This window comes from Rhinatrema bivittatum, chromosome 3 (assembly GCF_901001135.1).
Source record: "Rhinatrema bivittatum chromosome 3, aRhiBiv1.1, whole genome shotgun sequence".
NCBI classification, from domain to species: Eukaryota; Metazoa; Chordata; class Amphibia; order Gymnophiona; family Rhinatrematidae; genus Rhinatrema; species Rhinatrema bivittatum.
The window spans coordinates 490,982,902-491,127,080 of record NC_042617.1 but is presented as its reverse complement, the minus strand read 5'-3'; positions in this window follow the sequence as shown (position 1 = coordinate 491,127,080).

Here is a 144,179-nt window from a genome sequence, read left to right as displayed (position 1 = left end):
GTTTGCGTACTTTTGTTGGCGCACCAGGCGCCAACAAAAGTACGCTGGATTTTATAAGATACGCGCGTAGCCGCGCGTATCCTATAAAATCCGGGATCGGCGCGCGCAAGGCTGCCGATTTTGGGCAGCCGGCGCGCACCGAGCCACGCAGCCTGCCTCCGTTCCCTTTCGCCCTCCCCTCACCTTCCCCTCCCTTCCTCTACCTAACCCACCCCCCCCGGCCCTTATCTAAACCGCCCCCTACCTTTGTCCATGGATTTACGCCTCCCGGAGGGAGACGTAAATCCACGCGCGCCAGCGGGGCGCTGGCGTGCCGAGACGCGACCCAGGGGCGGTTCCGGAGGGCGTGGCCACGCCCCCGGGCCCGCCCCCGAAACGTCACGCCCCGCCCCCAAAACGCCGCATCGATCGGCCCTGCCCCCGACAAAAAACCCCAGGACTTCCGCGAGTCCCGGGGCTCTGTGCGCGCCGGCAGGCCTATGGAAAATAGGCGCGCCGGTGCGCAAGGCCCTGCTCACGTAAATCCGGGCGGATTTACGCGAGCAGGGCTTTTAAAATCCGCCCCTAAGTGCGTGTACGTCTGACCTCTCTCTATTTAAAGGGCCCATGGCGCGAAACTCCCCACATGCCTATTGATGACCTCACAAGCCAAGCCCTATAAAGGGCTCTCCCTATCCTTCCACTCTGCCTCGACAACAGGTCCAGCTATTCCATAGTAGAGCATGCTGCTTCCCTGTATTCCAGTCTTCATCCAGTCTGTAAGAACATAAGAACATAAGAAAATGCCATACTGGGTCAGACCAAGGGTCCATCAAGCCCAGCATCCTGTTTCCAACAGTGGCCAATCCAGGCCATAAGAACCTGGCAAGAACCCAAAAACTAAGTCTATTCCATGTTACCATTGCTAATGGCAGTGGCTATTCTCTGAGGGGCGGATTTTAAAAGGCCCGCGTGCGCCGGCGCGCCTATTTTGCATAGGCCACCGGAGCGCGTAAGTCCTGGGGCTTTCGAAAAGGGGCAGGAGGGGGCGTGTCCGGGGCGTTCCCGAAACGATGCGGCGTTTCAGGGGCGTGCCCCGGCATTTCGGGGGTGGGCCCGGGGGCGTGGTGCCTGCCCGGGGGCGTGGTCGAGGCCTCCGGACCAGCCCCTGGGACCGGAGGACGGAGCGGGGCTGCCAGCCGACGCGCGCAAAGTTACGCCTGCTTTCAGCAGGCGTAACTTTGCCGACAAAGGTAAGGGGGGGGGGTTTAGATAGAGCCGGGGGGTGGGTTAGGTAGGGGAAGGGAGGGGAAGGTGGGGGGACGGCGAAGGAATGTTCCCTCCGAGGCCACTCCGAAATCGGAGCGGCCTCGGAGGGAACAGGCAGCTCGTGCTGGGCTCAGCGCGCGCAGGTTGCACAAATGTGCACCCCCTTGTGCGCGCCGACCCCGGATTTTATAAGATATGCGCATATCTTATAAAATCCAGCGTACTTTTGTTCGCCCCTGGTGCACGAACAAAAGTACGCGCTCGCGTATTTTTTAAAAATCTGCCCCTAAGTGAACTTAATAGCAGGTAATGGACTTCTCCTCCAAGAACTTAACCAATCCTTTTTTAAACACAGCTATACTAACTGCACTAACCACATCCTCTGGCAACAAATTCCAGAGTTTAATTGTGCATTGAGTAAAAAAGAACTTTCTCCGATTAGTTTTAAATGTGCCCCATGCTAACTTCATGGAGTGCCCCATAGTCTTTCTACTATCCGAAAGAGTAAATAACCGATTCACATCTACCCGTTCTACACCTCTCATGATTTTAAACACCTCTATCATATTCCCGCTCAGTCGTCTCTTCTCCAAGCTGAAAAGTCCTAACCTCTTTAATCTTTCCTCATAGGGGAGTTGTTCCATTCCCCTTATCATTTTGGTAGCCCTTCTCTGTACCTTCTCCATCGCAATTATATCTTTTTTGAGATGCGGCGACCAGAATTGTGCACAGTTTTCAAGGTGCGGTCTCACCATGGAGCGATACAGAGGCATTATGACATTTTCAGTTTTATTCACCATTCCCTTTCTAATAATTCCCAACATTCTGTTTGCTTTTTTGACTGCTGCAGGACACTGAACTGACGATTTCAATGTGTTATACACTATGATGCCTAGATCTCTTTCTTGGGTTGTAGCACCTAATATGGAACCCAACATTGTGTAATTATAGCATGGGTTATTTTTCCCTATATGCATCACCTTGCACTTATCCACATTAAATTTCATCTGCCATTTGGATGCCCAATTTTCCAGACTCACAAGGTCTCCTGTAATTTATCACAATCTGCTTGTGATTTAACTATTCTGAACAATTTTGTGTCATCTGCAAATTTGATTATCTCACTCGTCGTATTTCTTTCCAGATCATTTATAAATATATTGAAAAGTAAGGGTCCCAATACAGATCCCCGAGGCACACCACTGTCCACTCCCTTCCACTGAGAAAATTGTCCATTTAATCCTACTCTCTGTTTCCTGTCTTTTAGCCAGTTTACAGTCCATGAAAGGACATCACCACCTATCCCATAACTTTTTACTTTTCCTAGAAGCCTCTGATGAGGAACTTTGTCAAACGCCTTCTGAAAATCCAAGTATACTATATCTACTGGTTCACTTTTATTCACATGTTTATTAACTCCTTCAAAAAAGTGAAGCAGATTTGTGAGGCAAGACTTGCCCTGGGTAAAGCCATGCTGACTTTGTTCCATTAAACCATGTCTTTCTATATGTTCTGTGATTTTGATGTTTAGAACACTTTCCACTATTTTTCCTGGCACTGAATTCAGGCTAACCAGTCTGTAGTTTCCCGGATAGCCCCTGGAGCCCTTTTTAAATATTGGGGTTACATTAGCTATCCTTCAGTCTTCAGGTACAAAGGATGATTTTAATGATAAGTTACAAATTTTTACTAATAGGTCTGAAATTTCATTTTTTAGTTCCTTCTGAACTCTGGGGTGTATACCATCCGGTCCGGGTGATTTACTACTCTTCAGTTTATCAATCAGGCCTACCACACCTTCTAGGTTCACCGTGATTTGATTCAGTCCATCTGAATCATTACCCATGAAAACCTTCTCCATTACGGGTACCTCCCCAACATCCTCTTCAGTAAACACCGAAGCAAAGAAATCATTGAATCTTTCCGCGATGGCCTTATCTTCTCTAAGTGCCTCTTTAACCCCTCGATCATCTAACGGTCCAACTGACTCCCTCACAGGCTTTCTGCTTCGGATATATTTTAAAAAGTTTTTACTGTGAGTTTTTGCCTCTACAGCCAACTTCTTTTCAAATTCTCTCTTAGCTTGTCTTATCAATGTCTTACATTTAACTTGTCATTGTTTATGCTTTATGCTATTTTCTTCTGTTGGATCCTTCTTCCAATTTTAGAATGAAGATCTTTTGGCTAAAATAGCTTCTTTCAGTCTTCGTCCAGTCTGTCTTCATTCCAGTTTGTTCCATCCTTCATTGCCCATCTTGTTCCAGCCCTTGCCTGCCTCTGCCCTATCCATCCCTCTATCTCTCCTTCGGATGGATTCCTTGTTTGACTTCAGCTTGGACTTTGGATACACCCTACCGCCACCTGCCTCTTACCACTGCCTGCACTTTGGACACGCCTGACCGCCACTTGCTTCTGAAACTGCCTGGTCCTTGGATATGCCTGCCCATTGCCTGCCTCTGACCACTGCATGGACCTTGGATACACCTGACTGCCACCGGCCAATGACTCTAGTTAACTACAGACCTTTTCTACTGCCATCAGCAGAGACCTTAGCTAAGTCCTGCTGGCTCCAGCACCCAAAGACAACCTGAGGGGAACGTGGGTTGGTATAGGTGAAGGACCTGGCAGGTCTCTGCTTCATCTGGGTTCACCTAACAATGGTGAGAACCTGCAGGGCTCCTCCCTGCAGGAAGTGTCAATCTCACCTCAGTCCAAGAGTCCGCAGACAGAGCATTAAATCCCAGAGTACTGCTAAAATTTATAGATTTGGAAATTTTCTTGTTGGCTGAGGGATTACGAAACACTTTGCCATATTGGAAATCTGCCTTTGATTTCAAAGACTATTTATTATTGGGTTACCCATGGCTGGGTATGCTGCAGATTTAGCATTTTTAACTAATAAGAGAGTGGGGAGGAGAGTGGTAGAAATTTTCAATCACTAATCAATAGAGACACATATTAGAAGATTTTGGAGCCAGTCTACTGAAGTGTACTATCATCATCACAAGCATTAATACACATTAAAAGCAGCCATTAATGTACGTTGCTTGAATTAATAGCTCATATTAATGATATACAATAGAGTTTTTAGTTAATTTACCCTGAGATGTAGTTAATTTTTTTGCATTACGGGGGGTTTCTGTTAACTTTTGAGAGTTTAATGTGCATTATTTTTCTATGTGCTAATAAATTATGAGCTGTTTTGGATAGCTTTTCATCTCATTACCTCATTCCTAAATGCACTGTTAAAGCACACAATCAACAGTGCTTTGGGCTCCCACAGAAGTCAGAGTTTCTCAGCTCTGGTCCTTGAGAATCATAAACAGGTCTGCTTTTCAAGGTAAATGAGCTATACAAATGAAACTTTTTTTAGACCATATATATGCCAAAACATCTAATGAATATTCTCTCTCAATATCTTGAAAATCAGACCTGTTAGCAACCCTTGCTAAGAATCTCTGGCCTAAAAGGTAAATTATTATGCACCTAAGAATTACCATATGTACACACAAATAGTCTATATTCATATACTCCATATTTTATTAGGGGTGGGAAGAAGAAAAATGTTTGTTTCTTTTTTTCACTTTGTTCACAGGGATTTGCATTTTCATGAATTTCATGTCATCAAATGTTTTAATTCATTGATTTTGTTAAAAAATGAAATAAGCATTTAAAAAAACACCCAAAAACAAAAAAAGAAAAGCAGGGCCTCCTGAGCCCATAGCCATTCCTCCTACCCGAAAAAATGACGGGGCCAGGATCCTTCCTGGCCCTCACTTACCCAGTCCAGAAGGGGGTCCAACGCTGAGTCCTAAGCCCAGACCAAAGCCTGGAACTTGGATACAGCACAGGCCGAAATCATAGAGACATACCACGACCTAGGCCTATGAAAGGTTGAGACCTTAGCTTGGGCCTAAGTTTGGGATCATCTTGATGCTTAGGCCCAAGCTTAAGCCTTGGCCTTGCATAGACCTAGGCCATGGTAAGTTGCCACAATCTCAGCCTATGCCCCATGCAAGACCCAGGCTTTAAAGCCAGGTCCCAATGCCAGATCTAAGGACCAGTCCCAGGTCTGATGCCAGGATCTGACGCAGAGGTTGGGTCCCAACTCCAGGGCCTTGGCCTGGACTCAGGGCTGATGATGGGACCTAACTTGGAGGCTGAGTCCCAATGCCTAGACCTAGGCCTAGACTGCAGTTTGAGCCTGGGCCCGACTCTGTGACCAAGTCCAGAAACCGGCACATTTATCCCTATGGACTGCGCCATTTGGCTTTCAACCACCGCAAAAAGAGGATGAAGAAGAGAAGCTCCCAGGTCTTGGCTCCGAGGCCTGGGCCTGGGCCTGATCCAAGCATCAGGACCTGGCTTCCTGGCCAAGGCCCTGGTGTCAAGCCTGTGTCTGGGTCGAGGCCATGGCTTTGGGATGCAGTCTCCGGATAGGTTTGCGGCATTGGGCCTGGGTCCTGGCCCCAGCCTAGGCTGAGGCTCAGGCATCAGGATCCTACCTCCAGATCAGGTCTTGGTGTCGGGCCTGGACTCTGATGCTGGAGCCCAATGCCGGAGCAGGTAAACTTTTTATATTTTGGGATCTTGGTCAAGGCCCTGGTGTTAGGCCTTGGCCGAGACCACAGAATCATGTTCAGTCCTAGACTGCATTTCGTTTGTTGGGCCACAGCCTATGCTTAGATAAGGCCCAGGCTCAGGCCTAGGCCTAGGCCTAGGTGCAACAGATCAATTTGTTTTCAAAATGAAACATGAAAACCAATGAAGTTTCATTGGATTTTCAATTGTTTCACTTTAATAACAAAATCAAATGAAATAGAAAATGTAATCTAATTTCCTATTTCGTTTCTCCCAAATGCCCATGCCTATATTTTATAAAAGTTGAAATTACATGTGTATTTTCTCTTTTGCCTGGACATACCGTATTTTTCGCTCCATAAGACGCACTTTTTTTCCCCCAAAAGTGGGGGGGGAAATGTATGTGCGTCTTATGGAGCAAATATAAAAAAAAATAAAAATCTAACAAACCCCCTCCCCTCCTGACTCCCCCAAAACCTGCCAACTTAATTTAATGTAACCCACCACCCTCCAGGACCCCTCCTCCCAAGACCTGCCAAAAGTCCCTGGTGGTCCAGCGGGGGTCCAGGAGCGGTCTGGGAGCGATCTCCCAGGCTTGGCCGTCGGCTGCCAGTAATCAAAATGGCGCCGACGGCCCTTTGCCCTTACTATGTCACTGGGGCCGACCAATGGCAGCGGTAGCCCCTGTGACATAGTAAGGGCAAAGGGCCATCGGCACCATTTTGAGTACTGGCAACCGATGGCCCAAGCCCAGGAGATCGCTCCCGGACCGCTCCTGGACCCCCGCTAGACCACCAGGGACTTTTGGCAAGTCTTGGGGGGGTCAGGAGGGTGGGGGGTTGTAGTAAATTAATTTGGCAGGTCTTGGAGGGGGGTCAGAAGGGTGGGGCATTGTTAATTAATTTAAAGGGTTGGGATGGGGGTTTTTTTGGGGGGGTTCCCAGAGAAAGAAAAGTTTTCTGATCTGGGGAGTGGACCGAAATGGCCCTCCCCAGACCCAAAAACAAAATGGGGAGAAAAAAAAAAGTTATGCACTCCCCTAATTTGCTCCATAAGACGCACAGACACCAGGGACAGAGCCGGTTTAGCACAACATTTTTTTTTTAATTTTCCCCCTCTGAATCCTAGGTGCATCTTATGGTCAGGTGCATCTTATGGAGCAAAAAATATGGTACATGCATGTAAAAATGGGCGGTGTAAGGGCATTACAGGGTAGGGCCAATACTTATGCATCTAAGTTGCTATTGTAAAAGACTTGCACATACATTTTCCAATTTAGTTGCATATTTTTTACATCTGATAATTATCTGGTGTAAGTGAAATTAAACATGTTTATTGTGCAATACTGACTAGGTGGGAGGTCTGGTGAACTAACGGGAGTTCAGACTAAAGAACCAGGAAGATCTAGATGACCTGGAGAAGGATTGTGAGAATTTACGGACTAATTGTTAAACTGGTTAATTCATTTATGCGAGCATGTTTTAAAATGGGCTGACTTATGCATGTAAATCAGGACTTACGTAAACCCTTCTTGACTTTCATATGTAACATATATGCATGATTATTTTTAAAATAGGTAGGAAAAGTACACATATATCAATGCATTGATAGGTAGGAAAAGTACACATCTATCAATGCATTGATATATGTGGTTCCAATGCATTGTGTGTATTTATTTATTCCATTTTATATTCCACCAAATACATAATACAAGGTGGATATTTTCGCATAAATCTACAAATGAACATATATTGTGGGGTAGTGAAACATTTATTTTAAAGAACACATATATATCATACATGCGGGTTATAAATTACTATGGTAAAGCTACTCATTGCCATATATGCGTGTATATGGCACCTCATGCAGTTGTTTGTAAGTACTCCTCGAAGTGTATGACCTTCGTTAGTCAGCTGAAATCTACTAGTCCAGAGAACAAGGTCATTCTTGAATATTTGTTGTGCAGCAAAGTACTATACATCAATATCTTGCTGTTAGTCTGGTTAATGCCAGTTGTTTGGTGATTTGTTACATACCACAAAACAAAGTGGATCGATGCACAGATAACACACAAATGAGGAAAATGAGAAAATATATATAATAGTGTGCTGCGATAACGGTCAGATTGGATGCATACAAGCAAAAAAATGTGTAAAATAAAGCAAGAATAACTCAACAGTTCACATTTCCTTTTAATCAGAGATCATTCATAAACACATGTAAGTATCTTTAAATAATAATGTTCTAAACAGATCTGGTAGAAGTTAGGCCCCCGACACAGGACCATGTTTCGCGATGCTGCATCAGTAGGGACAGAAACAAATCCAATGGGAGTCAGAGACGCTCAAACATAGGGTAAATTATACGAACTGTCTAAAAAAACAGATTGAAACTTAAAACAAACAGGTCCCTGACACAAGGAAAAATGTGAAGTAAAGCCCAATCGGTCAGAAGTAGATCCAAAATGAAGGTTTATGTTGATTAAGCTGAACGGAGGAGAGACACTGGACCGTGTTTCACAATGCTGCACTGGGAGGGACAGAAACAAATCCACTGGGAGTCAGAGATGCTATTTCAACAAAATAAAGTATACAAAGATAAAATGCAAAACCACAAAGAGGCATGAGGCAGGAAACAAATGGAATTAAACATAAAAATGACGGCAGAAAAATACCAATTGGCCCATCCAGTCTGCCCAGCAAGCTCCCACACTTATTTTTCCATACTTATCTGTTTCACCGACCACCAAGTTCAGGGCCTTTGTTGGTAACTGTTTGATTCGAATTTCCTACCACCCCCTGCCGTTGATGCAGAGAGTAATGTTGGAGTTGTATCAAAGGTGAATCATAAGGGGTTTTTTTTCATGTTTATTAGAGAGATTCATAGAGAAACAAGTACAAATACTACTACAATAAATACCAGCTCCTACAGGATGAGGCAGCTTTTACAGCAACATCAACTTCTACAATATTATTAATACTAAAAGTAACAGCAAATTAAGTATGCAAGTTAAGTATGCATAAACTAAAGAATTTGTGAAATTGATGTATATCATAAGATGGAGAGGTGTAGTGCCCTTTCTTATATACTGGATCGGTGTGGTGCATGCGTCTGGCAGCCCATTCGACGGTTCAATCAAGCTGTCTCATCTACGGACCTATGTCTCATGACTTTCCAAAAGCACATATTCATGTCGATGATGCTTGTTTACCCAGACTGCACAGATCAATGCCTTATTGGATGTTGTCTAAATGTAAATCCTCTTTTCCACATTTCCCCCTGCCGTTGAAGCAGAGAGCAACATTGTATATGCATTTAAAGTGAAGTATCAGGCCTATCTGGTTTAGGGTAGTAACCGCCGCAATAAGCAAACTATCCCCATGCTTATTTGTTTACCCAGACTGTGTAGTTCAGTCCTTGTTGGTTGTTCTCTGAATGCAAATCCTCTTTTCCACATTTTCCCTTGCCGTTGAAGCAGAGAGCAATGTTGGAGTTGCATTAACGGTGTAAAGGCTTATTGAGTAAGGGTAGTAATCACCAGATAGTAGCCACCATTCCAGCAGGCCACCCCATGGCTCTTCTTTTCATTCCCATCGTCTAGCCTTTATGGATCTACAGTGTTTACCCCATGCCCCTTTGAAATCCTTCACAATTTTAGTCTTCACCACTTCCTCCAGAAGGGCATTCCAGGCATCCAACACCCTCTTTGTGAAGAAATACTTCCTGACATTGGTTATGAGTCCTCTTCCCTGGAGTTTCAAATCGTGACCCCTAGTTCTACAGATTTTTTCCATCGGAAAAGGTTTTTTGTTGACCATGGATCATTAAAACCTTTCAAGTATCTGAAAGTCTGTATCATATCACCCCTGCTCCTCCTCTCCTCTAGGGTATACATATTTAGATTTTTCAATCTCTCCTCATAAGTCATTTTATGAAGACCATCCACCTTTTTGGTCACTCTTCTCTGGACCACCTCCATCCTGTCTCTGTCCCTTTGGAGATACAGTCTCCAGAACTGAACACAGTACTTCAGGTGAGGCCTCACCAAGGCTCTGTACAAGGAGATCATAACTTCCTTTCTCTTACTAGATATTCCTCTCTATATGCAGGCCCAGCATTCTTCTGACTTTAGCTATCGCCTTGTCACATTGTTTCACCGACTTCAGATCATTAGACACTATCACCCCCAAGGTCTCTCTCCTGCTCCATGCACATCAGACCCTTCACCCCCCATCAAATACAGTTCTTTCGGATTTCTACACCCTATATGCATGACTCTGCCCTTCTTAGCATTGAATCTCAGCTGCCATATCTTCGACCACTCTTCCAGCTTCCTTAAATCCCATCTCATTCTCTCCACTCTTTCTGGCGTGTCCACTCTGTTGCAGATCTTAGTATCATCCGCAAAAAGACAAACCTTACCTTCCATCCCGTCCGCAACGTCGCTCACAAAGATATTGAACAGGACCGGTCCCAATACTGATCATTGCGGCATTCCGCTTATCACCACTCTCTCTTCAGTAAACTCTATTTACCATCTCACATTGTATTCTGTCCATCAACCATTTTGCAATCCAGGCCACCACCTTGGCACTCACTCCTCTGCTTCTCATTTTATTCACAAGCCTCCTGTGTGGGACCGTGTCATAAGCTTTGCTGAAATCCAAGTAGATGACATCGAACGCTCTTCCTCGATCCAATTCCCTAGTCACCCAATCAAAAAAGTCAATCAGATTTGCCTGACGGGACCTTCCTCTGGTGAATCCATGCTGCCTCTGGTCCAGCAATTCTTCTGACTGTAAATAGTTCACTATTCTTTCTTTCAGCAGCGACTCCATTACTTTTCCCACCACCAAGGTGAGGCTAACCGGCCAGTAGTTTCCAGCCTCCTCTCTGCTCCCACTCTAGTGAAGCGGGACCACAGCCACTCTTCTCCAATCACTCGGCACCATTCCCGTTTCTAGGGATCTATTGAAAAGGTCACGCTGTGGACCTACCAGCACATCTCTGAGCTCCCTCAGTATCTTGGAATGAACCTCATCAGGCCCCATGGCTTTGTCCAAACATAAGGTAAATTATACGAACTGTCTGAAAAAACAGATCAAAACTTAAGGCAAACTGGTCCCTGAAAAGGAAAAACAAGCAAATAATTTTAATCTCTTGTAATTTGTGAATTCCTAATACTCTGAGAGGCCAAATGTAAGAACTAAATAAAAGTAAAAATTCTAAGCAATGTATAGAAATCAGAAAGTAAGAGAAGGTTTAATAACAAGAAAAGAATTGTTTCACATACCTGATACAAGGGAAAATGTGAAGAAAAGCCTGATTGAGCAGAAGTAGATCCAAAATGGAGGTATATGTTGATTAAGCTATAAAAGAAACAAAGGATGCAAAATAGAACAGCAGAGTGAATAGTAATAGAAAAGAGGGTTTTTTCAGGTAACAGGAGATAATTTATTAAAGAGAATGTAAAAAATTGGTCCACCTGAGAGGGGGGTACACAGTCTATTAAGGCAGCAAGGTCCAATCTTAAAGGATTGGTTGGAAAACAATTAATGCATAAAGCGCAAGCCCATATCAACAAGGACTGCTGTCCCAACAGAGAATTAAAAACAACAAACATTTTTTATTAAAGAAAAATGTAAGTGTAGAAGATGAGATTTGGCTAAGAGGTATGGAAGAGACTCAAAGTTGAAAATTCCAATCAGAGTGCGAAATGGGGAAAAAAGATTTTAAAGCGGATTACAAAAATTGCCAGAGTAGACAGTCCTCTGTGAAAAAGGCTCAAGCTCATTAAAGAGACAACAATATATATTTGGTTAAACCAAAATAGAGCTAATGGCCTACAACACCATCAGGTGGACAGTGGGAAAAATTGTATAAAGTATAACATGAGAAAATGTAAACGTTGTGAGAAGCATGCTGGCATAGTACTAAACAGGAAAAAACTTGAAGTGATTTAGAAACATGTCACCAGATGTAGTGTGGTAGACGGGCAGAGCCATGTTCGCATAAAGGAAATGTGGATGATCGCAAAAGATATACCTGAATGGAGGAGATTTAGAATTAAACAAATGCTTATTAACACAAATCTAGGATAGTGTTACACGCCTGGCCAGAGCATACTTTCATTTCAAAATGGAGCTCAGAGATGCTAAAATGAAGGAACAAATAAATATATTTATCTAGACCAAAAAAAGAGCTAATGGCTTACAACATCATCCGCTGGGTGGCGGGAAAAACTGTATAAAGTGTAACATGAGAAATTATATACATAATGTGATAAGCGGAAAAGCATAGAAATAAACAGTAAAACCTCTAGTGATTCAGAAACATATCACCAGAGGCAATGTGGTAGACAGGGAGAGCAGTGGCCACTAGGGATGTGAATCGTTTTTCAACGATTAAAATTATCGTCCGATAATGTTTATATCGTCTTAAATCATTATAGAACACGATACAATAGAAATTCTAACGATTTATCGTTAAAAATCGTTAAATCGTGTTAGTGTGCACTAACTCGAGTTAGTGCGCACTAACTCCCCGTTAGTGCGCACTAACTCGATTTAGTGCGCACTAACTGAAAATGATACAAATAAATACTTTCCAGGTCACTGAAGGTCAGTTAGGAATGAATATGTGTTCCTATTGGCTGGCTGCCCTCTTATCTATTGATGTTACCAAGGTTACCACTGAGGTGATGGTTGGGGGGATGGGAAATGGAACTGGAAACTAACGAACACCAACAGAAAATGAAACAAAGTGTTCACACTTCCCAGGTCAGTAAAGGTCACTTAGGAATGAATATGTATGTATGTATTCCTATTGGCTGGCTGTGCTCTTATCTATTGATGTTACCAATATGGTTGGGGGGATGTGAAATGGAAACAGTTGGAAGCTTGACAAAAAAAGTAATGTAATGATCAACACTCACGTGACTAGAACTTGTTTGTTTACTATTTTGTTAGCAGGCACCTGAAATGCTAGTGCATGTTGAATTTGCCAATCACTGTGCATTTTAGAAAGGTGGTCCTGGGCTGGAACTGTACACAGTTCAAATATATGTAATTGATTGTTGGTAAGTGTATTTTTTAAGTAGCCACACTGGCACCAGTATGTTTACTTTTCCTCCTACTTAACTCACTAGCTCAGCTTTGTAAGAAGGGCTTCTCTGCTTGTGTGTTGTTTTGTTTGGTGTGAGGAGAGCAGAAACATCAGATCTTTATTCAATCTACTACAGTCATCTCTTACAGTGCCCTATCCCTATTAATACCAGGAGTGTTGTGATCTTCCTGCACACAGTGCCCTAAACCTTGATACCAGTCTGAGACAGCTCCCTCCCTGCATTACTAGTGAGAGGCTGGCTTCACAGACAGGGTGGAGCTGCCTGACCCTCACTCCTGACTTCCCCCATGTCCCAGCTAGTGAATGGTGTGTGGGTGAGGGGGGGGGGGGAGGATGGTGAAGTCTGAGACAGCTCCCTCCCTGCATTACTAGTGAGAGGCTGGCTTCACAGACAGGGGGGAGCTGCCTGACCCTCACTCCTGACTTCCCCCATGTCCCAGCTAGTGAATGGTGTGTGGGTGAGGGGGGGGGGGGGGATGGTGAAGTCTGAGACAGCTCCCTCCCTGCATTACTAGTGAGAGGGCTGGCATTCACAGACAGGGGGGAGCTGCCTGACCCTCACTCCTGACTTCCCCCATGTCCCAGCTAGTGAATGGTGTGTGGGTTAGGGGGGGGGGAGGATGGTGAAGTCTGAGACAGCTCCCTCCCTGCATTACTAGTGAGAGGCTGGCTTCACAGAGCAGGGGGGAGCTGCCTGTCCCTCACTCCTGACTTCCCCCATGTCCCAGCTAGTGAATGGTGTGTGGGTGAGGGGGGGGGGGGAGGATGGTGAAGTCTGAGACAGCTCCCTCCCTGCATTACTAGTGAGAGGCTGGCTTCACAGACAGGGGGGAGCTGCCTGACCCTCACTCCTGACTTCCCCCATGTCCCCAGCTAGTGAATGGTGTGTGGGTGAGGGTGGGGGGGAGGATGGTGAAGTCTGAGACAGCTGCCCTCCCTGCATTACTAGTGAGAGGCTGGCTTCACAGACAGGGGGGAGCTGCCTGACCCTCACTCCTGACTTCCCCCCATGTCCCCAGCTAGTGAATGGTGTGTGGGTGAGGGTGGGGGGGAGGATGGTGAAGTCTGAGACAGCTCCCTCCCTGCATTACTAGTGAGAGGCTGGCTTCACAGACAGGGGGGAGCTGCCTGACCCTCACTCCATTACTTCCCCCATGTCCCAGCTAGTGAATGGTGTGTGGGTGAGGGGGGGGGGGAGGATGGTGAAGTCTGAGACAGCTCCCTCCCTGCATTACTAGTGAGAGGCTGGCTTCACAGACAGGGGGGAGCTGCCTGTCCCTCACTCCTGACTTCCCCCCATGTCCCAGCTAGTGAATGGTGTGTGGGTGAGGGGGGGGGTGGATGGTGAAGTCTGAGACAGCTCCCTCCCTGCATTACTAGTGAGAGGCTGGCTTCACAGACAGGGGGGAGCTGCCTGACCCTCACTCCTCCAGGGTATTGTGATCTTCCTGCACACAGTGCCCTATCCCTGATACCAGGCGTGTTGTGATCTTCCTGCATGCAGTGCCCTATCCCTATTAATACCAGGAGTGTTGTGATCTTCCTGCATGCAGTGCCCTATCCCTATTAATACCAGGAGTGTTGTGATCTTCCTGCATGCAGTGGCCCTATCCCTGATATCGGGATGTGTGCAAGAAGATCACAACACCCCCGGTATCAGGAATAGGGCACTGTGGTGCAGGAAGATCACAACACCCCCAGTATCAGGAATAGGGCACTGGTGTGGCAGGAAGATCACAACACCCCTGGTAGTAGGGATAGGGCACTGTGTGCAGGAAGATCACAACACTCCTGGTATTAATAGGGATAGGGCACTGTGGTGCAGGAAGATCACAATACACCCCTGGTATCAGGGTTAGGGCACAAAGTTCTAGTCACATTGACTGATCACATTACTTGTTTTGTCAAGCTAACCACTGTTTCCCTTTCCCATCCCCCATATACTGTCCGTAGGAAACTTGGTAACATGAATAAATAAGAGGGGCAGCCAATAGGAATACATATTCATTCCTAAACTGACCTTAACTGACCTGAAAAAGTGTCAAATTGTATCATTTTCAGTTAGTGCGCACTAGCTCCCAGTTAGTGCGCACTAACTCCCGTTAGTGCGCACTAACTCGAGTTAGTGCGCACTAATCGGAAAAAACGATTTTTAAAACGATTTTTTAACTAAAAATCGTGCCTAAGACGATTTTCTTGCCCTCCACACGATTTCTATCGTTAAGACGATATGAAAACGATTCACAATCCCTAGTGGCCACATATAAAAGGAATTGTGAATGATCATAAAAGTCATACCTGAACGGGGAATTTAGAATTAAACAAATACTTTTGTTAGAATCTAGAACGGCACTACAATGTCCAGCCAGAACAGAACTGTCCATTTCCAGAACAGAGCTTGGAATCCCTAAAATGAAAGCGAAGGAACAAATGAATAAATCGGGAAGCAGTATACAATATAGCATCAAGAAATATAAATGCAATGGGACAGACGAAGGGAAGGGTTAGCGACCGAAAACGTACTCAAGCAAAGAAAAAGCAAAGTAAAAAAACTGGAATTAAATGTAAAGTTACCCAGGGCAGATGACATGCAGAGAAAGTCATTTTATATTGAAGCAGGGCCACAGTGGGCATCTGAAAAAAACTCAGAGAACAGAGGGGAAATGAAGAGATAGCAAGGGGTATAAGAGCCGGCTAACTCAAAAAGCATGCCAAAAGCCACTGTCAATCAGGATGATGTCATCAACAGGTTGGCATAAGAATTGGTCTGTGGTGATTGGCTGTGAGGTAAGTTACTAAGTAATAAAAGACAGAGTCAAGATAGAGTCAAACACATTGATAAAATCCCCACAAAATGAAATAGACTCAGAAGGAGGGAGAACAATGCATGAAAAAGGGGGGAATGCAAGAAAAGGATCCAAAAAAATATATATATATATATATATTTTTTTTTTTAATAATGATGCCATTGTAGGGGAGACAAGGGAACACCAAACTTTTTTGCACCAAACATGTTTTTTTACTAAAATCTTTCACAAAAGTCCCCACTCAGTATTCCTTATTCAAGTTGACAAGATCTAGAGAATGAAGCTGAAACATCCAGCGCTGCTCAAGTCTAACAAGGAAGGTAGAAAAATCACCCCTGGTGGAGCTGGTGGGATACCTCTAAGGCAGGGGTCAGAAACCTTTTTGGCTGAGAGAGCCATAAACGCCACATATTTTAAAATGTAATTCCATGAGAGCCATACAATATGTTTAAAACTAAATACAAGTAAATGTGTGCATTTTATGTAAGATCACACTTTTAAAGTACATAAGTCTCTGAAAATTTACACCAGGCCTTAAGACACCAATACATCTCCTATTAGGAAAACGGACCAAGTCAGGCTGCTATAGAGTCCTACACAGAAACTACACGCCAGCAGAAAACCTCACCTGAATCACATGCTGTCCCTCACCTAACATAGAATAAAGAGACCAAAACGCATAACAAGAAGCATGTAGACAAAAACTGAATTGGAAAACTGCAACAAGCCAGAGTGCTCTGTATGCAGTGTAACAAAGGAAAAAAGAAGACATCACACATCCTTATAAAACAAATCAAGAAATATAAAATCATCAGCAGTAAAACTGTACTAACAAAAGAACATATTTCGAAAACAGCTGATGAGTGGAAATATCCATAATTAAAAACTCATATAAAACATTTCCAGATACCAACAAAATATTTCAAAATAGCAGACACAAAGATCCAGTAATGAAAAATAATAAGGATAACAAAAATTTTTTTGCTCTGCATACCTGGGAACGTTTGATATCCAGGTGTCCTGAGATTGTTCTAGATTAGACAGGAGGTGGGGTGGGGTTTGCTTGGAACTTTCTCCTCTCTCAGTCACATACCAGCGCTCTCTCTCACACTGGCTCTCAATGACACACCTATACACACACATGCTCTCAGTCACTCACATATACAAATGTTTTTTCTCTCTCACTTATATAGGCTCTTAATTACACATTTACACACATGCTGTCTATCTTTTCACGCTTACACACCACACAGGCTTTCAATCACATAAATACATGCTGTCCTTTTCTCTCACACACAGACTCTCATTCACATGCTTACAAACATGTCCTCTCTTCTCTCATTTACACACAGGGCTCTCAATCACATACTCACATGCTCCCTCACCTAAATCAGCTCTCAATCACACACAGACACACATGTCTCTCTCTCTCATTTAAACACAAGCTCGCAATCACATACTCACATGCTCCCTCACCTAAGATCAGCTCTCAATCACACAGACACACATGGTCTCTCTCTCTCATTTAAACACAGGCTCTCATCACATACTCACATGCTCCATCACCTAAACCAGCTGTCAATCAGACACAGACACACATGATCTCTCTCTTACTTATACACACAGGCTCTTAATCATACATACACATGATCTCTCTCACACACAAAGGATCTCAATCATACACACATACTCTTTCAAACAAACAGGTTTTCAATTACAAACTTACACATACAGGTTCCCATGGTAAACTTACATTCATGCTCTCTCTCTCACAGGCAGGATCTCAATCACAGACATACTCTCTTTCACATATACAGGCTCTCAATCATTCACATACATGCAATCTCTCACTCACACACACAGGATCTCAAACACACATGCTTGCTCGCTCATTCACTCTCTCTCCCCCTTCCCCCCCCCCCCCCCCCCGGGAACTCGCGGCAGCAGCAGCCACCTCCCAACGCTAACCTCCTTCATTTTCAGCCCTCGCGGAGGCGAAGGCGGAGTCCCATCGGCCGCGGTTGAAGATTTTCATTTTCCTCCGAGCCGCGCTGCAGTCTTCTTCCCGTCGGACACTAGCGTGCCTGCGCGGGTCTTCCCGCGCAGGCACCCGATGCTCTCCACTTCCTCTTCCGGGCCGCGGGAAGAAGAGAGCACCGGCTGACACCCGATGACTCCCGCGCAGGCACCCGGATGACTCCAGTCGGCGTGCTCTCTTCTCCTCCCCCCCGCGGCCCGGAAGAGGAAGTGGTGAGCATCGGGTGCCTGCGCGGAAGAAGAGACCACGCTAGTGTGGTCTCTTCTTCCCGCGCAGGCACCCGATGCTCTCCACTTCTCTTCCGGGCCGCGGGGGGGGGGGGAGGAGAAGAGAGCACGCCGGTGCCGCTGACTCCAGCTGTCCTGCCGCGTTCCGCCCGGGCTGACAGCATTTTAAGCCCGGGCGGCGGAGGACCGGGGAGCAGCTGGGTCAGCGGGGAACCGCGAAGTATGGCGACACTTGTCTGCGAGCCAGATGCAGCCCTCAAAAGAGCCATATCTGGCTCGCGAGCCATGGGTTCCCGACCCCTGCTCTAAGGCAAAGAAACACAGTTCAGAAATCATGTGATAATTGAGTGACCAGCGTTAAACAAGAGGAGCCTGCAATCTATTATTCCGAATGCAGGAGCAGTGTTCGGAGACTCTGAATTTGAGCTTACGGATAGTTTTGGATCTACTTCTGACCAATCGGGCTTTTCTTCACATTTTTCCTTATATCAGACAGTTCTTATAATTTACCTCATATTTGAGTGTCTCTGACTCCCATTGGATTTGTTTCTGACCCTCCTGATGCAGCGTCGCAAAACATGATCCTGTGTCGGGGGACTAACTTCTACCAGGTCTGTTTAGACCATTGTTCTTTAAAGAAACTTACATGTGTTTACGAACGATCTCAGATTAAAAGGAAATGTGAACTGTTGATGAGTTACTCTCACTTTATTTAATATTTTTATACATTTTTTTACTTGTATGCTACCACTCTGATCATTATCACATCACACTATTGCATATATTTTCTGATTTGTTACATACTGCAGAACAGAAGACCCATATTCATATTTTCTACCTACTAGTGGCAGGTGAGGTGCAGTCACCTGGAGGAATAAAATGTTTCAAATTAAGGAGCAAAGAAAAGCATTTTTGTAGCTCTGGGCATCCCCATATAGCTTTAAGACAACATTATAACTCAGTTTTAGGGAAGACTTCCTGCTCTACACACCTTTTCAATAATGACCTTGTTACAGTTTTTTGCTGTTGCAGAGAAAGATTTTGGGGAACTAAGTTAAAAAAGAAAAATTACAAATCTATATGTAAGGATGGCATTGCTCAGGCTATAGCTTTTATAGGTAATCAAGAAGGGGAGTACTAAAACGCAAAACTTGGGGAAAGAGATTGATTAGAAATGGATGTATGAATGAGTGCATGCTGAGAAGGAAGATATTAAATTAGTTCCTGATAAAATCCTGATGGAACAATTAAGGAAACATCATGAAAAGGACTAAAAACTAAAAACTTTGAAAGTAGATATCTAAAGTTTTAGAATCCCAAATGTAACAACTTTCATGATGCGCAGATGGAGTGGGTAATCTATTTGTCATTTGTAATGAAGATATATAAGGAGTTCCTATACTTTCAGATGTCAAAATCAAGAGTAAAAAAAAAACCCGAATATATGACTTTAAAGCCATCAGTATATGTTTTCCTCATATCATCATCACCACCATCTTTTCTTAAGTATATGGCCTGCTTGTATCAATTGCAGTAGTTTGGTATCCAGATGTTTCCATTCACTGAATTATTGTTAATTTCATCCTCCATGATATATTTCTTTTGATCCAATAAATGAAGTTCTAGAGCATGTGATGTTGGAATTCTGTTCTTTAATTAAAGATGTATGTATTGTAACATTTTACTGGCAGGTAGATGACCAAACCAAAGCACTAGCCTTGCATTAATGCACTGTCCACACCAGCTGTCTGGAAATCTAACATAATCAACATCTTCTTGCATTTTATTACCTAGGCGTCATGTATTATACACATCCCAGATTTTAAAGACAGATTTTATGAATCACTTGATGTGGCTTGGAATGATTACATGCTTGTGCATTTATAAGAAATTCATTAAAGCAACAAAAATGGAAAACATTTCTTCTGCATCTGAAATTATTTGCCAGTCATTTAAGAACCACAATGTTAAAATGTGGTTGCCCCACAGGGAGGAAAAAATATAGGTCATCTTTCCACTTATAAGTTGACTTTATACAAATAACCCTCAAAAAGTTGAAGTCTACTGTAAGAATTGTACATTGATGTTTAATATAAAACGGTAGGAAGAATCCCTACTCCAGGATGAATTACTGAAGAATCAAATCTGTATCAATATCACAGATGGATGGAAAGGATGTAAACAGAACACAATTATCTATTTTTAAATGAAAACCATCTCATATTAGTGTGGCAGAGTCCTTAAAAATGGGTGTCCCTGTCCCCGCTGAGCTAACCTGGTTCTGGTAACTATAAATCTTTTGCTGAGAGCTGGACTGTTTTTTTTTGTTTTTTTTTACTGTGTATCATAGTTGTACAACAGGCGAACCGCTAGGTACTGTTTCCTCCCTTCCTGTAACTGGGGAGTGCCAGAGGGGAGCTGTTCAGTTAAACCCAGTGGTTGCCTTGGGCCATTGAATGACTGCCTCTCTAAATAAATCAGGAAATTCAGGGTTAACCTGCTGCAGTCACAGGGAGATCCTAGCTGCTCTGCCTCTCACTTGGTGCTGAGTGAGAGAACAGAAGCCAATCAGAACAGCAGGATTATTAAATGTTTTTTGAGTTTTCCTCCCAGGCAAATCCTGCAGCAGTTTGTCTTCAGGGGAGAGTCTGGTAGTGTAGCAACCAAGTGGAGGACTGAAAGGGCACAACTGCTATAGAAGCTCAGGGTCAAACAGTCTGGGAGCAAGAAAAACAAGAGGAAAGGAAAGTCTGCAGACTAGAGGACAAGAGAACAAGCCCTGCTACAAAGGTCTTAAGGATTCCCCAAAGGCCAGGATATAGGCTGAGGGCCTATTCCCCTGGACAGAGGTAAATATTTTATAACTGGTCTGGGCAGCATGCTAGCCAGAGAAGGAGTAAGCTTTGGACTGCAGCATTTGTAGCTGCCCTTACTAGGCAAGGAACCAACTGCCTCCATGGCACACTAATTCAATATGCCAGGGGCCTGATAATTGACTTTAAGTCTGCCCATTACCCATGGAAAAAACCCCTTAGGACACAAACACTCTACTGGAGTCAGCTCTTATCTTTAGTGCATGCACCATCTATTTTAAAAGAACTCCATTGGCTACCGATTCATTCAAGAATCCATTACAAATGTTTGATTTTGATTCATAAAACAATATATGGGGCCAATTCTGAATGGCTTAATGCCTCTCTCCGGATTCACACCCCTGTTCGTAATTTAAGATCCCTGGGAAAAGCATTACTCACAGTTCCTTCTCCAAAAATGGCTCATTTGAATTCAGTTAGGGATAGGACCTTGTCCTTGGCCGGTCCCAAAATTTGGAATTCCCTTCCTGTTGACATTAGAACTGAAACATGTGCTCTGAAATTTAAGAAACTGATAAAAACATGGCTACTTGAACAGGCATTTAAGGATACAAGTTGATCTATTTAAACATCTTAGATCCGCTTAACGGTAACATACAGACCCGAAGGGCTATTTTATTAAGTTTTGAAATGTAATTTTATTAGCTTAAATTTTTATTGAGATTTTATGTTTTAAGATTTAGTTGTTTTGTATTTTATTATTTTACATAGTAATAGTAATGTTAATATAGTTAGACAATAATTTTATAATCGGGATATTGTTCCAGATTACCAACTAGAAATGTGATTAGATAGGTAGACATGATATGATATAATTTTATTACTGTTGTGATTTGACTGTTATTTTGGCTATGGAATTATGTATGGAAATGTCGCGTCATCATGATCTTATAGATCGGTATAGACGTTTTTGTTAACCATCTTGATTTCTTTTTTGAGGAAAGTCGGTATATAAAAACATGTAAATAATAAATAAATAATAAATAATTTATTTTTACAATTAGAGAAGGGCCCACATGTTTTTCTCCTTTCTTCATCTGCTTTTGTGTGCGCACAGTTTTACAGAGGACTGTGAGAACTGGGGGTTGAATCTAGGAGTAACAAAGGACAAACAATGTGGTGGGAAGGTCATTATTAACTAGTTCTGAATAAGTTATATCAGTATTATTACCTTGTTTTCTGCTTCCATATTTACATTGCATAACTAATGACAATATCGTGTTTTGCTCTATTACTTTGTATCTAGTAATTGATATTTGTCACTTACATGTTTTGCTTACCTGTTCATTCATCTGCATTACTACAAGTTTTTAGTAAAAAGATTTTTCCTTATTCTTCCTTCTGGTAGTGATTTACCTATGGTATATTGGGATATCAATAAGGACTCTCTAAAAGAAAGCACCAAGTGTGGTATTGGAGCAAAGACACCATGTTGACCCTTAAGGCAATGAACCTTTCTATAGTGATTTCCCCTCCCTGGACCCAGGGAAAATTATAATTTCCTCCAAACGGGAGGAGCACATAGAAGTGGAGGCACTTCTGGGATTATTTTTTATGCCTGTCCTATGCCCATATATCTTAAGTATTATCCTGTAATACCCTTAAAAAAATGATCACCATGGCTTTACAAAATCTGGAAAAGTATTGCTAGAGTGAGGAAGTGAACCCTGCTAAGGCATTTCTAGTGCAAAATATCCCGCTGGGCACAAGTTTGCAGATGATTGCCAGCATAATAAAAGAAGCTGCTAGTCTGAACAATGTAAAAGTAATAAGACAAACCTGTGACCCACAAGCAGGTGAGCTTAATGGTCTTTTGTCTGTGTCCTCACATTAACTCTGTCAAGATGTTACCTAAAGGGATAATACCCACAGAGGAAGCCACCCCTTGTAAAATTCTAGTGTAAGGGGGACTAGTAGTGAGGGTGATTTAACAACAGGTGGTGGTACTTTCATAGAAGAGCTCACTGATTTCCTTGTCAAGACTGGAAAAACACTTAGATAGTTAAAAAAAAAAATCTTTGGCCCAGCAGAGACTACCTTGCAGGACCTGCATTTCTCATATTGGCTGTAGGCAAAGTCATAGATGCTGCCAGAAAGCCCCAGAGCGACCAGAGTTTTTACAAATGATTGAGGATTTTCTCAGGTAAAGTACCTGTCCCTAGAGAGGAAGATGAAAATTAGATCAAGCAGGTCACTCTGAAGGTCCCAGAGTGGGTTTGCTGTGCCATTAAGAAGAAGTGACAGGGGAATTTCTCAGGGGGCCTGTTTTCTACAGAATGTAATGTGCTTGACTTGAAAATACAATCTGCTCGTTATTTTCTAATTCTGCCCAAAACACATCCCTGGGAACACTTCCTCCTAGTGCAGTTAAAAGTACATGCACTGAGGAACAACATAGGCACTTTTAGCTATATTGAGGGAGGGCAATTTTTAGACAGCAAATTTATGCACATAAATCGCTATTTATCCACATAAATAGCTTTGAAAATTGTCCTGCCCAGAAATATATCAATTCTTAGGTGACTGAATTTTCTTCATCCTTTCATCTCTTTCAGAAAAGTCATTAACTGCCTGTAAATGTTGTGTCCATTAAGGATTATTAATTCTGTTGTGAGAAGTCATGCCCATGAAAGGCAGAAATCAACAGGGGTGTGCACCGCACATTTTTTCATTTTGTTATTTTTTACTTTTCTTGTTTTGTTTATTTACATTTTATTATTTTTCATTGGCTTTATTTAAAATGAAAGAAGCAAAAATAAATAAATAAATTAATTAATTAAATTGTGTCAGGTCCAGGATTTCATCCTCTTCCCATAATCACAAAATATATATTTTTAAAATCCCAGGTTTCTCTCTGCTTCTCTGCCTCTTTCCACTCCTCTTTCCACTCCCTCTATCTTATCCCAATTAATAGCAAAATGGTGCCAACCTTAGGTCATTGGTGCTATTTTGAAAAATAGCAACAACAGGTCAAAAGCAACTAGGATACTCCTGCCCTATCAGAAGCTGACAAATAGGATAAGATACTGGGGGGCAAGGGTTACTGGAATGGGGGAAAGAAGGAGTGTTCCATGGTTTGTTTGTTTTTTAAATAAACCCAAAATGAAATGAAAGAAATTGTGTTTATTTTGCTTTCATTTGGTTTTCAAAATGAAAGGAAACTAAACACATCTTTAGAATTAAATTTCTTTTATATGTTCTGCATAGGTGACCAGAAGATTCCTGTTGAAAGAATTGGCTTTAATGATCTCCTGATCCTCAATGTGGGTCACTGTTAAATTCTGCAGAAGCATTTCTCTCCAAGGAAAAAGCAGATCCATCCCATTGGGGGACATGCCAGCTTTTGGCTCTACTCTGCCTGCTCACGTATGCAACCTCCATGACATTGTCAGAGAGTACTCTCACCACTTTTCTCTGGAATAGTGGAAGAAAATGAAACAGAGCCAGACAGACAGCTCTGGTTTCCAGACTGTTGATAGACCATGCTGCTTCCTTTGAAGGCCAATGACCTGGACCACCTGATCCAGACAATGTACTTCTGAACCAGAAAGACTCGCATCAATGAAGACTAGGATCTAAGGAGGGAGCAATAAACTGATCCCCTGCATAAGGATCCAAGGGAACATCTACCACCAAAGATCCTCTTTCTCTGAAACATGAAAAGGAAAATGAACCACGTAGTTCTGAGAAAGGGGAGACCAAGGAAATAGGAGGGAGGCTAAAAGTGGCCTCAAATGAGCCCTTGCCTATGGCCCTAGATCCAGAGTGACCACCATGGAACCTAGAAGGTGCAGATGAACCCAAGCTCTGAGAATTGACAGAGCAACAAAGACCACACCTCTCTAATTAACTTGTCTTCTGAACAAAGTAAGACATACTAGACCTAACTTTATATCAAAATGCACCCAGATACTCCAACGACCAAGCTGGGACAAGTTTGCTCTTTGCAAAATTTACCCCCCAGCCTAAGGCTTCTAAAACCCAGACGTCTGCTGAAAGTCTGAAAACCTACTTGAAATTACTTGGCATGGCTCTGATCAACCAATCATCCAAATAAGGGTGAGCCAAGATCCCCTCTCTTCTCAAGAATACTGTGACTACCACCATCACGTTGGTGAAAAGTTGTGACATCATCATCCAACCAAAAAGAAATGTTCTGAACTGAAAAGCTTTTGCAGCATGCAAACAACATATATACTTTTAATCTTTCCATCTGATTGCAATGGGTAGAAATCCCTTGTATGTCGGGGAAGACTATAGTGATAGGGGTATACTACCGTCCACCTGGTCAAGATGGTGAGACGGACAATGAAATGGTAAGAGAAATTAGGGAAGCTAACCAAATTGGTAGTGCAGTAATAATGGGAGACTTCAATTACCCCAATATTGACTGGGTAAATGTATCATCAGGACACGCTAGAGAGACAACATTCCTGGATGGAATAAATGATAGCTTTATGGAGCAATTGGTTCAGGAACCGACGAGAGAGGGAGCAATTTTAGATCTAATTCTCAGTGGAGCACAGGACTTGGTGAGAGAGGTAACGGTGGTGGGGCTGCTTGGCAATAGTGATCATAATATGATCAAATTTGATTTAATGACTGGAAGAGGAACAGTGTGCAAATCCAAGGCTCTCGTGCTAAACTTTCAAAAGGAAAACTTTGATAAAATGAGAAAAATTGTTAGAAAAAAACTGAAAGGAGCAGCTACAAAAGTAAAAAATGTCCAAGAGGCGTTGTCATTGTTAAAAAATACCATTCTAGAAGCACAGTCTAGATGTATTTCACACATTAAGAAAGGTGGAAAGAAGGCAAAACGATTACTGGCATGGTTAAAAGGGGAGGTGAAAGAAGCACAGAAAGAAGCACAGAAGAACCAACAGAAGAAAATAGGATAAAGCATAAACGTTGGCAAGTTAAATGTAAGACATTGATAAGACAGGCTAAGAGAGAATTTGAAAAGAAGTTGGCTGTAGAGGCAAAAACTCACAGTAAAAACATTTTTAAATATATCTGAAGCAGAAAGCTTGTGAGGGAGTCAGTTGGACCGTTAGATGATCGAGGGGTTAAAGGGGCACTTAGAGAAGATAAGGCCATCGTGGAAAGATTAAATGATTTCTTTGCTTCGGTGTTTTTCCTTTCTTCAGCTTCAGAGGAGACAAAGGTATTCCCTACAACAACATGGGGAACAGAAGGTCCAAACACAAGATCTGAAAATGCTTGGTTTCAGGAACTGAAGCGAGGAACCAATTCGAACTTGCTGGACGAAGGATATGACAGCACTTGGACGAAGACATAGCTGCAGCTCTTGGACAAAGACACAATCAGGATATGACTGAAAGTGCAGATTTAGACTATAACATCTTGGAATACTGGTCCAGTTTCTTAGGTTCTCACATGGACATTACTGGAAGGAGCATCAAATTAAGTTTACTGTCCACAAACTGACAGTGATTAGTTTTGTCGAGGACTCAATTCTTGACCCTCCTATGACTAGGGTTGCTATTTGATAGATAGATGGGTAAATCAGACTGCAAATGTATTGGCACTTGAGTAACAGCTGGCCCGTGACACCTCTATGAAGAGGAGGAACGCTTTCCAGGGAGTACTGAATTCCAAGCTATGACTCACATAAGTAGATGGTACAAGGTCAAATAACCTGAGATTTGTGATAGAACATATGATATCACAAATTTCTGCTGATTGAAGGAAAGATCAGCTGCAAGGCATGAACCAGAATAGGGAGGCATCAGGATCAGCTGGCTGGAGTATGGCTTGGGAAGAGGATTTTACTCCCAGGTTTTGAGGTTCATGCTCGAGCAGGCACACAGTCAACTGTGGAATCTGGTCTTTAGAGTTGAAGCAGTGGTGGGAAAAACTGGTGATGGTGTCCTTTTCACTTTCTATTGCCCACCCTGTATTGACCAGAACAGGACTACTATAGTTGTTCACTGATTGTGGAAGAGGATAACTTAACTCATCACGTACATTAGGGGTGTGCATTCGTTTTGAACTTATATGTAAAACGCTACTTTTTTTTTTTTAACTTAAAAAAGTGATGAGGCGAAAACGATCGGATTTCCAACTTATTCAACATAGCTATGTTGAATATGTTGGAAATCGCGATCGTTGATCCTAAATAAAAATTTAAACCCCTCACCCTCCTTAATCCCCCCCAAGACTTACCAAAACTCCCTGGTGTTCCAGCGGGGAGTCAGGAAGCCATTCCTCTATTCCTTTGCGAGGAGCACGTGACGTCCGCATCACGTCGGAGTGACGCGGCCATCACGTGGTCCACCACGGTTCCGCTCCTGGACCCCTCGTTGGACACAAACAGAACTTTTGGCCAGCTTGGGGGGGGTTTGGCCAGCTTGGGAGGGGGTTTGGCCAGCTTGGGTTTGGCCAGCTTGGGAGGGGTTTAAATTTTTATTTAGGGAACCGGTGCACGTATGGACATAGACTCAACTTATGGAATTCTCCATATGTCCATATTGACCGACATTTACCCCCCTTTTCGACTTATGGACTTATGAACATAAACTTTTTGTCTGCACATCCCTAACGTACATAGTTTAAACATCTTTTTATTGTAATGCCTCCAATCCCCAGACAGGTGATTATCTGCCTTCCCCACAAGATGTCTTTGAGTCTTGCAGGAGTTTTCATGAGGAGAAACCTATTTTCTTTCCAGCAATCACAGGAAGGCTATCGATACTTGCTTCCTTACCTGAGGTAACTCTTGAGCACATCTCATGTACACTTGATGGGCTTAAACAATACTTGCAAGGACAGAGTATGTGATTAAAAAGAAAGGGAGATTGTGAAAGTGGAAGATCTGCAAGAAAATCCACTTCCAACAATTTAAAAAGGCCAGATTCCCCTCCCCAAAATTCATTTTCTCAATTTGGGAGGGGGGTGGGGAGGTCAAGGAAAATCTCCCCTCCCCCACAGCTCAACCAAGTCCCCTCTGGGACTGGGAACCTCTTGGCTCAATCGCCTGCCTGTGCCAGGGGTCTGTCCCTAGAGCTGAGTCAGTGCTTTGCAAACAAAAAATTGTGCTGCACTACCAATGAGTCCTACCACCTGCTAGAGGCAGAGAATACAGGCTTCTCACATTGCAGCACCACCTCTATATAGCAGTGATCATGTCACAGAGGAAAACAGTGTGCTCTGACTCCATCTCACTTGTATGGACTCAGTGGACTCGGATAGCAGGATAAAATGAAAATTATTTTTTAAACGTACCTTGGGGCAAGTAAATATTTTGGAAAATACAGCAAACTCAAATTAGGATAAGAAACCGTGTAAAGAAACCTTGAAAATCCTAAAAACATGCATGTCGAAACATGTTAGGTTAATAAAGGTGTCGGCTATAGTCAGCAAGTTTGCCTGTTTTCTGTATTTCATCACATTAGCAGTTGACTTCACAGTTAAACCCTTCTTGTAAAGCAGACAATAACCAGAAGTAACGGGTACACTGTCTATGGGGGGGGGGGGGTATCTACTATCTTCCTCTTCAGTTGTTCCTCTTCAGTTTTATCTGCCACCTTCCACCTTTTTCTTTTTTTTTTCTGAGTATAACTCCCTTTCAGCTAAAGCCATGTATTCTAATGCTATCACTATTGCATAAGGTAAAGAAGAAAAAATAAACCTCCACATCTCTAATTACCACAGATACATTAAGGAAGATTTTTCTGTTTGTGTTTTTCTTCCACTTATCGTGGAGTCTTTTGACTATTACATAAGTTCATACACATAGCCAAGTTCCATATATAGTATATATCATGCATGTATACTTCATGCAGGTGATCATATCAATACATATGGCTCAAATAAATGGAAGGAAAGCAATAAATGTAATAGACAGGTAGCAAAAATCAATGGCAATCTATGGTACTAAATCTGAACACAACTATGTGTCATCAATCTAATTCTGTCCATGACCATGAATTTTAATATCTTTAAAAAATATATTCCTTTTGCATTACTTATTCTCTGAAGATATTATGAAGGTCATATCAAATGAACAGCAACAGCAAGATTACTATTCACAAAAGACACAAAAATAGGTTGAATCAGATCAAGTATGAAACTTGTGAGGGTAGTGTCTCTCCCCCAGCTCTCATCCTGCTCCTCATAGCACCTGCTCTCCTACCCTTTCTCTGGTTCTCTCTCAAACCCCACCTCCATCCCTCATGCTACTCTCTCATATATGCACAGATACACCCAGTGATGATTCCTTCCCTCTGAAACACACACACACACACACACACAGTGAGAGGGAGGAGACAAGGATGGGGAGAAAATCTGGGATGGAAGAAAGAAGATCCAGATTGAGAAGGTGGGAGATTCCCTCCCCGGGCTCCAGCTCTTCTCATATTCTTACCCCCTCACTCTCCTTGCCCTTTCTCTCTCCCATCTCTGGTTCTCTTCATCATGACTTTTCCCCACTATGTTGTTCAAAGTACAAGTTGAGTGTCAACAATCGAGGAGAAGGATGCTTCACCTACCTGTCTGGATTGTCAAGGGGAGAGGGGAATTAGAAGATTAGAAGGACATTAGTAAGGAGAGAAAGATAAGAGAGCATAGATAGTCAGATGAGGGGGGAAGGATTTGCAAGCAAAAAGAAAGAGAGTGATACACTTACCCACCCCAACCTAGCTCCTGGTTTCTTGCATTTCTGCAGCAAGAGTCAGATTTTGTGGCCCTCACCATGGCAACTTGGGAAAACAGGGCTCCTGATTATGGGCAGAGAGAGTGTACTCTCAGCCTATAGCTATCTTTTACAGATCTCACGCTCTAACTGGCTCAAAGTCTAAGGGACAATTAATCCCAGGGAAAAATCATTGTATGTCCAGCAAAGAGATTTAGAAAAGTTACTTGATCATTTGGTTTTTTCCCTTCCTCAAGGCTGGCTAGTTTGTGGTTGAAATTTTTCCAAGAGCTAACTGGCAATACTTAACCCATTATCTTTATGTAGCATCCTATTTCTATTTAGCTTCCTAAGAGTCAAGGATGAGGAAGGGATTGGGAGCATTTTTCTGGGTTGGGTGGGAATGGTATAGGATTTTAGTTTTCCCAACCCCTTGAGGAAGGAGGTCTGGGAAGAGAATGTTTCTTTCCTTTGTTATTTTATTGTATTTGATAGTTATGCTATTGTATTTCATGTTTTTTTTTTTGTGTTTTTCATGTTTTCTTGTGCTTATATATAGCATGTGTTACTATAGACCGATTTAGGACCTCAGTATGTAAAATGGATTAACACAAATCACGTTAGACAATGTGACTTGCATTAATCTGTATGTAAGGCAAAACTTTACACCTCCCTCAAGCATGCCCGATAAGAGCCATGATATTTCTCTCCTCACTCCATGAACTCCAGTTGAGCCCTCCCCAGCCAAGAAAGAGAAGTCTCCCTGCTAGCCTTCTCCATCTAAAGTGATGCCATGGTGGAAAGGGGCAGGAGGAAGTTGTGTGCCCTCCTGCCTCCCTATCACCAAAATCCAATTTGGTACCTACTCCAGGTGTAAACCTTCTGGACCATGGGAGGATGATATCTTCTGACCTCTTGCCCTGTCAGCGCCAAAATCCAGAATGGTGCCAACTGATCTTATGCAGTATTTTGCCATCTTATACTCCTAATCTCAGTTGGGAAGGGACCCACTTTTCATTCAAATACACTGTTGCTCCAACAGGAGCTTATAAAGGCAATCAGTTTAGAGTTCTTTTCCTAGTCTTCCTTTCAGCTGAGCAAGAGTTGATTGATCAGTTTCTACATGTTATCCCTCCAGTTTTCTTTCTTTTTTTTCCTTGCTCCCCTTTTTAGTTTTTCCTCTAGTTGTTGCACTATGTTGTCCCCTCCCCCTCTTCCCTGTTCTTTGTATTTTCCATCTACTGTTTGATGTAAACCGATATGATTTACCCACTAATGTCAGTATAAAAAAGCCTATAAATAAATAAATAAGCAAACAAACAAACAAACAAATAAATAAATAAATAAATAAAATGTCCAGTTTTAAGGTGTTCTACATTTTTAACTAAAAGTTAAATATTAGCTGGCTCATTTTGATGCTTCTCTCTCTCCACCAAAGTAATACAGTAGATTAGTAAAATGAAAGGCAGTACATTAAGATAAGAAGGAAAGGGATTGTAAAGACAAGAGAGGTCTTGAAAATCTGGAGATAATGAAATAGAGACTCGATAAAGAGAGAACCCGGAGACCATAGAAAAGGGCTAAATGTTACATCCCTAGCAGGATTTTCTTCTGATTCATTGTTAATAAAAAAATGTGTGCCATAGAAAAGAAATATAATCAAAATGTAATATTTTGACTTTGGCTCTGGGAGTACTGAACAACAGTACCTAGACATCTGTGGAATTCTATTGCTAATGGAAGACTCCAGTGAGATTTACTTTGATGCTGACAAATATCAAATGAAGTTTTTTCACCTTCTGGTAAGGATAATACAGTCAAGATGTTGAAGCGGTGGGTGACTCATTGCTGAAACAGACAGTAGGAACAGGAGCTGTATGCATCTAGCTTGGACAAACGTTGGACACACATGGGAATGCAGCCTGAATGATGCAAATAAAAAGATTAGCACTACATTCCTAGAACTGTTTCATAAACCCTGCTAAAGCAAACAGTAAATCAGAGGCTATAAAGGAGATTTTGTTACAGAAGATCACAATTAAAGCTTGGCAGGCCAAACAGTAGTTTCCACCCATTAGCCAACAAAAGTAAACACTCAATTTTTTTTTTAACTTCTTTTTTTGTTAAATTCTCCAGCATGGTAAACATGAGTCAGGAAGCATAACTTGTGGAAAACAATCTGAAAAGGACATTCAAAAGTAGGAGATGGGAAGTTATATGCAACAGTTTCAATAATATCAATGACACCATAGCATAGAAGTAGTGATCCTGCCCACACAGGGAACGGGGAAGGTGGTGGAGGAGGTAATTTTCAAACCTTCTTCCTAGGTGCAACTTTGGGTCTAATTTTCAAAGGGAAAGTACATGCAGATTTTGCACCCCTTTTATGTGCAGGCAAAATTTCCATAAAAAAATAACAGATAAATTAGGAAATAGAGGTGGGGGGCAGTGCTTTTCAAGATAGAGACACATTTTTGTAAGCAGCTTCTGTGTGCAGCAAGCAAATTTTCAGAAGTCCTGGGATTCATACGTGCTGTTGGTACTGCATGGAAAACTATGCATTTACAATGAGGGACTTTTGAAGACATTTTTGGGCTTGGTTTGGAAGTTCACTCACATTTATGTATTTAATAAATTCTTGGCTCAATAAATCATCTATTTCAAAAACTGTTATTTTTTATTTGCCCTGACAGCTCTTTTATTAGTGATGAGGAAGTTTCATTGCATCCTTTTTCAGGGAGGAGAAATCACAGATCCAGATTCGAACAAGACAGAAGGAGAAGGAAGTGAATGTTCAGCTCAGAGTGAGAGTGCCCTTGGAGTCAGGGAAGTATGAAATTAATGATTTGGGAGTGACCATGGTGCATTTTTCAGTTGGCTTGTAAAGAAGCATGCCTGAGAAATCTCCAGAACTGTGTAAAGGACCAGACCCAGCCCTCTGGTCCCAGTCCACCTTAAGACAAGGTATTCTGGGTGCATGGTGGCTCCCTTGAGCAGGAATATAGCCTAGGCTCAAAGGAGAGCAAGAGAGGCCCCAGGGACTTCCTGAGAAGGCAGCTCCTATAACATTTCTGTCCCAACCATGAGAAAGAAGGGACAGGCAATCCTTTAAACATTGCTGGCCTATTGTAATGAGAAGATTGACAATGTGGAAATGTTGTAACTGAAGTGTGTTGCTGAAAGTAAGCAGACTGTTGGTGTTTGCTACACTGTAAATAAAGCATTTTAAGAAAAGCCTTGATTGCTCATGCGTTGTGCCACATGGCTGTTATTAATATTTCTAGTAAGAAGTTGACTAAGCATGAAGAAGATGTTTGAACAAAGGTCTTTCTTTTGTATCTATGCAACCATATAATTCTTTTCGGTTTCATCAAGATTTTTTCAAGTTCATTTGATAGCTATATCATACATTGTATTCTTTTGGAAAATTCATCATCATCTTTGGTCAAGCTTCGGATCCATTGATCTTCACTTTCCAAAGAATGGTGATGTGGGATGTTGTGCACATGCAAGAGTCACTCTGGCCAATGTTTTTGAACATGTCTAAAAATAAAAGGTCTGCTATGAAGAAATTGAACATATAGGATGATATTGTCATTAAGCCTGCCAATAAAGGAGATGGGATGTCATTTTGAGTAGGGATAAGTATGTTGCTGAAATTAGACAACAGTTGGATGATCTGCAATTTTATCATTGTTTGCCTGCTGATCCTACATACCAAGTACTACAAGTGCTTGAAGACCTAGTGACTCTGGGTTTTCATCATGGGTTTTAACAAGTACATTGAGTTTTTTGTGTGGTGCTGGTGTCATTATATTGATGATATTTTCTCATCTGGAAAGGATATGAGGATTCATTATTAGAATTTCACCATTGATTAACTGTGCAAGACCCATGCCTATAATTAGCGTTGAATTGCCATCATCAACATATTGCTTTTCTGGACATTATTTATTAGTAGTTGTAATAGTTCAGTTCAGCAGTTTGTATTGCAAGTGTAATGAATGGAACAATGTACTTTCATTTAGGAGTTTCCATCCTGTAAATTTTTTTAACATTTTATCTATTGGGCAATTTTTGTGATTGAGACGCTTATGTTCTGATGTCCATGATTTTAAAATACAGGCATTGGATCTTGCAACTCATTTATTATGCAAGATGTGTCAATCAGACTTACCATCATGCATTTTTCTCAAATTGAGATATATTTTTACATCATGGAGTCTGAGAAAAAGTGAGCTGGCAGTCGTTCATATTATGACATACTGTGGCTTCAGAACTGATCAGTGGCATTATCAAGAACCATTGGGAGATTTTGTCTGACTATCCTATCTTTCAAGAACCTCCCTTGATTGACTTCATACATGGGTATAATAGCCAGGATTTAGTGGTGAAACCGAAATTGAGAAATTTATCTTTTGATTATCAACATGAATTGCTGCAAACTAGTACTTACTCATATGGGAACTGTACAATGTACACATTGATAGGTAGTGATTCTCTGGTTGTGTTGCCTAATGCCTTGAGGACATCAGTTTGTTTCCAAACAAGTCTCTTCTTGCATCTCCACTTATGTGGTTTATTTACCTGATTGTCATTGCAGGAAGTTCTCCATTGGATTGAACAAATGTATAATTCTCTTGAATTGAGGACATCTAACTTAAGGTTTCTCAATTTTCCAAAGACAAAATGGATTCCCCCAAAAGAACTGTTAAAAAGCTATCTTTTAAACATATTGGGATTTTCTGAAACAGCGATACCTATGGTTTAAAAAATACTTTATTTACCCTCAAAAGAAGATACTGAAGATCAAATGAGAAGTCAGTTGATAACTTGTCTGACATAACAGAAAAATCTTTTGAAACAAACAGAAAAAAGAGCAACTTTATTGGTGACTTTTACTCAGGACTCTGATAGAGATAAGATACTCCAACTGTACTTTCAGAAACAGCAATTTCAATTCTATGGAAAACAAAAAAATTAGAATATTTCCTGACATAACCAAAATGATGCAAGAAAAGAGAAAACTCTTACTATGTATGAAAAATGAAGTTACTTCAAGAGGAGTCAAGTTCTATTTGAGATTTCCATGCAAATGTATAGTTGTATTTCAAGATAATAGATATGTTTTTTCCGATGTTGTGCAGTTGAGACAGTATTTAGATTCATACTCCTAAGGAACCTCAGGAAGGTGTTGGTCATTAATATTATAGGTGCATGAAGCTATGTTTCATTTAGATTGAAATTATTTACCGCATTATCTGCTTAATTGATCTTGCCTCCTCAATTTTTCCTATAATAGAAGATGATCTTGTTACTGTTATTGGCCCAATTTTGGGCTGTTTAACTTGGAAGTATATTACTTTTGGAGAATTGCTGTAATATTGTCCTAATGTAAAATTGTTAAAATTCAATAAAAAAAAAAAAAAAGTGAAGCAGATTTGTGAGGCAAGACTTGCCTTGGTTAAAGCCATGCTGACTTTGTTCCATTAAACCATGACTTTCTATATGTTCTGTGATTTTCATATTTAGAACACTTTTTCCACTATTTTACCTGGTACTGAAGTCAGGCTAACCAGTCTGTAGTTTCCCCGAATCGCCCCTGGAGCCCTTTTTAAATATTGGGGTTACATTAGCTATCCTCCAGGCTTCAGGTACAATGGATGATTTTAGTGACAGGTTAAAATTTTTACTAATAGGTCTGAAATTTCATTTTTTAGTTCCTTCAGAACTCTGGGGTGTATACCATCTGGTCCAGGTGATTTACTACTCTTTAGTTTGTCAGTCAGGCCTACCACATCTTCTAGGTTCACCGTGATTTGGTTCAGTCCATCTGAATCATTACCCATGAAAACCTTCTCCGGTACAGGTACTTCCCCAACATCCTCTTCAGTAAACACCAAAGCAAAAAAATCATTTAATCTTACCGCGATGGTCTTATCTTCTCTAAGTGCCCCTTTAACCCCTCGATCATCTAACGGTCCAACTGACTCCCTCACAGGCTTTCTGCTTCTGATATATTTTTCAAAGTTTTTACTGTGAGTTTTTGCATCTACGGCCAACTTCTTTTCAAATTCTCTCTTAGCCTGTCTTATCAATCTCTAACATTTAACTTGCCAACGCTTTTGCATTATCCTGTTTTCTTCTGTTGAATCCTTCTTCCAATTTTTGAATGAAGATCTTTTGGTTAAATTAGCTTCTTTCACCTCCCCTTTTAACGATGCTGGTAGTCATTTTGCCTTCTTTCCACCTTTCTTAATGTGTGGAATACATCTGGAGTGAGCTTCTAGGATGGTATTTTTTAACAATAACCATGCCTCTTGCACACTTTTTACCTTTGTTAAGAACATAAGAACATAAGAAAATGCCATACTGGGTCAGACCAAGGGTCCATCAAGCCCAGCATCCTGTTTCCAACAGTGGCCAATCCAGGCCATAAGAACCTGGCAAGTACCCAAAAACCTGGCAAGTACCCAAAAACTAAGTCTTGTTGCTGCTCCTTTCAGTTTTTTTCTGACTATTTTTCTCATTTTATCAAAGTTTCCCTTTTGAAAGTTTAGCTCGCGAGCCTTGGATTTGCTTACTGTCCCCCTTCCAGTCATTAATTCAAATTTGTTCATATTATGATCACTATTGCCAAGCGACCCCACCACAGTTACCTCTCTCACCAAATCCTGTGCTCCACTGAGAATTAGATCTAAAATTGTTCCCTCTCTTGTCGATTCTTGAACCAATTGCTCCATAAAGCTGCCATTTTTTCCATCAAGGAACTTTATCTCTCTAGCATGTCCTGATGATACAATTACCCCAGTCAATATTGGGGTAATTGGCACTCCCTGCCACATTTTGAAAATTCTACATTAAGATTTCTTCTGAAGTCCCATGTCCATCCTGACGCAGCCTCGGCGAAACACGGGTCCATGTTGGGGGATCCCTGTGAAAAGGATGTTGTTTTAAGTCAGTGGAGTTCCCGTGTATTGATGTGAAAATAAAATATATACCCATTGATGAACGCATTTGGGACTCTGACATTTACTTGCACTATCATATTGGTTGTTACTTGCTTAAGTGCAGGCTTTTGCTCTTTTTGTGTTTGGTAATTGAAATCTCCCATTATTACCGCACTACCAATTTGGTTAACTTCCCTAATTTCTCTTAGCATTTCACTGTCCATCTCACCATCTTGACCAGGTGGATGGTAGTATACTCCTATCACTATAGTCTTCCCCGACACATAAGGTATTTCTACCTATAAAGATTCAATTGTGCATTTAGTCTCATGCAGGATGTTTATCCTGTTGCCATCCCGAACATAAAGCACCACACCACCTCCCGGGTGCTCCTCTCTGTCATTGCAATATAATTTGTACTCCGGTATAGCACTGTCCCATTGGTTATCCTCCTTCCACCATGTCTCTGAGATGCCAATTAAGTCTATGTCATCATTTACTGCTATACATTCTAATTCTCCCATCTTACTTCTTATACTCCTGGCATTAGCATTCAAACATTTCAAAGTTTGTTTTTTGTTTGTATTTTCATTCTGCTTTTTAATTGATAGGGATAAGTTAGAATTTTTTAGCTCAGGTGAGTTTTTAGTTACAGGCACTTGGATTACTTTTCATATTATTGGAACTCACTGTCGGGATGCCCTAATTCTAATGTATCATTAGTATCCTTTAAAGATACCTCTCTCCGAACAATGCGCTGCTGATCGACTGTTGGCTTTCCCCTTTGTTCTAGTTTAAAAGCTGCTCTATCTCCTTTTTAAAGGTTAGCGCCAGCAGTCTGGGTCCACCCTGGTTAAGGTGGAGCCCATCCCTTCGGAAGAGACTCCCCCTTCCCCAAAAGGTTCCCCAGTTCCTTACAAAATTTGAGACATTGAGACATTGAGACATTGAGACATTGAGACTCCGGAGGTCTGCCTGCCTCTGGGGACCTGCGTGTGGAACAGGGAGCATTTCAGAGAATGCTACTCTGGAGGTTCTGGATTTAAACTTTCTACCTAAGAGTCTACATTTGTCTTCCAGAACCTCCCTTCCACATTTTCCTATGTTGTTGGTGCCCACATATACCCACATGTACCATGACAGCCGGCTCCTCCCCAGCACTGTCTAAATTCCTATCTGGGTGACGTGTGACCTTCGCACCAGATAGGCATGTTACCAGGCGATCCTGGTTAGGAACTACCACCCAGGAAAAAGATCTAGGCATCACAGATCTGCTGCAGCAGTCAAAAAAGCAAATAGAATGTTAGGAATTATTAGGAAGGGAATGGTTAATAGAACGGAAAATGTCATAATGCCTCTGTATCGCTCCGTGGTGAGACCGTACCTTGAATACTGTGTACAATTCTGGTCGCCGCATCTCAAAAAAGATATAGTTGTGATTGGAGAAGGTACAGAGAAGGGCAACCAAAATGATAAAGGGGATGGAACAGCTCCCCTATGAGGAAAGGCTGAAGAGGTTAGAGCTGTTCAGCTTGGAGAAGAGACGGCTGAGGGGGGATATGATAGAGGTCTTTAAGATCATGAGAGGTCTTGAACGAGTAGATGTGACTCGGTTATTTACACTTTGGAATAATAGAAGGACTAGGGGGCATTCCATGAAGTTAGTAAGTAACACATTTAAGACTAATCAGAGAAAATTATTTTTCACTCAACGCACAATAAAGCTCTGGAATTTGTTGCCAGAGGAGGTGGTTAATGCAGTTAGTGTAGCTGGGTTCAAAAAAGGTTTGGATAAGTTCTTGGAGGAGAAGTCCATTAATGGCTATTAATTAATTATACTTAGGGAATAGCCACTGCTATTAATTGCTTCAGTAGCATGGGTTCTTCTTAGTGTTTGGGTAATTGCCAGGTTCTTGTGGCCTGGTTTTGGCCTCTGTTGGAAACAGGATGCTGGGCATGATGGACCCTTGATCTGATCCAGCATGGCAATTTCTTATGCTCTTATGATCCTCATGCCCACCAGCCATGCAGCTGTCTACATTCCTAATAACTGAATCACCAACTATGACGGCTGACCTAACCTTTCCCTCCTGGGCAGTAGGCCTTAGGGAGCTATCCTCGATGCGAAAGGACAATGGAGAGCAGGTCCTTGCTACAAGAACCTTTCCTGCTGCACCAGGTTGATGCTCTCCAATCATGAGACCTTCTTCCTCCAAGGCAGACCAGGGCTGCCAGTCTGAAGTTGGGACTTGGCTACTATATCCCTGAAGGTCTCATCTATATACCTCTTCTGCCTCAGCTCCTCCAGGTCTGCCACTCTAGCCTCTAGAGATCGGATTCATTCTCTGAGAGCCAGGAGCTGTTTGCATCGCATGCACATTTACAGTTTCTCACCAGCGGGTAAAAAATCATACATGTGACACTCGATGCAAAAGACTGGGAAGACTGCTGCCTTCATCTCAAATTTGTTCAGTTCCTACTTAAGTTCTAGGTTGCTATGGGAGCAGGAATGTGTCTAATTAATGTCCTTTAAATGTATTAGTGAATTCACTATATGTCTGATAGAGGCCTTCAGGGGAATGATCTAACAATATATATTTTTTTTAAGTGGCACCTGCTTATAAATTAAAGGATGAGCTACGGTTGTGTGGGAAATACAAACAGTCTAACTTCAGTTTGTCAGCCAAAGTGACTCTCTGCTCTCTTGATTAACAAATATTGGCACCTAATCAAACCAAATCACGCTACCTTAACACCTTTCCAAAGTGAGTAACTGAACTGAACTTTTCAACCTTTTTACTTCGGTATACACTGCTCCTAGCCTATTTCTAGCTTCTGGCTACTTTTTTCTTTTTGGTTGTTTGTTTTGTTTTTAATATACAAACACTAACTTCTGCTTACTAACTGCCTTACAGACTATTAAAAATAAACACACTAACTACTGCTTACTAGCTGCCTTACTGACTGACTATTTAAAAATACAGTCTAACTTCTGTTTATTCACTGCCTTACTGACTATTAAAAGCACAAACACACAAACACACTAACACACTAAATAATATTCCCAAATAGTTAACTTCGCCCCAATACTTTTAAAAAAAGAAAATGTCCCAAGCAAAAACTTACTGATTCCTTTCAGTCACCGGCAAGGTGATCCTCTCCTCTCAGTGCTCCCACTGGACATGTCACACTAGGGAAAAAGCTTCTAAGACAGCTTTGCCTTGGGTTCAGTGAGGTGAACCTTTTGTTAGATGACATGTTGGTGCTATTGTAGTCCTCACTAAATATACTCTGACTTATAAATTTCTGACGTGACTTTATAGTACAAGTGAAGGCATGACAACATCCAGTTCCCAATCAGCCTTCAGATAGTCATACCAGTATCCTTGTCTAACCTCCCCCAGAAGCTAACATAACCAACATGACAGCTCAAGGCCCTCATTATCTGTACATGAGAGTTGACTGCTTTGCTAGGTGTAGTAGGGCTCTGCTGTATATGGATTTGTGCGGCCCCAATGAGATATGCTAGCTTCAAATGACTTGTGATCAGTTTTGGATTGCTACTATCTTTGAAATGGGCTTTCCAAAATGATGTAAGTAAAGGGCTGGTAGATGAGCATGCCAATGTCAACACTGCCTCAGAAACAGCTCAGGTAGTGCTGTCACCTGTGTCTTTGTAGTAGGGGCAGATTGCAGGAAAATATCAGCCCGAGGGATTTTTTTCAAAACCGGCCCACAAGGTATCTGTCTGACTCCCTTGTGCATTTTCCCTGCAGCATGTGTTTCAACAGTTCCCAAAAGCACACCAAACTGACCCTTCATAGTTATATCATGTGACCTGGAGCTTGGCAGTATTGAGCTAAAAAATCTCCAACATAAATGTCACAATTTTTTTAAATAACTAAGTCGTAGAACCAGCGGTGAGCAAATGGAGCTGCGTGCATGCCCTCTTCCATCCATACAATCAATTGAACATCCGCCGCTAGTCTGGTTACACATCTCATAATTATATCTTCCATTCCTGATCTGGTATTAAAGTCTTTTGCCAACCAATCACCTCATGAACCAATTGCCAAATATGTGAAAACTATACTGCCAGCCAGTGTCAGACACACACATAGTCTCGCAGGCACAAAGACGCTTATACACACACTCATGCTCACAGTATATGGGTGTGTCATAGAGAGAGTGTGTGTATGGGTATCTTTCTGTGTCAGGAAGAAAGAACCCACATGCACATTCTCTCTGAAACACAGTTCTGTCATTGTGCTGCTGCTGTTCATATGCTCACACAGTGAGTACCCATGCTCCGATACTGCTCCATGAAAATCTAAAAAGGTTTTGCTTGCTGCCAGCCTTTCCCCAGCCTGCAGGTGCACTCACTCTCTCCCTTTCCCACCCTCAATCCAGGAAACTCACTGTTTCCACAACCAGTTGATCCTTTCAGGAGGAAAGCCCAGCCTACAGAAACCTCCCTGACACTGCATCAGCTCTTTCTCTTTGTTCACCCCATCCCTTTTTGTGACTGTAGCTTGCCTCCACTTCTCCATACCCCACCACCACCACCATTCCAGTGCATTCTCATTGACTGAATGCTACAGAGTCTGCTGCTTTTATAGTTGCCCTGGCTCTACACTGCCTACCTACTCTGATACAGCCCTAAAACACCAATACACCTGATATTAAGATAACAGAATAAGTCAAGCTGTTATAGAGCCCTACAAAGAAACTACACGCTAGCAGAATACCTCACCTCAGTCACACACAGGGAACACACAGACCCTCACCAAATAAAGAATAAAGAGACAATAAAGTGGAACTAGAAACATGCAAACAAAAACTGAATTGGAAGCCATGACAAGACAGACTCCATATGCAGTTCAACGATAGAAAAACAGAAACATCACCTTTCCTCATTAAACATCAAACAATAAAATCAAGATATGATTGATGGTTTATATTGTTAGTAAAGCTATACTTGTAAAAAGAATAAATATTTCAAAGCAGCTGATGAATAGAATATTGAATGATTAAAAATATATAATATTGTTTTTTTTGTTTTAATTTTCTAATCAATAAAATATTTCAAAACAGCAGACGCCTCAAATAACACCTAATAATTAAAACTAAGGCTAAAAAAATCCCTTGCTCTTCATACCTGGGATTTTTAAATTCCAGTTACCCTGAGATTGTCATGGATTAGTTAGGGATAGGAGGTATGCACAAACTTTCTCCTCTCTCTTATATATACACACTTTCTAATATATATGTTCATTCTTATACAAACTCCCTTATATTTTCTCTCACATGTATACTGACTGGCTCACAAACTCTGGCTCACACACACATGCTCACTGTTTTAAATAGTCCTTTTGCTCATAAAAATGCTCATTGGTGTGCTTGTTCTCTCTCACTCACATACATGTGTATTGCTCACTCACACATGCTCTGGAAAACACAGTAAGCCTGACTAATATGCATTGCAACAATGGAAAAGCAGAAACATCATTCCTCATAAAACATTAAGCAATAAAGTCAAGAGATATAAAGCATCATTCATAATATTAAAACCATACTAGAAAAAAAGAATAAATATGTCAAGGAGGCAACAGCCATCACACATCCAATAATTAAAATAAGATTTTTCTAATATTTCCCAAACATCAAATATTTCAAACAGCAGACACATGAAATAACACCCTAAAATTTAAAATAATAAGATTAAAAATTTCTAACTCTCCATACCTTGGATCTTTTGATTTCCAGTCTCCCACAGATTGTTGTGGATTGGGGGACAGGGCCTAACAATCTTTAAATCTCTCCCCCTCCCCAACAAACACAAGGGCTGTCACACACACTGGCTCTCTCTCACTCACATATACACTGTCACATACACAGGCTCTTTCACTCTCTCTCTCTCTCTCACACACACACAAATACACACACAGTCTCAGGTCTCACAAACAAATACAGGCACTCACACTCTGTCAATCATACACAGTCTCTCACACATACACAGGCTCTAATGCACTTTCATACACATGCAGGCTCCCTTGTGCACAGGCACACACACATGCAGTCTCTCTCTCATTCACACAAGCATACACACATATAACTTTCAGGCCACCCCCTTACTTGTCCGCTGTGGGATGGCAGTACTGCTCCACAATGCTGGAAGGGAGGTGGAAAAAGGCCATTGCTACCGCGGCTCCTACAAGTTGGGGAGGGGTGGCCTTGGCTGCAGTCACGCAGGTCTCTCTTTGGGCCAGGGCCGTGCAGGGCCTCTCTTCAGGCCACGGCCATGCAGGGTCTCTGATCGAGCCGCATAGGGTGGGCTCTGCTGAGGCCAAGCAGGGCTTCTCTTTGGGCTGTAGCTGTGCAGGGTCTCTCATCAGGCCGCAGCAGAATTGGCTCTGCCATAGCCCCACAGGTTTCTCTTTGGGGCAGAAAGATGGAAAAATCACGTGATTGGAGCGACCGACCCAATAGGCCAATCTGCCCCTGCTTTGCAGGCCCATGTGACACTATGCATCTGATGTACAAGTGGATATGTTAAGATGCACGCAGATGTGAGCTAGGTAATCTGCCAGCAAATGTGGAGTCTGTGATTGATGCCTGCAAGTGTCAACTTGTGCTTTCAAGCAGCTGAGTTACTAGTGATTTGTTTGACTTCTAGAGGACTTTGCTCCGTATCCTAGACCTGCTGGAGTTCCATAATACCTAGGCCACTATTGCGCCAACATGTGAAGGCTACAATTCCAGGATCCAAAGTATAGCCGAGGCAAGCAAGAAGGCACCACTATGGTAACCTCTGTACACTGTGTTGCCTGTCGCACACAAAGGCTATGGCAAGATGTTTCTCTTCTGAACTGGCAATTGCTATGAAAAGATTAAGCCAGCCACATGTCAGTACTGTTAGGTTTATTTAGTGTGTACATTGTGTACTACAGTCTCTTGCACCTATTGCTCCATTATGACAAGGTAGCTTAACTAGACCTAAATGGTTGCTGTGATACTCTGACCTAGACAGAGGACCTGTGAGTACAAGAAAGATAGAGATGAGAACAGCTCAAAACATTCTGCTAGGTTCTCATTCATGGAAGGGGAAGGAGTAAATGAGGACTATCAGGCAAAATAGCATTGGATGACGCTTGCTGAAGCTGACTGCCAGTCCATGTGGTCTCCCCAACTTCTGCAGGGGTTCCCGGGGAATCCTGGGTAGATCAGGAATGACGTCTAGTTGGAGACCATGGTGTAACACCAGATTATGGAATATACAGCAGAGAAGCACTATGTCAGCAACTCTGGGTAGGACGTACATTAAAGCTCCCCCCAACTGGTCCAAACAGCGAAATCTACTTTTGAGAACTCTGAAGATACACAGCGGGTAGAATATAAGGCTTCACTGTACTTCATCTCTGCCAGCATGTTGGGAATAGCAACTGTTGTGAGAAGCCACGTTCTGCAACCATTTACCGAATGTCCTGCGAGAAACAGAGAATGGCTGCATCATTCACTCTACCCTGACTTTGTGCTCTCACTGCCAAAACACAGCATGCCATCAAACATTAGAAGATGGGCTCTAGCCTGACAGGAGCCTTAAAAGGCTTTTGACAAGCCCTAAATCCATGCCACCTTTTACTGACACAATATGAACACTCTAGTGCTTGCTTATGCTGCATCAGATCTTCCTGAATAGGAAACTGCTTCTGGGGTTCCTACGCTTAAGGGTAGATTTTTAAAAAATATGCGTGTGTCTCCATATGCGCTACCGGGGCAAGCATGTTATAAAATCCGGGTTGGTGCGCGCAGGGGGGAGATTTGCCCAGTTTATGCGAAGCGACGAGATTGTGCTTCCACCAGTTCCCTCCCAGTCTGCTCCAATTAAGGAGCAGAATGGGAGGGAACTTTCCTACCCCCTTACCTACCCTCCCTCTTCCCCTCTCTTCCCTGACTCCTTTGACAGCCCTACCTTTTTTTTATTTTTTTTATTTCCAAACTTACACCAGCCCCTGAGCTGGCATAAGTTGCGTTCGCCGACAGGCCGCTGGTGTGCAATCCCCCGGCACAGCGGCAAATGGCCGAACCGGTGGCCTCCAGCTCCGCCTCATCCCGCCCCCTGGACCACCCCTTGATGGAGGTCTGGCTCATGTGCATGTAACGGGGGTTACTCGCATGGCTGGGCCTCTTCTAAAATGCACGCATCACCCGCAAGGTCCGGCCGCACACGTAACCCCCATTTTCTCTGCGCGCAGGAGATTTAAAATTTAGCTGAATGAGTCCATGTCATTCACAACCAGGCCCTCAGAAACCATTTCATGCACTCTTCTAACACTGAAACTGTACATCACAGCTGCCACAAATTTCATAGCAGAAAGACTGCAACCTCATGATATGATTGTTATGTCCTTGGCTGTTTTGCAATCTGTCCTCCAGAGATACACATTTGTCTGACATGACACAGTGACTCTGATAATGCCAAAATGCACAACCTCCAACTTCTCTTTAACCTGTGTGATGGTAAGACTGACTGTGGCTGACAGATCCCTAACAGGGCACACCTGACTTGGGAGTCCCTGCACTGTGAACAGCAAACGGAATCGGTTTACAAGTGACATTTCAACAGCTCCAAATGGGAGGATTGGATAAGCTACTAGCTTAGAGTTAACCAGTAGAAAGTATGTAGTTCCTGGTCCCACACAGAGCTTTGTGGCAAGTGTATTGTTTGGGAATGCAACATTAGCAGGCCTCTCTGGCAAGAAGAGAGAAAGCAGGGCCCTGGCTTGCTAGCTTGTAGATGGTCGCCGCATCTCAAAAAAGATATAATTGCGATGGAGAGGGTACAGAGAAGGGCTACCAAAATGATAAGGGGAATGGAACAGCTCCCCTATGAGGAAAGATTGAAAAGGTTAGGACTTTTCAGCTTGGAGAAGAGATGGATGAGGGGGGATATGATAGAAGTGTTTAAAATCATGAGAGTTCTAGAACGGGTAGATGTGAATCGGTTATTTACTCTTTCGGATAGTAGAAAGACTAGGGGGCACTCCATGAAGTTAGCATGGGGCACATTTAAAACTAATCGGAGAAAGTTCTTTTTTACTCAACGCACAATTAAACTCTGGAATTTGTTGCCAGAGGATGTGGTTAGTGCAGTTAGTATAGCTGTGTTTAAAAAAGGATTGGATAAGTTCTTGGAGGAGAAGTCCATTACCTGCTATTAAGTTCACTTAGAGAATAGCCACTGCCATTAGCAATGGTAACATGGAATAGACTTAGTTTTTGGGTACTTGCCAGGTTCTTATGGCCTGGATTGGCCACTGTTGGAAACAGGATGCTGGGCTTGATGGACCCTTGGTCTGACCCAGTATGGCATTTTCTTATGTTTCTTATGTAACTGTACAAGCTACTTGTCATGTCACCTATGCTGTCACATCCCCAACAGCCCCCCCCCCCCCCCCCCCCCACCACCATGTCATTGCCATTTGCTGGAAACACATAGCCGGAGAAGGACTAGAGAAAGAAGAATCAGTCTTACCTACAAACCAGCCGTCACCATAGAGACCATCTTCAAAACATTCAAACAGGGCTGATGGCCTAAATATAAAGGATCTGTGTGCGGCTACCACATCGAGGATGCGCATTCCAGTGTCACAGACCACTTGCACAATGATGGAGTAGATCTCCTCCCTGCCACGGGGTGGGATGATGGCTTCATGAATGCAGTTGATAGCTCCCGGGACATTTGGAAAATTTGTAATGGCATAAAACCCTCTCTTCAATTCCAACAAGTTCTGCCTTTCATGAGGGAATGGTATGTATCAATTAATGTGGCACATACAGATGTTATGACCTGACTCAGACAGAGGGAAAACAAGATTTGGGACATTCTCCCAATGGCCCCAACTTTCGTTTGGAAGGAGCCAGATGCCATGAAATAGAGGGTGCACAAACGTTTGGTGAGGCCTGGTATAGCGTGGGACCTTTCCGTGACCAGATCCAGATCTCCTCTGAGTTCTTCATATAATTCCATGATAGCTTGAGAGCTGAGGTGATACCTGCTAATCTTGTGTTCCTCCAGCATGCCCAGCAATGTGGTTCATGGATGAAAGATGCACTCCCTGTATCACTGCCATGCGCTCCTGCATAGCCAGCACTGCCATGTGCCAAGATGCTCGACCAGTGGGCCCTGGTTGCTCTGGCTCCAGTGCTGGGACTTCCCTAGAAAAGATTTGAACTCCCTTTGCCTGTAATTGTTGTTGTTCTGGTTGTTCTTGCTGCTGTCTTTGCCACCGAGCAGCTGGAAACAGCCAGTGCAAGTAAACTTCCCCCTAACATTGTACCTTTAGGAAGAAAGGCCAGGTAAGAAAAGTGTTTTATTGGCCCAGACGTCCTTGGTAGGTGTGTATGCTAGTGTGTTAGTTCATAGCTAAATGTGGTAGAAAACCCTAATTTGCATACTTTTCTGGCTTTTGCATACTCATTAACATATTTGCATACTAACATGCCACATGCAAAATACCATGCGTCTAATGTGCTTTAGACCCTTTTTTTCATGCAATACGGCCCTAACGCAATTTGATGATTGACTCTTTTAGCCAGATATAATTGATGGTTGGCAAAGTTAGCCGGATAACTTTGGCAGATTTCAGAACGCCCCGGAATGCCTCTTTTTTATCTCACTAAATTATAACAGGATAATAACTTGTCTGGCTATAATTTAGTGGGATAAAAAAGAGGCATTCTGGGAGCATTTTGAGACATGTTATAATTTAGCCAGATAAGTGTCTGAATATCACAAAACTAGTATTTAGACAGATAACTTGTGAGATATCCATCTAACTGACTTTGAATATTGACGTCTTCTTTTCTTGCTGACCCAAGCACTATGACAGGGGTGGCCAACTCTGGACCTCAAGAGCCACAAAAATGTGTCTTGTTTTCAGGATTTCCATAATGAATATGCATGAGGTAGATTTGCATACAATGGTAGCAGTGAATGTAAATCTATCTCGTGCATATTCATTATGGATATCCTGAAAACCAGATCAGTTTGTGACTCTTGAAGAATGGAGTTGGCCATCACTGCACTATGGTTTTAACCTTTTCGAGAAGGTAATTAAACAATATTTAATACACTACCCAATTTATTTTGTAACAAAAACAGGAGGAATTATAATAATGAAGGACTGCACTGTGCCTTTGCAGAAGTTAGAGAATGGAAATGCATGTTTGCCAATTTTTTTTGAACTGTTAAGTGTCAAGTTTTCAAGAAAGCTTTTTGGAAGAATATACTCAGACCATCTCTCATATATCTGCATTCTGTGTTGTGCCTGCTGCCTCTGAGGAACTCCAGACATGGAAGTAGAGTGTCATGAGATGCATGGAAAAGAAAAAACATTCACCAGTAAAAATTAAAAAGGAACATACACTGGCACTACAAACTATACAGGTAGAACAGTGATAAGCAGCTCTAGTCTCGGAATGCCCCCACCAGGACAGGTTTTTCAGGATAGCTACAATGAATATGCTTGAGATATATTTGCAAAGATAGCAGTGATATACTATCACTATTTATTAAAAAGCAATATTCTTAACATAACTTATTCAATATGAAGATGGGTCTAGATCATCTCATAGTCTCTGAAACAGCTGGCAACACTGTATTCACCTAATCATTGGTCCATATTTTTGGTGAATAAATGTGTGAAAAATAGCAACATTTCTTTATTTCTATTATTGCTCACGTTATGGTTGTTCAAGGCAAAATCAAATCCATTCACTATCGAACTCCACAGCATTTTTCCATGATAGGCTTATATAAAAAGAATAATTATGAGAAATGCAGACAGGGGTCCTCCTTCAATATCAAGCATAAAACAAGGGGCTAAACAAACTCAAATGAAAAGTTGAGACAAATGCACCTCCTGTTCACATTCAGTCAACACAAATCTCTTCCCATTGAGGCTCCTATGTAATAAGTGCATGAATCTGTGCACATTTTCGTGCACAGAACTACACCCAATGAAGCAAAGAGTTTTAAGCAAAATATATGTGCACACAACATTGAATGAAAATGTGCACACAGATTAATGCTCCTCCATGCTCCTCCATGCAAATGCCATTTATTCTCAGTGCAGAGATGTGCATAAGATTTACTCATGTATGATTAATGCTGGAAATTCAGATCTTGGTCTGATGTGGAATAAAGTTTCTGGGGCTAGTGTTAGTCTATAGGACTGAACCTATGTTCATAGTAGAGTCCTGTATTTGGTATTTATGCACATAAAACATAATGGGGTGAATTTTAAAAATAGTTTGTGTGTAAAAATCAGCATATAAGAGCGTAAGTATTCATTTATTTATTTAAGAAATGTATTGATCACATTATCCAAAGGTTCTAAGTGGTTTAAAGGATAAAAACAAGTATATCAAACATGAAAACAAACCATGACAAATGTGTTCTGCAGCCATAATATTTCACAAAGTAGCAGGTAGTCATTATAACAAGTCTCAAACTCTGAATTCTCAGGCTAACATAATTGATTATGCAACCTTAAATGCTTTTTTAAATAATAAAGCCTTCAGGTGTTTTTTTTTTTAAGTTTTCAGGTGTTTCAGGTGTTTTTCAGCATGTTTCCTTGAGAAGTGTCTCAGGCAACCGATTCCACATAAGCAGGCCTGTGGCAGAAAATAACTTTTCTCTTGTGCCTATACACCTTATTGATTTTCTGGCTGGGTACATCTAATAAACACTGCCCAGATGATCATAAATTTCTTAACGGGTGATAGATTTTCAGCAGAGAACTAATATAGGCAGGGGCTTCTGAACTCAGAGCTTTATGGATCATTAAGAAAATTTTTAATTGTACCCTACACTCTTATTTGTAACCAATGTAACAGGTACAGCACAGGCATATACTCAAATCTGGTTAGTGCCTGTGAGGATGTTTGCTGCCGAATTCTGTAAAAACCTGTAGGAATTTCAAGCAGACTGAGGCAATCCCAAATAGATTGAGTTGAAATCGTCTAGGCTGACTAGAACTAGTGATTGAAACACTGCATGGAAATCATCTGGTGGAAGACAGAGCTTAAGCTTACGGAGCACTCACAGTTTCCACAAAGAGTTTTGTACTCCTGCGTTCACATGAAATTTGCAAGAAAGCTCTAGGGCCATTATTACTACCAGATTCCTCACCACATTTACAGTGAAAATTGTGGCATTTTCAAAAGTGAAAGAGGTAAGGAAAATGGAGGAAGGGGGTACTACTAAGCCTAATAATCTCTGTCTGACAAATTCAGAGACAGACGTTTACCACAGAGCCAGGCTTTTATGGAGGTTAAACAGATAGAGATAAGACCAAAAGTGGTTTTTACATAGGATATAATTGGGGGAGAAAACTGGATATTGTCTGTGTAGAGGCGATAATGTAAACCATGACCTGAAAGAAAATGATAGATAGGTTGTACATAATTGAATAGAAAGGCAGACAATGAAAATCCTTGAGGTACCCCTGTATTTAAGAGAAACCACTGAGAGGTCTGTAAACCACATTTCACTTGCTGTCACCTTCCCAAAAGATAAGACTGGGACTAGGCCAAAACTGTACCGAATATTCCAATTTGTACAAGCTAGGAGTATGGATGTTATGGTCAAGGGAATCAAAGGCTGCCAAGATGTTGAGAATGATCAGAATAAAGTCTATGCTCACATTGAAACTTCAGCGAACATAATCAGTACTGAATCTAATTAAATATTTGTTACTATGCTTTGACCTGAACCCATATTAAAACTGCTCAGGAACCCCATTTAAGTCAAGATGCTCCTGAAATTATTTAAGAATAGCAGCTTCTATGATGTTTGCCAAAAATAGAATATATCATCAGATGGTAATTGGCCAGTTCCAGAGACTCAGCTATAGTTTTCTTCAAAGGGGGGAGAACAGTTGCCTGCTTCAAGTGGAAGGTAGCACACCTGATTCTAAAGAATTGTTGACTAGACAGACACATCAGGGGCTTGCTTATATATTCAATCAAAACCTTCATTATTACAGCTGTTGAGCAAGGATTTAATAAAAAAGTAGCATCTACTCCCGTATTCCGTATTTTATAAAAGTAAAAAATACTTGCATATTTTCACTTTCATACCACACATGTGCCCAGGAGGCGCCAACATTTGTGTGTGTAAGTAGGTATTTTAAAAGACACTTACATGCATACATTTGCTAACTTAAATATTTTTACACCTGCTAATTATCTGGTGGAAATGAAATGAAATGTATTTATTGTGTAGTACTGACTGGGTGGGGGATATGGGAGAACTGGGGGGGGAGTTCAGGCAGGAAAACTAGAACGGTCTCAATGACTTGGAGAAGGACTGGGAAAACTGGTGGATTAATAAGTATGCTGGTTAATTTTATTTGTGTCCTCCAAAAAGGAAATTTGTGCTGAAATATCATTCAAATAGGAATGCCACGCACCAAAAAATTAAATATGAAATTTTTCAAATGTATAGCCGCATCATCAAGCCTGACAGTGTGCTCCCTGTGTATTCAAAGCGGGGGCCACCCGGTCTTCTAATCATCTGCAGTCACAGGGTTTTTTTTCATATTTTCTCTTTTTTTCTTGTTTTCTCTAATTTTCTTTGAAAACAGTTTTTGCATATATTCTTGCATGTCTGGTCACTATCTTCAATTCTCAATCCCACTCATTTCTTGTGTGTATGATTCACTGTTTACAATTCTCAAAACAGCTCACTCATTTCTTGTGTGTATGATCTAATTTACAGTGGGGAGCTTGGGGTTTGCATCCCCCTTTTCAAGAGAAGCCGGTATTTACTTTGAGAAGGGGCAGGAATATAAGAGACATGGTGGTTAGTTCAGAATTTGTGAGAGCTGAGAGATCGATCAGCCAGTCATCTGGTAGTTTTGGACACTATTCTTGTGGCAACTGCTCCGTGTGTGAACAATATTTTAGTGGTCATAATTTATGTTTGCATAGTCTCTCTCATTTCACATTTAAATTTGTGACATCATGTACCTCCTCCTGTGTTGTCTGTTATGTGGTGCACTTGTTTGTTAATCTATATAGGTAAAAACATGTGTCCGGTTCGCACTTGTATGATTGAGTACTGCAGGGCTATCAAACATCATCATTTGGAGGCTCCATTGGTAGCTCATTGTATGGAAAAGGGACGTACTTTTACTAATTTTACTTTTGCTGTTTTGGAGACTGTAAAGGGTGGTTCCCAAGGGGGAGATCTTGATTCTACTCTCTTGCACAAAGAGCAGTGGTGGATCTACCAGTTGGGTATGGTCCATCCGCGGGGCCTCAATAAGGAAGTCGAATGGGAGAAATGTTAGCCTTTACGTTTTCTTGTTTCCTCTCACGTCCGCAGAATTGGGTATAGTTTGTTTTCTAGTAAGCCTGCGCCGGCCTTTTTACTATTCTGGACATTTTCTTCTGATGAAAAGTTCTCTATCATGTCCAATTTTGTTTTGGTTCTTGTTCCACCTCCCTCCTCTCTCTCCTTTCTGATTGGTTGGATAGGTTCAAAGATTTAACATATAATCGATGCGTTTTGTTTGAGAGGTTAAGCGTTCCTTCGCCACTATTACACTGGTTTATAGCCCGAGAACGTTTTAAGGTGGGTCTTTTGTGTAATAACACTTTGTGAATTACATATATATTTTAATAGTTTGCTCTTTTCTTCTTCTCAGATTGTTGACCCCTTCTTTGGGCCAATCATTACCTGTTTCCCCTGAGGCAGGCGGCATTGTCCGCTGAAATATGAGCTCAAGTCGGGCATTTTGAGCTTCTATTGAGCCAATGAAAAGGGACATTTTTGGGGTTCATCTCTGTGAGTATAAGGTAAGTTCTTTATGGTATTTGGAGTGGTGGGTTTATTTGCTAGCAGTGGGTGACATGTAGTGTTTTGTTATTTGTTACAAAAGAGTTTATAGTTTTATAAAAAAGAATGAAACTGGAACTGGCAAATGACGGAAATTTCAGGAGTTTTAAACTGATACTGTCACGCGTCCTGGGCCTACTCACCCCAGGAATCCAGCTGCAAGCCCTGTTTCACCTTCGCTCATGGCGGTGGGCAGCCGTCTCTGTGCGCGAGTGCCTGCAGCCTCCTTTGCCGCTTCTGATTCCTCCGCGGTTCCTCCCTGCACCCGGTGGGCCTCCCTGCATGGGCCGCGGAGTGACACCGCCATCCTGCTTCCTCTGGGCCCTGGCTTAGGTGCATATGTGACCCTCGCACTATTAAAGGGGCCGCGGTGGGAAAGTAGCCCGCAGCCCCGGATAATGACATCACTGGGCCTCTGTATAAAAGGCAGGGCACAGCCACTTGTTCTCCGCCTTGGCAACAGGTCTCCACGATTGCTCGTATGCTCGTTGCTCATCATTCCTGGTTCCTGTTCTCGTTCCTGGCTCCTGTTCCTGCTTGCTCCTTCGTCTCCTCCTTGTTCCCTTGGACTGATCCTCTGGTACTGACCTCTGCTTCATTGGACTACACTTGAACTGATCCCCTGGTATTGACCCCTGCTTTGCTAGACTATGCTTGAACTGATCTCCTGGCTCTGACCCTTGCTCTGCTTTCTGGTACCTTGCTTGCTTGTCGCCTGCCCTGACTCCAGCTTATCTTGAACTCTCCTTCAGTATCCACCACCAGCGCAACAGATTGCCAAGGCCATGGACTTGGCAGAGCCTTCCGCCCTCCAGGCCATTCCAGGTCTGGCCTTGAAGATTCAAGAGCAGCAGCGGTTCCTTGAGGCATTGGCCTCCTCCATTGAATGTCTCCATGCTCGGCTGGATACCCATGTAACTGCCACAGCACCGATATCCGCACTAGTCAGCCCACCGGCCACAGCCTTGCCTACCAGGGCTCTGCTGGTCCTACCCACTCCACCCCGTTTTAACGGGGACCCTCATCTCTGTAGAGGGTTTATTAACCAGTGCTATATGCAATTTGCTCTGCAGCCTTCCATCTTCCAGGATGAATTACAAAAGTTACTTTTATTCTCTCTCACTTGGAAGGCAAGGTTTTGGCGAGGACTTCTCCCTTATGGGATCATTCGGACTCTCTTCTACAAGAACTGTCACACTTTGTGACCATCTTCCATCGGACCTTCGGTGATCCAGGCAGGCAGGCTGGCTGTGGCCAGTACCAATCTCTTGTGCTTGCGGCAAGGTGAGAGAACCCTCAACAACTATACCATTGAGTTTAGGACTCTAGCCACTGAGTTGGCGTGGCAAGAATATTGTCTTCAAGCCATTTATTTGGATGGTCTTTCATCCCAATTGAAAGACGAACTCGCAGCCTGTAAACTCCCATCCTCCCTAGAGGACCTTATCGACTTGACAGGCCGGATTGATCACCGCCTCCAGGAGCATCACTGTGAAGTTCGGACACTCCAGCGTTTTGCAGTGGAGCGATTCCGCTCTCCTCCTCCTACAAAGCACACTATTAGTGGAGTTCAGCCTACCACCAAGTCGGAGGAACCTATGCATCTGGGTCATGGGTGCCTTACTCTTGAGGAACGTCTTCGATGGAGGGACTCCGGTTTGTGCCTGTACTGCGGGGCTTCCGGCCACTGCCTCCAGACTTGTCCCATCCGTCTGGGAAACTCCTGGGCCTAAGTTCAATTGGGGTCCTGAACTTGGGCACTACAACTCTGGCCCCTCAATTGTCTTTACCAGTTACTCTAACTTGGAACTCCCATTCCTTCCCAGCCATGGCTCTAGTTGATTTCAGAGCAGGTGGGAGTTTTATTCTGAAAGACCTGGTACACCTCCTAGGCATTCCCACTCATGCCATTGAAGTCCCCCTACGAATCTCCTCCATCCATGGTGAACCACTGCCCGGGCAGATCTCCCAGATAACAGCACCTGTTCAGCTACTCACCGGAGCTCTCCATAAGGAGGAGATTCAACTACTTGTGTTGGAGAAGTCTATACATCCAGTAGTCCATATTCGCCCGGAGGATGTTTGGAAAACATCATTTAACACGCGAGATGGGCATCATGACCTTGTCATGCCTTTCGGACTTTGCAATGCCCCTGCAGTATTTCAACGGATGATTAACGAGATCTTTTGCGACCTCTTATACACTAGGGGGTAGATTTTAAGAAAGTGCGCCTTCGCGTACTTTTGTTGGCGCACCAGGCGCAAACAAATGTACGCTTGATTTTAGTAGATACGCACGTAGCCGCGCGTATCAGCTAAAATCCAGGATCGGCGCGCGCAAGGCTGCCGATGTCGTGTAGCCGGCACGCGCCGAGCCGCGCAGCCTGCAGCCGCTCCCTCCAAGGCCGCTCCGAAATCGGAGCGGCCTCGGAGGGAACTCGCTTTCGCCCTCCCCTCACCTTCCCCTCCCTTCCTCTATCTAACCCACCCCCCCAGCCCTATCTAGACCCCCCCCCCTCTTTGTCGGGGGATTTACGCCTCCCGGAGGGAGAAGTAAATCCCCGAGCGCCAGCAGGCCGCTAGCGCGCCGAGACGTGACCTGGGGGCGGTTCCGGAGGGTGCGGCCACGCCCCTGGACCGCCCCGGGCCAAAACCACGCCCCTGGGCCCGCCCCCGAAACGTCGCATCCCGCCCCCAAAACGCCGAGCCGATCCAACATGCCCCTGACACGCCCCCGACACGCCCCCGACACGCCCCCCCCTCGAAAAACCCCGGGACTTACGTGAGTCCCGGGGCTCTGCGCGCACCGGTAGGCCTATGGAACATAGGCGCACCGGCGCGCAAGGCCCTGCTCGCGTAAATCTGGGCGGATTTACGCGAGCAGGGCTTTTAAAATCCGCCCCTAAGTTCATTGCATAGCTCGGTGATATCCTTATCATCTCAAAGGACCTGTATTCCCATCGAGCTGATGTCCGCACTGTTCTCCACCTATTTGCCAAATTGGATAAATGCTTATTTGAAAAGTCCAGTTTGCTTTTTCTAGGCTACATCATCTCCCAGCGAGGATTTACCATGGACCCTAGTAAGTTAAAGGGTATCCGAGATTGACCTCAGCCTGTGGGGCTTTGGGCACTCCAAAGGTTCCTTAGATTCACCAACTACTACCGTCATTTCATAGCAAATTACTCCATGCTGGCCACACCCCTTATGGCCATTACTCGGAAGGGCAGCGATACAAGAAATTGGTCCCCTGAAGCTTTGGCTGCCTTCCAAGACATCAAGAGCACCTTCCTTACTGGACCTTGTCTGCACCACCTGGACCCAAATTGCCTGTTTGTTGTCAAAGTGGATGCCTTGGCTATTGGAGCTGGAGCAGTTCTAAGTCAGCACTCTACTCAATGAACTCTCCTCCCATGCTCTTTTTTTTCCCATAAGTTCTCCCGTGCTGAACAAAACTATAGCATTGGAAACGGAATTATTGGCCATTAAGCCTGCCTGGTTGGAGGGCGCTCAGTTCAAATTTACCGTCTATACCGACCACATGAATCTCGAACACCTTCGGCACGCTCAGTGTCTAAATGCTTGCCAGGCCCGCTTGGCTTTATTCTTCTCTCGATTTGATTTCAAGCTCCAATACTGTCCGGCAGAGAAGAACCTACGAGCGGATGCCTTTTCTTGTTCTGTTGACCCCGATGGCTTCCAAGAAGAACCCAGTCATATAATTGACCCTACTTGCATCTGTCTTTCCGCCACCATCACAGTTCCAGCTGGGAAAACTATTGTGCCTCGCCGGCTCCGAGAGAGGGTCTTACACTGGGCGCATGACTCTAAACTGGTTGGTCATCCAGGACGTGCTCGAACCCTAGGGTTGCTCCAGCGTTACTATTGATGGCTCACCATGGTTTCAGACATCCGTGCCTACATGAACATGTTCCATCTGTGCCCAGCAGAAGCCTCCAGTAGGCTGACCTTGGGGCCTTCTCCAGTCATTTCCTGTAGCTTAAGAGCTGTGGACTCATCTATCCACAGATTTTGTAGTGGACCTACTGCCATCCAAGGGGAATATGGTAATCTGGGTCATCATAGACCGATTCTCCAAGATGGCTCATTTTGTGCCTCTGCCTGCATTGCCCTCAGCCCCAGAGCTCGCACGCCTCTTTTTTCAAAACATGTTTTGCCTCCATGGCTTGCCCACAGATATTGCCTCAGACAGGGGGCCTCAGTTTGTTGCTCACTATTGGCGCTCCTTATGTAGGAAGTTCGGTATCAATGTCAGCCTGACAACCGCATAGCATCCGCAAGCCAATGGCTGGGTCGAATGTACCAATCACTCTCTGAAGAACTGCCTGCAGTCTTATTCCAATGATCATCAGGATAACTGGGCGGAGCTCTTACCATGGGCAGAATTTTCTCACAACTCCCATGTTGCAGCAGCTACTGGAGCCTCTTCATTCTCTATAGTCTATGGCAGACAACCTCGGCTCCCTTTACCAGTTCCACTGTCGGTGCCCTCACCGGCAGCCCAGGCCACTGCTAATGCTCTACAAGCTCTTTGGACTCAGACGAATAAACATCTCCGCCAGGCCGCTGCATGAGCAAAGAAGTCCACTGACTTACACCGTTGCCCGGGTCCAGAGTTCCAGCCAGGCCAAAAGGTCTGGCTGAGCACCTGTTACATCCGGCTGAAGCTAACTTCTCAGAGGTTTGCAACTAGGTACATTGGTCCTTTTCCTGTGACCTGGCGTATTGGACCAGTTACATACCAACTTCTTTTACTGCCCACCTTGGGTATTCACAACTCTTTCCACGTATCTCTTCTCAAACCAGTAATCCTCTCTTGTGGGGTGTGCATTCGTTTGCAACGTATTGGCAATATGCCATATTTGTTGTATTCGTGGGGGTCACGAAACATATGGCGAACCCCCACGAATACAACGTATCACTAATGAATAAACCCCCACCCTCCTGATCCCCCCCCCCCAAGACTTGCCAAAAGTCCCTGGTGGTCCAGCGGGGGTCCTGGAGCAATCTCCTGCACTCGGGCCGTTGGCTGCCAGAATTCAAAATGGCGCCGATAGCCTTTGCCCTTACTATGTCACAGGGGCCAACCAATGGCACCGGTAGCCCCTGTGACATAGTAAGGGCAAAGGCTATTGGCACCATTTTGAATATGGCAGCCGACAGCCCGAGTGCAGGATATGGCTCCAGGGCCCCCGCTGGACCACCAGGGACTTTTGGTAAGTCTTGGAGGGGAGTCCTGACCTCCCCAAGACTTGCCAAAAGTCCCGGTGGTCCAGCGGAGGTCCTGGAGCGATCTCCTGCTCTCAGGCCATCGGCTGCCAGTATTCAAAATGGCGCCGATAGCCTTTGCCCTTACTATGTCACAGGGGCTACCGGTGCCATTGGTAGGAGCACAAGATGGTGCCGGCTGTCCATTGCTCCTACCATTGCTCCTACCATGTGACAGGGGCTGACCAATGACCCCTGCTTGTTCTCTTGGACTGATCCTTCGTCTCCTGCTTGTTCTCTTGGACTGATCCTCTGGTACTGACCTCTTCTTTTTTTCAATTTAAACTTTTTTATTGGTAATATTCAGATCAACATACAATTTGAAATATATATAGACTATACCAAAACACCATTGAACATTCCAATTCTTAAGTTAGCAAAGCTTAGCTTATTGTAGTACCTCCCCCCCCCCCCCCCCCCCCTCCGTCCATCCCGTGGATCCAGGTACATAAGTAGAACAGTACAAAGGAGTAACAGAGAGAAATCAGAGCACAGAAATAATACACAAATAGCAATAATTAAGCGCATCACACTATTAGCCCAGAGTAATAAGTTAGCGGCTCCCCTTACTTGTTTCTCGCCACTGCAAATAAACATCCCATGTTTTATGAAACGTATGTAATTTGTTCCGTTTGACTGCAGTAAGTTTATACATGGTACACACAGAATCTAGGCGTCTCATAACATCTTGCAAGGTCGGGCTGCTGACCAATCTCCAACCTTGCGCTATCTCCAACCTGGTAGCTATACAGGCTTGCAGACATAGCGAATGCGAGGACACCCCTGGCACGTTTTCTACATTATGTAGCAAGGCATAATCCATAGTGATGTCTATACTAGTCCCCAAAAGTCCAGTAAGGAAGCTTTGTATCTCGCTCCACAAAGGACGAATACAATCCCCCATCCACCACATATGGGAGAAAGTGCCCAGTACTCCACAGCCTCTCCAACAACAAGGTGATGGAGTAATCTTCATTTTATATAAACGTTCTGGCGTATAGTACCACCGATATAGCATCTTATACCCATTTTCCACTATACTAGATGACACTGAGGCTTTACTAATATGGAAATATATGTTAGCCCACATTTCAGACTCTATCTCCTTCGCCAAATCGGCTTCCCATTGTTTCTTAAAAGAGGGTGCTAACTTTGGCGGGCGATTAATCAGTTTGTACAATTTAGAAATTAATTTCTGAGAATTGGGCGATGTACAAAACCCTTCAAATAAAGACTTCCCCTGTTTTAAATATTGAGGAGCATGAACACTACGATAGAAGTGTGTAATTTGCTGGTAAGCCAGCGCTTCCCTCTCGGGCAGTCCGCTATTGGTACACAATTTAGAAAAGGGAATAAAAGCTTCTCTCTCCCAGATATGCTCCAAACGAGTCAACCCTTTACGTTTCCACACCTCAAAAGACTTAAGAGAAGTGCTTGGAAGAAAAAGCCGATTATGAAATAACTGTGTTAAATGCGTATAAGTTTTACTCCCCCCTAGCATCCCTTTCCACTTATCCCATGACTGCATGGTAGACCTGGTTGTAGGAAGCATATTTGAACACTCCCTCCACGTTTTCCTTGGTTGCCATGGGATCGCATGCAACGGCATGCCCTCCAGATAATGCTGTTCTATTTGTGCCCAATGCCTGATTTCTATAGTATCATGCCAAATGACAAGTTGTTTCAATTGTGCTGCCGCGTGATACCCCTGTAAATTAGGAACCCCCAACCCTCCCTCAGTCCTATGCATGAAAAGAGTCGTCCGACTGACCCTTGGCGGCCTACGTTTCCAAATGAAACTGAATATTTTCCTCTGCCATCTTTGTAATTGTGGAACTGAGATGGAAATGGGTAAAGCCTGAAATAAGTATAGCATTCGTGGTAACACATTCATCTTAATCGTAGCTATACGTCCCAACCAAGAGAATGGTAATTTATTCCAAATATCCAGATCTCTGTAAATTTTATCCATCATCGGACCATAATTAAGGCGAAACAGCTCATTGATATTACTAGACAAGTTAATCCCCAAATATTTAAGTTTATGCTTCGCCCATCGGAAGGGATGGGCATGACACAGGGATGCCACCGTGTTGGGTTTACATGTGATATTAAGTATCTCCGATTTCTCCCAGTTAACCTTGAAACCAGAAGCAACACTAAATTTTTGGATTTCCTGTTCTATACCCGTTAGAGATTCATCTGGGTCTTGAACTGTGAACATGATATCATCTGCAAACATACATAGTTTGTATGTCCCCCTACCAACGGAGAAACCATGTACATGTGCATTATTTCGGATATTGATAGCCAGTGGTTCTAAGAATATAGCAAACAAGGTAGGGGACAGCGGGCACCCCTGACGGGTTCCCCTCCTTACCAGAAACGAATTGGAATACCCCCCATTGATTTTTAAGCACGCTTTGGGCTGTTCATACAGCTGGGCTAGCCACTCCGAATAGAACTCCCAAATCCCATTTTTTCCAGGGCCTGGAAGAGAAACAGCCAGTGCACCATATCGAATGCTTTTTCAGCATCGATAGAAAGAAATAGAGATTCCGTCTGGGTTTGTTTCGCTATCCACATTAGATTAATAAGTTTTCTAATGTTGTCTCCCGCTAGCCGGCCCGGGATAAACCCGGCTTGATCTTGCTGAATTAACCGAGGCATATACTTATTTATTCGGCCAGCCAGAATCTTCGCTAAAAGTTTTAAATCCAAATTTATTAACGAGATGGGCCGGTACGATCCACATAGTGTTGGATCTCTACCAGGTTTTGGGAGCACCGTTATCCCCGCCAGATTGGCTTCTCCTGCCAGGGTACCTCCGCTTCGTAGATAGTTATATACCTTTTGCAAATGCGCCACCACATAGGGCCCAAATTGTTTATAAAATTTTGCTGTATACCCATCTGGTCCTGGGGATTTCCCTACTTTAAGGGTCTTTATTGCCTCTAAGATTTCTGGTGTAGAAATCTCCGCATCTAGTTCGGCCGACGCTTCTGCAGGCAATTTCGGGAGAGAAACAGAATCCAAGTAAGACTCTACGTGCTGTGCCTGTATATTGACATCAGGACTGTATAATTTGTCATAGAAATCAAGAAACCGATTTCTAATTTCCGTGATAGTGGTCAACATGACATCTCCATCCCCTTTTATTTTAGCAATAAAATTTTGATAGGATACCTTCTTCAAGGAATTAGCTAACATTTTCCCTGCTCTATTCCCCCCATCAAAGTAGGCTTGTTTGGCCACCTGCAAACTATGTGCCATCTTGTGTGATTCCAATCTTAGAAGTTCTTCCCGTGTGTGTGTTAGTTTACGGAATATCCCCTGGTTCCCAGTTTCTTGATGTTTCCGGCTAAGCTCTCTAATAAGGGATCGTAACTCGTCCACTTGTTTATTAATCTTTTTCTTGACATATGAACCTTGGGAAATGAGAATGCCCCTAATATAGGCCTTAAACGCTTCCCAGACCATTGTTGGTGAGGTTTCCCCAGTGTCATTAGTAAGAAAAAACTCTTTAATGCTGGTGACCAGGGATTGAGAAAATTCCTTATCCTGCAGCAAAGAGTCATTAAGCCGCCAAAATCGGATGCCTTTATCATAGTTGGCAAATACTACATCCATACTGGGTATGGAGTGATCCGACCAAGCAGTAGGAGTTATATCCACTTTAGTAACTTGGGTAATAAGCCCTTGATCCACTAGGAAATAATCAATTTGTGAGTAGGATTTATGTGCCGCTGAATAATATGTATAAGACCTTGTTTGTGGAAAGCGAACTCTCCAGATATCTAGTAAGTGCCAAGACTCCATGAGCTCTTTCAAGCGGATTCTGTGAGCCTGGGAGGCTGAAACATAACCTTTAGAGGCATCAATTTTGGGCACCCTAACCAGGTTAAAATCACCCCCCACAATTAGTTTGCCTGTACTGTGATTCATTAAAACAGAATTTAGCTCGTCAAAAAATTTGCCCTGCTCCTTGTTAGGGGCATATATATTAAGGAGCGTATACTCCTGTCCATCCACTAAAATCCCCAGCAGCAAGTACCGACCGGCGGGATCCCGGATACAAATATGGCAATCAAAGACAAAATGGGAAGAGAATAAGATGCCCACCCCCGTGTATTTTGAGCCTTTAGCACATGGGGTATAGTATTGGCGAGCATAATTCCTCGATTGCATAAGTGACTCATAGCGAGCTTTCATATGAGTCTCCTGAAGGAAGACTATGTCTAACTGTTGATGGGATAATTCCTTAAATAGTAATCGCCTTTTAAACGGGGTTCCCAACCCTTTGACATTGACCGATCCAAATCGTATGGTCGCCATATTATTCAAGGTGCGGGTTCCCCCCCTTTGGATCTCCTTCCATAAACACCCCCATGGAACACCCCCTGAGGACGTACGCTAACAGAACAGATTTGCCATATGAGAATGTCAGGGCCAAAAAAAAAACCATAGCCCATACTCTCTTTGTAAGTTTGCACATATATCCCCTTAGTACCGGATAGATCCATATCGTTGCTCCCTTTGTCCCCCCCTCCCCCTTCCCCGTCCCCCCCATAGTGTCTGCTAATACCTCCCTGCAGACCTCTGTACCACATTCTTGGAGAAAGCTCTTTCAGCCTTCTTCACCCCCCCCCCCACCCCCACACCCGAAAACATTTCAAAACGATCATCACTTATACTATATGAAATAATATAACTACAGAAGCAAACTTTCAAAATATTAATTAACCGAATTGATAACTCTCCCCTCAAACACACGGTCGAGGAGAATTATAAAAGAGCAAACTGTGCCCAACTGAGTAACCGTCCATTAGGTATTTTGTAGCGCATAAGCAATGGCTTACAGTCTCAAGTCCCGCTCTTGCCTGCTGCTCTGGTATCTGAATTTCTCTTCAACCGACTATTGCGGGCTCCCACCCTCTGCCATCTCGGTAAAGACGCCAGCACTCCCGAGTGCACACGTGCTCCTGGTTTCTGGATGATCTGTGGTCGAAACCCTTTTTCACCTAAGATGGCCGCCGCCTCGTGGATAGTCTTTATTTGCACGAACTTCCCATCCCAGGTAAATGCAATGCCAAATGGATGTAACCAACGGTATTTGACAGTTTCTTTCCTCAGGAATTGGGTTAATTCGCGCAGTTCCAACCGATTTTGGAGAGTTGCTTGTGATAAATCGGCAAATACCGAGACTTCCTGCTCCTCCCATGACCACCGAATCTGCTTACGCGCCAAATTAGCGATGCGTTCCTTTATTGAATAGTCTTGAAAACAAACTATCACATCCCGGGAGGTATTAGCTCCCGTTGCCCTCACCGCCCTATGCGCTCTATCAAATTTTATATTTGGAGGGTTTTGCGATTCTTCAGATGATTCAGAGCGTATGAGAAACTCACAGAAGCGCCGTATCACCTCTGCACAATCTTTATTTTCCTCCGTCTCTGATATACCTCTGAATCGGAGGTTACTACGCCGTGCCCGATTTTCCAAATCAGCCAGCTTTGTTCTTATTGCCATATTATCCTCCTGCAATTCACGACTTACATCCTGCAGATTTTTAGTATACTCTGCTTGACTGTCCAGACGCTGATCTATGTCATCGACCCTGCGTCCCAGTTGCCCCATTTCTTCTTTAAAGTCATCGAGCATTTCACGAACCTCTTTTTTGTAGCTCTTTAGGTCCTGACGAAGGGAACAAAACCAATTTCTGAATTCGGTTCTCGTCGGTGCCTCCGCTGCTGATACATTAAACTCGACATCCATCTCTTCGCGCTCTTCTCCATCATCATGCTCTGTACCGGGCTCAGTCTCCTGCGCTTCAGTATCAGATGTTTTGTGATAAGAAAAGCGTTGAAAATCCACGACTTTTTTCTTCCCAGCCATGGTCTAATGTATCCCACGCTAGCCTGAGTCGTAAGAGATCTGATATTGCAAAAAGCGATGATTATAAATGCTGGTTTCTGTCGGGTTGGGAAGGAGCTCAGAAGCTATGCAGCCATTCACTCAGCTGACGTCACTTCCTCCCTCAGTACTGACCTCTTCTTTGTTGGACTACGCTTGGACTGATCCCCTGGTATTGACCCCTGCTTCACTAGACTACGCTTGAACTGATCTCCTGGCTCTTACCTTGCTCTGCTTCCTGGTACCTTGCTTGCTTGCCGCCTGCCCTGACTCCAGCTTGCCTTGAATTCTCCTTCAGTATCCTACGATGATGATACATCCCCGTTACTACTTTATTCCCTTTTTTACCTGGTATTTCTATCCATAAAGATTCAGCATTGCATTTTGTTTCCTGCAGAACTTTTATCCTGTTTGACTCAATGCTCTCTTTAACATACAGTGCCACCCTTCCACCAATTTGTACTCTGGTATCAGTGTCCCATTGGTTATCCTCCTTCTACCACATCTCTGAGATGCCAATTATATCTATTGTCTTCATCTAATGCTATACACTCTAAGTATCCCATCCTACTTTTTAGACTTCTAGCATTTATATATTAACATTTCACCACCACGGATATGTTTTAAGCACAAACTAAAGCACAAACTAAACATAATAAAAATTCCCATCCCTATCACATCTAATGCTTAAGATGCCTAAGGTATATTATCACATTTCGAAACAATCTTTGAAGATATGATTATAATTTGAAATATTTCAAATGAGAAATTGTTCATTCTTCTAATGATCATTGATACCTCAGAGATATTTAAACATCTATCAAGATATGACAGAGACAAATTCTTCTCAGATATCAATGCATAGGAGGCAGGCCTCCTTCAAAGGAATGGAGGCTATAGAATGAGTGGTCATGGGATAAGGGTGAAATGGAGTAGATTCAGGAGTAACTTAGGAAATATTTCTTTACAGAAAAGGTGATTCACGTATAGAACAGCCTCCCAGTGGCGGTGGTGGAGACAAGGATAATATCTGAATTCAAGAAAGCATGGGAGAAATACAAGGGGTCTGTGAGGGAGTGGTAAGGATTATAGAGATGTGCATTTGGTGAGGACAGGCAGACCAGATAGGCTGGTCTTTTTCTGCCATCAAATTTCTCTGTTTCTATTTTCCAGTAGTAAAAATCTACCAAGTGGATCAAATGATCTTGAAGATCAATAAATCGTTTATCCAAAAATAAGGGCAGTTGAAAAAAGCAATGACTCCAAAAGAAACAAACAGGAGGGCAAAAAACAGCAATGGCACTAAATCCCTGACATGTTTCACCCCACATGGGCTTCCTCTTCCCCTTGTAACCACATTCAGCCCAACTGTGTCAAAACTGAAAGCAAAAATGGAAATGAAGTATACGTACAGAAAATAATCTAAGATGTTGCTAATCCTGGATATAACCCAGAACGGTCTTCCCATCATAAAAATGCCTTCACAAAGCAGACTAACGGGTAGATTTTAAATAGGTGCACATGTAAAATCCAGACTTTACGCGTGTGACCGGGCCTTGCGCGCGCCGAGCCTATTTTCAAAAAGACCCGGCATTTTTATGATGGGAAGACCGTTCTGGGTTATATCCAGGATTAGCAACATTTTAGATTATTTTCTGTATGTATACTTCATTTCCATTTTTGCTTTCAGTTTTGACACAGTTGGGCTGAATGTGGTTACAAGGGGAAGAGGAAGCCCATGTAACCAATGCAATTATATGCCAAATTCACAAAACCAGCTGTCTTGCTTTAAACCAGTCACTGCCTAGACAACATTATACATTACACAAACATCCCTATTCAACTTTAGCATTCAAACCATTAGAAGTGAAGGTGTTTAATTCCAAAATCCACCATACAAGCAAATGATCGCTCTCCTATTATTAATTACACGAGAGCTTCCCAAAGCTTTCTTGAGGACCCTCACAGCCAGTCGGGTTTTCAGAATAGCCACAATGAATATGCATGAAATAAATTTGAATAGCATGTAGCCCTCAGGAAAGGTTTGGGAAGCCCTGAGTTATACATTATAGTATCAAAAAAATCACAGATCATCGATAACATGACACTACTCTAATCAATGCTGGGTTGGGGCACTTACATGCATACTTTTATTTTCAAAAGTATGTTTGTAAGTTTACTCATGTCAGTTACGCCCTCCAAAGAAGAGGTGTAACTCTAGATAAGTGAATGTGCGCATATTCGTAGCCAATTACCTGAGTATTATCAAAATGAACTTATGCAGTTAAGGAAATTAATATAGTGGATGCATCCAATCTAAAGGTAATGAGATTGTTATTTAACTAGAGCTGTGATAAATGTGTTTATGTTGCCCTTCAAGGCCTGGGAAGTATATTCATGCTTCCCTTGGTTTTCAACATAGAACTTTACTATGGTGGAAGGCTCAGCGCCACCCTGCAGTCAGAATGCTTATCCTCCTAGCAATCTTTCCATTACTGTCTGCAGTATTTCAATGGAATGCCTTCAACATACGGTACCAACAGAAGTCAGAGTGCCTGAAACTCTGTAATCAGCAGTAATCCACTCGCGAATGGAAAGGTAATTTAGTCTTATGATCACAAAAGTAGCTTAGTTTGGCGAGCAGAAATAAAGCGGCTCACACAGCATCTACTCCTGTGAAACCAGAGTTTATTTTGTTCGCTTGGGAATGCAGTTTCATCCTCTATGTGGAGCCAGTGTAAGGTTTCTCCAAGGGGGAAAAATAAATGGTCTGCTTTAGAAAATTCAGCATGTGTCTGACGGAAATAAGACTTTATGGTGCATGATGCATGTCAGATGCTTTGAGGCAAACAATTTACTTTCATATTTGTATTTTAAATTGCATTCTTTGGCCTTTTAAAGTGTCATCATAAAGCAGATTTTTGCAATTAAGCAGTGACTTATAGATACCGGAGGCATGATTTGGGGTTATTATGAAACTTTCTTTTTATTTTGCTTGAAGTGCCTTCAAAAACAGCTGACATATGTCATATTTAGGGAAAGGAAAAAGATCAAATCTCTTTCACAGAATGTAATAAAATCTTAGAGTGTCATGTGGCATTTGGACAATTGTTTTACTTCACTAGGCAGAACATCCATACATTTATTTGAGTAAGAACTGCCATTTTGTACAAACAAAATTGGCATCCATCATAGCACTGTACTCTTAAGTGGGAGTGAGGGCCATTTATTTAAAAGCTTTTCTTATGGGTGCCTAGCTATCTTACCACATCATTCATCAAAAAAAGTTAATAATGAGAGAGAGAGAGAGAGAGAGAGAGAGCGAGAGAGAGACTATCTACAAGGCCCTTAGTATTTATATCTCTACAGGAGGGCCACCTGATAGGTCGAGGTGAGGTATTAGTGGTGGTTTAGGGTTTGGGGCCAGTTTCGCATGTAGAGTGAGACATACGAACAGCACAGTACACCCTGGTGAAGATTTGATGACATTTGGAGTGAGGAACGTCTCACAAAGATGAAATTTCTACTATGTTCTCTCACCCTAGCTTGATGGTACCCTTTTATAGTCTTTCCTCACTCCAAATGACGTCAAATCTTCACCAAGGTGTACACTGCTTTTCGTACATCTCACTCTACATGCAAAAATGGCCCCTAAACCCTAAACCACCACTATCATCTCACCTCGACCTATCAGGTGGCCCTCCTATAGTGATATAAATAGGTGCACACAGTGCGGCCATCCCCAGAGGCTCTCTCTCTCTCTCTACTCCACGCCACTCCTTCTCCATCTCCCCTCCAACCCCCTCCCCAAGCCCAGAAATGGCCAAAATGCAACTCCCAAAATTAGTCGCGAATTGTGTTATGGCGATTTCGGACATATTGCACAGCTTAACGCCAGGGAAAAAGCTGTAGTTATTTCCAGCGTTAAAACCGTGTGATAGCATGTGTTATGCTATCGCTCAGCATGATATGGCCCGTAATTTAATTAAAACCCGCCCAAACTCCTCCCCTGATCCCACCCACCTCAAAAATTTGCATGTGTGATACTATATTTTTCGCATGCGTTATGGCATTAACGCATGCATTAACGCCATAACACATTTTGATAAATAATCCTATATGGCAGTTTTTTTGTAATATTTTTAAACCAAATCGCTCTCCTAAACTGCTTAGCAAATGACAGCAAATGACAAGCATAAGGCCCATTTTGTCTGCCAAATTTCATTCCTAGTGTATAGCCATAGGCCCCAATTGATTTCTGGCTTCACATTACTGTTTCTGTTACCACTGCAAAGGCAAAAATCTTTGCTTTCCAACTGTATAATGAAACAGGTAATTCTAAACCTATCATTGTTTTCTAAGTGTTAGACAATTTTTTTCAGGCATGTAGCAATTAAAGGCTGAGTTTTCAGTAGGGTGCCTAATTTACATTCTATGCACCTACTTTTTAGCCCACACAAATCCAGATGATTTTACAATACAAGATGCCCACACAATGACACACCAAAGTATTTGCCACCCTGGGGTGATATTTCCTTTGGTACCCCCATATATAAATTTAAAAAGTAAACACACAGATAAATACACTGGGGTAGATTTTCAAAGGGTTGCATGTGTAAGATACGCGCGCAACCCCCGAAAACCTACCCCTGCCTCCCCCAGCGTGCGCCGAGCCTATCTTGCATAGGCTTGGCGGTGCGCGCAAGCCCTGGGACACTCGTAAGTCCCGGGGCTTGAAAAAATGGGCATTCCTGGGGGGGGGGTCATGGGGGGGCGCCGGCCTGGGGGCGTTCCGGGGGCGGGACCGAAGCCTCTGGAACAGCCACTGGGCTGGGGAATGGAGAGCCGGCGTGTGCAAGTTACGCCTGCCTCTTCTTCAATAAAGGTCAGGGGGGTTAGTTAGGGCTGTGGGGTGGGTTAGATAGGGGAAGGGAGGGGCTGCCTTGCAGGGAACGGAGGCAGGCTGCTTGGCTCGGCACACGCAGGTTGCACAATTGTGCACCACCCCTGCGCGCGCTGACCCTGGATTTTATAACATGCACGCGGCAGCGCGCGCATGTTATAAAACCGGGCGTAGATTTGTTCATGCCAGGTTGCGCAAACAAATCTACACCCGCGCGCATGTTATAAAATCTGGCCCATTATGTTTGCAAGTAGATTTTTAAATAGTGCACTAAGTACAGTACTGTCAGGAAACTGAAAATAAGAAAAATGCAGGACATTGATAATTCAGTAAAGAGGTATTACTGTATTCAGTTTTTTCAAAAACAACTGGAAATTCAGTCTCAACGCTCAGCCTATTCCCAGGACTCAAACAGCAACAACCCCTATCCAGGAAAGAGCAGCACTGCCTCTGTTTCTTTGTTTCGTTATTTAGTTTATTCAGTTTTGCTGTCCTTTGTCTCTGGCTAACTTAGCCCCCCAAGTTACTACCTACTTGTTATATGTAACTTTCGCCTCTTGTTAAATGGTTGATTAAGTTCTACCCCTTGTTACATGTAAACCAATTTGATTTGAATTTATTCATGAAAGTCGGTATAGAAAAGTGTCAAATAAATAAATAAATAAATAAATAAATAAATAAATATTACAACAGGCCCTAGAAGATCAATACACCACCTATTGAAAACAGAACAAGCCGGATTGCTATAGATCCCTAGACAGAAACTATACACTAACAAAATCCCTCCCCTTAGTCATACATACAGAACACAAACACCAGCAATAAAATCAAGAATAATAAAACATCAATCATAATAATTAAACCATATTAACAAAAAGAAAAAATATTTCAAAACAGCTGATGAATAGAACATCCAATAATCATAAAAATGTTTATTAATTTCCTAAAACATCAAGGGGTCCATATTCAGCCACTGAATGGCTAGATAAGTAAGTCTATCTTAACTGGGATATTCAGTGGTACGACACCTGGCTATCATACCTGACTATCTTAAAAGTTAGCTGGATAAGTATATCCGGCTAACTTTAGACCTGCCTGTGCCTGCAGCGTGACCAGAGGTAGCTGGTTAGGTTTTCCGGCTAACTCCGCTCCTCCCCAGAATATCTACTGCCCTCCCCAGGAACGCTAGAATTTAGCCAGACAATTCACCAAATATCAACCCCCAATATAATATTTCAAAACAACAGACACATAAAAAATCATCCAATAAAGAAACTAATAAGAAGTTTAAAAATCTCCCGCTCTCCATATTAGGGATTTTTATAATTTCAGTTACCCTGAGATTGTTGTGGATTGGGACAAGAGACAACATAAACTATCCTATTTCTCTCACACATGCTCATACAATCTCACATACACCTCTCTCTTTCAATTTCACACATATACACACACATGCTCTCATATATAACCCCTATCTCTCTCACATGCACACACACACACACAGCTCTCTCTCAATATATGCTTACACACATATCTTTTCTCACACACACCCTCTCTCTCTCATGCAAACACAGGTTGTCTCACACACATAGCCTCTCTCTCCCTCACACACAAACATTGGCTCTCTATCATTCATACTTATACACACACACACGCACTCAGGCACTCTGGCTCTCATACACACATCACGATAAAAAGAGCCTATGAGTTCCCATAGGCTCTTTTTATAGTACAAAAGTCAAAGAAAAAAGGAAACCACTAAACACCACTAGAGGATAATACCCCTTCCTCCTACACCATTAAATATCAATTTATTCTTTTTCTTTTCTGCAATCGCATCAGCAAGCCTGACGAAGTACCTTATCAGCTGACAAGGTCTTCCTGTCTAATCGATCATTTGCGGTTTCAAAAAATAGTTAGTTGACCTTAAGAATATCAGAATTTTTATAATTTTTTCAAAAATATATTTATCTTATTCAGACAAGAGTATCTCCAAGTTGCAATCTTTTTAACAACTGGCTTCACAGTTCTCTGGCTGTCATGAACACGCACACGCACACATACAGCACACGCACACACACACAAACACACACATGCTATCTGGCACTCATATACTTCCACCCTCCTTAATACACCTCTGTACCCACATACAGAGTGTTTGAGTATCGGCTAGTCATGTGACTAAAAGTACAGGTATATTCCTACACCATATAAAATACTTACATTAGCCTAGTAGCATACATTTTTTAAAACTTATCATCAATGTGCAAGTAATTTCCAACTACGCTTCCAAAATGCCCTTTGGAAGGCTCTTTTCTTCGTGACTAAAAGTATCTGTCTTGTGAAAAAGCCTATATGGCCTATTTTTGTCTGCCCATCCACACCAAATGCTCATGTCTACAATCCCTATCACTCCTTCAGAGATCCCCTGTGCTTGTACCATGCTTTTTTTAATTCAGATACTGTACTAGTCTCTGCCACCTCCCCTGAGAGACTGTTCCATGCACCCACCATCTTTTCTGTAAAGAAATATTTCCTTAGATTACTCCATAGTCTACCCCTTTCACCCTATCCCATGACCCCTCATTCCAGAGTCTCCTTTCTGTTGAAAGAGGCTTTCTTCTTGTGCATTGATGTCTTGAAGGTTTTGGGCCAAAACAGATAAGTTTTTCATTAGGGTACACTGCTGTGGATCAACTGAAACATGGGAGCATTGATAGCCTAGCAGTGCTTTAAATATATGACTTTTATGGACATTATTGTGGGTGATAGCAGTAACTCATCCTGTGGAAATTTAAGGCATAAGAGTGACAATTTTTACTTGTCCTATGGAAATTTACGAGATAATAGTGAAGATATTTAAATGATTATATACAATATATGGCAAGTAGAATTTAAAAAGAAAATGGAAAAAGACTAGGTTTTATTAACATGCACAATTTTTGAAAAAGTTTTCTTGGAGTTTTTGTTTGTGGTTTTCTCACTATATTATTGTCAAAAATAATTTTTTTAAAAAGGATTTCTCAATATACTGTGACTGAAGCATACAGCCCAGCACTGTTAGAAATATTTAAAGATATATATACAGATGTTGGCCTATGTATGAACAGATTGACTTTCTTCTTGACACATTAATGTGAAATTTTGGATAGAATGTCGGTATATAAAAACAAACAAACAAATAAATAAATAAATAAATGTTTAGAGGTATAGGGGCAGATTTTCAAAGGCTACGCGCGTAACCCGAGAAAATCTGCCTCTGCGCGCGCCGAGCCTATTTTGCATAGGCTTGGTGACGCGCGCCCCAGCATGCGCGTATGTCCCGGGGCTTGCAAAAAGGGGCGGGATGTGGGCGTGGCCAGAGCCTCCAGCGCGCATGTTATAAAATCGGGCGTACATTTGTTCGTGCCGGGTTGCGCAAACAAATCTACGCCCGCGCGCACCTTTTAAAATTTGACCCATAGGTTTTATCAACAATACTATATTCATATTGAGTGATTGCGCAGGGTCTTTGGACTTATTTGGTATTTGTAATATATGGTGTTCATTGACTAGAAATTGGCTATCTATTTAGGATATTGTCCCTTTATTTGCCCATTTTTTGTATTTACAATGTTTAGTTGATTTGATCTTTAATCAAACAAGTAAGGGTGGGGTCTCAATGTTACAACTGGTATGTATTGGACATAGGTGTTCCACAAAGGTCGATGTTATCTCCCACTTTATTTAATTTCTATCTGCAGACGTTATGTAAATTGTTAGATTCCTTTGATACTTTTTTAGGGTCTTTGCAGATGACATCCAATTGTATTTTGAAGTCGTTCTGATTGGCAAGCAATTTATACTTTGACCTCTGCCTGTCTGTTAGCTGTTAATAACTGGCTTTTAGAGAATGCCCTAGTTCTTAATTTGGCAAAAACTGAGGCTCTCTGGTTTTCATGGAAATCGTGGCTTGAAGGATTGCCTAACATTTCTATTGGTGATGTCTGTCTTGAATATTCTGATCATGTTCGGAATCTGGGTTTCTTTTTTGACCCTTTATTATCATGAAGAAAACAAATTTGGTTCTTTCCTTAGGATACTTTAAGTTGAGGTATTTAAGACATCTTAGACTTTTAATTGATTGGGCTGTTTTTCATACTTTAGCTCAGGCATTTGTTATGACAGTTCTTGATTATAGCAACTCTCTGTATTTTGGGATTCCCAAAATAGACTGCATTCATTACAGCTCCTCCAGAATTCAGCCGCTAGGTTAGTATTGAATGCCTCCAGATATGACCATGTGACACCATTGTTATGTCAGCTTCCCTGGTTGCCTATTGAACAATGGGTCAAGTTTAAGATTGTTATTTATTTATTTTTTTTATATTTTATGGAATTTACATATATTATGACATACACTGTCAAAATAGAATGCGGATATCTATTTTCTTGAGATATGATCAAGGAAAAAACATTGGATGATACATCACTGCAGAAAAAGAAAACAAATTACAATATAAATTCAACCATCCAATTGTTTCCAACAAAATTACAATTTCCAATAGGTATCCTATTTACCATGAAATTAAAAATGAACAATTTATAATAGAGGAGCATTTTTTTTAAATAAAAATACTATATCAAGAAATGGGAAGTAAGCCCTCTTACTTTTAATATATAGCAACTTCTTTAGCCACCATTACCCCCCACTAACTTTTTAGCTTCCAGAAACATTTTTAAATCTTCTGGTTCATAATGGGCTGGATTTTAAGAGGTACGAGTGGGCATATATTTGTGCACGCAACCCTGCGCGCACAAATGTACGCCCGATTTTATAACATATGCCCGCAGCCACGCGCCTGTTATAAAATATGGGGTCATCGTGTGCAATGGGGATGCACACTTGTGCACCATGGGGTAGATTTTTAAAGTTATGCACGGGTGTAGATTTGTTCGCACAACCCGGCGCGAACAAATCTACACCTGATTTTATAACATGCGTGCACTGCCACATGCATGTTATAAAATCCAGGGTCGGCATGCACAGGGGGGGTGCACAATTGTGCAACCTGCGCATGCCAAGCCGAGCAGCCTGCCTCCGTTCCCTCCGAGGCCGCTCCGAGTGCCGGTGCGTGATCCCCTTGCCTAGAGGCCCTATGGAGGCTTCTGGCCACACCCCCGCCCCGGACCTCCCCGCCCCTTTTTTCAAGCCCCGGGACATGCGCGCATCACCGGGCCTATGCAAAATAGGCTCGGAGCGCGTAGGGCTTTTAAAATCTGCCCCAATATATATATCTTTCATTGTTTAATCTCAATAAACATTTACAGGGATATCTCACTACTATCTGGGCTCCCAAATGTATAGCTAATTGTTTCATACCCAAACACTGTTTCCTTCTACGTTGAGTAACCTTAGCTATATCTGGATAAATCCAAATCTGATAATTGTGAAATTTAACAGCTCTATTACGCAAAAATAGTCTAAGAACTGTGTCCCTATCTGAGGGAAATGTGAATTTTACTAACACAGTTCCTATTTTTTCCACAATTTCATCACTGGAAGTTTAAGATCTTAACCTTTATGTTTAAATCAACTCACAATATGGCCCCAATATTTTTAGTAAATCTGTTTAAGGAGTAGGGATGTAAATTGTTTTTCTGATGATTGAAAGTATCGTACAATATTTTCAAAGTTGTCAGAAATCGGGGGCTCCCCGAAACCAATAGGAAAACCCCACAAAATTGTTCGTGGGGTTCGCTTATCGTTTTGGGGGAGGGTGGGAAAAACAGCACACAGAATCAACCCCTAAACCCACCCTGACCCTTTAAAACAGATCCCTTAGCTTCCCCCACCCTCCCGACCCCCCTCCAAAACTTTTTACAAGTACCTGGTGGTCCAGGGAGCGATCTCCTGCTCTCGGGATGTTGGCTGCCACTATTCAAAATGGCACTGATGGCCCTTACCATGTGACAGGGTATCTGTGCCATTGGCCAGCCCCTGTCACATGGTAGGAGCAATGGATGGCTGGCACCATCTTGAGAGTGAGTGAGTGAGAGAGAGAGAGAGAGAGAGAGAGAGAGAGAGAGAGAGAGACTAGCCATAATGCCCTCATACTAGGAAGGTATTTATACCTCTATATAAGGCCCACCTAGTTACTCAAGGTGAGGTTTAGGTATTAGTGTAGGGGGGCTAGGGGCTACTTTGACATTCAAAGTGAGACGAACGAACAGAACAGTGCTCTCTTGTGAAGATTTGTTGACCTTCGGAGTGAGGAAACTCACACAAAGATGAGATTTGTATAATGCTCTGTCAGCCTAGCTTGATGGACTCTCTACCTGGTAACATTAAGCTAGGTGCTCTAACCACTAGGCTACTCCTTCATTTTCAGAAGAGGACCCACATCCGTCTGTTTCCAGTCCTCTGGAACTACTGCCAACTCTAAAGAAATATTGATAAGGTCATGCACTGGAGCAATTTTTTCTAAAATTCTTTCTGCTTAAATCACAAGTAGTCAATTTCACTATTGGTATAAATTCTAGAACCCTCAATCTGTCTCCCTGAGTGGACAAGGTCCTTACAAAATATTTATGAAAACTAATATATCTTCTAGCTATTTAACAATATCCATTTAAAAGCCAAAAGATTTCACTTCTATTAGAGAGGATCTTAAGGTAGTTTATATTGTAAATAAAAAATTCCCTCATTGAGTAATACCCATATATTGTGAGTGACCATCAATTTATCTCAGTACATTTCAATTTTGAAAATGAAAGTAAATTCATTGAATAGTTCCAATTTCTCCATATCTACCCATCATCCTTCAAGAATAAAATAATTATAAAACAATGGCTGCAATATTTCAAGTGTATCTGAATGGTAATAAATACAAATACAGGTAAATTTTCAGAACCTGGCGCATGCAAATACCGGGAGATACATGTGTGGCTGGGCCTGTGTGCACACCGAGCACATTTTCGAAATGGCCCGGTCACATGCGGATTTCCCAGTACGTGCAGAAGTGCCGAGCTCTGTGAAAGGGGGAGGCCAAAGCAGGGTCTGGGCAGGGAAGAGGCCGTCCGGGAGGGACAGCGGCCATTAGGACCTGTCCCAGGGATGCACACACCGGCAGCCACCCGGTGCGAGGAACTTAATTTACCAGCCAAGATGAAGCAAGTTTTAAAACAAAAAAAATTCTAATGGTTGGGAGGGGTAGGGGTTAGGGAGGAGAGGGGAAAAGGGAGGAAGAGTAGATAGAGGGAAAGGGAAGTTTACTCCCAGCCTGCTCCTTAATTTTTTTTTTTTTTAATCATCCCCCTTTGCGCACGTGAGTTGCGATCTGCCTGCACATGCGCTTGCCACTATAAAATTGGGTGTGCATATGTGCACGGGTATCATATTTTAGAACTTGTGTGCAGCGACGTGTACATGTTATAAAATTGGCGTGTCCATGTGTGCCTGCCGGGAACTGCGCACACCTTTAAAAATTTACCCCATATAGTATAATAGCTGTACTAAGTCTAGTAGCTATAAAGATAACTTATAGATGATGAAAAAATTGGGCCATAGCTCCTGATTATAATCCACTTAGGGGTACAAAAAAGTTGACTGAAATAAAAAAACAGAAAACATATGGATTTTAATTTTTCAGTTTTATTTACAGTACATGTAATAGAACTAGATCCTAGTAGAAATTATAGACTATTTAACTTAATCTTTGTGGTTGGAACAAAATTCTTATATCATTTTTAAAACAAACAATGGAAAGTTGCTTTGAGGGGAAAGATCCTATTAGCAGAGTCAGAAGAAATCAGTGGAAAATTTTAGCAAAATCTTCAGGGATTCTTTTTACTGCATTTCACAATGGAGACTTTCCCATTTCCTTTCCTCATTACATTGACCTCCCAAATAGAAAATAGAAATATAACTGAAAAAGAAAGTTGGCTAAGAAACAAATACAGAAAGGTCAATGAGAGAAGACCAGTGGAAATGTGGGAGATAAACAGCAACTGCTCTTGCTAACATATGAAAAATAAACAGGCGCTAACCCTGAGCCAAAGAGCTTATAATACAGTGACCCAGTGCAGACCTGCTGGGCTGTGTTCATGTCCCCATCCATGACAACAGAATCAATGGGTTTGCATTAGGCAACCAACAAAATCATTTGTGAAGAGCAAAATACTTAGAAACAGGATAGACCGGTGCTCAAACTAGCCCTTGGGCCCTCCTCCCCCAGCCAGTTGGGTTTTCAGGGTCTCACCTAATGAATATGCATGAGAAATATTTGCATACACAGGAGGTAATTAAGACCTTCATTTTCGATTTTTATTGTATTTTATTTTTTCTGGGACTCTATCGGGGTTTATTGTGACAAAAACAGGAACAAGAGAAAATCAGTTGAAAAAAAATAACTGATTAATTTTCCGGGTAAATAATAAAGTTTATTTTGGTGGAGAGGACAATAAAACAATATTGAGCAGACCCTCCCACCCATCCACTTAGCAGCATTCCCATCTTTATCCCCCATCCCCTGCTCAGCATATCCCACTCTCTCAGCCTCCAGCTGAGAATCTGCCTCTCTCTTTCCCCACCTCCTCTGCATTATAACAGCGCTCATCCTTCCCAGTGGAAGCTCCAGGCTTCTCCTCTTTTCTTTGGCAGTTTGTTTGAGGCTTCTGAGCACTGCAGCACTGCACTTCTGCGCAGCCTGCCAGGAAGTAGTTCTGGTGGACAGGATCTGCTTCAAACACATTTGCGGCACCAGACAGCACGTACTTTGGTTGCTTGGGGGTGAAAATGTGGGACTTGAAACACAACATGGGCAGAACTGGAAGGTTAACATTTTCACTGGTTGGGGGGGTGGGACTTGAAACACAGTATGTGCTTTGGCTCACAATAGCGTGAGGCCTTGAAATGATACATTTGCAGCTCTGGAGCATCTTTTTAATCAGCCTAAAATTAAGGTGAATATTGGTTTAAACAGATTGTCATCTTTAGAAAAATCTGGAAATTTATGGGTGAAAATCAGTTGAAACTGAAAACGAAGGACCCTAGAGGTAATGTATGCAAATAAATCTCATGCATATTCATTAGAGATATCCTGAAAACCTGAATGTCTTGGGGGGACTTATGGATTGGTTTGAATACCCCTGGGATAGAGAATTCTGTTCTATTTATTATGAAAGCAGGACATATTCCAACTTCAGATAAAAATTTCATAAGTAGGACAGCTTTTTTTCTTTAATTTTATGTTTCTGCAGTTTATTAACACAAGAATCCTCTTGTACCAGAAAATGATGTTTTTCAGGCATAAAAATAATTTTACATAGAACAAATTAAACAATATAATAGGAAAAAAGATAATGTTCTAACATACCTCATATAATAAAAGAGAAAGGAAGGAGACTAAAAAAGGAAAATGAGTGAAAATAAACAAGTAAATAATAGGGGTGTGCATTCATTTCCAACGTATTGGTAAACCACAACGTATAGGGCCATATTCGTTGAATTCATGGGGAAGCGAAACGTATCGCGATTCCCCACGAATACAACGAATCTTCACTGAATTATTCGGCTGTCTAAAGGAGCGAATTTAAACAAACCCCCCACCCTCCTGACCCCCCCAAGGCTTACCAAAACTCTCTGGTGCTCCAGCAGGGGGTCCGGGAGCCATCTCCTGCACTCACGCTGTCGGCTGCCGGTATTCAAAATGGCACCGATAGCCTTCAACTTTACTCTGTCACAGGAGCTACTGGTGCCATTAGTCGGCCCCTGTCACATGGCAGGCACAATGGATGCGAAAGATATCGCTATTTCCCACGAATACAAGAAACCTTCACCGAATTATTCGGCCGTCTAAAGGAGCGAATTTAAACAAACCCCCCACCCTCCTGATCCCCACAAGACTTGCCAAACGTTCCTGGTGGTCCAGCGAGGGTCCGGGAGCAACCTCCTGCACTCGGGTCGTCGGCTGCCAGTATTCAAAATGGAGCCAATAGCCTTTGGCCTTACTATGTCACAGGGGCTACCAGTGCCATTACTAATGAGGATGTTGGGGAAATACCAGTTCCGGAGATGGTTTTCAAAGGTGATGAGTCAGACAAACTAAACCAAATCACTGTGAACCGGGAAGATGTAGTTGGCCAGATTGACAAACTAAAGAGTAGCAAATCACCTGGACCGGATGGTATGCATCCTATGGTACTAAAGGAACTCAAAAATGAAATTTCTGATCTCTTAGTTAAAAATTGTAACCTATCATTAAACTCATCCAATGTACCTGAAGACTGTAGGGTGGCCAATGTAACCCCAATATTTAAAAAGGGCTCCAGGGGTGATCCGAGTAACTATAGACCAGTGAGCCTGACTTCAGCGCCGGGAAAAATAGTGCAAACTATTCTAAAGGTCAAAATCGTAGAGTAGAAAGACATGGTTTAATGGAACACAGTCAACATGGATTTACCCAAGGGAAGTCTTACCTAACAAATCTGCTTCATTTTTTTGAAGGGGTTAATAAACATGTGGATAAAGGTGAACCAGTAGATGTAGTGTATTTGGATTTTCAGAAGATGTTTGACAAAGTCCCTCATGAGAGCTTCTAAGAAAACTAAAAAGTCATGGGATAGGAGGCGATATCATTTCGTGGATTACAAACTGGTTAAAAGACAGGAAACAGAGAGTAGGGTTAAATGATCAATTTTCTCAGTGGAAAAGGGTAAACAGTGCCTCAGGGATCTGTACTTGGACCGGTGCTTTTCAATATATATATATATATATATATATATATATATATATATATATATATATATATATATATAAATGATCTGGAAAGGAATACGACAAGTGGGGTTAACAAATTTGCAGATGATACAAAATTATTCAGAGTAGTTAAATCTCAAGCAGATTGTGATACATTTCAGGAGGACCTTGCAAGACTGGAAGATTGGGCATCCAAATGGCAGATGAAATTTAATGTGGACAAGTGCAAGGTGTTGCTCATAGGGAAAAATAACCATTGCTGTAGTTACACGATGTTAGGTTCCATATTAGGAACTACCACCCAGGAAAAAGATCTAGGCCTCATAATGGATAATACTTTAAAATTGTCGGATCAGTGTGCTGCAGCAGTCAAAAAAGCAAACAGAATGTTAGGAATTATTAGGAAGGGAATGGTTAATAAAACGGAAAATGTCATAATGCCTCTGTATCGCTCCATGGTGAGACCACACCTTGAATACTGTGTACAATTCTGGTCACCGCATCTCAAAAAAGATATAGTTGCGATGGAGAAGGTACAGAGAAGGGCAACCAAAATGATAAAGGGGATGAAACAGCTCCCCTATGAGGAAAGGCTGAAGAGATTAGGGATGTTCAGCTTGGAGAAGAGACGACTGAGGGGGGATATAATAGAGGTCTTTAAGATCATGAGAGGTCTTGAACGAGTAGATGTGAATTGGTTATTTACACTTTTGGATAATAGAAGGACTAGGGGGCATTCCATGAAGTTAGCAAGTAGCACATTTAAGACTAATTGGAGAAAAGCTTTTTTTACTCAACGCACAATTAAGCTCTGGAATTTGTTGCCGGAGGATGTGGTTAGTGCAGTTAGTGTAGCTGGGCTCAAAAAAGGTTTGGATAAGTTCTTGGAGGAGAAGTCCATTAACTGCTATTAATCAAGTTTACTTAGGGAATAGCCACTACTATTATTTGCATCAGTAGCAAGGGATCTTCTTAGTGTTTGGGTAATAGCCAGGTTCTTGTGGCCTGGTTTGGCCTCTGTTGGAAACAGGATGCTGGGCTTGATGGACCCTTGGTCTGACCCAGCATGGCAATTTCTTATGTTCTTATGATGAGTCCCGCAGTGGCCATTGCTCCCAGTCCAAGAGTCGGCATTGTGGCAAAAAAACCCTCAACCCGTGGCTGATGTAAATCAGGTTAAGGAGAGCTAAAAGTGTTCTCCTTCACCTTAGCTTTGCATTTAGTATGAGGCATTAGAAAAAGTAAGTATCAAAGGAAAATACAATTCAGGAAAGAGGGCTCTTGCGCTGCTTTCTCACACAGTGGCCATCTTGGTCTCTCCCCCTTTTGTTGTTTTTTTTTACTCATGGTAGCTTTATAGAATGTGTGGAAAGAAACAGCCACTTTCTGTTTTTTGATCAAATATAGATTTTGATGTCTGGCCCAACTGATACGGAGAAAGTCACTTTGTTTATTGGTGACAATATTAATTACTAAAATTATGAAAAGCAAAACATACTTTGCCAATTACTTTTGAAAAGAAAACAATTTTTGCACAACCATAGGTGTGTACCAGTGTCAGTCTATTGATTTCACACCATGAGTCCAATGTACTAACTGGCAAAATGTTTTGCAAAGTCTGCTTCATGTCCTAAAATGGAAAATAATGTGCATTATTTGTAATATAAATATTAACATAGTAAATAATGGCAGAAAAAGACCCAAATGGTCCATCCGGTCTTCCCAGCAAGATTTTATTTATTTATTTTATTATCTAATTTTTTTTCTGGGTAGTAATTGCCGCACAGTACAGGTTTCTCAAAGCCTCCTATTAAGGATAACTGCCACTTACCCAAATGCAGGTTACCCCTTATTTTCATTTCTATCCTTTAGCCACTAGGGATCCTCTATATTTATCCCAAGCCCTTTTGAATTCCATTACCATTGTTGTCTTCACTACGTCTTCCAGGTAGGTATTCCATGCATCCACAACCGTTTCCATGAAGAAATCTTTCTTGACATTACTCCTGAGTGTACTTCCTTCTAGCATCATATTATGATCCCTAGTTCTACAGCTTTCTTTTCATGTTGCAACAGATCCTGAAATTCATTGGATTGCAGATAATTGACTATACTTTCCTTCAATGTTTCCATTAATTTTCCTATCACAGAGGTAAGGCCTGAAATTTCCAGCCTCCTCTCTGAACCCAGTTTCCATTCTCCAATCTTATGGCACCATGCCCATTTCCAAGGATCTATTGAACAAGTCTTTCAGCAATTCTCCTCTACCTGTGCCAGGGGACCTGGCCCCTAATGGACTAGGCAATAGAATTCCAGACCTTAGCTACAGAACTCAATTGGAGAAAAGATTGCCTATGCCCCATCTTCCTTGAGGGACTGTCATCCTGAATAAAAGATGAGCTGGCAGTTAGCATACTCCTGGAGTCCTAGGAAAGTCTCGTTGACTTGGCCAGCAGAATTGATTGCCTTCTCCAGGAATGGGCCAGGGATCTCCAACTACCTTGAAAGGCCATTACATTGCCTCCCCACTCTTAATGGCTGCCATCTCAACCCACCTCGCATCCTCCTCCAGTGGCCTGCACCAAGGAACCTATGCAGATGAGGCAAGGATGATTCTCTCTGGAGGAAAACCTTCATCGTCACTAGTTTGGGCTATGCCTCTACTGCGGCAGTTCAGGGCATCATATAGCACTGTGTTCGATTAGACTGGGAAACTCCCAGGCTTAGGATTCAGCAGGGGACTGACCATAGGCTTCATGACTCCAGCTCCCCAACTGACCCTGCTTGAAACAATCTTCATAGGTTATCAGAATTTCTCCACCCGGAGTTGGCAGGAACTTTCTAATAAAGGCCTTGGTGGACCACTTCCAGATACCGACCATCTCCCAGGATGTTCCACTAATCATTTCCTCCATCCACGGAGACCCAGTACGTGGAAGGATCACACTCACCACAGCCCCGGTGATATTACAGACTGGCACCCATGTTATCGACAAAGCTATCCACCCCATGGTCCTGTGGTTATCCTGGCTTCAACACCATTTGCCTCAGTTTGATTGGGCTTCCTTGTAGCTCTCCAAGTAGGGCCCTGTCACATTTTGAGCTTGGAGATATTGGAGGATTCTCAATGTCTTCCTGTGGCAGTCTCCTCGTTAGGCATCCCTCTGCAGTACACCAAATTCTCTGATGTCTTTTTGAAGAAAAAGGCCAAGTCTCTACTGCCTCACAGGGAATATGATTGTACAATCGAGCTGTTGCCCAGTGCCAGACCACCTCACTGCAGGGTATATCCGTTGTCGCCTCCAGAGACAAAGGCGATGTCTGAGTACATCCGAGAGAACCTTGACAGGGGATTCATCGGCCACTCTACTTCTTCAGCCAGTGCCAGTTTCTTCTTCGTTTCAAAGAAGGATGGGTTACTTTGTTCCTGCATCAATTACCGGGAATTAAAAGGATTACCTAAAATGACCACTATCCTTTGCCTTTGATCATGGAGCTATTTGATCATCTGGAAAGGGTGAAGATATTCACTAAGCTGGACCTCTAGGGAGCCTAAAATATAATCTGAATTTGCCCCCAAAGTTTTCCAGAAAAAGATGAATGAAATCTTCAGGGATCTCCTTTATGTCTGTGTTGTGGTGTACATCGACAACATCCTCATCTTTTCCAAGGATCTCGCTTCATATCGTCAGGATGTCTGACGGTTCTTCAGCATTTCCATGACAACCAGCTATATGCCAAACTGGAGAAGTGTCTTTGAAAAAGAGAACCTTTTCTTTCTAGGGTACATTGTCTCCAGTAAAGGCTTCAGCATGGACCCTGACAAACTCAAAAGTATCCAGGATTGGCCCCAGCCAAGTGGATTACAGGCGCTGCAAAGGTTTGCTGGACTTCGCCAACTATTACAGACACTTCATCACTAACTACTCCAAGATCACCGCTCCCCTCACCACCCTCACACAAAATGGGGCTAAAACCAAGATCTGACCACCTGAAGCCATAGTGGCTTTCCAAAACCTGAAAGATGCCTTTCTGTGGAAGTCATGTCTCCAGCATCCGGACTCTATACACACCTTCATCATCGAAGTGGATGCTTTCTCCATGGGGGTAGGGGCCATCTTGAACCGGCACTTCTCCAAGGGCATTCGCTACCCATGCTCTTTTTTTTTTTCAAGAAATGCTCTCCAGCTGAATGTAATTATGGAATTGGTGATAGAGAGCTCCTGGCGATCAAGTTAAGTCTGGAGGAATGGTGCCAGTGGCTAGATGGTACACAAAACCACATAACCATATATACTGATCATAAAAATCTGGAGCATTTCCATTATGCCCAACATTTAAATGCTTGACAGGCCCACTGGTCCTTATGTTTTGCCCATTTCAATTTTGAGCGGAGATATCGGCCTGCACTAAAGAATGCCCAGGAAGATGCACTTTCCCGCTTCTTCTAGACAGAGGTCACTGAGGAATCTCTCAGGCACATCATTGATCCAGCCTGGATCCTCCTGGCCACTACCATGACTGCCCCACCAAGGAAGATGGTTGTCCCACGCAAACTCAGAGAAAAGGTATTAAAATTGTCACACGACTCTCATGTTGCAGGACACCTTGGATGAGCTCAGACTCTTGCTCTTTTTCAACAGTATTATTGGTGGCTACAGATGCAATGAGACATCTGAGCTTACGAGGACTCTTATCCCACCTGTGCACAGCAAAAACTCCTGTCAGGATGACTCTAGGAACTGTTACAGCTGTTGCCATCCCCCAAAGAACCCTAGACCCATTTGTCCACAGATTTCATAGTGAACCTCCCTCTCTCTTATGGCTGCACTATCATTTGGGTCGTGGTCAACGGTTTCTCAAAAATGGCTTACTTTGTTCCACATCCTGGGTTTCCCTCGGTGCCAATCAAAGAACTCAATTCAAGGCCAGATATTGGTGCTCATTGTGCAAGAAGTTCAGCGATTCCCTGGACTTCACAACAGCATACTACCCTCAGGGAAATGGGCAATTCGAATGGACTAACTGTACTCATTTCTGAGAGCATACGCAAATGAACAACAGGACAACTGTGTGTCTCTCCTGCCCTGGGCAGAGTTTTCTCACACACCTGCATGGCCATGGGCTCCTCAATCTTCCAAATTGTCTATGGAAGGAAACCGCTACCTCCTTTACCTCTTCTGTTAACAGTTCCTTTGCCAGCAGCCCATCTGCCCAGGAGCTCCAAAATCTTTGGACCCGCACTCATGAAATGCTCCAAATAGTGGCCCAAAAGGCCAAGAAGTTCACCGACATTCACCGTAGGCCTGCTACACAGTTCAAACCTGGTGAAAAGGTGTGGCTGAGTACACATCATATCAGACTCCAAGTGCCCTCTATGTGACTTGCTCCTTGGTACATCGGACCATTTTCAGTCATCCAACAACTGGGTCCAGTAACATACAGCCTACAGTTGCCTGCCTCTTTGGGAGTTTACAACGTGTCCACCTTAATGCCCTTGATCCTCTTGTGGTCCTCCAGGAAAACTCCAGAGCCACAAGAGATCACCTTGGAAGAGAATGCTACATATCAGGTGAAGGAGATCTTGGATGTTAGACGACATGGCAAGAGATGGGAGTGCCTGCTCTCTTGGGAAAGATATGGATCAGATGAGAACACATGGGAGAAAGCCTCTACTATCCTAGATAAGAACATCCTAAAGGAATTCCATTCCAAGTACCCCTGGAAACCTAGACCCTCAGGGAGGGGGGTTTAGGAGGGGATACTGTTACTCGTAATGGTCACTGTGGCAAGACCACGGAATACCGCCCTCACCTGTTCTCCCGATGCCAGCCTGGACCCTCTGCTCCACGATTTGGCCAGCCACCACGCTCACTGCTCTCCTGATGCCATTCCGGGCTCCTCGCTCTCTATGATGTAGCTATTGCCGCAATCCTGCAGCCTACATGACCAGCAGCAGGATGCCAGTCCGAGCCTGCCTTCCAAGCCGCCACCTCACCAGGCCTTCCTAGGTGTGTGCGGTGCCTAACTTCATTCCATTTAACGGGCCAGTGATGGGAACAGCTAGAGGGAGCCTCCTAATGATGTCATTGTCCAGGTCATATTTAAAGCTTTTACAGACACCCCTCCAGTGCTTTGGAATAGGTCGTCTCCATTGAGAAGTGCATTGCTTCAGTGTCCTTGATTCCTGAATTTTGTTTCTTATTCCTGCTATGTTCATGAGTTCCTATGCTTTGTTCCCAGTTCTATTGGGCTGTCTGGTTCACCTTGAGTTCATTTCTTCCTGGTCAGTCTTCTTCATCTTTCTTCAGTATTTCTCCTTGTTCCTGTGGTCCTTCATCCTTCTCTTCATTCATTGGCTTTTCGGATTGGACTTCTGGCTTGACCTTGCATTGGACGTTGATGCTGCTTGACCTCCACCTGCCACTGACCACTGCCTGTTTACCGTTATTGACTGAACTCCACCTGGCCTGAACCCTGCCTGAACCTCAACCCTGAGAGAACTTTGCCCATCTTGACAACAGCCTGAACTGACTCTGATTGCCTGCTGCCTGCCCTGACCTCTGTTTGACCTGACTCAACTTCCTTGCTGTGATGGCTCGCAACATCTTCAACATGATGAATCTTCACTCCCTCAGAGGCCTGCACCTAAGTCGAGCTGGCCCTGGCATCTGAGGGCTCAACCTAAGGGGAACAAGGGCTGGTATTAGTGGAGCTCCAGTTAGAACTCTGCTCAGTCAGCTCCGCCTGCCGATGGAGGGGACCTGCTGATCACAAGAGTCCACTTCTGCAATAACCTCTCTGAGTTCCCTTAGTATCCTGGTATGTATTTAATTAGGTCCTAAGGCCTTGTCCACTTTCAGTTTTGCTAGTTCCATCCAAACACTCTCTTCTATAAATGGGGTTGTATCTACCCTAATCCCATCCGTATTCTTGTTTACTAGCAACAGTCCTCCTCCATGGACTTCTTTAATGAATGCACTGAACTGAAGTATTTGTTTAATATTTCTGCTTTTTCATCATCTTTTTCCCCACAATAGCTCTTGTATACTTTCAATCTTGAAATACCATCTCTGGCCTTCCTCCTTTCTCTGATCTGAAAAATGTTTTGTCACTTCTCTTTACCTATTGTTGTACTTTGGACATTGAAGTGTGGGCCCTTGGTTGCTGCAAGAGATGGCACCTCCCACAGGGCAGAGCTCTGTGGGGCTTGCAGTGATAGGCTAGCTCCTGAGCAGAGATGGACACAGAGAAGTTAGTTTTTATTATACTGCAACATAGATGGTAACCTGAGGAATGGGTAATGATCCCAGCCAGCAGAGGAGATGCCTGATGGCAATGTTCTGTCTGAGGGCTGCAGCGTGGAGAAGGCAGCTTCACAACCTCACCAGGTCCCGAGAGGGAGATGGGTCTGGTAGTGGTCCACAAAGCGGGCTAGGCCAAGAATCCAGGCCACAATGGAAAGGCCAATGAGAGTAGATCCGGTAGTGGTCTGCGATGCAGGGTAGGCCGAGAATCTATGGAGAGAGAGGTGAGACCATGCAGAGACAGAACTGGAGCAGTAGTATTCACTCTGATGCTGGCAGTTGTAGTAGAAGAGAACCCCCGAGGAGCAGAGGTCCGGGATGAAATAAGGCCACCGAGAAGCGGGTACCTTAGGCATCCTTGTAGATGGTAGGCAACCCCAGAGGGTAGATAGGAGCAAAGCAAGGCCTCCAAGGAGCAGGTACCTTAGGCGTCCTTGTTGGTAGTAGATAACCCCGAAGGGTGAAGAGGAGGGAGGCAAGGCCCCATGGAGTGGGTACCTAAGTCGTCCTGGAGCGAGAGTACACAGAGCGGGAGCGTCTGGTACCATAGAGAGATCAGCATGGAGGATTCCTTGCTAACTCGTATTCGGAATCGTGAATGGAGATTAAATACCAGAGCTTGTGATGTCATGCTGTGAGGATGCCCCCGAGGTTCCCGCCATGACGCATGTAAAGGAAAGGGATGTGCGCGCGTGCGTACCCTAGGTGACTCCGGGAGAAAGATGACGATCACAATCGCCTATGCCGGACCGGGGACGCCAAAGAGGTCGGCGTGGAGAAGCAGAGGCAGCCATCTTCTTGAAAGGAACTGAATCAGGCAGAAAAAAGGTGAGCAATAGAGGGCGCAGCCGTCTACGACCGACAGGCGCAATACCTATTTGTGGATTCTTTTTTCCATTCAAGATATTACCACCCTCATTTATTTCCTCATTTCTTTCATCTTCACCAGATATTCTTCCCTGTGCTCCTATTTTTGAGTTCTTTTATACTTTAGGGCGGATTTTAAAAGCCCTGCTCGCGTAAATCCGCCTGGATTTACGCGAGCAGGGCCTTGTGCGCCGGTGCGCCTATGTTCCATAGGCCTACCGGCGCGCGCAGAGCCCCGGGACTCGGTAAGTCCCGGGGTTTTTTGAGGGGGCGTGTCGGGGGCGGGGCTGATCGGTGCGGCGTTTTGGGGGCGGGGCATTTCGGGGGTGGGCCCGGGGGCGTGGTTTCGGCCCGGGGCGGTCCGGGGGCGTGGCCACGCCCTCCGGAACTGCCCCCAGGTTGCGTCTCGGCGCGCTAGCGGCCCGCTGGCGCGCGGGGATTTACTTCTCCCTCCGGGAGGCGTAAATCCCCCGACAAAGGTAGGGGGGGGTTAGATAGAGGAAGGGAGGGGAAGGTGAGGGGAGGGCGAAAGCGAGTTCCCTCCGAGGCCGCTCCGATTTCGGAGCGGCCTTGGAGGGAACGGCGGCAGGCTGCTCGGTTCGGCGCGCGCCGGCTACACGAAATCGGCAGCCTTGCGCACGCCGATCCAGGATTTTAGCGGCTACGCGCGTATCTACTAAAATCTAGCGTACTTTTGTTCGCGCCTGATGCGCCAACAAAAGTACGCGAAGGCGCGCTTTTTAAAAATCTACCCCTTTTTGAATGCTGGTCTTTTTTACTTTTTTCAGCCACCTCTTTGGAGGACCATATCAATTTCCTTTTCCTCTTACTTTTTTAAACTTTCCTTACATAAAAATGTATTGTCTTTATTGTAGCTCCTTTCAAGTTGTCCAACTATTGTTCCACATCACCCAGTCTTCTAGTTCTTTCTCAAGGTATTTACTCATATAAGAACATAAGAACATAAGATATGCCATACTGAGTCAAACCAAGGATCCATCAAGCCCAGTATCCTGTTTCCAAAAGTGTCTAATACAAGTCATAAGTACCTGGCAAGTACCCAAACATTAGATAGATCACAAGCTACTATTGCTTAATTACCATCATAGCAGTTTATGGATTTATCCTCTAGGAACTTATGCAAACCTTTTTTAAACCCAGTTACACTAACTGCTGTAACCACATTCTCTGGCAATGAATTCCAGAGCTTAACTATGCACTGATTGAAAAATAATTTTCTTTGATTTGTTTTAAATGAGCTTCTTGCTAACTTCATGAAGTGCCCCCTGGTCCTTCTATTATCTGAGAGAGTAAATAACCGATTTACATTAACTTAGAGCTCAGCAAAGCATTGAAAAAATATAAAAATGGGATTGTTAGGATCCCCAGCCACACTGCGCCAGTCGGAGGCTCGGCTCAGCCCTCGCTGCTGCTGCTTCCGGCCGCCGACTCCACCCATGGCCTGTTCTCGTGGCATCCCAGATGCTGCCAATTCCAGCACCTCATGGTTGCCCCTTTAGGTGTGCGCAAGCGCCAAGACACGGGATTTAAAGGGCCAGAAGTGGGAAAGTTCTCCTTGGCCTGGGCTGATGACGTCAGGTTAGGCGGGTATTTAAACCCTGCCTTTCTGCTTCCATTTCGCCTCAGCAATGGGTCCTGCTTTTCAGAGTGTTTTGGTTTGTGGGTATGTGGACCCTTGGCCCGAGTTGTGAGTTGTTACCACCTGTGGGGAGGGGCCCTACAGGTCCGCACCATCAGGAGGCGAGGTCAAACACAGCAGGGAGCTCTGGGTGAAGTTATGGAGAGGTCTGAGGAGCCAGAAGAGTAGAGAGTCAGGCCAGAGGCAATACCTGGGCAGGGACCCTGCAGGGAAAGGCGCCAGACAAGGCACAGAGTGGGAGGTGCAAGACTGGCCGAGAAGGAGGTACTCCGGAGAGGCAACTCCGAGGGGAGGAGCTGCGCAGCGTAGAGGATGATGATGTAATGCCATAGGCCAACCCACAGGACAGGGAAGCCCAAGCCAAGCCTCTACTGGTGAGTTATGCACAGCCCCGAAGAGTGGAGGAGTGCTGGCAGTCTCGATATAGTATGTAGATGCGACCCCGAGGAGCAGGGAAGAGTAGATAGTTACAGAGAAGCCAGAGAATGCTACCCCGAGGAGCGGGGGAACTCTGGCAGTCACTTGAGTAACATGTAGGCACAGCCCTGAGGAGCGGAGAAGCGCAGACAGTCTTGTACAGGATGCAGGCACAACCCCAAGGAGCAGGGAAGCCCAGTAGTAGAATGTACGGATAGCAGAGGTGTTCCAGAGGTAGTCCCAAGGAGCGGAAGGCCTTGCAGGGTAGGACCCAGGAGGCGCAGGGCCAACCCGAGGAGCAGGGTAGGCTAGGAGAGCGAGTCCCCAATTCGTACACTGGCCCCCGAGGAGCGGGTACCAGACAGGGTCCAAGTCCACAAGCCCGATAGCATAGTCTCAGGAACATGAAGGCAGTAGTCAAAGATGAATGGAACTTGTTGCCAAGTCGGCTAGCTAAGGGCGAAGGTGGAGCTTAAATACACAAGTCCAATGACATCATCAAACAGGGGCGCCCCAGAGGTTCCCGCTGAAGAGGCTTCAAAGGAGGGCCCAGTGGCGCACGCGTGCACCTAGGAAGGCCCAAAATCGACATGGGTGGCGGTGGCTTCTAGGCCGCCACGAGGAGTCCTGGGGAACACGGTGGTGAAGGCTGGCCCGAGCCGTGAGCAGACCCGAGGAGGGCAGGAGAGCGGTGCAGGAAGTAAGTACATGCGGTCGCCCTGTCTGCGACCAACGGGCATAACACAGAGAGTGTGAGTTGTCTGGTTCCTGATCCCAGCGTTCCTGACTCTGCCTTGCCTTGTTCCAGATTCCTGCTTCCAGTGTTCCTGTTCATTTTAACAAAGTCTGTATATTTGAAATCCAAGACTTCGATTTTCATGTGACTTCTCTCCATCTTGGTTGCTATATCAAACCATACTGCCTAGTGCATACAGTTTTCCTTTTTAGCACATGAAGTAGACTTAGCAAAATTTTTCAGATTTACAAACAGTAAATTTTCTCACAAAGATTTATGTTTGAAAAATGTTTTTAAATTAATAGTTAATGAGCGATGAAAAATCATGCAAAGAGTAAAATCATGCACAAAGCTGATTTTGAAATACTTTAAGTACACGTCAATGCAAAATTTCCTGTAAAGATATGATATCCCAATTTTTCTACCAGGTTTATTGGCATAAAAGTCCTGGTAGAAAAATACTATGTACACTAAATTGCCAATTGTGTGCAATTTTTCACCAATTAGTACATTGTCCTCTATGTTTTGTTAGATTTTACCATCAATTTTATGAAGAAATCTTTTGCCCTTTGTAAAAGATTTGCCAATAAATCTCTTGGATAGAGATTTTGTAAGGAGAAACAATTTCCAATAGCTCAATTTTTCCTCACAGTTTTTGGCACTGGAAGATAAATATCTGTTGGTTTTTAGATTTTTGCAAATGGCAACTGTCAAAAAAAGGTATATTTGGGAGATATTTAAAGTGGTCAAAAATCTGTTTGGCACAATGGCTGAAGTAAGATATTCAGGGTGTTTAGGAGGTGGAATCATCATAGATGCTCCATTAAATCCCTCTGCTTTGCCCACTAACTTGAACGCAAAGGGTTATTCACCCACATATTTATGCAGCTTTTATTTACTTCCTAAAGATTTTAACTTCAAATGTATTTACTCCTGCCTAGGAGGCCAATGTACCAAGCTGAAACATTTTTTGTAGGCAGGTGCCTACATATGTTAAAATGTGCACAATATCCTAAAACATGCAAAACTGCTGGCATTTTGGACTTTTGCATGTTTTAATACATGTACGCTCATTTGTAAAAAAATGTTGCAAATTACCCCTTTGCATATAGTAAACATTTGTGCATTGTCAGCTTTATGTGAAAGTTTATTAACATTCTGCTTTGATCTATCACAATGCACTATCTTGAAAAGTAGCTCATTAATGAAGAAATCAGCAGAAACTGGCACATGAAGATATCTACCCGGGTCGGTTTCATAATAAAGATTACTATACATTCATGTAATTGTAAACTGCTTAGTACAGATATGGTTTGGCTGGTATATTATGTGTTATAATAAAAAGAACCTCAGAATAACATTGACATGTTGGGTCAGACCCATTGATCCTAACATCCTGTCTCTGACAGTGCTGGCCACTCCAGGTCACAATTACCTGGCAGATCCCATAAAATAGATCTAATTCCTGTTACTCCCAGGGATAGCAATAGCTTTCCTTAGTCTACCTGGCTAGTAATGTGTTATTAACTTCTTTTAAACCCAACTATGCTAGTCACCTTGATCGTGACCTCTGGCAACAGCGTCCATAATTTGTGTGCTGAGTGAAAAAGTACTTTCTACTAATTTTTTTAATCCATTGATTATTATTTTTACATTTTATGTTTTTTATGAAATGGTAAATAACTGTTCTTTATTCATCCGTTCCATCCCACTCATGATTTAATAAACGTCTATCATGTCCCCTCTCAGACATCCATTTTCCAAGCTAAAGAGCCCTAATCTGCATAGTCTCTCATCATAGGAGAGATATTCCATCCCTTTATCATTTTGTACCCTCCTTTACACTTTTCTAGTTCCACTATGTCATTCTTTAAAAGGGGCGACCGGAACTGCACACAATACTCAAGGTGGAGTCGCGCCATGGCTCAATACAGAGGCAATATGATACTTTCTGTTTTATTCTCCATTCCTTTTTGAATTATTCCTAACACTATATTTGCTTTTTTGATAACTGCCACACACTGAGCTGAGGATTCAAATGTCTTATCCACAAGGACTCCAAGGTCCTTTTCCTGGGTGGTGACCCCCAATAAAGAATCCAGTATTGTATACTTGTAGTTAGGATTATGTTTCCCTAGGTGCATCACTGTGAACTATTCCACATTAAATTTCATCTGCCATGATCTTTGCCCACTGCATTTTTACAAGGTAGTGAAAGAGACATTATGGGAGAATACATCATGAATAAAATGCTAATATTTCAAGAGACTCCAAATGACGTTATATATAATGGGTTACATTTTCAATGGGTCACATTCTTTTAAGCATACACAAAATAACCTGATTTTCAAATATAAGGTACCCACATATGTGTATATGGCTATTAGATTGTTATACCACTAAAAGTAGGTAAGTAACTTTATCTGTTTCAGAATGAAGGCAAAGGTTCCATGAAATATCGGCATGAATGTTAAGTGTGTACTTTTTTTTAATTTAAAGTTATGCATGTAGATTAATAATGCCCCCGAAACACCCCTACAATTTCTGTTTTTAAGTGAATGCATATTATGAACTTGGTACATAGTTTTAGATAAGTGAAAATCCACTTAAGCACATTTATTTATTTATTTATTTATTCGCTTTTTTATACCGAAATTTAGCTCTAAGCCTTCATTCCGGTTTACAGATATAACAACTTATTACATAGTCAGTCTACATGCATAACTTCTTACTTTACACACACTTTTGAAAATGTATCAGTTAGGTAGCATGACATAATCAGTCATCAATATGGTTCTCTTCATGGTAGAAAAATAGACAGAAAATATATTTTGTAAATGAAGTATAAATTACATTCCATTGCCCATAGACTGCTATTGATTTGCATAACTCATTTGAATGCAATCTAACTAAAAGATAGTCTTCTGATGTGGGCTGTTACAATAATGCATTCATTAAACTTGCTTAGTAACAGTTTAAGTTGAAAAATAAACAGGATGAAACAAATCAAGCAGTGCAGAAAAAGAAAACATAAGCCAACATTAGAACATCTGATAATAGTTTTAAAAAAATAGTTTATGGTATCTGTTTCACATAGAAGATGCTCATATGGTTTTTTTTTTATTTAGATTTTTATGTTCTGCTTTTTGGCACTTCAAAGCAGATTATCTTCAAGGTACAATAGGTATTTCCCTATCCCCACAGTGCTTACAATCTAATTTTGAACCTAAGGCAACAGACAGTAAAGTAACTTACCCAAGATCACAGGGGGATTTAAACCTTGATTTTGCTGGTTTGTAGCCTGCTGCTCTAACCACTAGGCTACTCCTCCACTCCGTGAATATGCTGCATTGCAATGTAAGAGACCTGTTTACTAAAGTGCATTAAAATCAGGTGCTGATGTTATTTCTGGTGTTAATGCCTGATTTACTAGTGCAGTAGACTTTTAGTAAAAAAAAAAAAAAAGTCATTAAACCTGAAATGACATGAAACCATTGCTGACTATGGTAATGCATGGCCTGAAATAGGCTGCAATGCCCAGCTCCTCCTCTTCCCAAGTCAACAGCCAGAGGCCCCTACCCCTCTAAGTGAACAATGAAGCTCCTCCCAACCCACCCCCACCATTGAGTTAACAGCAAGAGACCCCCTCCCAGAACCTTCACCATATCATCCTCCACCCTGATATACACCAAAAGAATGATCTAAGCTGCCCCCCCCCCCCCCAAAAAAAAAAATAAACAACAACTCCCTGGTATCCCCAATATCTTACTGATCAAGGGACTCTGAAGCTCTGATCCAGCCCCTTGGCCCCCTCTGCAGAGGCCTTAAATTGCAAGGTAGAGGAGGGAAGGAGCACTCCTGCCTCACCTCCCACTGGTACTATATTTCGAAAATGGCACTCAGTGACTTCATGAGGGGCAAAGGAGAGAAATCATTTTTGTAATGTGACCCCAGCAGCGATGATCCCATCTCCCTTCAGCTTGCAGTTGAAGACCTCTGAATGGGTAGAATGCAGGAAAAAAAGCGTAGGATCAATTGCAGCCCCAGAACTTCTTGTTCAGCAGGATGTCAGGAAGGGATTTCAGTGTTGATGTAACAGGTTGGGAGGATATCATACCCCCAACGGTGCTTACATCATCTAGCATTGGCTGATGCTTGAACACCTCCTAAGTAGTTAAGATTTCGTGCTAAGAGATGATTTAACATAAATGATGTGGCTTAATGTGATTTGCGTTAATTCGGAATAGTAGTGAGCTGCTTTGCAAGTATTTGCATGTGATGCTGTTCATTACCATTTGTTTTGTTTGCTAAGGCTAATGCCATTGGGGTAGATTTTTAAAGTTATGCGCGGGCGTAGATTTGTTCACGCAACCCGTCACAAACAAATCTACGCCCGATTTTATAACATGTGCTCGTTGCCACGCGCATGTTATAAAATCCAGGGTCGGAGCGGCCTCGGAGGGAAGTTATTTTCTGCCCCCCCCCCCCACCTTCCCCTACCTAACCCATCCCCCAGCCCTAACTAAATTCCCCCCCCCACCTTTGTTAAGAAAGTTACGCCTGCCCGAGGCAGGTGTAACTTGCGCGCGCCGGTGGGCTACCGTCACGCCATTCCCCAGCCCGGGGGCTGGCTCGGAGGCCTCGGCCACACCCCCGGAACCCCCTGGGCCAGCACCATGCCCACGGCCCTGCCCCCGGAACGCCCCCGAATGCCACGCCGCCCCAACACGCCCCCGAGCAAAGTCCCGGGGCTTTGCACTCGCCGGCAGCCTATGCAACATAGGCGCGCCGAACAGCAGGGCTTTTAAAATCTGCCCCATTACCATTAATATGAATTAGTTGCCAACATAGGAAACATAGTAAATAAAGACCGGATTTTTAATGGCCCGCTCACGTAAAACACAGGGGGGGGGGCAGATTTTCAAAAGGTTACGCGCGCCAGGCCTATTTTCAAAAGGCCCGGTGACATGCGTGTAAGTCCCAGGGCTTGCAAAACAGGGTGGGGAGGGGGTAGGGTGGGGCTGGGTCAGAGGATCCCAGCACAGCAGCCATTTACGCAACTTACTTCAGCCCCAGAGCTGAAGTTAGTTTTAAAACTAAAGAAAAAAAAAAGAAAAAGGGGGGGAGGGGGGGAAGTTCGGGGGAGGTAGGAGAAGGGAAGGTGAAGTGGGGGTAGGGAACCTGGGAGGGAACAGGGGAAGGCAGTGCGGCTCAATAAAGAAGTTTGTGGATACACTGTAATTGTATCTGGATGAATATGCATTTGTTTTGAGATTGCCGGTTAAACAATGTGCTGCTATTTAGTTGCCTAGAGGACTAAAAGTTTGGCACTGAATTACAGAGTGACACTTCAAAAATAAATGCTCGCTGTGGAATATCGTCATAGCAACTCCTTCTTCTCATAGATTAACTGTTTGGTATATTTATATTTGGACTTTATGGTGTTGCCTGGTTTAACTGTAGAAGGCTGCAAGATATGGTAAAGAAGCCATCATATGCCTTGTCATTTTGGTGACATGGAACTGTTTGGACAGCTATTGTGAGGTGGATTATACATTTAAAGAGGAGTGAGCTAGCTGGGCGATCTGTGATGTAAGTGGCATTATGACAGGACCTCTCTTCTGAAAGAGCCTAATAAGGGCCTCCATATTGGACTGTTTCAACTTACCAAGACATTATTATTTGGTAAATGCTGTTCTATTCTGAACATAAAGTTGTTTAAAGTTGGGGGATGGCACCAGCTCACATCTTAGAGTGCCTTGGTCTCTATTGGTGGAAGGAAGAGGGGAAGGGGGGGAAGTTTGTTGTTGAGGTTCATTTGGTATGGAGGGGTGGGTGGAGTGGTTGGTGTTGAATACTGGGTGCTTTGGGAAGCTGCTTGAGAATTCATGAGTGTGTGGGAAGATTATTATAACACTTGGGCTTGTCATGCAGGCTGAGGCTCAGCGACCTTTGATGGAGTGGGAGATATTGTTCCATTCTTGTAAATGTTTTCTCAGGTTGGAATAGGGACCAAGATTAACTGGTAAATTTTAAAAGACATCACTAAAGAATTTTCATGATTATTTTCATATTATTAAAGAATAATCATTCAAAAAGGACTTAAAAACAATATTGTTCCGCAGGTTCCTCACTGACTTTCAAACATCTAATCATACTTTCAACTGAACCCCCAATTACTTACCCCATAATTTCATCCCTCTCCCCTTTTCCTACTTCCCCTCCCCCTCTACCCTTTTTTTTACCTCATCCTGGACTTGATATCCATTTGCTAAGACTGTTCAATGGTTCAAATGTCTCTATATTTCTACACATTTGTTAAGAATCTGTTTACTGTTCTTACTAATGCTCAGTTACAAGGTATTGTACACTTTTGTAAACCGTTATGATGGCTCAACCGAATAACGGTATATAAAACTCAGCAAATAAATAAATAAATAAATAAATAAATAAAATGACACTGACTCTCACGGCAGAATGCTGCTGATGCCATCTGCAGGATGATAGCTTTGATAATGCAAGAGAGTATTTCTATCCGCTACTTTATTATGCATCATAGTGATTAATCTCCTTCCATCTCTTTTTATTATGAGATCTAAAAAAGTAACTTGTTGGAAATCATACTGGAAAGAATATTGTAAATGTGCATTTTGGGAATTCAAACAATTTATAAATGAATGTAAAGTAGATTCGGTCCCCTTCCAGATAAAGAAAACGTCATCAATAAATCGTGTCCACAGCAAAATATTAGACCAAAAAGTGGATAGAGGTTTAAATAAGCAGTTAACAATACTATTTTTGTATTAAATGATGAAATAAATAAAAATACAGGGGCGGATTTTAAAAGGGTTACGCACGTAACCCCCAAAACCCGCTCCTGCGTGCGCCAAGCCTATTTTGCATAGGCCCGGCAACGCGCGCAAGCCCCGGGACGAGTATAGGTCCCGGGGCTTGAAAAATGGGTGGGGCATGGGTGGGGCGGGGCGTGGTGTGGTCGGAGCCTCCAGGCTGCTGCTGGGCCCAGGATTGTGGGCCAGCCGTGGGCCGGCGCGCGCAACGTATGCCTGCCCGGAGGTGGGCGCAGCTAATAAAATAAAGGTAGGGGGGATTTAGGTAGGGCTGGGGGGCGGGTTAGATAGGGGAAGGGAGGGGAAGGTGGGGGGGTGGCCGAAGGAATGTTCCGTCTGAGGCTGCTCCAATTTTGGAGCGACCTCGGAGGGAACGGGGAAAGCCATCAGGGCTCCCCTAGGGCTCAGCGCGCGCAAGGTGCACAAGTGTGCACCCCCTTGTGCGTGCCGACCCTGGATTTTATAGCATGCGCGCAGTTTGTACGCACAAATCTACATCCACGTGTAACTTTTAATATCTGCCCCAAAGATTTCTCTGTTACTATAATATTTTCTGTTCCTCATTAATGGAATATATTTTTGTAATAAATGGGGACAATTGAATTAAAAAGTTTTTATCTGTCCTTATTTGTTTGACTCTTTCTCTCTCTAAATATATATATATATTCAGTAACATGTGCTACAGAACTAATTGTTTGTAGTAGTATTATGAGTAGTCAGTGTGGGCGTCTCCTGCTTGCTAATGTAGCAATGCCTGTACTGTATGAGTTTTGTTATCCATATAGGCAGTGTACCCATAGTTTTATGGCTATGTACTGGAGTAGAGGTATATATGTGCAAAAAGGATTTGCACGACTATAGAAAGTATGTGAGTGTGTGAGGTATGACAGCATGTGTGTAAGTAACAACATGTAAAAAGCTGAAACTGAAAGCAAAACAAGGCTTAGAACAGGTTAAGATAGGTGATATGAATGGTATATAATTTCCATATAATAGATTATACGTCAGTTTCTCTTGAAATTACTTCTAATAGTAGGATAGTCGGTACTGAATCCAAACTATGTAATATTCATACAAGTAATTTGTTGACCCTCATAACATCCCAATTTGATGTGTACGTTTCGCGTCCAATGCTGCTTTAGGAACTCCTCTGATTGTGTATTATTTCCGCATTTGCAAGCCAAAATATCTTCGGTTATGCTTTAATTTCTGAAAAGACAAAGTATTATTACAACCATTTCGCTTGGGATTGCACTTGCCTTACGTGGTTTTCAGAGTATACTTACAACTTCGCGAGATGTTGACCCTCATAACATCGCGCGGGATGTTATGAGGGTCAGCAAATCACTTGTATGAATATTACATAGTTTGGATTCGGTACCGACTATCCTACTATTAGAAGTAATTTCAAGAGAAACTGACGTATAATCTATTATTTGTTGTGATCCTCGTTGGTTCGGAAATAAGCTCGGAGTCTTTCTTATAACATAATTTCCATATATCATGAAAGTCTTGCCTCCTGTTCTGACCAGTGGCATGCCAAACACAGGCTGGACTTCTACAGCTAATTCCCTCGTACAGAATAGAAAAGGTTTTTCTTTGCTTTGTGTGATGCAGTACGACCTGGCCCGGGGCAGAAACAGCTGAGACACAGCCGAGCAGAAGCTAGTGGTACCAAACTTAGCCACCGGAGGGCGCTGAGGAAGGTAGCAAAGACTACACTTCCCAGGTTCCCCGAACCAACACCTGACCCCTGGCTGGAGCCTGAGCAGGAACAGGTGGAGGAAATTGGGACTGATCCCTATGACTCAGCAGAATCTATGGAGGCTGAGGAAGAGGGCGTGCCCCCGTGGTGGACCTGGCCACAAAAGCCCGGCTCCTCGGAGTCTCTGGAGGAGGAGATGGAGGTAAGCTGGGGAGAGGAAAGCTCCAGCTGTTCCTCTATGGAGGTGGAATAACCAGGAGGTTGGGGGATGGTAAATCCTGTATTGCTGTATAGATGTATGAGACAGGCGGGAAGGGAATTGTGTTTTAAATGCTGTGTACCCTGGGGCTTGTAAGGACAACCCCGCATTAATATAAGGCTGCAGCCGCTGAGCTACAGCACCACATTAAACTCCTTATGGATTAAGATCCTTTTTCTGTGTACTGCTTGGGAGTGCCAGGACTGGGCCTGGCACTCTGACTAGAGGCTGTGAGGAGTCCATAGCAGCGCTATGCTTGAGCTGTGCAAGGGGACAAGACGTGTCATAGGAGCGAAGCCAGAGGCCTGAAGCCCAGCAAAGCCCCACAGCACGCTGAGCGGAGGGACCTGATCGTGACATTAGCCTTGGCTCAAACACAATACAGTTGCTTGGTACTAGAACTCCCTGTCCTAGTCTCTGCAGCAGGGGCTAAATCAGGACGCCTACTGGCTCGGTTTGACAATAAAAGTTCACATTTCTCTTTTTAATACTGAGACTGGCTCAGAGGCTCTCTTTCTTTGCCTCGGGCCCCCATTAACAATAACAAGCTCATAGCAAAAGTCTAAAGGCTGAGTCTTGCTTGGGACTCTTTCTTGCAGTGTCTGGCCCAGTTTGGCAAAACGAAAAAAAAACAAAAAACCCTCAAAGTGGCAATTTAGCAGCTGGGCCTTACACTGCGGCCCTCAGTCTCTTGAAGTTCTTGGCTCCATGGATGCCACAAGCTGCTGTAGTCACCCTTCACAGAGGTACAACTATAAAAAAAAAAAAAACAACCAAAGAATAATTTCCCTCATAATCTCGCTTTTAGGGCCTGGCCCTGATGACTCTCAGCCGAACTATGATGACTTCTTTAGCTGAGTTTAACCAGCAAATAATTATCAGTTCGAAGTAAACAGTCCAATAAATAGAGAAAAAATACTCAATATTATACTCTCAGTTTGTCTTGGGTTCCCTAGCTGCTGGACAGTTTATAGCAGAAAACGATTCCCCAAAATACCTAGTCAAAGCCGTCTGTTACAAGCACTTTTTCTACTTCCTTTTTCACTGTAACTCTCCTTCTATCTCCATCAGCTCCTCACCCATCATAAATTCAAAATCTGCATCCCCAGAGCTGGTTGGGCTACAATTCAGATGAGAGGAATGACATTTCCTTCTCCCCTTATTCCTGATCTTGGGTCTTCCTATATACCTAGGGATTTTATTTTGCTGGAATTTCAATGTTATAACAAAAAAGTCAGGGGAAGAATGACTTTGATATAACACACAAGAATAAAATCAATGGAAAAGTCATTTTTCCCCCAATTAATTTTTTTATTATAAAATTGAAATTCCAGGCAAAATAAAATAAAAAATGAAAATCCCTATATGCAGTATATATACCTTGCTAAGAACATAAGAACATAAGAAAATGCCATACTGGGTCAGACCAAGGGTCCATCAAGCCCAGCATCCTGTTTCCAACAGTGGCCAATCCAGGCCATAAGAACCTGGCAAGTACCCAAAAACTAAGTCTATTTCATGTAACCATTACTAATGGCAGTGGCTATTCTCTAAGTGAACTTAATAGCAGGCAATGGACTTCTCCTCCAAGAACTTATCCAATCCTTTTTTAACACAGCTATACTAACTGCACTAACCACATTCTCTGGCAACAAATTCCAGAGTTTAATTGTGCGTTGAGTAAAAAAGAACTTTCTCCGATTAGTTTTAAATGTGCCCCATGCTAACTTCATGGAGTGCCCCCTAGTCTTTCTACTATCCGAAAGAGTAAATAACCGATTCACATCTACCCGTTCTAGACCTCTCATGATTTTAAACACCTCTATCATATCCCCTCTCAGTCGTCTCTTCTCCAAGCTGAAAAGTCCTAACCTCTTTAGTCTTTCCTCATAGGGGAGTTGTTCCATTCCCCTTATCATTTTGGTAGCCCTTCTCTGTACCTTCTCCATCGCAATTATATCTTTTTTGAGATGCGGCGACCAGAATTGTACACAGTATTCAAGGTGCGGTCTCACCATGGAGCGATACAGAGGCATTATGACATTTTCCGTTTTATTCACCATTCCTTTTCTAATAATTCCCAACATTCTGTTTGCTTTTTTGACTGCCGCAGCACACTGCACTGACAATTTCAATGTGTTATCCACTATGACACCTAGATCTCTTTCTTGGGTTGTAGCACCTAATATGGAACCCAACATTGTGTAATTATAGCATGGGTTATTTTTCCCTATATGCATCACCTTGCACTTATCCACATTAAATTTCATCTGCCATTTGGATGCTCAATTTTCCAGTCTCACAAGGTCTTCCTGCAATTTATCACAATCTGCTTGTGATTTAACTACTCTGAATCATGTAGCATGTGTGAGATCAGACCTTCCAATCACCCTGCAATCAGATACTCCGCCACCAAAGCCCTATTGGATATTCCAGTCCAGCTCACCAATGGAAATTGTAATCCTCAATCTTCGTTTACTTGCTTGTGAGGCTTTTGCCTTTAGCAAGTAGATCTGCCTTTGTCTAAGGCCTGAAAGTTCTCCAGTTCTTGGGTTACCTCGACAACGGGGCAAAGTGTCTACTTTATCGTATTATGTGTGCTAGTTTTTGCAGCATTCCCTTATCTTAATGTCTATTTATGTGTGTTAATCATATTTACTCATACCGGTTTTGATGGCAATGTATGTATGCTAGATCTTGTTTATCCACACTATTTTTAATCTCTATATATGTGTGCTAATTGCACTATTTGCCAATGCAACATGTTGTGGTCTATTATAATTTGTTCTCTCCTACCTCTGTTTTGAACTTGCATTCTGCCTTGGATAAATCTTTTTTAAAAAGACGGTTAATAAATCATAATAAATAAAAACAATGTAGGCATGAAAGTAGGTTTTTTGAAGTTGCTTCAATGTCTAGCAAGAAAAATGGCACTGGCCTTTTAAAAGCAGCTTTTTCAGGAAAACATTAGTCAGCAGTTAAAAATAGGGGAACAATGTTAAATTGTTTTGTGGTGGTGTGTTAGAGCAAAAGAAGCTTTAAATGTGTCAAAATCACTGCTGTGATAAGCAATGGGAGGCTGCAAGGCTGAGGCAGCACTCCAGCCTGGACTTTCACCAGCCTTGAACAGGAGCAATCACATTTGGGGGTCCATTTTCAACTGCTGTTCATCCAGTAAAGTTAGCCGGATAAACTTATTTGGCTAACTTTATCAAGATATTCAATGGCACGCCTGCACCGTTGAATATACCTATTTTAGAGGTGACCAGTTAAGTTTATCCAGCTAACGTTAGGACGGGCATTTTTCTAGTTAACTGGCTCTTGCCCACAAGCTAGCTGATACCTTTATAGCCAGATAACATGTTATCTGACTATCTCAGGACCAGTCAGGGTGACAAGAACTTAGCCAGACAACACAATGCTGAATATCAGCCTCATTTGTGTCAGAGGGCTCCCAGAGGTAAATAAAAAGCATGCATATATTTGCTGAATGATTGTGGGCATGTCACTAGTTGGAAGAGAGAGCATTACTGGATTGTCAATGATGCCTCAAAAATCTTTATTTCAAGCAAGAATGAATATTTTTATTTTTGCCAAATGCCATATCTCTTGAATATCTGCTTTTACAACAGCTGCTATTCAGGTTTCTTTTCCAATATTTGCCCTCCATAGGCCATAAAGAATTTGGTGAACCAATCCTGCAAACAGTCACTCTTGAAGGTTTCTATTTTTGTCACATAGGGCCTCATTTTCTAAAGTATCGCAGGCCTGCGATACTTTATAAGATGAGGGGCGGGGGGCCGAAATGGGGGGGCGGGCCTGAGCTAGTCGGCAGCGATCGCACCGCTGCGGTGCGATCGCTGCCGGTTTCACACCCAGTAGCGCCACCATAGGAGGTGTAGCTATTGGGAGCGAAATAGGCAGCGAAAAGGCAATTACCTTTTCGCTATGCGCGCTGTCGTTGTGGAGTCGGCCCCGGTGATACCCCGACTCCTCCTCTTCCGGGGCCGACTCCGCCCCCATTTTGGTATCGCACACGAAAAGGGACATTTCACGTGCAAAACGTCCCTTACCGCGTGCGATACGTTTAGTGACTTATTAACAAAGAAATAATATTTTCTCATTTTTTTCATGTACATCTTAAATTAGAAATAGCAGTTTAACTTTAAAAAGAAAGGCTTAAATAGAAAGTGCACACTTCAGTCCATTTAAAAAGGCACCTAGTCATTGCATGGGAATTATAACCATTTCCTTTCCCTTCCGATACTTTTTGGGGGTAATTTTCAAAGCTATTAATGCATATATATACCCATAAAAGTATGAGCGTAACCTGATTTCTCACATACTTTTATGCGCACAAACAAAAGGTGCCCCGGGGACTAGAGATGGGGTAGAGTTGGTATTTATGTTGTATACTTTTGATTTTTAAAAGTATGCCACGTAAACCAATCCACAAAAGTACAGATCAGTTTGTGACCATCCTTAAGGATAATTTTCAAGGTGAACTTTTGTGCAAAATTTCTTTTTGAAAATTAGCATAATTTGTGTGCTTTGGCAATGCATGAGTTACACAGGTTGTTATAAAATTAACCTCATGAGGCTGAACGAGCTACAGAGCGGTATGTCTGCCTAGGACTTGCACACTGTCCAAAACTCCATGGCTGTCGAGCACATCATGGAATGCTCCCAGGAAAGCTTCCTAGATGAAAAGCAACAGTTCTGGAATATAACCTCCGTGGCCATGTACAGTAATTTATCAATGGCATTCCTAGAGGAATTGGTGCACAGATCAGTTTCCAAGCGTACCTCCGTAATTCAACCTGCCAGATAATATGCAGGTTCCTCAGAGGTTTAAACTGACTGCACAAGTGAGACTAGCAAACCTTATAGAGTTACTGGCAGAAGGAAGAACTCTGCATTTTGGCTGCAACCATTAGTATAACAGACAGCCTTTTTTCTCTCTCCCAACATAATTAGAGCTCATAGAAGAAGACGACAAGAGATGAAAAATCATATAAATAAGGAAAAAGAACTCTCACTGGAGTACCATTCTGGCATATTAGGAAAATAATCTAAAGCATGCCTGCTGAGGATTTGTCTGCATGTCCAATTACAGTGGTGATGCTGTGATGAGGTCTTTTCAACATACCATATGAAACCTTGGTCAGCGTAAGCTTAGGGGCTGTAGCACCAGCTCAAGGATCTTTTACAAAAGCATCATATGGGGGATCTACCCTCTGGAGTCTTCAGAAAAACAAGACAGACATTCAGAGCTACTGATGTCGATTTGGAACAACATACATTACTAGCTCCAGTCTATTTTAAATCTGAGAATCATTTAAAAAAAAAAAAAGGGGGAATTTCTTTCCCGTGAAAACTTTTTTTTTTAATAATAAATTGTGACTGCATGTGGAAGTTAGTGACTTAGGGGAATTTAGAAATTTAATTGGTCTTACTCTACCTAGCTAAGGTTTAAGTTTTAGTTACATTTGAAACTTCTTTTTTGTTAAGTTTGAAAGAGAAATGCTTTACAGGAGGGTGTCATAAGGCGCAAAGGCTTTTCTCTGTGTTTATAGCTTTGTTGCCATAGCAATATTAGCATATGCTCTTCTCCCGGCTATGGGACATTCCATAGTGGTGGTGGTGGTGGTGGAAGGTGGGGGAAAGAGAGAGTTAGAGAAATTTTTGTCCTTTGTTGTTTATGGAGAAGTAAGTGGCTCTATTGACTGGAAGCCTGAGATATACACTGACTGGAAGCCTGAGCTATACACTGACATTCCCTCATCAGGGGTTGGGATATTATAATTAGCTCACTTCTGGGAGCGTATCAGACAGTGCTGAAATTCAAACTGGCTAACAGTAAATTTTGTCTCATAGCCAAGGGCGGGAGGTGTATTGCTTGCATCACTTAGTATTACATTACCTAATCATTCCTTTAGCTAGTAACTGGAAAGGAATCGAGTACTAAAGAGATTTATTGACAAATCACAGTTGTCTCTTTGAAGTCTGAAAAAAAGAATGATCTTTTTTGTGTTTCAGAGAGACAGAGACATAGTCATGAGGTAAGATATAATATACTGTCTGCTTTTCGACTGTAGAGAAAAAAAAGGAAAAGAAGTTTCTTTGTGCAGGAAGTTTTTTGGGTTTTTTTTTTAGTAAGATTAACTTGGCAGGGAATCATTTATCCAGAGTAGAGAGGAGTTTCTTAGCACACAATGCCTGAATTTAATATAAGCACCGGCTGGGCATGGAGGTGCAAATCTCTGAGGGTACTCTTTCCCTAGGCAGTTTGCAAAGGGAAACTGTCTAGGGAAACAATCCTATGTTCTTTTTGAAAACTGGTATAAAGTCCGTCCATCCATTGCCCTCACAGTGTTGTCCATTTTGATTCTCTTCAGGATCCTAAAGACAGAGCGACATTTATTTAAAAAGCAATAATAGGCGGTCATCTTAACCTGCAGCTGACCAGGGACATTGGCCATAATAATCAACCCAAATGACAAAAATTTGGGGCTACTACATTTCTTCAATTATAATCCCCATCCCTCCTGACAGTTTCTTCAGTCTGTCTTCTCTTTGGTGCATGTTTCAGGTCAACACCAGACCTAGCACCCTGACTAAGTAACCACATAGGCCCAAAAGTATCATATTACTCTCACTATTACCCAGAAAACCACCACCAATCCACACACACAGTACCACTAAGCATTAATCCTCTCTTTTTCCTCCTCTTCTTTTCACAATAAGTGAGAGCTCCCAGTAGTCACCCAGGCTTGCAGGCTGGGTGATGTGATTGGCATACACTGTCACTGTTGACACACCTCTCCCAATCCTCTACTCTTCATGTTGGGCATAAAATAGTGGATTAGATTTATTAAGTCCAGACCTCGGATAGTTAACTAATGCTGCTAATGTCTTTCACAGTGGGGTAGATTTTATAATTTTGCGCGAGCGCGAACAAAAGTACCCTAGATTTTATAAGATACGCGCGGCTACGTGCGTATCTTATAAAATCACCTGACCCAGGAGCTGGTCCGGAGGCCTCGACCACGCCCCCGGACCGGCGCCATGCCCCCGGGCCCGCCCCCGAACGCCGCAACATTTACGCAATGCCCCCGACATGCCCCTTTTACGAAGCCCCAGGACTTACGCGCGCCCCGGGGCTCTGCGCACGCCAGCGGCCTATGCAAAATAGGCATGCCGGCGCAGGGCATTTAAAATCCGGCCCTTAGAGAATAGCCACTGCCATAATCAATGGTAACATGAAATAGATTTACGGGTGGATTTTAAAAGCCCTGCTCGCGTAAATCCACCCGGATTTACGCGAGCAGGGCCCTCACGCACCGGCGCATCTATTTTGCATAGGCCGCCGACGTGCGTAGGTCCCGGGGTTTTTTTGAAGGGGGCGTGTCAGGGGGTGTCGGGGGCGGGGCCAGACGATGCGGCATTTCGGGGGTGGGACGCGGCGTTTCGGGGGTGGGACCGTGGGCATGGCGCTGGCCCTGGGGCGTGGTCCAGGCCTCCGGACCAGCCACCGGGTTGGATGATGGCGCACCAGCAGTCCGCTGGCGCGCGTAGATTTACATCTGCTTCTCACAGGCATAAATCTAGGGACAAAGGTAAGGGGGGGGGGTTAGATAGGGCCGGAGGGATGGGTTAGGTAGGGGAAGGGAGGGGAAGGTGAGGGGAGGGCGAAAGAAAGTTCCCTCCGAGGCCGCTCCGATTTCGGAGCGGCCTCGGAGGGAACGGAGGCAGGCTGCGCGACTCGGCAGCCTTGCCCGCGCCGATCCAGGATTTTATAAGATACGCGCAGCTATGCGCGAATCTTATAAAATCCTGCGTACTTTTGTTTGTGCCTGCTGCGCGAACAAAAGTACGCGATCGCGCTTTTTTAAAAAATCTACCCCTTAGTTTTTGGGTACTTGCCAGGCTCTTATGGCCTGGATTGGCCACTGTTGGAAACAGGATGCTGGGCTTGATGGACCCTTGGTCTGACCCAGTATGGCATGTTGTGATGTTCTTATCTCTTTCTTTTCCCAGTGTGGCAGACCCTCTGGTCAGTCACTATATGGCCCTAGTTCCCAACCTTAGAATTACCACCAGCTTAGGTGAAGGCAGCATTCCTGCTTAGGCCTTCCCCCAGAGGCTGCCTGTGATTGATGATCTCCTGGTCTACTAAGGTCGGGGGGGGGGGGGGGGGGGGGGGTTGCCCTACGTAGAACGTGGCAGTGTACATTTGAGAGAGGAGTGTTTTCGTTGTACTCTCCAAGTTAGACCCTCAGCACTGAGAGGGAGAGACATTGCCCTGCCAGGTCCCCAGAAGTGGATTGGAGGAAAGAGAGAAAAGCAGAAGGATTTTTCCAATTTTACTGAAGTTTTACACAGTTTTGTCCTGAGCCTTCCAGCAAGCTGAATCCCCTCTTTAGTGGGTCAGGAGGGAGCTATGTACGTCTTCACCCAGTCTAAGAGGAGGTTGCAGTGACTGTGCAGAAAGAAGAGAAATGTTTTGATATGAGACTGAGATATTCCACCGAGAGGAAAGGAAGTATTTTCTGGTATCCTTCCTTGCCCAGAGCTGGAAGCTGGAAGGACTGCTTTCAGTAGTAGGCCTTTCCTCCAGGAGGGCTGCATCTGTTTGAGGAGGAGAGAAGAGGGAGAAAAGAGAAGGACATTTAGAGACCCTCAATAGAGTTTCCACCTCTGGAGACAGGACACTGCCAGGTTGGAGTTCGGGATTCTTTGAGGACCTCAGGTACTGGGTAGGGGGTTCATCATGGGCAGGGCATCCCCAGCTGACTTGGCACACTTACCATTCCCAGCCCATGCCTGAGGGACACATCCATAGAGGTAGAGATCAATTAAATCCTGGTTCATGGGGACTCTGGATGTAACTGGCCATTTTATTTGTTGCACCTCTTGATTATTTTGGAATCAATCAGAATAAACTTTAATTTGAACACCCATCCACAGAGTCCAGCCTGGTTTATAAGTGTACCTATCCCAAAGAGCCATGGTAACACATACATATGGGAGAACACTACTACCTGAGCCAAGAAGGTTATCCATCCCCCCATAGAGAAGAATCCCCCCCCCTCCCGGAAGAAAGAAGAGTGGGGGAAAGGATGGAGGAGCTAGCCACAGTTAATACATTCTTTTATGGCCCTTTGGAATTGGGTACATTCCATGGGAAAGGGTTACACCAGTTACTCCAATTACTCTGATTTGAGACAGTCAAATCTTCCCTTTCCCAATTCCCAATATTTTTATCTCTGTTCTCGCCCTACTGTGGAGTGGTTAGTATAAAGTCCCAGTATTGTATTAGGGCATAAGTTCCAGTTCTCAAACCTTTCCTGAAGTCTTCTTAGTTACTTTAACTCTCCTTATGTCATACCAGATATGCACTTCTCCTTTCAAGTATCTCTCACTTGGATCAGCAGCATACCCAGTTCTTAACAATACCTTCAGCTCCTGTTGTTTTTCTGAAATGGGCAGAACTCCCTTTTAGAATGATTGCTTCAATCTTCGGGTTCCTTTGAAATGAAAGTCACCTTTATCCCAATGTAATGGATACTGAGTCCCTGGTACCAACAGCATTCAGTTCCAAGCAACATAAATAGTTAACTCCAAAAAGGGGGAAAATCATAACAAGACACAGGAAAGGTGGAAAACCTTCCATGTCTCCCAAACTGAGGAGATAGTGCATTAAGAAGATAATTTAAATTTGTAACTCCTCCTCATTGGGTCACTGTCAGGTCCATACCCTGGAGGAGTAATAGCACACTGCAGATCTTCCCTACCCCTTGATATGGCGTTACACAGGGACACTCCAATCCTCTGTGAAAAGGGTATTAAGGCTATCAGAAGGAGTACTCTCAAAAATCGGCTTATCGATTGAAACCAAGCAGAAACAGGTTAGAAAGGAAAATCCCAACTCCGTTCCATCAAATAAAAGAAAAATTACACAGCAAGAGACAAAAAGTCCTATCTGCATGAAAATCTAACTCAAAGTTCACGAGGATTGATGGTTTTTGAGGGTGATAAACAGCTAGAATACACCATCTGCAACTCCCACATTGGGGAACAAAACTCAAACCTGTACATGTTCTGAATAGCTCTGAACCTCCCTATAAGTCAGTATACTTCTTTTAGTAAGGGAACCAAAGATTCCTTACAGTTGTTTCATTGAAAAAGTGTGTTTGTATGTTTGTGTATGCATGTCCATGTAGGGGGTCAGAAGTGATCTTATGGCAAAAGTAGCCCAGATGCAAAGGATTTTAAGCCTTATGGCCCCCTCATTTGACCTTTTGTAAATTAAAAAATTATAAATATGCTATTAATAACTAGAATAAATATCTTGCATGGCATGCAATCATTCATTAATATTTCTTAATATATGGGAACTTGGTACAATTCATCCATTTTACTTCCCAAAAGACCAATCTTGCTGTGTGTGTATTTATTGGGGGTGAGGGGGTGATATTTGGGTTTGTACACTTCTGGAATAATAAAAGAAAATAATCACTTAAAACTAGCATATAATTTAATGCTCTTCTTATAAAGCAGATGGTGTTTTACTTTTTAAACTGATTATTTTTGCATTATTTTCTTTTTTTAAATAATAAGCTCTAATAAATATTTAAAGAATTTGCTAACTTGAAAAAATATGATTTTGTTGAATCCTCATTAATATGAATAGTATTCAGTTAATGTCTTTTAAAAGCCATAAAAAAGGCTGTTGCCACACATCTAGCAGGTTGTAACATTTTAAGGCTCATTAATCGTTCCCTAATGAATGCTTCTTGTATTACCATCACATCTATGAATGCTAAAACCCCAGCCTGATGATGAATGGTATAGTTGTGCTGAAATGAACATCTATGTCATTAAATGTAAGAAAAAGGCTTTTAGTCTCCAAAGCAATCTTTCATACCACATTAATTATGGGTCAATTATTTGTGTAGGTACAACATTTAAGGCTGTCAATTTCATCGAAATTTTAGCAATTATGCCATTTATTAAAAGTCTAACATGGGAAAGGTCTTTAGACTAATAGCATTTAGAAAGGAACAAGTCAGCAATATTCAGTTTTCAGATAGTCTGGTTCTTCCTCTGAGACACTCTTGTCTTAGGTGCTGACCTATACTCATGTTTACAAAAAGATGCAGTTAACTAAAGGCTGTCAATGCAGCTCCTATGAAAAAGCATATACATACATACATACACATTTGGGTTGTTGTGTGTTGCCCTGATCAGGGAGCCTTGCAATAAATAGCAGGTCAAAGGAATAACACGAAATGAAGCTACAGTGGGGTTTTTTTTTCCAAAGAAAGGGACTCGACAGCAAAACTAAGCCAGTATGCCAGTTTTTATGGATACAGGAAAATGTCATATGTGCATGCCCTCTCTCTCTACAGAAATTGTTCTTCCATCTCCTCTACTCTTGTGCAGTGGTCATTTTCTGCCAGGTCACCAACCCAGAACCTTTTTGAACTTGCTTGGAAGGGAGGAAGGGAGGAAGCTTGCTGAGCAGGGAGCAGACAGGAGAAGGCGAAACAGACAGCATGAATATTTCTAAGTACAAGAAGAGAGGCAAGATAGGCAGGAACATCTGACTATGAATATGTTTTTAGGAAATAATTAAGAAATGGAAGGGGCATCACACGGTGAGTAATGAAAAGACAGTGAAGGGAATGCAGTGAGAGAATAATGTGAGGATAACAGGGAAGACATTAGCCCTCAGGCAGCAGAGTTTTGGATGAGTTGATGTGAGAGAATGCAGTATCAGAGAGACCAGTGAGGAGAAACTGGCAATAATCCACATTAGATAGAACAGAGCATGAACAATGGGCAACTATAACAGAAAAGACTAGGTGGCCTAGTGGTTAGAATAATGGTTGGAGAACCAGAAGACCTGGGTTCAAATGCTACTTCTGCGTTGATATTCATTATGATCTTGGGTAAATTACTTTGCCATTCAGGTGGTACCTGCTTGTAAAGTGCCTGGGAAAAGGACTCATTGAACTTGTAGGCAATTGGTTTGTAAACTGCACTTAAATGAATTTTGGAAGCGTTGAACAGTTCAACTTCAAATCTTGTTATTGCCAAGTACTCCCTTTCTAAGATCTAAATCAAGCACACATCCCATTCCATTAGAATGCAACTAATAGAACATCAAAGTCATTTAAACACTAGGGATGTCCATGCACCAATTGTTCAATATTGCATTTCCCATGATCATAGATTCTCTGCGTTATAGTGGACAATACTGGAGCAACTCTGACTGTCACCACGGAGAGGTGATATAATTTCTGCCCTCAATAAACATGAACATTTTTTAATGTTTTTCTCTCAAAACGGTAACACTATTGGATCTAAATGATTGATTCAATTAGTACACTTTATAACTTGTTCCTATTGTCTTTCTATTTTAAATTGTTGTGGCAAAATTGTTCACTGTTCACTGTTTTCCCACGGCTTTTTGCCCTTTAAAAATGGCCATCACGCTCCTGCTCAAACCTAGCAGCTGATTCATCAGAGTGCTCCCTGTTCGATCGGAGTCATAACTAAGTTATACTAATTTATTTCATATTTTGAGTCAAGTGAGTTTTTTGCCACTTCGGGTTATCCATTAGCACTATGTGTGGGTTTTAGTTTGCCTTATTTGGGGGTTTTTTTTTTTGCTCTTGTTTCTAGGTCTGTTAAGAAGTATGCATACATTCTTTTTGTTTTAAATTTTGCTTTTACATGCTTTTTTACTACTAGTGTTGGGCACAGGTACAAATGATATTTCATTTTTCTTTTTTTCTGTCCTAGATCTGACCTTTTTATCTGGTTTTGGGCTATATAAGTGCAGGACATTTTTGATCCCCGAAGCAGAGAGTGTGTTCTCTCAAAAATGCTGTAGCGTTGGATTGGTAGTAGATCACTACTATCTGGACCATCTAAGGCAGTGGTTCTCAACAGGTATGTCAGGTCAGGACACATTAGTGTGTTGCAAAGTCCCGGGAGGTGTGTCACAGAGCCAGCAGAAGACTGATCTTTCCTCATCAATCTGGGCAGGAGTTGGCTAACTTCTCCTTTATTGGGTATGACAGGGAGCTGCTCTTGCTTCCTTCTCCTCTTCGTGGCCAGTGGAAGGTTATTTTCTCTTCCTTCATCCAGATCATAGAACGATATCACCAATTCCTATTCATATGTGCCCAGCAGGACACCAACTTTATCTTCCTCTGCCTGGCCTGGTAGTGAGGCTGTTTATGCTCTTTTCATCCCATTGGGCCTAGGTGTGAAAGCAGGAGCATAAGGGAGAAATGTGTATGCTCTCTGTTCAACCACTGCTGCTGCTTCATCTTCCTTTCCTCACTGCTTCTTGCCCTCATCTGCTGCTGATAAAGGGAGAGGGAGATTGGATTGGACTGAAGTCTTTTCTTCTGGTTGGGAGCCAGGAGGAGGGGGAAATGTACTGGGAAGGAAGGTGTGGGATGATAGGAGTTCAAGTGTCTGCTGAATAGGAAAGGGTGGGGAAAGGAGATTGGAGTTGCTGGGTAGGGAGTGATGGAGGAGGGAGAGTTTGGGTTGCTGGGCAGGGAAGAGAGATGGAAATGGAGAGTGAGATGGAGGTATGGGACTGATAGGTTGAGGGAGAGAGGAGCAGGGGATGCTGAGCAGTAAGGGGTAGGAAAGAGGTGGTCAGAGGTATTCTGGGTAGGGAAGGGGAGAGGGAAGGGCAGAGAGTTGAGCAGGAGAGAGAGGGAGCACAGGGAAGAGGATGTGGGATGGGGGGTGTCGGGAATTCTGGACAGGGATATGAGCATGTGAAGGGATGATTGAGCAGTTGGGGGAAGTGAGGGGTGATAGGGGCATGGAGGAGAGTGACTGGGTACAAAGGCCATTCTATGTCAGTTCTGAGAATATGCATTTCTTCTCTCTTTGAACTTTGCTTAGTGGAGGAGGACATATTTTTCTAGTCTCCATTAAGGTAGTCTTGGGGTTTCCAGTCCAGGTTTTGTTTGCACATTTGTAATCTGTGGTCTTTTATTTGGTGAAGGCAGGTCTGTCTGTGTTCTGTGTGTATGTGACTGAAATGAGCTACTCTACTAGACGTTTGCATCAGCCTTATTTGTTGTATTTTCTCAGTATGATATTGCACTGGTGGTGAACTGCTGCTTTTTCATAGGTAGGACTATTGCTGTTTGTTTTCTTGGAGTTAGTGCTGCTGGAATATGGCAGGTTTGATAGACATGTACAGAGAGGGGTTTGTTTGTATTATTTTGCAATACACCTGGTAATAGAGGAAGTTTGTGATACCGTTATTAAGATGACACCAGAATCAGAATATCTTTTTTGTATGGTGAGTTGTACAGGGAAATGTCTTAGTTCTGCTCTGCACCCAGGGGACTCCTGTGGATGCAGAGCATATACTTATATTTAGTCCCATGATGGTCATGTGTTCAGTGTATCACGCATGTGAGCATCATCTGTCAGGTGTGTCCTGATAGAAAAACGGTTGAGAACCACTGGTCTAAAGTAGACAACCATCGCTAGACTCTTTTGAGTTTCTATTACCATCAGACAGGTCCAGCAAATTGCCTTTTGTCCTCATGATTTATAGCTTCCAACACCTGGATACAATACAGATATGTTCTTAAGATTCTTACATGCACTATGAATATTTTATTTGCATTATAAAACTTCAAAAATTGAGTGTGACTAGAGACACTGTTGGCATATATGACTGATGATTATACCTAATACGCTCACTTGGACATAAGTAATTCAAGATATTAACGCAGTCCTGTAGCGTAACTGATGAAGGTCATACAAGAATTCAAATGCATTTTCAAGTTTGTGTAGCATTTTGAGCTAAAGTTTTCTTTTTTAGTTTCTTTTTATTTTGCTTGTGGATTGTTTTTGTAATATTTATACACACATACTCCTTTTAATTATCCTATACTTAATCTTACTCCCTTTTAAACTTTTTTCTTTTGTATTTTCCTTTAATTACAAGTCTCTAAAGATATGAAACTTTTATATCATATAAATCACTTCTCTGCAAATTTCAGCTCAAATTTGCTCAGATTAGTAAGTAAAACCATCCTTTCATGTTCTCATAATAAAACAAGGATCAATGCTATGTCTAGTCCTCTTCAATGTCCTTAAAGGTGACATTGTGGAAAAGTTAGAAGAGAAAGTGTTGGTCATTTGCAGATGGTATGACAATTTGCAACAGAGTAAACATGTCAAAATGGGTAAATAAAATAAAACATGATTTTAAAAAATTGGAAAAATGGTCAAAGGTGTGGCTATAGGTTTACACTTTAATCCAAGAAAATATAAAATCAAGCATTTGGGATGCAGAATCCAAGAACTAAATACTTTTTAGGAGGTGAAGAAATAGCAGTTACCAAAAAGAAAAGAGACCTGGGGGTCGTCATCTCTGGTTGACCTTAATTAATGTGGTAAAGCAGTTGGGAATGCTAATATTCTGCTTAGATGCATAAAAAGAAGTATCACTAGTAGGAGGGACGTGATATTCCCTCACTACAGATCTCTGATGAGACCATGCCTTGAGAACTGTATTCCGTTCTGGACACCATGTTTTCAAAAGGATATTGATAAGATGGAGGTAATTCAAAGGAGGACCACTGAAATGATGCATGGATTGCCATGTAATTCATACACAGAGATACTGAGGAGCCTGAAATCAAACACACACACAAAAAATTTAGAGTGCAAGTCAGAAAAATGTAACTTGAATGTGAAGGGGGGGGGTCTCAACAGATCTGATGTGCCAGTAGTGTAGAATCAGTACTCTTAATAGACCCTGCCTTGCTAGTGAGGTCAGTGTAGGTAGTCATGTGAGGCCCGCCCTAGTGTTTGATAAAACTGCTGTGCCCATGTGACACAGATTCAGAGGGCAAGGGAGTATGCAGCAGGATTCCTGAGAGATTGAATCGGGAGAACCTGAGGATGCAACCGCTCACATAATGCTGCTAGTGGGGACTTTCCTTTCACGGGGAAACTACCTGGAGTGGGACTTCTCCCAACAAGTCTGGAGAAAGAAGAATTCCTGTCCAGTGAAGAAGACTAAGACCCAAGGGAGGAGTACCTGATACTTCCAGGAAGGAAAAAGGGACCTGGGGTTCAATAGGGAGGAACAGAAGTAAAGAAGAGCTTAGGAATTGGAGGTGTTTAAATTCCTCATCTGACTTGGGAGAAATTTTGGAGAAGTGCTTACTGCAAAAGGATTTTGTCCTCAGTGGTACTTTTAGAAAAAGGAAGCTACTCAGCTGAGGAAGGAGTCTTAAGGAGTTCATGGTTACAGAGGAGTCAGCCAGAAACTCCCCAGAGTTTGAGAAGCTGCTGAGAGGAAATAAGAAAGTTGCCTTCAAAGCGGGTATTGGAAATATCCAGTGGAGGAGAGTTCCTGTCCTATAATGCTGACTTGTTTTAGAAGGATAGTTTTCATTGCTACTGAAAATGACTGAGATATTTGTGTGCTGTTTTTGTACGTGTTACTTTCTGGTGCACTAGCTTTTGGTGTATCACTTCTTTTCGACTTTGTTTTACATGCCACTAGTACCAGTAAAGAACTATTATTTTGAACAGTGTTTGAGTCATTGTGGTGTTTTTGTACCTCGACTGGGCCTGGATCAGCAGAAGAGCATCAGTGAGGAAAAACCCTAAAAAGTAAATTATAAAAGCCTGCCATGTGCAAAAACCGGGAAATATGTGCACAAGTCGGGCTGGCACACGCCACGCAGATTTAAAAAAGGCACCCTCGTCCGAGCATATCTCCTGCTAAGCACACAAAACATTTCCTTAAGAAAGGGGAGGGGGATGGGCATGGTCTGGGTGGGTCATGGGCATTCCTGCATTTCTCAATGAAAACAGCGCATAATTACTTATGTGCACAAGCGCACACCGGGGTCCCCTGCTGCTTAACTTTACTTCTGCTATGGATGGGGTGTAAGTCTGAAAATAAGAAAAGGAAAGAGGTGAGCGGGGTTTTAAAGGTTGGGGTTAATAGGTTAAATGGGAGGCAATTTAACTGGGGGGGGGGGGGGGGTAGGAAGTCCTATCCCTTACCTGGGCAAACTGGGATTGAACTGGGAAAACTAGTAATTGCATCAGTGTGCGTCTACTAAAATCCCCCTATTTACATGGTAGAAGTGGTATTTGCGTGTACAGGTGTGCACCTACTTAAAATTGCGCACCCATGTACATACGTTTAGCCTATTTTATACCATACGCACATATATGCGCATATGTTATCAAATGACCGCATCCCTTGGCACAAGCTGGCAAATGCGCACATGTGAGCCTGCGCGCCTGTTTAAAAGTTACCATGCCTGGGCTTGGAAAAGTTAAATCTTTTCCCCAATGCAAGATCCTTGAGTGGCCATGGGGCCTATATTTGGCTGAGAGCCTCCACATGAACCCCTGTGTTCAGGACCAGACTGGGCAAGAGGGCTGCACATGTTAACATGCCACTTAACAAGCAATGCAAACATATTTAGCATAGCATGGTCCATGGATCATAGCATGGTCACACTATTATCGTACACATGAACACAAAAATGATTAGCTAAATAGTTTAACCAAGTTACTTACTGATGGGAAGCTAAATAGCATGAACATGTAAAATTGAGCACACTCAGCTCTCTTGGTTCCTCTTGCTTGATTCTAAAGGATATGCAAAATAAGCTTGGCATATGTAAGTTGTTTGTCAGTGCTTAGGGGAGGCGTGGGGAAGCTAATTGACTTGTTGGTAAGCACCTTCAAAGATTAGTGTGAGAGGATCAGTGCTGGGTAGAGAAGAGAGCATGGAAAGAGTGACCTAGGGAGAAATTTTAAATATAGCCACCATGATTCAGAAGGGCACCAACATCTGACCATTCTCCCTCTACAACCACTGTGTAGTGTAGGCACCATAATGGCCGGACCACACAGTCTGTTAGTGGAAATAACATGAAGAAAGAGCATACCATGCTATTTACTATGGGCCTGATTTTCAAAATAATTTACAAGCTTAAAATTGGGTTTTACATGTGTAAATGCACTTTACCCTAGTAAGTGATCTTTTGAAAATTGCTACATTTGCCATTAAACTGTCGATAGGATTTACTCGCATAAGTGCACTTTACGCGGGTAAATGTTTTTTGAAATCTGCTGCAAAAGTACTTAAATTTATGTGTGTAAATCCTTTTGAAAATTACCCCATGGATGTAATTGGTAAATGTCATTTACATATGATGTCCCTTCATTTGAATGTAAGGATATGCTAATTTTAGCATGTTCATGCTAACATCTTTCCGGACTCCTTTAACATGCAAGAGGCCTTCTTGTGTAGCATGCTATGTTAGCATGCACAAAAGGAACATAGTGGTAGATTTTATAAATTTACGCACGCGCGAACAAAAGTACGCTGGATTTTATAAGATACGCATGTAGCCGCGCGTATCTTATAAAATCTGGGGTCGGCGCGCACAAGGGGCTGCACATTTGTGCAACCGGCGCGCGCTACCTGTTCCCTCCGAGGCCGCTCCGAAATCGGAGTGGCCTCGGAGGGAACTTTCCTTCCGCCTCCCCTCACCTTCCCCTCCCTTCCCCTACCTAACCCACCCCCACAGCCCTATCTAAGCCCCCCCTACCTTTGTTGGCAGATTTATGCCTGCCGAAAGCAGGCGTAAATCTGCGCGCGCCAGCGGACTGCTAGCGCGCCATCACCCGACCCGGGGGCTGGTCCGGAGGCCTCGACCACGCCCCCAGGCCGGCGCCACGCTCCCAGACCAGCCCCGAACCGCCCCCGGACACGCCCCCCCCTTTTACGAAGCCCCGGGACTTACGCGCATCCCGGGGCTATGCACGTGCCGGCAGCCTATGCAAAATAGGCGCACCGGTGCGCGAGTGCCCTGCGCGCATAAATCCAGCAGGATTTACGCGCGCAAGGCTTTTAAAATCCGGCCCTTAATGTGTACATTAAAGTTTATTACATATGCCCTGAGGGAGCTAAACATGTACTTTCTAGAAAAAGAGAAGGGACAAGGAAGATATGATACTAGTGGACACTCCATGAAGTTAGCATGTAGCACATTTAAAACTAATCGGAAAAAGTTCTTTTTCATTCAATGCACAATTAAACTATGGAATTTGTTGCCAGGGGATGTGGTTAGTGCAGTTAGTGCAGTTGACTTAGAAAATGACCACTGCTATTACTAAGCATCAGTAGCATGGGATATACTTAGTTTTTGGGTACTTGCAGGTACTTGTAGCCTGGATTGACCACTGTTGGAAACAGGATGCTGGGCTTGATGGACCCTTGGTCTGACCCAGTATGGCATGTTCTTATCTTCTTAGGTTCTTATTAAAAAATTAGCAGGCTTCAATAAAAAATCAGAAGGAATAATGTTCCCTAGAATGAAAAGCTCAAGAAAAAGATATCATATGAAACTGAAGGAAGGGAAGTTCAAAAGTAATGTGATAAAATGTTTTTTAATTTTTTTTCACAGAGAGAGTGATGGACAACTACAGACTTCCCGTAAAGCCTTTCAGAGCTAAGAGTGGCATTGTGCATGGAATAGAAACAAAGGGACCTTAATGGTAGAGGGAGAGAGAAGAACACAAATCAAATAAAACCTGTGAGAGCACAGTAAGAAGTTACAAATGGGGAGACTGATTGGACCAAATGGCCATTTTCTGCTGACATCTTCTATGAGGCCAATATTCAAAGCCATTTAGTTGGATAAATCACAAGTTTTCCAGCTAAAAGAAGTTTTCAATGTCCCCTTGCTTATCCAGAAGTCATTATTCAGTTAAGATTTAGCTAAATAATAAGGGGGTATGTTGGTGTCATTCCGGGGTAGGGCTCTTAGCTGAATAACTTATCTGGCTAACTCTGATATTTGGAGTTTGAAGAATAAGTTATTTTGCTATCTCCAGACATCGTATAGAGCAGGTCTAAAGTTATCCAGCTTCTTGTGACCAGATAACTTTAGCCTTAACTAGCTATATTCAAAAGAATTTTGCAGTTAAGTGGTGATAGGACTTAAAACAAAATAGTGTGCATGGGTCTAGCAGCCCAAACCTGATCTCCCCAGTTGATTGAAAAAATAAAGGTCTGCTGAGTCAATACTCCCCAACCCCCTCCAAAAATGAGAAAAAACATCGGAGGGTGGTGCCAGTCTCCCTTGTACTCCCTCCCTGGGGATCACAGTCATTCGATGAAGTCCACTTCCTCTCCCTCCAATACCCCATTCCTCCCTCCTCCCTGGTATCTCTTAAAATTCCTCTCCCATACCGAGATTGTATTAGGATGTGATTCTGAGTGCTTCCAGTGTTGTTCTAGCAGTAGCGTTGGAAGCGAAATCTAGCAGCGTTGCTGTCTCTATAACAACATTGTTAGCTTATGTTTCCAGTGTTGTTGTAAAGACCACATTTCTGCTAGCTTATGCAATCCAAACTCTGTAGCCCTTGTTCACCTTCTTGGATGTATGGTCTGGGAAAGATGTTGGAAGGATGATTGATGAGCAAAAGCTTAGGATGCATGCGCAAACCACCCCGAGTGGATAAGACATTTTTAATTTTATTCTTTCATCAGGCTTTAATGATGGTGTTTTAATATCTCTGAGAGACATAGCTTTATGCTGATTTGATATGTATATTTGTTATCCACTTAGAAGTTTCGGATAGACGGGTTAAAAATACCTTAAATAAATAAATAAAAATAAAATAGGGTTTGGAGCTCATTGATTCTGCATGCCAAAGTGACTGCACCAAAGATATGACCTTCAGCTCTCAGGAGTATAGAGGCTCAAAAGGAGCATTCATCAGCTGAGTCATTATTACACTGAGGTCTCATGACAGAATGGGAGGCTTCAAGTGAAGCAACCCCATATGAAACAGCCAATTAAAAGCTGTGCAGAAATAGGTTTACTTTCTACGTGGTGATGATAATTGCCAATTGCGCTGATATGAACTCTGGGTTAGTCTTCAAATCTGACATGGAAAGATGCAGATGCAAATCAAGCAGATTTGATGTGAGGGTCTTTCCCTCACATCAAAGGCAAACCTCCATTTCAAACCATAGCATTTCCTGGTAGAATCTTTCCTGGAAGCCAGAAACACATGAGACACATGCTCTGACAGATTCAAAGGTTGCATGGCTACCCTCTCAATAACCAGACCAATGTTGCGAATGTTGGGATGATGCAACAATCCCTGATACTGAATGACGAAAGTTGGGGAATTCCCCAACCTGACTGGATTCCTGATGGACATATACTTTAACGGGCGGATTTTAAATGCCCTGCTCGCGTAAATCTGCCCGAATTTACGCGAGCAGGGCCCTCGCGCGCCAGCACACCTATTTTGCATAGGCCACCGGCGCGCACAGAGCCCCGGGACGCGCGTAAGTCCCGAGGATTTTTTAAGGGGGCGCGTCGGGGCCAAATGACGTGACGTTTCGGGGGCGGGACCGGGGGCGTGGCGCCGGCCGGGGGGCATGGTCAAGGCCTCCGGACCAGCCCCCGGGTCGGATGACGGCTCGCCAGCAGTCCGCTGGTGCGCATAGATTTACGTCTGCTTCTAGCAGGCGTAAATCGAGGGACAAAGTTAGATTTTAGTTAGGGCCGGGGGTAGGGTTAGGTAGGGGAAGGGAGGGGAAGGGGGAGGGGAGGGGAGGGCGAAAGAAAGTTCCCTCTGAGGCCGCTCCGATTTCGGAGCGGCCTCGGAGGGAACAGAGGCAGGCTGCGTGGCTCGGCGCGCGCAGGCTGCCCAAAATTGGCAGCCTTGCGCGCGCCGATCCAGGATTTTATAAGATACGTGCGGCTATGCGCGTATCTTATAAAATCCAGCGTACTTTTGTTTGCGCCTGCTGCGCGAACAAAAGTACGCGATCACGCTCTTTTTTAAAATCTACCCCTAAGAGTAGAAACCAAATCTGTTTTGATCAAAGTGAGATGTAAGGATAGTTTATTGGTCTCTCCTGATTTTCAGCAAGGTCTTTACCATTAGAGGATAGAGCATAGCCAAGCAATTGGCACTTATGCCCTCACCCATTTCACAATATTTGATACCATGAGTTGAGAAACTTTGTTAAATGTTTGTACAGCAATACCCAAGGCTGGTACAAGAGTATTAGATGCCCTATGTACAACTTGCAGCCTTGCACCCCCTCCCCCATCAAGCCCTTCCCACACATAGATAATAATTCTGTATTTATAACAGATTTTACATGACAAAAGTTATTCTAAAGAGCAGATGTTCATAGGTAAAAATTTCATTTACAATGTATATATATTATATTTATATGCATTTCTGTAAACCAGAAAACCCTGCAAAAAGCAAAATACACTTGGAACCTGTATGGCATTATTTATTTATATGTGTGTTTTTATATACCGAAGTTTGGTGCAAGCCTTCACTCCAGTTTACAGGTATAACAACTTCTTACATTAATGGTCATAATATTAGTATTGTGCAGTAACAGGTACAGTTTGTTAGCATTTAACTTTACTAACAGTAACATGGTCACTAGTGATATAATGTTTAACATTGTTCTTTTTACATTAATGGTCATAACATTAATATTGTGCATTAACAGATACAGTTTGTTAACATTTAACTTTATAACAGTAACACAGTCACTAGTAATATAACGTTTAACATTGTTCACATTTTCTAGTCAGTGTTTTAAGTGCAAATAGTTGGCTTGATAAAACAAGGAGGTAGGAGATCTAAAAAAGCCGTGAGGGAAATACAAACAAAATAGATGCCTAAGTATGTCCGTTGGAAGCTTTATTAAGGAGACTTACAGGTCCAATGCACAATATGCCTGACTCAGGCCGAGTTTCGCCCCCCCTCGCGGGGGCTGCCTCAGGGGCTACAATAAATAAATGTCAATTATTGACAATACAATACAAAAATTACATGACTTACATAAATAATAAAAACAAAATTAATACTTAAAAGGTAACAATGGATATGAAACATATATAAAACATTTAAAATGGAACATGATCCTTGATTAATGTAGGGCAGATGTAACTATATCAATATAGCAATGTAAACATACATGACTCACATAAGACAACATAAATGCTCAAAAAGCAATTAATAAATATAAAACAAATAGACAGTAAAATGTAATATCTTCTCTGATTAAATAAATACTGATCTTGTAATTTGAATCAATGAAATGTGAAAAAAAATATATAGATTTTACCTTGGTGAAATAATCTCTTATATGTATATGGCAGATCTTATTAACATTTGGTTTTCTTCTGAATAAATAACTGTATAAAGAATAAATTGACAGACTATGAACTGTGTGCAACCACAAAACAATCGTAACTTGAAATAAAAGCACAAAGAAAGAAAGATACAAAGATATGGACAAAAAGCATGAAAATAATAAAAAACAAAAAATAAAAAATTCAATTATATGAAAGTTGAAATAAAAATGGTGAGAAAGTGACACAACCTAAAGGTGAGCTTATAAGATCTCATAGTGGAGTGAAAGAAATGGATAATGATCTCTGTCCAAAAACAACAATATGTGATATTACAAACAGGAAATGAAACCTCAAAAAGTAAATGCATGCGTATTAGGACAGGAATAACTAAGTTAGCATAAGGTGCGAATCACCAAACTGGCACTACCATCTGTAATTGTGAAAATATCAAAAATTGCTTACTTGCAATTAGAGAATTAATAATGTAAATATGAATTCCATGCAGAATGTGATGAAGACAGTGAGAAGCACTGCATTTATTGTGGACTTCAAAGCTGATTGGCACTCAAGGCAGCAAATGAACAACTAAAATATAATTGACAAAGTTGAATAGAAAATTGATTTATTATCGTATCATAGATACATACTATCTCAATTCAAAAGATATGAATCAGACAAGTTGTCACTTGTACTAAAAGTGAAAACAGCTACTGTCTCTGAATTTTCATTGCATGTAAAAGTGGAACGAAAACCTAAAAAGATCGTATATATATGCAAACCTAAGATGACTGCTGCTTGCAAGAAACAACTTCTGAGTTCCCATGCTGATGCAAAGTCAGTAATGGGCTCATGCATCATGTTTTATACTGTGAATTGAAATGTAAATAAAGGATCAAGTGGGTTGTAAATGTGATTGAAAAAACGGGAGTAATCAACAATGGACTAAACTGCCAGACATTTCAACAACGGAATGAAAAGGTATGTAAAAGATGGTGGCAATGCTCACAAAGGAATAAAAACAAAGTAGCAAAAATTATATGCAAGCCTGAGTTAACTCCTGCTTACAGAGAACAACTCCTTCCTTTGCGTGCTAATACAGAGCCAGTGGGGGCTCATAACTCACGTTTTGTACTGAATGTTAAAGCGTGAATGCAGGACCAGGAGGGTTGTAAATATAATTAAAATAGCCACGGTGGTGATTAGCAATAACCAAAACTGCCAGATATTTCTGCAATAAATTAAAAAAGTCACGGTAGTAGCACTGCTAGCAAGGCATGAAAACAGAAAAATACAGACAGTTGTGGAATTGAAAACCAATTTTCAATAAGGTATGAATAATGTACACTGAAATGTGGATTGTATTAAGGAGAACTTACTCTTAGACATTGTGATCGGCAGCGCATCAGTCTCCTTCTCAATGGAATGAAATATCGGGCTGAGTGAGATGAACTTAAAATGCTGAAAAACACGCCAAACAATGCCAATCATTCTCGTGGGCGTGGTTTACTCTCCCGATCTGAGGGAAGGGTGAGCTGCCAATCATTTATGTGGGCGCAGTCTATTCTCCCGAACTGAGAATTGAGTGCACCCGATTAAAAGAATATGGTATGAGTGACTTGAATTGCAAGGGGTCACTAAATAAAAACTTAAAAAACTAAAAAAAGGGGTAATAAATAGGATAAATAGGAAACAAGTTAAGAATCAGCAAAGTGGTGAAGGTGCATCAAAACTATGAAACTGGGAACAAGTGTGGGACTAAAATTGCAAATCTGGGAAAACATGTAAATGAACAACAGAATGCTGGCTACCTGGGATATTCCTAATTGAATATCTAAAATAAATAAAACTCAAAAAATGAATTAAATCTGTAATGGCTCAATTAAAATGGCACTAAATTGAAATAATGGACGATGCCTGGCATGGTTTGCTATGGGTACTGTAACCTTAATTTACTGCATTGAATTCCGTCACTATAAGAATGCAACCACTATGGAATGATTTCCAAACAGAAGTGAGATGGCTAAGCATCCTAATGAATGGGGTGTCAGCCAAAAAGCTAGTAAACATAACAAATTAATAAATTACTGGAAACAAATGAAATTAACTGAGACCAATTAACAGAAAAAGGAACAGTGAATGTGAAAAGGTGACACACAGACACAGTCTGCTAGAACAGACAAAAATGAAGGAGGTGAAAAGGATGAATGCAACATTACATAAAATTAGATAAAAATATATCTAAAGTGTGAAAAAATTGTATATGCAAAAAATGGGGTAAAATCATCTATAACCTGGGCAGCACAAGTTTATAGAAACACACAATAATCCACTTCCAAATTTAAACCATATGGTTCTATTGTATTAAACTCAAAAATATATTTCTGTTCTAACCGCAATAATATTCTATTGAAATCTCCACCCCGGGGATTACGAACAGATTGATGTAACACAAAAAATTTAAAATCATTAAACTTGTGACCCATTTGTATTGCATGCATTACTAAAGGTTTGGATTCTACTTTCCTATTAATGCTGCTTTTATGTTCAATGATCCGCTTGTTGAACTGTCTAATAGTCTTACCAATATACAGTTTATTGCAAGGACACTGTGCTACATATATAACGCCCGTACTTTTGCAGTTAGTAAAAGTTTTCAATCTGAATATCTTATTTGTACCTGGAACGTTGATGCTATTAATTTTTGGATTAACTGGACAAACAGAACAGCACCCACATGGTCGATGGCCCGGACGTCTAATATCAATGTGTTTGCGTGGTGCTAATGTGGATGAAGTAACAAGTTCTTTAATGTTCTTCTATCGTTTGTTCACTATCATTAAAGTTTTGTTCTTGAAACACGGTAACAGTTGTAGAATTGGCCAATGTTTCTTTAAAATTTTTATGATACTTGAAGACAAATGTGTGAAGGTCAATGGACACACAATGCGGTCCATAGTTTTCTTTTCTTTTTGTATTAATAAATCTTGTCTGTTTGCTAAAGAGGCTTTTTTGAAACCTGCTGCTATGTGTTTATTTGGATAAGCTTTTTCCAGAAATCTCGCACTCATTTCTTTTGACCTCATCTGGAATGTGTTTTCATCACTGCATAGTTTTTTCAATCTCAAAAATTGGGAGTATGTTAAATTCTTCTGTAATGCTTTACTGTGGCAACTTTCGTAATGTAAGAATTTATTGGTATCAGTAGGTTTACGGTAAATATCTGTGCTGAAAGAATTATTTTTAAAAGAAACTAAAACATCTAAAAATGGAATCTGTACACTACTAAAATTCATACAATACTTAAGATTACAGTCCAAACTGTTAATCCAAATAAAAAATGAATTTAAAATATCTGAATTTCCTTTCCACACATATTTAAATTGCTCGTAATAATAAGGCTAAAGTACAACAGATTATCAACAAAACAAATCACACTGAATTACGTTTTTTTGTATCATTAAGTAGACCTCATTCTTAGGCGTAGATGTGAATGCTAATCTTAAAATAATGTAGCTACTTAGCTTTTTTTCCATGTGAAGAAACGCCTGAGAGTTAGAAATGTTACAAGGACCCAGGTGTACTAGCCCGACACAGACTGTGTTTCGGCGTCTGCCTTCATCAAGGAGCCAAATGTATCTGAGATGATTTTCGTGGCATTTTCACCCACATGGAAGTAATGCGTTTCCTCACATTCCTACATTATCTTAAGAAATTGAATGTTGTCATTACTATGATGCATTAAGAAATTCTGCAACAATGAATACAAAGAGAAATGTCATGCTACATCAACTTTGAATTCTTTTCACTTTGGACTCACTAAGCATATAAAATTAATTTCTGACCCATGATTATACTACTGGTGTAAAACGTTATGCTGAATAGCATTCACATCTATGCCTATGTATGAGGTCTACTTAATGATACAAAAAAACGTAATTCACTGTGATTTGTTTTGTTGATAATCTGTTGTACATCTTTGTTGTAATCTGTTGTACATCTTTGGGAATGTGTATTTCTTATATTTTTGTATTTTGCTCTTTCTTAAGTATTCCACTGTTCAGAAATTTAGTTTCTCAGGCTTTCTATTTTGGTTTTATCAGCATGTTTCTGTTTCTAATTTATAGTCTCTTATTTCTATATTAGGTAAGGGTCGGTCTCAGTTTTGCCTGTGTGTGACAGAAATGCAGTATTTCTGCTAGTGTGCAGTTTCTTTGTAGTAGTAGTAGTCCAGCTTGTTCTGTTATTCCCATGGGTGATGTATTAATGTTCTAGGGCCTGGTGTAGCATTTGCATTGCTACTTTTTCATAAGGTTGTTGTTATTTGAATCCTGAGAGTCAGTGCTGTGACTGTATGGCAAGGTTCTAGATGCCTCTTTCTTTGCAAGAGTTTGTGTTACTTCACAAAATAGCAGTGGAGGGTTATTTTTTGCCGAGAATTTTTTTTTCATGTTAGTTGTAATGTGAATTGTCCTAGCTCTGTGCTGCACCTGTTCTGATGATTAATTATATTTTATTGTATTTATGATTTCTGGTTTTCTGCAAAGATGGTTCATGAAAGAATACATTAATTTTTGTTTTATTACATGATTGGATCTGATTGTGTTCTATATTTGTGCATTTATAAACTGCAATAAATATAAAATAAATTCTGATTAATAAGGAATTTTTAATGCTGATAAGTGCTAGAAATAATTGAAGTAAATTATTTTAAAGTTTCATACATGATGCATAATGGCTGTTGCAAATTACTTAGAAAGCCATTCTAGGGTGCAGTATATGGATTTATTTATCAGTAAAAAAACAACTAGTAGACCTGCATGCCTACAGCCCACCCATATTAACCTTGTGTCCACCCAAAAAATCAATTCTGGCTACAGCACTGTTACTGGGATGACTATTTGTATGTCATCTGCATACATATAGTAAGTGGGGCTTGTTGACAGGATGTAGATGTTGAACAGAGTGGCAGATAGGGCCATCCTGCCATCTGCCATCCAACATCTACATCCTGCCAACAAGTGAGGCTTGTTGGCAGGATGTAGATGTTGAACAGAGTGGCAGATAGGGCGGAGCCCTGTGGGACTCCGGTTTCTAGAGGAATTAATTCTTAGATGCAGTTATTGATGTCTACCTGAAATGATCTGTTTAGAAGGAAGGATGTGAACCAGTTTAAAGTTTTTCCATTTAGACCGGTTTCAGTGGAGTAGTGTTTGATTGTTGACTGTGTCAAAGGCTGCGGATAGGTCTAGTGATATGAGAATGTATTGTTGGCCTTTGTTGAAACCTCTTAGTATTGTGTTGGTTAGGTTAAGAAGTAAAGTTTCTGTGCTGTAATGCAGCTTGAACATGAGCTTGGCCTCAGTAAACCATTGCATTATTAACTATAGTTGAACATTTTTTTAAACTGTCCAGTGAGATTTTGCAAATCAGATTTGATGCCCTGAGTAGTCTAAAAATGAGCCTGTGCCACTTTCTTTACAGGCAATGCTCCAACAGCACCAAATCCATCTGTGACCTATTTTTTCCAGGAACCATTTTCTGAGGCATCTGGGCATTCTGCTTGAATCGGTTAATTCCCGAAGAGACGGTAAAGGGTGAATGTGATTCAGCCTCTTTCTTCTCTGACATGGTAAGCAATGTCTCTGCCAACAAAATAAATAAATAAATACATAAAATCGAAAGAAGAAATAAAAATGTAATATGGATAGTTTAAGCAAAAGGTGGTTCTATATGACCATTCTTGATGGGCTCTCTAGTGCCCCCTGAAAATGGGCATTTTCAGTTCGGACTATCATTTGTTTCAAATTAATTCTTATCCATAGCAAACATGTTAGCCTCACCTCAAAGGATATGGAGGTCATCTGGTTTAGAAGGAGAGCAGTGTGGTGGGACCAGTTGAACCAACCCTCCTGAACCCTACTACTACTATTTATCATTTTTAAAGTGATACTAGATATACACAGCGCTGTAGAGACACACATAAAAGATAGTCCGTGCTTCATGGAGCTTACAATCTAGTCAAGACAAACATACATGACAAATAAGAGTATGTGGGATGTGTATTTATTGTGGAGAAATCCTTAGGATTTAAAAGCAGTTTCAAAAAGATGAGTTTTTAAACTGGATTTGAATATGGCAAGAGAAGGAGCATGACGCACCAATTTAGGAAGTCTATTCCTGTCATACAGCACAGCAAGGTGGAAAGTGCAGAGCTGGGAATTGGTAGTGGAGGAGGAAGGCACAGATAAGAGCACCTTACCCGATGAATGGAGTTTACAAGGAAGGGTGTAGGGAGAAAGAGAAGATAGATAATGGGAAGCTGCATACTGAATGCATTTATAGGCAAGAAGCTTGAACTGTATGCAGAAGCAGACAGAAAGCTAGTGTAACGATTTGAGAAGAGGGATTATATGGTCACAGCAATGTTGAAGAATGATAAGTCATGCAGCTGAATTTTGAATATTTTCAGTGAAAAAAGATGGCTCAACGGAAGGCCCATGAACAGCAAGTTGCAGTAGCCTAAACATCCCTACCTTGCACTATCCTAATATACCTAGAAGGCAATGAACTCTATACAGTTAGGGACTTTCATTTTCATTTTCAATTTTATTTTTCCTGCGAATTTATCAGTATTACAACACAAACAAAACTGACTTTATCAGTATTTATTAAATCAGGAACAAAATTGATTTTCATCATGAAGAAGAGCTTTTTTGTGATGTGCACAGACTAGGAGAGAGACTGAAGATAGCTAAGTAGTGTAACAAGGCGGTGACTAAGGCCAAATTGATGTTGGGCTACATAGAGAAAAGCACAACCAGTAGGAAAAAAAGAGGTGTTTATGTCCCTGTCCAGTTTGTTGGTGATGCCTCACCTGTAATATTGTGTTCAGTTTTGGAGAATGCATTTCAGAAAGGATAGAGACAGAATGGAAGTGGTCCAGAGAAAGGCAACCAAAACATTATGGGGTCTGCACCGAAAGGCATATGAAATAAGACCGAAGGACCACAAATATTAGGGATGTGAATCGTGTGATCGATCGTCTTAATGATCGATTTTGGCTGAGGGGGGGAGGGAAATCTGATCGTCATGGGTTTTTTTGTTAAAAAAATCGTCAAATCGTAAATCAGCGGGAAAACCGGCACACCAAAACAACCTTAAAACCCACCCTGACCCTTTAAAACAAATCCCCCACCCTCCCGAATCCCCCCAAATGTTTTAAATTACCTGGGGTCCAGTGGGGGGGGGGGGGGTCCCGGCGCGATCTCCCGCTCTTGGGCCACGGCTGCGTTAATAGAAATGGCAAAGGCAGCGCCGGCGCCATTTTGGTTCCTGTCACCCGACGTCACGAGTGTAGGAGATCGCTCCTGGACCCCCGCTGGACCCCCAGGGACTTTTGGCCAGCTTGGGGGGGGCCTCCTGACCCCCACAAGACTTGCCAAAAGTCCAGCGGGGGTCCGGGAGCGACCTCCTGCACTCGGGCCGTATTGCCAATATTCAAAATGGCGCCGGCGCTACCTTTGCCCTCACTATGTCAGACTGAAATATCTTAAAGAAATTAATGATGCACATGAATCTAACTTTTTCAGATTTAGCGGAAGCTTTAGAACTAGGGGTCATGATATGAAGCTCCAAGAGGACAGACTTAGTACCAATATCAGGAAATACATTTTTGATGGAATGGTTGGTAGATGTATGGAATGTCCTCCTAGGATAGGTAGTGAAAACAAGAACAGTAATGGAATTCAAAAGGGCATGGGATAAACACAGGGACAGTAACTTTCAAACTGGCGCACAGGCGCACTTTGATGCATGTGTGCGGTGCACACCCAGATACGCAGCCATTTTATAACGTGTGCATGTATATGCACACGTTAAAAAATAGCCTGACTGCACGCACGTGTCCAGTTTTAAGTGGGTGTGCACCTATGCACGTAAATCCCACTTCTGCCATATAAATTGAGAAATTTTAAAAGGGGTGCACATCCACACCATTGTCAGTTTCACCATTTTGTCTATCAGTTCGCCCAGTTAACAGCTAGGTTCCCCAGATCTTTTAAACCCTTGAGAAATGGCTCTTCCTTTTTATCTTTAAACTTACACCTCCTCCATAGCAAAGTAAATTTTCAAGGCAGGGTATCTGGTCACATGCCCAGGCACGTAAGGATTTATATGCACACCCCTTTGCCACACCCTGAAAATCCCATGCCCTGCCCAGACCATGTCCTCCCCTTTTTTAAAACTGTTGAGATGTCGTGCAGCTGGAGATCCTCATGCATCTGGGCGGCTTTTAAAATTTGGTGGGCATGCACAAGCCCGACTTGTGTGTGTAGCTCCCGATTTTGGTATGTGCTGGGCTTTTATAATTCACCTCAAAGGATCCCTAGTAGTTAGAGAATGAAAATGAAGAAACAAGGAAACTTATGATAACTTTAGGTGTAACATTTCAGAATGGAGGTAACCCACACAGTGCGGCAGTTACTATCTTTTTAACAGTTTGTCGAGCAGACTGGGTGGAGCATCCGGGTATTTACCTGCCATCATTTACTATGTTACTATATATACAGCATGTTACTATATTTACCTGGAAAAATGAAGAGTCGTTTTATCCACTGATTTCTCCAATTTTTGTTCTTGTTGTAAAAAACAATGATACATAAAAAGCAAAACTAAAATAAAAATTGAAAACAAAGGTCCCTATGTACAGTTAACAAGGAACTGGTCATCCAGTGACAGTCCAGATCCAGTTATTCTTTTCTATGGAAAATATCATCTGGTCCATCATCGTATCAACTCATATACTGCAAGGAGCAATAACAATATCTGCATCTTGTTGTCGTAGATTCAATGTTGTGTTGAATATTTATTTTTCTTTGACTAAAACTGCATCCATTTGTTCCTGCTGCCTGCATTGTGTAGAGTCTCTGCTCTGGAGAGAATGGATGGCGAGTGGGGGCAGGTGGTCTTTGCTAAATAGAATAAGTACAATATACTGAAAGCAAAGTATTTTTGTATTCATTTAATTCTCTGTTTATACCACAACTGTGATAATGAGATTTAATTAAAAAATACATGTAAACCAATATGGCATGGGTTCTTCGTTTCTGGTATTGATTTTTGCCCAGTTTGAAGTCATCTGTATCTGTAAATATTCCATAAAACCCCCTGAGATAAGTATGGTAAAGGTATACAGTGTTAAAAATGGAATTCACTAGCAGAAATTACCATCTCAGATAACCTGCCTGGGGTTCCTGGAGTGTGCCAACAATCTGTGCAATAATCACATTCATGTGGGTTGTTTATTTTCCTAGGCTTTCTGACACTCTACTGGTGCGCTGAAACACTTAGCTGTCAGCTTCCATTAAATGCTTTGCAGATCAGTCCCACCAAAGGCAGAACTGAAATTATCATTCATCTTCAGATATTCATTAAAGTATTTCCCACAGGAAGGAAGCAAAAAGGACAACAAAGGAAATCATCCCTGCACAAATAATGAACCAATGATTGACTTTGTTTGGTGAAAGTGCCAGTAAAAGCAAATGCTTGTCAATCCCAAAAGTCATAGCCAACGAGTCGTCACATCAGTTGGCTGCTCTACTGTAAAATGGGGATCTGGCGCATGTTTTGCAAAGTCAACAGAAAAGCCAGAATTACACATTGCAAGAAGATGATTTGAAGTCCATTTAATATTTTATGATATTATTACTTTGAAAGCATGATTAATTAAAAATAATAGTGCATAATCAATCTAAATATTGGTGATTTTCTTAGCAAGTAATATAATCATGAGCTAATCTGATGACACACCAATACTGCTAGACAAAATTAGGGTTGACAGAGGAGGGGCTAGTAGTTTGGTAATAAACAAGAATGTTGGCATTTGTACCAATGAATATTTATGAATTTCACTTTAAAATTTGAATGAGAGAATGAGTGTTAATGCATGTACAGCAGAAATATATGAATGCATTATTAACTTCATAGATTATCTTTTCATCCCATGATCTTATATTTTACGTCATACCAACTGGCAGTACTTCATTTTACCAGATACTGGGGGTAATTTTATAATAGCCCACCTATGTTAAGTGGCAATTGAGCATGTAATTTACACCAGTTTTCAAACTGGACATAGTCACATGTGTATGCTGAAAAGTTTGGGGAAAATTTGCATGCATACATTTGGAAGTCCAAAAGTATGCATGAAAGCCCAAATTCCTTCCCATCACCTTTGCTCAGTCCAGGTAACCTTACAAGCAAACAGATAATACATGTATAAGTTTACCCACATATCGGATGGGCACTTTTATAAAAGGTCTGTGGGCAAAACATTGCTTTCCCCATGAAAATGTCTTTGAGAATTGCCCTCACATATACTACTGGAATTAAAGAAAAAGGTATGAATATCGCACAAAAATGCTAGAGAACAGTTAGACCAAGGGTGGGCAGTTCCGGTCCTCGAGGGCCACAAACCAGTCTGGTTTTCAGGATATCCCTAATGAATATGCATGAGAGAGATTTGCATCCACTCTGCCTCCGTTGTATGCAAATCTATTTCATGCATATTCATTAGGATATCCTAAAACCTCGACAGGTTTGTGGCCCTCGAGGACTGGAATTGCCCACCCCTGAGTTAGACTGATATCATGCTATGCACTAAGCTAATAGGCTAAAATATTGCATAACATTTTGACCTCATTACCATGCAAGAAGTCTTTATTGCATATAAAAAATAATATTATCTGTTATTTGGACTTTGCAATTTATCAAAGGATACCACATTCCTCTAAAAATTATAAAAGCCAGACCGTCACAGCCATCTGCTGACAGTGCTGCCAGAAGAGTGTGGAAAGTTACTGGACTTAGGTATGAAGGATAGAGAGGGAGAGGAGATGTTTAAATTCTAAGTATGTTATTTCTTGTTTGTTTATTCTTTTACTATTTCACTTCGATTTTGCTTGTCTTTGGTTGCTAAAGTGCTTTCGTATATGAAATTCCCTTTTGGTTATTCTTCATCTGTCTTGTTCTTTTTGTTTTCTCTAGAGTGCTATGGCAGAATGTGGGTATGTATGTATGGGAGAAGGCAGCATGGATCCAAGTTCATAAATTACAAACTGGAAGAAAGAGATCCTGCACAATCACACTTAGCACCATAGAAGAAAAATGGAAAGATGGAAGGCTATCTTTGGACCTAAGCAAGTCACCAAACTCCTACAAATCCAGGCAACAGTAAAGAGCTACCATTTTCAGTTATGAAACTTACTAAAACTTCACCCAGACATTGCGAAGACATACCTATTTATCCATGACCATTCCACAGCACTCTCATAGCTGGATCACTGCAAGTCCGGCCACAAACTCCAGATAATACAAAACTCCACTGCACGAGTGAAAGGAGGATACAAATAGTGCTGCCACATCTCATCCATCCTGTGCAAATACATTGGTCACCAGTCCAGTACCATACAGAATGAAATTCAAAATGTTGACACTAGTGTTCATGGCTCTAAGAAGAGACAAGGCCTATCTGCTTAAGTGAAAATCTATCCTTTTACATGTCTTCCAGACTACTAAGATCCTCACTCGAATTCTCAATGTCAATTCCATCATCAAAAGAAATAATAAAAAAAACCAGACACTCACAAAAGATCCTTCACGGGAACAGCCTCTGCCCTCTGGAAACCCTCCCAGAATAGTTCCAGCAGATTTAATTGAAGTATTTTAGATAGATATGACTACTCCCATTTCAGGAAGTACATAAAAGCTTGAATTTTCTGTCAGGCTCTTAATGCCAACCCTGGAACTCAAAGCTAATAAATTGAGTATAGAAAACTGCCAGCATCACTTCAAATGCCTTAACCATGCTGCTACAGATAAATGTTTTGCTATGCTGTTATTTATTCTTGAGTTAAGTCACTAGTACCTCTGCTGCATTGCTAGTGGAGCATAACTATTATTTGCTGGGCTATTTAAAGTCTGTCATAAATGTGAGCCTTATATTATCACGTTTTATAATGTGATTTCTTCTGATGTTCACATTTGAATTACTCCTTTATTGTGAAGTTGTTTTGGACTGCTATTTCTAATATGCTTTAACCCCCTTTCTATGAACCTTGTATTTCAAAGTCAAGTAACAAACTCAAGTAATAAATAAAAGCCTCTGGGCAGCTGAGAAATGTCTGCAGCCCACTTTGCAAAGAAAGAAAATTAGTTCACTTGCTCTTACTACCTTCAATAGGACAGGAACCTTTTACCTTACCCCAAGGTTGTTAAATGTAACTTTTTGTTTTCTTCTGATTATAATAAGTTGTTTATGTTTACTGTTCTGTCCCTGTTCAATGTAAACCGAACTGATATGGTATTTAACCTTGAAGGTCGGTATAGAAAAAACAATAAATAAATAAATAAATAAATAAGGTAGTCGTGGGGCGGATGGTGATTTTAGGTATATGTGCATATAAATTTCATGTGCGACCCAACACCAATCCTCCCCTCCCAACCCTTTTCCTATCAATGCCCTCCATATCTGTCCTAAGAATGGCCAAAAATCATTAAAATGATGGTCTCCATCATCTTAGTAGTTAGGCCATTTCAACCCTTGCCATCTTTAACTTTGATTCTTATACTGTCTTGAGCTGGGCTTCCCTGCAAAAGCAGTATTTACGTTTGTAAATTATATGAAAACATAAGCCAAGCTTCTTTTTATGACTTATTACCAAGTTTTGTAATAATCCCCAGGGCCATCAAGAGTGGTTAGGCTGTTGTAAAAAATCCATCCTCCCATTGCCCACTGAAGTTTCCGTTTAAACCATAGTTCCTCCATGCAGGTCGCCTTAGCCTTCTTGGAAAACTGCAGTACTATAGGGACCAAGGTCAGAGCCATTGAATAAATATTTTTTTTATAAGACCATAAGACATACACAGTGCTACACAATGGTGATAAGTATTTAGGTGTAAAGTCCCCATGCCCAAAAAACCTTACAGTCTAAGTGGTAAGCTGGGGCAATTGGAGATAAAATGACTTGTCCAAGGTGTGTCAGTGAGAGAAATAGGATTTGAACCCTGGCTTCCCTGATTCTCAATCCATTTGCTTTAACCACTAGGCCACTCTTCCTCTCATTCAGGAAAACATTTTTAAACTTCTGCTTTGATCATATCTTTGTGACACTATCACAAAGAGACACAGAGTTACTTTTCCATAACTTCATGCAACAGTATTTAGCACTGAGGTAAGACAGCATTAAGACCAACCACTAATAGATTTCACATGGTACAGCGCCTAAAATTATATATTCTTCCTCTCCTTTCCATATGTATAAATACACAGGCCAGCCAGGCCATCATGCCATTCTCTGCAACTGGGTCCTAGCCTAGGACATACTAGAAGCAAAGTCATCCTTGACCATGGAACTGGAAGAGGAAACTGAAGGACCATACTACAAGATCTTCAGTCACAGTATCATAGTAAATGACAGCAGATAAAGCCCAAAAGTTCATTCCAGTCTGTCCAGCAAGGTGTTTAGGGTTGTAATTGCCACTCATGCAGGTTACCTTCATACAGAAATGTTACATCAAAATTACCATAATAGCAAAATTATTTAAGGCAGCAGTTCAGCCTGAAAAACTATCAATCACAATAATGAAGTCATTCGAGAAGGTTTAAACATATGACAAAGTTGAATCAAATTAAAAAAAATGTCTAAATAAAAATAGTGCAACGAAATTGAAAATGTCCAAACTTAAATAAATTTGTGAAGAACAAGTCTTCTTTAATTTTGCATTCAAAACAGCAACTCCATTGCTCATCTATCAAACACAGATCTATCAAACTCAATAGGGTCCCCCGACACGGACCCCGTGTTTCGCCTGAAGGCTGCGTCGGGAGGGACAGTAATTGATGAAAAGGAGCGCTCTCCTTGCTTTGTCAACTGATTGAATATGGCTTTGCATAAAAGTTGTTAAAAATTTTCATCAATTACTGTCCCTCCTGATGCAGCCTTCAGGCGAAACATGGAGTCCATGTTGGGGGACCCTATTGAGAATTGCTATGTTTGACAGATGAGCAATGGAGTTGCCATTTTGAATGCAAAATTAAAGAAGACTTGTTCTTCACAAATGTATTTAAGTTTGGACCTTTTCAATTTCGTTGCATCTCCTTGGGTGTATGGATATTTAATCTTTGGAGTGCTTTTTCCCCAGTTCCATTAATGGTGACCATCATGGACATTCAGTTCTCAATTATTCTTGTCTGTATTCAAGCACCAAACAGCAGATTAATATCTCAGAAAATAAAATGAGTGGTTCCTAGAACATATAATCCAGCATATTGATGTAAAACTGTCTTGCTGTGTTATGGAATTAGAATAGAAAAGAGCCTTTGGTCAGGGGGTCTCCATTTGTAGGCCAGTTCTGCAGAGTAAATGCTATGGAACAGAAAAGCAGAGTTATGCATTTTGGGGCAGATTTTCAAGGATTTATGCGCATGGGGGGTTACGCGCGCCAGGCCTATTTTCAAAAGACCCGGCAGCGTGCGTAAAGCCCCAGGATGCGTGTAAGTCCAAGGGCTTGAAAAAATGGGCGGTCCAGGGGTGGGGGCGTGGCCAGAGACCTCTGCAAGGCCCCTGGCCCAGGGGATGGCACGCCGGCAGTCGGCTGTCAGGCGAAACTTGTGAGACAAAGGTACGGGGGCATTTTTTTCGGGCTGGGGTGGGACAGGTAGGGGAAGGGAGGGGAAGGTGGGAGGAGGGAGGAGGGAATGGGGAAAGCCAGCTGGTCTCCCTGAGGGCTTGGCATGCGCAAGGTGCACCCCCTTGCGCGCACCGACCCCTGATTTTATAACATGCGTGCTGCTGCGCGCACATGTTATAAAATACAGCATACATTTGTGCACGCTGGGTAGTGCGCACAAATGTACGCCGCGTGCGTACCTTTTAAAATCTGCCCCTTTGTTTTTGCATATGTCTAAAGTATTATGATCTGATTAAGAAATGAATGATTAAGTCATAACTGCCTGAAATCAAGAATTATTTTAAGGCCACTTTTGAAGTATTAAATCATATTGAAATAACAATTATTCTCCTTTTCATAGGAGATAAATATGTTTTCCAGTTGAAAGAGTGAAAAACATCAAGATGCTCCATCTACGATGCAGAATCTATCTTGTCCTTTGATCTAAAATGCTGGTTAAGATTTAAGATGGAGAAAAAGAGGTGTATTATAGCTTACATTATACTAATTACTAATTAGTATATCTTTGGATGAAGGAATAAATCCCTTCCATAATTGGCTCCATAAGGTGATGATGTCAAGAGAATATGATGCAAGGAAATGGGTAATCAAAGAATGATGTATTGATTGGCTATGTATGTGTCAGATTTTCTTGGTCAGGTCACTCTGCTACTTTAAAAGTTGCTCCTGAAGACAGACACCAGGGATCTGGTAGGCAGCTCTTATAATGACCAGCTTCTATTTTGGAATTGGGGGAAAATAACTGTGCATCTGTAGGCCCTAAAGCTGAGGCAGGACTGGCTCCCTGCAGGTTCCCACCATGGCAGACAGATCCAGGTGAAGCAGAGATCCATCAGGACGTTCACCTATACCAGCCCTCATTCCCCTCAAGTTGAGCCTTTGGGGTGCCGGAGCCGGCAGGCCTGAGGTGGGATCTCTGCTGATGGCAGGAGAATTCCATAGTAAGCTGGGTCGTAGGCAGGCAGTTTTCAGAGTTATCTAGGGTCTAGGCAATGGTCAGAGGAAGACAGTAGCCAAGGGTATCTGAGATCCTGGCAATGATCAGAGGCAGTCAGTGGTCAAGCGTATCCAAAGTCCAGGCAATGATCAGAGGCAGGCAGCAGTCAAGCGTATCCAAGGTCTAGGCCGAGGTGAAACCAGGTATACATCCGAGTGGAGGAGCATAGGGATGGATAGGCATGGTGGGTAGGTGAAGAGAAGAAGAGGCGGACAATGTGGAAGGATCAGACAAGGATGAACACAGAAGAAAAACTGGAGACAGCTGGACAAGGACTGAAGACAATGCTGGAATGAAGATTGGGACGCTGGGAAGCAACGCACACTACTTAGCAAGTAGTTGGATCTGTTGCTGAGGCGAGTTGTTGTTCAGGAGCTGCCTTTAATAGGGCAGCACTTGTGACATCATCTCCAGAGGCCATGGAGTATTTCCTGCCATGGTTTCTTTAAAGGCCAAGAAGAGGCATGGTGTGCTAGAGTTGGCGGCGTCCTTAAACACTTTGGCCAGCGGCTTCTTGCTGCACTGGAGAACAGTGTTTCGCCACATGGTGGTCTAACAGAACTTCCCTGCATCAACAATGGTGTGGCTGGCCTGGGACTGGAGATAAGGGCGGTGGTTTGCGAGGTTAGCCTGCGGACTGCCGAATGCTACAGCAACCACAGTGTAACAGATTGATTTCACCAACGCATAGCAACTGTATTGTGATACATAATGTCCATATATGAAGAGGACACATTAAAATCAGTAACTGACAAAAAGTTCATTCTTGCTGACACAAACGGCTGCTGTAACTTAAACTGCACTAGGATGAAAAGAAAAGAATAGATGCCTGTAGTCTAAAATTAATCCTTTATTGAAGTGGAGACACAAGGGTAGCCCGACTCTGGCCGAGTTTCGCTGTAACAAAACGGCTGCCTCAGGGGCTAAAACATAAATAAAATACTTTAAGAATAAGAATACATTACTGAAAGTGACATCATAAATGAATGACTAAAATATTGTAACCACTCTTGTGAATCAAAAAACTTCAAATATAAATATAAATAATAAAATAAAAAAATTAATTAAATAAATAAAAAATAATAAACTCAAGGTGACATATAGAGAACTCAAGGTAACATATAGAGTGTATGAATAATAAGAGAACTAGCATATTTTAAAAATTACCTAATAAATAAAAACAATCTTAGTGGATAATAGTAAACCCCACGGGTGGATGGACAAATAATGATAACAAATAAATCCACAATATGGTAAAAGTGTGGGTATTACCTTACATCAATCTTCTTGGGCTCATCAATCATATACAAATTAAATAAAAGATGATCATGTAGATAACTGTATAATCTCTTATGCTGCTCCGTCTGTGGGGATGCAGAAATAGATGGCAAAGTGTCATAAAGTGTGAACCACTATAATTAGACATGAATCTACATAACAACTGCACAAATCAATAGATCCCTACTAATTTGTTGTTGAAAATTCAATTGCTATTAAATCTATTGTCAAAAATGGTGTATGCATAATGTATAAATGTTTCTATAATCTAAATATAAATTGTTAAACTTAAAAACATCAATTGCAGACAAGTGAGACAAAAGGGTAAAAATAATGACTGTTTACTGTATGGGAATATATGATAATTGTATTTGTATAATTGTATTTGTAAAATTTAAAAGTGTAAGAGTGATTCTATTTATTATTATGAGTGATAAATGTTGTGTGCTATGTGAGAATATAAAGTGTGAAAGTGATTCTATATGTGAGTATGAGTACTGACAATGTTGTGAATATTCTCCTCTTATGATAGGAAACTTATCATCAGTATGTGAATGTAACAACGTGAGACATGTGCACCAGAACTGTCTGTAAAAAATCATATAAAGGACAACCAAAACAAATCTATGAAATGTCAATTAGATATGACACAGTAACTCAGATATCATTTTTGCTCTATTAAAAAAGTAAAAAAATGCTATATCATTCAATCCTATCATTTAGATTATTGAAGATATTATGTTTAGATGAAAAATCCAGTATTGTTCTCCTCATGGAGTCGGTGGACTTGCTTCAATACTGTCCATTTCAGTTTGGTACCTGTAGCTTCTGGATGTTATGAAAAATGTGATGATCTATCAGACAGACTTGCACTCTTCGTTTGGTATGACTTTCCTATAACTGAGCATAAGGACATTGTATGACATATACTACTGATTTGGATTTGCAATCTGTGCTTCCTTTCAATTTAAGAACATAAGGGTCAGACCAAGGATCCATCAAGCCCAGCATCCTGTTTCCAACAGTGGCCAATCTGGGCTATAAGTAAATGGTAAGTACCCAAAACCTAAGTCTATCCCATGCTACTGATGCTAGCAATAGCAGTGGCTATTTTCTAAGCCAACTTGATTAATAGCAGGTAATGGACTTCTCCTTCAAGAACTTATCCAAACTTTTTTTAAACCCAGCTATACTATCTGCACTAACCACATCCCCTGGCAACAAATTCCAGAGTTTAATTGTGCGTTGAGTGAAAAAGAACTTTCTCTGATTAGTTTTAAATGTGGTACATGCTAACTTCACAGAGTGCCCCCTAGTCCTTCTATTATCTGAAAGAGTAAATAATCGATTCATATTTACTCATTCTAGACCTCTCATGATTTTAAACACCCCTATCATATCCCCCCTCAGCCGTCTCCAAGCTGAACAGTCCTAACCACTGTAGTCTTTCCTTATGGGGGAGCTGTTCCATCCTCTTTATCATTTTGGTCACTCTTCTCTGTACCTTCTCCATCGCAACTATATCTTTTTTGAGATGCTGCAACCAGAATTGTACACAGAATTCAAGGTGCGGTCTCACCATGGAGCAATACAGAGGCATCATGACATTTTCCATTTTATTCACTATTCTCTTCCTAATAATTTCTAACATTCTGTTTGCTTTTTTGACTGCCGCAGCACACTGAGCTGATGATTTCAAAGTATTATCCACTATGACGTCTAGATATCTTTCCTGGGTGGTAGCTCCTAATATGGAACCTAACATCATGTAACTATAGCATGTGTTATTTTTCCCTATATGCATCACCTTACACTTATCGACTTTAAATTTCATTTGCTATTTGGATGCCCAATTTTCTAGTCTCACAAGGTCCTCCTGCAATTTATCACAATCCGCTTATGATTTAACTACTCTGAATAATTTTGTATCATCTGCAAATTTGATTACCTCACTCGTCATATACCTTTCCAGATCATTTATAAATATATTGAAAATCATGGGTCCCAGTACAGATCCCTGAGGCATTCCATTGTCCACCACCCTCCACTGAGAAAATGATGTCCCCTGTAGCTGGGTGTATCCATTGTGTGCCTGAATGTTTGATGGCAGAAGTCACAATGACCACATTCACGATGATCTTTACATGTGTAACAGATGGGGGTCTTATATCTGTTGCATGTACCAAACGTTCCCTTATACTGGTATTTCTCTGGTAAGAGAACCTTGGTAATAATTGAAAGGTGTCATGTATTTGTATGTGTTGTCTTTGTGGCTCTATGTAAAGGGAGGAGCACTGTAGGTTCCTACCATTGGCAGGTGGACTCAGGCGGTGCAGAGACCATCAGGACCTTCATCTATAAGAGTCTTTGTTCCCCTAGGGTTGAGTCTTTGCCTGCCGGGGGTGGCATGACTTAGGTAGGGTCCCTGCGGATTGCAGGAGAGGTCCATAGTAACTTGGGTCATAGTCAGGCAGCAATCAGGCCTAAAAGAGATCCAGACAATGATCAGAGGCAGGGAGAGGTCAGTCATATCCAGGGTCCAAGCAGAGATGAAAATGAGGAATCCATCTAAAAGGAATGAAGGGGGATGAATTGGCAGGGCAGGCAGGTGAGGACAATCACAGGAGGGCAATGAGGATGGAGACAAAGACAGAAGACATACCGGAGACACCTGGATGATGGCTGAAGACAAGTTATATGAAGAACTAAAGACAAGCTGGACAAGGGCAGGAATGCTGGAATCAACATGCACTACTCAGGAGTCGGTGGACCTGTTGCTGAGGCAATGAGGGAAGGATCAAGTGAGCCCTTTATAGGGCTTGGCTTGTAAGGTTATCAATGGGTGCCACGGAGCTTTTCCTGCCATGGGGCCTTTACATAAGGAGAGGTCAGGCATGTGTGTCTAAGGAGAAACATGGTAGAATGGAGCTGGCGGCATTTTGCTGCATCAGAGCGTGGCATCCCACCATGCAGAGAGGTAGCAGAGCCCTGCCACGTCGGGAGCCTGGGGTGTCAACCCAATGAAGGAGGTGAGTGTGGCGGTTCACAGGAGTAGCCCACGAATCGCCAGGAGTAGCCCATGAATCGCCAGTCCATGATGCCTTGCTTCCAGTGTGTTTATAGTGTAATTGCATCCCATGGGTTGAAATGCTGGGTCAAATCAATAGGATAAGCTTGGCTGTTAAACTAAAGTTTACTGATCTGATAATAATTAAATAAAAGTCGATTTGTCCATAGATTGTAAAGTTACAGCTTACTGTGATACATGAATGATTTTCTCTGTAGGTAGGTATCCTTTGCTCAGGCATCTGGATAGAGCTCCCATGGTGATTTCACTTGTACAACGCTCACCCAGTGGCTAACCTGGGAATCCTATTTGAGGGGTCCCACTTCACAGCAAAAATCCTACCTGGTTCCATCTTCTTCCTGGATACCCAGCCTGTCCTGGTCCCATGGGTATCAATCTGGTTGGAGTCTCCCAATCTTGGTCTTTCATCCTTAGTTGATATTTCTGGGGACTTTTCTTGGGGGGAAAAAGTCAAATGGGATCAGGCTACTTAAGCACTGCAATCCTTGTGCAGAAGGGAGATCCAAAAACCTCCCTACATGAAACGCTGGATACACCTCCAGCCATCTCTGTCTCTTGCAGCTGGATCCATCACTGATGCTTATCTACCTAGGGCTTAGAGTGCACTCACAAGGTCTTCAGTCCTCTGGGTGAAAGCTCTTATGCTCCAAAAGGGAATCAGGCATAAAAATCAATCTCATCTGTAAACTAGTGTGAGAAGGACCCTCTGGAAGGGAATGCATGGTGAGGTATCACTTCTAATTGAAACTCCTTCTGGGTGAAGCTGGGAGACCTCATCAAAGTGTAAAAATTACTTAAATATCCTTACTGTTCCAAGGCTTTCTAAAATTGATCTTGAAGAGTTATAAAATGGCTGAGCTAAGTAGAAATTGAGTCATCCAATCCAGCCCCTCCAGGTTGAGAGGGGCTGTGAGGGATGGAAAGCTCCTTGATAGTGTGTTCTATACAGAAACAGTGACATATGGTGGCCAACCCGGGGAGGGGGGGGGGGGGGGGATTGCCACATGTAAAATATGCCAATGGCATTTTATAAATGATACTATGTCCCATGTTTTGTCCGAGAATCTTAATACACAGTTGCCTTTGTCTGTATAGTCATAGGTTTATACTCAAGTAGATGATCACAGTTGGCAAACTTAGCTCTCAAGTAGACTTGTCTGATGAGTTTTTTTAGGATAGCCTTTGTTAAGATATCTGCTTGTGAGGTCAGCTTAATTTTTAAAATCTGCTAGATCTGACCAAATGCATCTAATCCTAAAGAACTGACTCACCGGTAAGCCTCATTTAAATGCTTAAGGATGAAAACCTTGAAAAGGCAAATAATTGTTGCGATATGTGGGCTTCCTGTACAATGTTGTGGATATAGCTGTAGTACTCTACAAGAGGCAAATATTGAGTGAAATGTGCCCTAATGTGGATATAGCTGTGCCATCTTTACATATACTAATGATGAAAAATGATATGTTGACAAGATGATAATGGAGAGTAAATGTAAGATTTGCATTTTGTATATTTAACCATCTGTGAAATTCAAGCAACTGATCTTCTGTGCTCAACCAAACAGTAAAAACATCATCTATATATATCTGTTCCAGGATAATAGTTCAGAACCGAATGTATCACACAGCTATGTTATACTAGCATTTAGACATGTGCAACAAAAAATTGCCATATTTTCATTTTTATTTCTAGGAAAATGGAGGACATGTAAGTAATAGCCAGTGAGCTAACTTGTACTTTTGGATGGTATGCAGTGTTGCAAGACAGTCATTCATTAATGAGTTAC